The sequence below is a fragment of the Thermobia domestica genome, chromosome 9 (genome assembly GCF_964235325.1).
Source record: "Thermobia domestica chromosome 9, izTheDome1.hap1.1, whole genome shotgun sequence".
In the NCBI taxonomy this organism is placed as follows: Eukaryota; Metazoa; Arthropoda; class Insecta; order Zygentoma; family Lepismatidae; genus Thermobia; species Thermobia domestica.
The window spans coordinates 82,323,345-82,467,523 of record NC_137462.1 but is presented as its reverse complement, the minus strand read 5'-3'; the positions used below and the strand labels follow the sequence as shown (position 1 = coordinate 82,467,523).

Here is a 144,179-nt window from a genome sequence, read left to right as displayed (position 1 = left end):
TCGTCCGGTTTTTTTTTTTTTTTTTTTTTTTTTCAAGTCCAGAGGCATTGCAGAAGACATTACGGATGGTTTCACACCTTCCTGTGTCGAGACATAGGAGGTGATGACGTCATAACTCTAAAATTTATATTTTCGTGTAATACTTTTTTGGGGGGTTTATGTAAAGTATTTTTGGCGGGCTTATTTTTGCACGTAGAAGATTGAAATTCTGCACAAACATGCAGTCCACCGAGTAGTATTTACCAGATTTTTTCCAGATTTCTGCGTTAAAACAGGGGGGATCCAGAGGGTCAAAAAGTTGAAAAAAGGGATATTTTTACTCAAAATCCCGTTTTTCCTAATTTTCCCGCCTTAGATACATGATGGAGACAAGTGAATGGTACCGCCTGAAAGGCAGTTCTATTCTGAAGAGAATGATGTGCAACACATGGCCCTAGGGTAATTAGGGAAGTGTCAGGGAATTTTTGCCAAAATATACTTCTGTATAGGGGAATTTTGGACATTTTCGGTATACTATTTTTGTGCTGGCTTATTTTTACACCTAGAAGATTGAAATTGTGCACATTCAGTCCACCGAGTAGTATTTACCAGATATTTTTTTCAGATTTCTGCCTTAAAACAGGGGGTACAGAGGGGCTAAACGTTGAAAAAGGGAAATTTTTACCAAAAAATCCCTTTCACAGGATTTTCCCGCCTTAGATACATAATGGGAACAAGTGAATGGTACCGCCTGAAAGGCAGTTCTATTCTGAAGAGAATGATGGGCGAAACATGACCCTAGGATAATTAGGGATGTCTCAGGGAATGTTTAAAAATTTCCCTCTGTATACGGGAATATGGGACATTGTCGGTATATTTTTTTTGGCGGGCTTACTTTTGCACCTGGAAAATTGAAATTGTGCATAAACATTCAGCCGACCGAGTAGTATTTACTAGATTTTTTCAGATCTCTGCGTTAAAACAGGGGGGTCCAGGGGGGCTAAAAGTTGAAAAAAGAACATTTAGACCCAAAAATCCCAATTTTCCTCATTTTCCCGCCTTAGATACATGATGGAGACACGTGAGTCATACCGCCTGAAAGGCAGTTCTATTCTGAAGAGAATGATGTACGAAACCCTAGGGTAATTAGGGATGTCTCAGGAAATTTTTTACCTGAGATCATGGTGTTTTACGGTAATTTGGGGCATGGTGGGAATTCCTGATAAAATTTCTCCCGCCCTTGGTATTCAAGATAGAAACTTGAAATTTGGCACACACATTCAGTATACCAAGTACTATTTATCAGATTTTTTTAGATGGCTACGTTCACACAGGGTCACTCCTGGGGGGCCCAAAGTGCGACAGAAAAATTTTTCCCTCTGAAATTTTCCCTTTGACATAATTTTTCCCGCTCCTGGTATACGATATGAGCATGCAAGTGGTATCATTTGAAAGCCAGCTCCATTCTGAAGAGAATGAGGTATGAACCATGATCCTAGGGTAAATAGTGACGATGCACTAGCTGCTTGAATGTAAGTCTAAAAAATAGCCCAAAAACCCCGGATCTCTTGATGGTTAAAATGAAAGTTGCGAATAAGTTCAAGAACGGAGCAAATTTCAGATTCCGGTTCTTCAGGCAATGTGCTCGAGAAATTTGTTTTTGTAAATGAATATGTTTTATATGTATAAAACCTATTTTATTTGCTTGGTATTTTTTTCTAATGATTAATATGTTCTTGTTTTTTACATGATATTATTTGTGTTTATTATTTCAGCATCAGTACATTTATTTTTCTATTCTAATATTTATTTGTATTAGCAAAATTATAAAATTAGGCATCTTGATTTTCTTAGAAATAATCGAAACACACTGTATAACTTTGTCTACTCAAGTAATAAATAAAATGTTAATCCCCTAATTGAACAAAAAAGATTGAAACATAACTATGAAATTATACATAAATAAAATGGACTACATTTCACTGCAGTAGTGACGATCCAGTGCCTTATTTATTCATTTAAGGAGAAGAAGTCTTTACATTAACTTGTTACTTTTGTGAAGATGTGTATTTAGACACATAACAAAACATTTTATTTTGAACTATGGGACATTTTATTTTAAAACTCATTACAGTGAAAAGCGTAATCATTCATTTAATGTTAAATCACTTTTCGATTTTTTTCTAAGTTCATTTACCTTTCCTACTAGGAAGTCTTCTTGTTGTCTGTCATTTCTTTCTTACACTTGTAATTTCTTAATTAATAAAAACAACAGATTGCTTCCCCGTCCACATTCCTACCATCACCTTACCTTGGTTAATCTACGAGCACGCAGTTTTTCATCAAGACGGAAAACATAGTTAATGACCGAGGATATGAACCCGGAAGGGACGCTAAACAAAACGATCGAGAGACTTTTGGAAGAGGCAGTCGATATTGAATTAGAGACGAGTTAAGATGTAGAACGCAAACTTCATTTTCAAGCTTACGATAAATTTAGCTTTGCTCTGTCCTAGAGAGCATCTTCTTTCAGCTGACGTTACTTAAATGTTGACCACGATGAATTGTTTACTAAAAAGAAGTTTCGACTTTGATTGAATTTGCGGTCTTCGTAAAGTTGGTTTTCCTGTCCGGGTTTCGCTAATCCTTAACTTTCAACTGCTTGAACGACCAGCCAACTAGATAGAAAGATGGACGGACGTCAATCCACTGGAGGGATCATCAAGAAGGCAACACCAAGATCTACAAGTAAGTGCAAGTAGGTTAACCTGTCCTAAAAGTTGCTCCCTTCTCACCCCTTTCAACCCCATCGACATCACAATCTGTCTCTTTTTACATACGTTTGATTTTATTTACATGCAACCCAGGTCAGCTCCCGTACCTTACGTTCTGCTAAATTCAATGCATACAAATTTCCTGGGCGCAACTTGTCAGTTCTGATATCCCCAATTATGTTATCTATAAGCGCATTATCTGAGCTCTCAGACCGACAAGGGGCGACTGCACATGGTGGTAGATGCTTTAAGATCCTCATATTTTCAAATATTTTGCTTTAGTTTGTTCGCCGCCCACCGTTAGAATTTGATGAAATTCTATTTGTTTTACCACCCTCCATCCACTCTCTCAATTTGTTGTGTTATTTTGTTTTATGTGCTTTTTAGCCATACTATTTAGAGAGATTTAGAGAAAATGGTGAATTCTAGCATTATGGCACAAGCTCGACTTACGTCTCTAGATTCGATTGTGCGCCCCACATTTTTTCGCGGCAAGTATAGGGAAAACGTTATTCGTTTTTTGAGTATTTTAAATCTTACTGCGTCATTTATGAGTTTAATGCAGTGAAGAAGCGTCATTTCCTTCCATATCTATTACGGGACGGGGCCTTACCGTGGTTTTTAGCATTAACTAGGACAGACGAATTTGTGAATTTGTCATATGTAGACATAAAGAGACGTATGATTACATTATTTGGAGGTTTTGTAGTTAAGAAGGTTAAGGAACACACCATTCGTTCTAGAGATCAAAAAGAAGGGGAACCTATTATGACATATATTTATGAGAAGCTAGATCTCATACTTGGTTCTGATAAAGCTATGCCTATACAACAACAAATCGATTTCCTAGTTGAAGGATTATTGCCTCAGTACTTTAAGCTCACATGCAATAAGTCGTTTTCATCCGTTGATGCGTTGTGTGAATTTTTATTGCAAGAACAGTCAGCTGAGTTAATTGTGAATTATAAGACGCTTACTAAAGCTAAGTCGAAAGAACATATCTTGCAGTACAGTACACCGGAATTTATCGCTAAGATAGCTGATGTTTCGTTGCGCGATAATTCTCATGTTTCATTTCCTCTTGAAGAACAACAGGAGAGAAAAGAAATGCTTGCACGTTTGCATCATAATATCTTATCCTCTGTGAAAGAATGCGTTAATCAACAGTCTGTAGATTCTATCCCGCTTCATCAACAGAAATGTAACTCTTTTTCTTCCTTTTGTTCCTCTGAATGTAAGAGTGCCAAGAATAATAATAATATGCACAATAGAATGAGCTCTACAACGAATACTTCTGTTATTGCTAAGAACAAACAGAACAGGCGCAAAGAGAATCATAGTACGTCTTACGCGAATAACACTAGTTAACAAAGGTTTTGTTACATAAAAGGAAATACCTGTTCTTAAAGGAACTTTTTGCGCTGAATTCGAATATGCACTCGGTTTTTCTCCATCACGTACGATTTTCCCGTAACAGAGGGATTTTCGGGAAAATCCCTCAAAAATTTCCCTTTTTCAGATATTTTACACCCCAAGATCTTGTCCTCTTGCATATACTAACATAGAAATTATACCTAAGTATACTTTGATTCATATTTAACAAACCCTCCAAGTTTCGTAATAATCGCTTTATTCTTTCTAGAGAAATAAATATGTTTGTATGTATACTGTGTGTACTGTTTATTGCACCTTATAGTAATGCTTTCAGATCTCTTAAGTTGAGGTAAAACGTTTTGCTTTATTACCACAAACACATATATAAAATATAATACAATATAATTTACAAGTGTGACAATTTACAATAAACAATAATACAAATGTACCAAAAGGTCATGAAAAGACAATCAAAACTATCACAATATATGAAACTTCCATTGGGTTACAAAAACGTACACTACTTCCTTTTTTTTTAAGAAATGTTGCATTCTCTAACAAGACCCCAACAATAGTCCCCCATCATTGAAGGATCCCATCGTCCCTGGTACCTTTTCTCCATTGTCATTATATATTGGTGGAATCTTTCCCCCTGTTCGTCGTTGAGAGCACCTAGGTTAGCAGGAAAGAAGCTGAGGTGGGAGTGCAAAAAGTGGATTTTTAAAGACATCCTACAACCCAACTCTTTGTATTTCTGTATCATGTCCTGTACGATTTTTGTGTAACTCTCAGCTTTGTTATTGCCCAGAAAGTTGCGCACAACACACTTAAATGCTGTCCAGGCAGCTAGCTCAGCACTGTTTAACTTGCTGTCAAAGCTATCATCAAGCATTAATTTCCTAATTTGGGGACCAATAAACACTCCCGCTGAAATCTTAGCATCACTCAGGTTAGGGAACTTATCTCGCAAATACTTGAAACCTTCACCAGATGTGTCCATGGCTTTGACAAAGTTTTTCATAAGTCCTAACTTGATATGGAGTGGCGGTAGTAATATCTTATTAGGATCTACCAAAGGAGCGTATTTGACGTTGCATTCTCCAGGTACGTAATTCACTCTAGGTTCCCATTCCTTCACTTCATAATGTTTGTCATCAGCTCGGCTATCCCATAAACATAAAAAACATTGGTACTTCGTGTAACCGCACTGCAGTCCTAATAAAATACCAACTACCTTGAGATCACAACATATTTGCCAACAATGGTCCTTGTAATTTATAAGATTTAGCAAAGTTGACATGGTGTCATAGGATTCCTTAATCTTCACTGAGTGCGCAAGTGGTATAGAAGGTTTTATATTTCCATTATGTAAAAGGACAGCTTTAAGGCTGACCTTTGACGCGTCGATAAACAACCTCCATTCTTCTGGAACGTAAGGAATTCCTAGCTCCGCCATCAACCCATTTATATCCGTACATACGCACACATTATCTTGCATTGAGAAATAGCTTGAAAATTGAACATGCCTTTTCCTGTACACTGATATGTTCGTTTCTGCATCCAATAAGTTCCACTGCTGGAGCCTTGATCCCAGAAGTTCCGCCTCTTGTTTTGTCAGGTGCAAATCACGGACTAGGTCATTAAGTTCACATTGCCGGATGAAATATGTCTCGCGAACACAGTCAGGGATGAACGTTGGATCCTTGGATGTACATGTTGATGTCGATGGTTCATCAAGGTCATGATCATCATCAGAGTCTTTTGGCCATATCTCTTCCCAGTTGGTAGGGGGCTCGGGAAGTGGAAGTTCATCCCCGTGCGGAATAGGTCTAATTGCGGATTTAACGTTGGGATAACTTATTGTGTATTTGCTTTTTTTAGAATGTCCCTTAACTACTGTGAGACAAAAATAACAATCATCCAGATGGTTGGTGGGTTCTCTCCACACCATTGGTACAGCAAATTTCATGAACCTCCGTTTCCCTTTGGCCCATGCAAGTAAAGTGACGTAGCACGACGCACAAATTATGTTGGGTGCCCAAGTTTTGTCCTGATCTCCCACACGACATCCGAAATATATATAATATGCTTGTTTCACCGATGGCGTAATGGATCTACACTGTCCTTTAACTACAAACTGGCCACACACATAACAAAAACTATTTGGTGAGTTAACACACGAACGCCGTCCTCTTGACGCCATTGTACTGATCACAAACTAAACTTCTGGTCTTAGTTGGGTATAATGCCGTTAAGATCAAACATGAAAGCAAGGGCCGCGGTGGCTCAGTGGTAGAGCGTTCACCTCTGGTGCTTGGGGTCCCGGGTTCGATCCCAGCCCCCGCCAAGTGAACTTTGTGGTGGACAAACACCGTGTGCGTGGGTTTTCTCGGGGTTCTCCCGTTTCCTCCCACTTTCTTCATTCCACCATTTCATTCATTTCTCATTATCACCGTCTCCTTTAGCCTAACCGGCATAACCGTGGGACGTAAAACTCAAAGATTTCATTTCATTTTCAAACATGAAAGCACTCTTAGCAGCAAAGACAACTTTGAAAGTGAAGTAGTGTTAAACCACACGTCAATATAAAAATGTACAAAACTCCCTCACCAGGTGTCAAGAACACAAGAAAGAAAGAAATGCGCGGGGGGAGGGGGGAAACGATTCCGTAGTGGAAAATTCAGACTGCATTAGTTCATTGTTGTCAACAATGAGTCTGTATTCCATTCTTTCTTTCTTTTGCATTCTGTTACATTTGATAACAAATATTGATAACCATTTCATGAACAAAACGAAAAAACTTGGAGAATTGTATATATATGTATTAAGATATACATATACTGTACGTTTAAAAAAATATACGTTGGAAGTACATTCTATTTTTATACACGTTTCTAATTTACAGAGAGCAATACAAGTGTGTTGTTGACTATTGTAAATATTCATTTTTATGTCTGTGTTTGTAGTAATAAAGCAAATCGTTTTTACCCCAACTCAGGAGATCTGAAAACATTACTATCAGGTGCAATAAACAGTGCACACAGTATACATACAAATATATTTATTTCTTTAGAAAGAACAAAGCGATTTTTACGAAACTTTTAGGGTTTATTAAATATAAATCAAGGTATACTTAGGTATAATTTCTATGTTACTATATGTAAGGGGACAGGAGCTAGGGGAATAAAATATCTGAAAAAGGGAAATTTTTGAGGGAATTTCCCGAAAATCCCTCTGTTACAGGAAAACTGTACGTGATGGAGAGAAACCGAGTGCATATTCGAATTCAGCGCAAAAAGTTCCTTTAAGATCAGGTGATTTTTCTCATGTAACAAACAAAAAGTTTAAATTTGTTAACTAGTGTAATAATATACACGGTCCAGCTAAAACATTAGTGTGCAATATGGCACAATTCAAGGGGCGTGATAATTGTAATGTTTTAAATAGCGGAAATAGTTAAGGGAATAGTGAGAGACCTGCTTTCAAGACCCACACGATAACTACGCCTATTGTTAGGGATAGGATTCCACCTTGTATCAAAATTACTATTGGAAATAAAGAGTATAAAACGTTGTTTGACTCTGGTAGTCAAATTTCTATTTGCACTAGGGAGCTTTTTCCTCCTGACATTAGACTTGTTAAAAAACGTACTATCATCCGTGGCATCTCAGGTAAAGGACTTGAAACTAACACGTTAGCTGTGCTGAAGTTCAAAATTGACGGGTATTCATTTATGCATACTTTTAGAGTTGTAGAAAAATTTGCATCATCTGTTTTGTTGGGGAATGATTACTTTCTCAGCATGTTACTATTAAACAAGACATTCACGTAATTCACATAGTTAGGTTTGGGAAGCCCACTGATTACGCGCTACCTGAGGGTCATGCTATAGGCACAATTTCCGAACAAACAGCGAACTTAATGCAAGTGTATTTCATAACAGCGAAATCTGTTACTTTACCACCAAATTATAGCGTTTCAGTACCTGTTCGTAAAATTAATGATTTAGTGGAAGTTAAGAATAGTTTGCAACCCAATGAGAAAATCTGTTCTAAAGCTGAAATTTTTATCAATGAGTCTAGAGCGGTTTCTGTTAATCCTGTTATTAGAGTAGTCAACCCAACCAACAAAAAGTTGTGTTTAGAGAAAAATCTTCACTTAGGTGCAGCTATTGACATTAGACCGGGTGCACATTACCCAAATGATACAGATAGTGTTCAAAATCATGGTTCAGCCAGTAAAAAAGACAACACTAACTTTCCTTCTGGTTTTGACGTCAAGCGTGTGGACATTAACCCTCAACTTTCTGACGATCAGAAGCAAATGTTTTATCCTGTAATAGAGGAGTGTAACGATAGTTTTTCTTGGTCAGAGGATGATTTTGGAGTGGCCAAGGGTTACGTACATGAAATCAAAACGCTGGAGGAGGTCCCAGTTCACACCAATCAGTTTCCAATTCCCTTCCACTTAAGAAAAGTTAAAAAACAGGTTGATATTTTGCTCAAACAAAAGGTCATTAGGAGGTGTATATCGAATTATAACTCACCCATTCTTCTCGTGAAAAAGAAGTCTGGATCTTTCAGATTTATTTTGGATGCCAGGGGCCTTAACCTCCATATTGCACCAGACAGTTTTCCTGTACAGTCGATAGAAGACATTATTTCGCGTCTTAGTAAGTGTCGCTACCTGTGCTGCTCTGATTTACTCAGTGGTTTCTTCCAGGTGAAGATCGCTGACGAATATCAACATGTCACTGCCTTTTCAATCCCAGGAATTGTTTTTTTTTGTTTGTTTGTTTTACAGCCCTTCCAAAGGGTCTTATTACTAGTTCCGCTGGTTTAAACAGCTTAGGGAAAATGACACTGTAAGGATTAGAATCTGAACAAATTTTTGGGTACCTTGATGATTTTTTCTGGGGTGGAAACATCTTTGAGGATCTTATCAATCTCACCAAGAAGTTATTTCAACGAATTAGAGAACGTGGTCTTAAACTTGCTCCAGAAAACACGAAATTGGCTTATTTTTCATTAACGATTTTGGGACACGATATTTCGTACGATGGCTTGCGAATTTCCAAAACATAATTGACTCCATTAGTAATTATGAACGTCCGAAGACGAAAAACATGTGAAAAGTTTTCTACGATTAGCTAGCTTTGTAAGGCGATTCTTACCTAATTTTTCTGAAATCGCGGAGCCTTTGAACTCGCTTCTAAGAAAGGATGTACAGTTTAAGTGGACACAAAAACAACAAGATGCTTTTGAGAAAATTAAAGACCTTATCATAAATTCCCCATATTTAATGCATTATAATCCGAAACACCCTGTATACTTGTTCTGTGATGCATCAACATGCAGTCTGGCTGCCGTGCTCAAACAACCTATATGTTCCCCAGATGACCCAGAGTTAGCACCTATTGCTTATTGTAGTCGTAGCTTAAGTAAAAGTGAAAAATCTAGACATCCTTATGAGCTTGAACTTTCGAGCATTATATATGCCTTTCGATCCTTTCGTTATTTTTTACTAGGACGTCACTTTTTCTTGAAAACCGATTGTAAGAGTTTATTGTTTCTGAAACAGACAAAGAAATGTAGGTAAATTTGCAAGGTGACTTAGTTTTATTGAACAATATAACTTTACTGTGACACATGTATCTGGGTTGTCTAACATAGAAGCTGACGCTCTTTCACGTTTTTCTCGTGCCCCCAGGGACATTTCTGACGAGCAACAAAATGAGGAAGATCCTCGAGTATTTTCCTCCACTGTTACTGAGTGTAACAATATGCTAAGTGACGAACCTTCTCTCAGAGATGAACAAATGAAGGATCCGTTTTATAAGGATATTTTTGATTGGTTAGAAAACAGGGAAAAGAAAATTCCGAAGACAAGCATTTTATTTCACGGTTAAAGAACGAATTTTGTATAGAAAACAAAAACATCTAGTGGTATGAAATTTTTAGTTGATGTACCTGTTTCATTACGCTATAAAGTTTTTGATACGGCTCATACTTCTGCCATTGGTTCAAGTCACGGAGGATTTTCAAAGACATATGACCTTTCAGTAAAATCTGTGTATTTCCCTAATATGAAAGAATATATCTATCAGAAATGTAAGGAATGTTTAATTTGTCAGACAAGCAAAAATAAACATGGTTCTACTTATGGTACATTGCAAACGTATCCCCAAGTGCCGCCCTTCTATCGCATTTTCATAGACATTGGAGGGGCGTACTCCTCGAGTAATATTTTGAGACACAAGTATTTGATTGCCGTTGTCGATGCTGCTACTCGTTATACTATTTGTGGTTCATTAGCAGATATAACAGCGTCTTCTGTAAGTAGTTTTCTTTATGAAAATGTAATTTTGAAATACGGTATTTTAAAAGAATTAGTCACAGACAAAGGTCCATGCTTTACAAGTAACCTATTCAAGGAGTTGTGTGCAATGATTGGAACTAAGATTCGATTTGTAAATGTTTAAGCCCATTACGCTAACGGGACTGCTGAAATAGCTATCCGAAACATTGAACAGAGACTGAAATCTGCGTTTTGTAATAAGAATCAAGGAAAATGGGTCGAACTGGTGCCGTCTGTTGTGTTAGTCCACAATTTAACTGTCAATTTATCCTCTGGATACAGCCCTTTTGAACTTTTGTTTGGATTCCGAGGTAGAATGCTACACGAAGCAATTTTAGACACCTCCTGTCAATTTCAGGACAATGCTGAACGTTTACGGCAACTTGGAGAAGTACGACACAACGCCCATGATAAATGGTTCCAGAGACATAAGACAGCAATGAAATTATATGACAAACGTCATTCGAAACCCAATTTCAAAGTCGGAGACAATGTATGGATTTTGAACAGTACCATGAAGAAAGGATCCACCAGAGCTTTTAATGGACGTTATTTTGGTCCAGGAATCATTCAGGATATTGACCACCCAAATTCCTATTTTGTTAAGTTCAGGACTGCGCGAGGAAGATTCAAGGTTGATTCGATTGCAGTACAAAGATTGAAGAAGTACTACGAGAAACAGGAGAAGGAAAACGAGGAATAGGGAGAAGATGATGTTGACTTGGATATACAAGACGTTGTTGAGAATGCTACTGCGAGTGCCTGCCTTGCCGAAGCACAGGAAGAGAAACAGAAGAGAGAGAAAGGAAAAGAAGAACACTATGAAATTGTTTTTAATCCTGCGGTGAACATGATAGAAAAAGAAGAAGATATTCCATCTGTGAAACTTCGTGAGGTTGTGATTGCCAACCAATTACCCACTTGGGCTGAAACAGGGAAGAATTGTTCCAGTTTGAAACCGAAGTTTGGTGCAAATTCTGCAATCAATAAGAAACTTGGTGTTTTTAGAGGAGACATAGCTATGATTAAAGCTGACGCTGTTGTTAACCCTACGAATGAATTACTTATTCCATTAGGAGGAGCACATAGAAGTATCCAAGAAGCTGCAGGAGAAGAATTTCGTAAAGACTGTGAGAAAATACGTTCTTTAAAACCAGAACAAGTGAAGATTGCTCCAGACTATAATCTTCCAGCTGATCATATATTGTTGACGTGTGGTCCCAGAGATGCCAACAAGAAGACTTTGGAGAATTGTTACAACAATTGTTTTGATTTTGTGTTGAAAAATCAGTTTTCAACTGTGGCTTTTCCATGTATCGCTGCTGGTGCATTTCAATTCCCTAAGGAACCTGCTGCGAGAATTGCATTATTAAATACATGAAAATATTTAGATAATTTGTACAACGTAGACCGTATTATATTTTCGACAAGGAGAATCGGGATCTCTATCGCCGTCTTTTACCTGGGTATTATTCCTTGGAAGAAGGAAAAGAAGCGGAAGCTGTTTCTCTGCGATGAAGTTTTTTTTTTTAAAAAAAATTAAAAATAGGAAAAAAGAAGACGGTTCTCAAAGGAAGATTTGATGGATTAAGAACATCTGTGAAGTTGGTGACAAATCTTGTTTTGACACTGGCCATGTCATTATCGAATTTGTTTTGGTTTGTTGTGTTTCAAGTCTTGTCGGAAATAACAATTACAACGAAGAGTAGGAGAAAAAGGAGTAGTCATATAGACATCATTGTTTTTTCAGTCACTTAGAACTGTTGGTTAACTTTGTAGAACACGTTCTTTTTCTTGGTTATTTTATTAACAGCTTATGAACTAAATAGTTAGTATTTTGGCGCCAAATCAACATCTCATTAATACACTATGCTTAGCAGAAGAAAACAAGGGAGACAGACGCAACTGTGAATTGATATTTGTATGCTATCTATGTTATGATAGTGATGAAGAAGGAATTCCTATGTTTTTTTGCTTTTTTCTATATGCATTTTATGACCCAAATGTGGATGTAAAGAAGATTGAAGTTTTCTTTTCCTGGATTATTTTGACTTGATCCTACAATTTGTTATTAGTTATTGGGAACATACTCAGTGAACGTATTCTTTTAAAAGGAATATACACTGTTATCACCCTTTGTGTGATTTTAGTGATCTTTTTGAATGATCAATTTTTCATTGCCTACAGTGTATATAGTAAAATTGCGTATTTCATCATGAAGTTGACTTGGGATTTATGTATGACGAAGATTTGTGCTTATATGATATATATTTCTGTATATTTGAAGAATTGACTTGATTCCACATTTTCCTGTGAGTACACGTACTTTTACTTCCATAAAAGATGAGAGAAGATTTTTTTCTCATTTATCGCTTATGTAGTTAGGGATTTAGGAATGTGTTTGTTGATAGTCTGTCATGTTGATTTCTTTAAGGTTTTAATAGCCAGTGCAGATGGCTATAACTCTGTCAATACGTCCGTCATTGTGGAACTAAATTCTCCACAATTCGCTGAAATCAACATTCTTTTGTGTTGTTTTATCTGTTCTTTCTATGGGTAGCTAGATTAATTTTTCCTCTACCGCGTGGTAATTATTTTGATTATAGAGTTATAATTTTATTGGTATTGGAGCTTTTATTTACTATATATATATATATACGTATGGATTACGGTTTAGTTATTACTTTTCATTTTTTCACCCTGATTTTTCGTCGATTTTTATTCATTCCATTATTTTATCCAATTATTGTCCCTACTCTCATATCTTACTTGTTTTAGGCAGTCATTGCCTGTATCCCCTAATTTTTGTGATGTTACTATTATATACCTGTCTACCCTACTCCTATGATCTATTTGTACTGAATGAACTTTCCAGTTATGTGATGTGTAAGGACATTGTACCTTTGATTTCCAGACCTACATTTTGTGCTTAGTGATGCTGTGTTTACAACATCGACGTTGCTGTGTTTACGTCATTTGGCATTGACTGTTCTGCTACCAACTGTGTTAGTGTTGTGAAAATTTATGCTGTACTCATCATTTCTCACCATATGATTTCTTTCCAGACTATATTTCCTGCTGTGTCTTTATTACGAAGACTGAATGGAACTACAAAGATGCTAATGTTTTTTTTTAAATACAAAAACTAAAAAGTGATTTTTTTCCTCCGAAATGTTTTCATTCGGGACTTTGATTTCAGGGTGTGTGTGAAGATATGTGTATTTAGACACATAACAAAGCATTTTATTTCGAACTATGGGACATTTTATTTTAAAATTCATTACAGTGAAAAGCGTAATCATTCATTTAATGTTAAATCACTTTTCGATTTTTCTTCTAAGTTCATTTGCCTTTCCTACTAGGAAGTCTTCTTGTTGTCTGTCATTTCTTTCTTCCACTTGTAATTTCTTAATTAATAAAAACAACAGATTGCTTCCCGGTCCGCATTCCTACCATCACCTTACCTTGGTTAATCTACGTGCACGCAGTCTTTCATCAAGACGGGAAACATAGTTAATGACCGAGGATATGAACCCGGAAGGGACGCTAAACAAAACGACTGAGAGACTTTTGGAAGAGGCAGTCGATATTGAATTAGAGACGAGTTAAGATGTAGAACACAAACTTCATTTTCAAGGTTACGATAAATTTAGCTTTGCTCTGTCCTAGAGAGCATTTTATTTCAGCTAACGTTACATATCTGTTGGCCATGATGAATTGTTTACTAAAAAGAAGTTTCGACTTTGAATTTGCGTTCGGGGCAATCGCCCCCCTTCCAGAAGAGGAAACTTTCTTATTTTATATATATAAATAAAACCCATCCCAAAGTTTGAAGCCCTTGAAAGTAGCAGTATGACAACCCACCGCCCCCGTAGAAGTCGGTCCTGGATCCGCCCCTGGCCACAATAACATTCCCACACTTGTTTTGTTTATATCGCATTATTTTTGTGAGAATTTGGAAACGTTTCTCTCAGCCATCGAATGTACGCTCTATTACACAACTGGTATGAATATGAGCTCTATAGTAGCGCCCTTCGACTTCTGTGTGAGGTCGAAATACATGAGTCATAAGATGTTTGGAGAGAGCATGTCCGCTATCTCCAACAAGCAATCCATCATATTGACCACTTTCGAATTCTGCAGCAACTTTACTATTGTCCCAAATGCATGCATCATGCTTGGGACCAGGCCAACCGCTTACCACGTTCAAAATCTTCATATTGGCATCACAAATGAATTGTGTATTCATAGACAAGAAATTATTGTGATTTGTGTGAAATGCTTGTGCTCCGGAAGGGCAAGGTATCTGTATATGTACACAATCTTTGACCCCTATGACATTCGGGAATCCACTAATTAGATAGAATTCCCTTTTCTTCCTTGATATATTTAATGGCTTCTGTGACATGGATACACACAGTGGCTTTAAAGCAATTAAAGTGGTATCACACTGTTAAAGGATTTTCCAGCAGTAGTACAATAGATGTTAATTAGATCCCTGCTACGATTTGATAAGTGCCAGTGCAAAAGATTCGCAATACACAAAGTTGCCGCCTAGGAGACAAAGCACGATTCCTGTCAGAATTGTACTGCAATAACGGCTCCAGCTTACCAGACAGCGACCAAAAAAATCCTTATGAAACCCAAACCGATCTTTCAAATTATTGTCGCTATACATCGCAAATGGGTCTTTTCTCTCCATTAAAACCCTCATTCTTCGGATGTCTACCTTTTCCTCCATTTCCATATATTCTTCGTAGTCCAGGTGATCCATAGAACTCGATATTTAACACGCATTAACCAAAGAACACACCCTACTCTTTAACTTTACTCTTACTACTCCACGGAGTAAATTTTGGCCTTATTTTCTCCTTAACTTACTAATGTAGTACCTTATTCTTTGATGATGCTCTCCATCAGTCATGGAGCAAATAAATTTACTTCGGTAGTAAATTAAAAATTTACTCCTGTAGTAATTTACTCATTTAGTTCAATACTCTTGACTGGAAATCACCGATTTCCTTCTCTCTTAGTAACTTACTACTTTAGTTGTTACTACTACTAAGTAACTTACTACTTAGTCTTGGTTGGTGTTCGCCACCGTAACCTCATTGGCATGAAGGGTGTTGGGAGGAGGATGGAAATGGGTGGCATTATGATTTTCATCATTACACTCTCATTCTGATGCGTATCCTAAGAGCGAAAAGAGGTTCAAATATTTTCAATAAACCCATTCTGCCCTTCGAAAAAGGTACTCTTCAGGTAGTCATAGATGCAAATGAAGTCCACACAGAAGTCTGAAAAAGAAACCATGTGAAATAAAACGAATGAAGATAATACATATTTATCATTTTTTTTCTCTGTAAGAAATGAGAACATGGAAATAAAATGGTTCTTTCAACAGCGGAACGAGAACTTCTTGTCCACACATCCCGTGTTGTGCTCTAAAAATTGTGTAATGGAAAAACTAAACTCTAGAAACGAGCTTGAAATGAAAAATAAAATGAATCCTTTAATTTAACGTCCAATAATAACTCAACAAAGACTAAAGAAAATGATGATAAATGCCAGTAATTAATAACTCATGAAAGTGATGGAATAATGAAATGGGAGAACTTACGATGTTAGACTATCACCGAGCTCAGTGGCGGTTCAAGTGCCCCCTACAAATGATCGTGTCAATAAAGAATCAGACAACAAAACATTTATATTAAAATTTGGTGTAATTACGGCATGCTGGAATTATGACACACAGTCGCTTCTATATGTTTGCAACAAATGCAGAAAATTGATCAGTGGTTATTGCGATAGTATTGCTATATTTCTAGATTATGGGCTTCTGCAACCGTCTTTTTTCTATCATCTCACCTTTCCATTCTTTCCTGCACCATAAAACTATATAAATATTCCATTCACTTGAGTTCAGGAGAATAGTATGCCCCGACGTATGTCCAGCCGAGTCAGCAAAAATTTTAGTGACGTCATAGGTCAAAGGTCAATGACCTTGGCCCGGGGTCAATGACCTAGGGGTACCTAGGACCACCCCCTCTAAATTTTGGCAGGGGTACCTTGGCCCACCCCCTAAATTTTGGCAGGGGTACATAGGACAACCCCCCTTAAATTTTGGAAATTGCCAAATCTAAAAATTTGGTATGGTAGCCTAGGAACATAGTATGTACCTCTATCAGTATTGGGGGTATATGTCGTTCCCTTTTATGGGTAAACAATTGCCAAAAATTCAAATTTCGGGGGCTTTTGACCTAATTTATCCCCTTTGATGAGATGTTATTACCCTATATAGTTATATGGGGGTATACAGGGGTCCATTACCTTTCATAAGACATGGGGATATTAATGCACCCTTGAAAAATTTGGGAGGGGTACCTTAGCCCACCACTTAAATTTTGGAAATTGACCAATTTAAACATTGGGTATTATAGTACAGGACCCTAATATGTATTATGATAAATTTGGGTGGTCCACCTCATTTCCTTCTAGGGGTACAAAATTGCCAAATCTATAAACGTAAGCAATACGTTATACCACGTGTTTGGTTTTTTGGTCGATTTTATCCCCTTTGATGAGGTGTTATTATTCTATATAGTTATATGGTCATGTATAGGGGTCCATTCCCTTTCATAAGATATGGGTATATTTGTGCACCCCTTTAAAAATTTGGGAGGGGTACCTTGGCCCACCCCTTAAATTTCGGAAATTGCCCAATTTCAACATTTGGTATTATAGTACTGGACCCTAACGTGTATTATGATAAATTTGGGTGATCCACCTCGTTCCCTTTTAGGGGTACAAAATTGCCAAAATATAAACGTAAGCAATACGTTGTACCACGTGTTTGGTCTTTTGGCCCAATTTATCCTCTTGGATGAGGTCCTATTACCTTATATGGTTATATGGTTACGTATAGGGGTCTATTACCTTTCATAAGACATAGGTGCATTTGTGCACCCCTTTAAAAATTTGGGAGGGGTACCTTGGCCCACCCCTTAAATTTTTGGAAATTGCCCAATTTAAACATTTGGTATTATAGTACTGGCCCTAACATGTATTATGATAAATTTGGGTGGTCCACCTCGTTCCCTTTTAGGGCTACAAAATTGCCAAAATATAAACGTAAGCAATACGTTGTACCACGTGTTTAGTCTTTTGGCCCAATTTATCCTCTTGGATGAGGTCCTATTACCTTATATGGTTATATGGTTATGTATGGGGGTCTATTCCCTATCATAAGACATAGGTACATTTGTGCACCCCTTTAAAAATTTGGGAGGGGTACCTTGGCCCACCCCTTAAATTTTGGAAATTGCCCAATTTCAACATTTGGTATTATAGTACTGGACCCTAACGTGTATTATGATAAATTTGGGTGGTCCACCTCGTTCCCTTTTAGGGCTACAAAATTGCCAAAATATAAACGTAAGCAATACGTTGTACCACGTGTTTGGTCTTTTGGCCCAATTTATCCTCTTGGATGAGGTCCTATTACCTTATATGGTTTTATGGTTATGTATGGGGTCTATTACCTTTCATAAGACATAGGTACATTTGTGCACCCCTTTAAAAATTTGGGAGGGGTATAAGAAATAGGTACATTTGTGCATCCCTTTAAAAATTTGGGAGGGGTACCTTGGCCCACCCCTTAAATTTTAGAAATTACCCAATTTAAACATTTGGTATTATAGTACTGGGGCCCTAACATGTATTATGATAAATTTGTGTGGTCCACCTCGTTCCCATTCATGGGTACGAAATTGCCAAAGTTTAGTACAACCACGTATTTCGTTTTTGACCTAATTTATTCCCTTGGATGAGGTCCTATTACCTTATATGATTATATGGTCATGTATAGGGGTCCATTCCCTATCATAAGACATGGATATATTGGTGCATTCCTTTAAAATTTGGGATGGGGTACCTTGGCCCACCCCTTCAATTTTAGAAATTGCCCAATTTAAACATTTGGTATAATTGTATAAGACGCTAATATATATTACTATAAATTTTTGTGGTCCATCTCGTTCCCTTTTATGGGTACGAAATTGCCAAATTTTAGTACAACCACGTGTTTCGTTTTTGACCTAATTTATTCCCTTGGATGAGGTCCTATTATCTTATATGATTATATGGTCATATATATTAGTCCATTTCCTATCATAAGACATAGGTACATTTGTGCACCCCGGGAGGGGTACCTTGGCCCACCCCTTTTATTTTGGAAATTGCCCAATTTAAACATTTGGTATAATAGTATAGGACCTCAATATATATCATGATAAATTTGGAAGGTCCACCTCGTTCCGTTGTAGGGGTACGAAATTGCCAAATTTTAGTACAACCACGTGTTTCGTTTTTGACCTAATTTATTCTCTTGGATGAGGTCCTATTAACTTATATGGTTATATGGTCATGTATATAGGTTCAATTCCTATCATAAGACATGGGTACATTGATGCACCCTTTAAAATTTAAGAGGGGTATCTTGGCTCATGCACTCAGTTTTAGAAATTGTTTAATATAAGCATTTGGTATCTTCGTACAGGTCTTCAATATGTACCACTATAAATTTGGATGGTCCACATCGTTCCCTTTCATGGGTAAAGAACTACCAAAAATCAAATTTCGGAGGTTATTGGCCCCTATTTAATACGTTATATGGTTTATTACCTTCATATGTTTATGTTCCCTTTTAAATTTGGGAATTATCAAATAACAAAATTCGGTAAACGTTTTCTAGGACCCATTGGTATTCCTCTTATGCCCAAATATTCAAAATTTATAGGTTATTGACCGGCTTTATTATTGAATAAGTACAGGATTTCTTACTTTTTTCCATAAGACACAGGTGTGTTTGTGTACCAATCTTAAATTTTGGGAGGGGTACATTTCTTATTGTCATATTAATAATTGGTAATTGTTCTTAGAATTGGGTGGTATCTCTTTCTTTGGGTAAATCATTGTCAAATATGAGTATGATCACGTGATCAGTTATTGACCTATGATGGGATTAGGAGTCCAGGACATTGGTACATTTAAACTTTCTAGGATAATTTGAGAATGCGTCATTGGTTTTGATTATTACAGCCTATGGACCAAATATAAACGTAAGCAATACGATGTACCGTGTGATTGACCTTGATGAGGTAGTGTACAGGGATACATAGTTAACCTTATTGAATGTTATGACTCATAGTCTTAAGGAAATACATGCTACAACACTGGCAAAGTTATTGTTGATGCAATTTGATTGGTTGATCACTATCTTTCGTGCAATTTGATTGGCTGATCACTATCTTTCGTGCAATCTGATTGGTTGCTGATTTTCAAATCTTTGCTGCATTCAGTTTTGTTTTGTTTAACATTTAAAGACGTTTTTGAAATTTTTGTTTGAAACTTTATTTTGACATTTTTTTCGTTTGATATTTTTAGTTTGAAAATTTTTGTTTCGAAATTTCTGTTTGAAATTTTTGTTTCAAATTTTTTTTGAAACGTTTGAAATTTTTAGTTTGAAAATTTTGTTTCTAAAGTTTTGTTTAAAAATTTTTGTTTGAAATTTTTGTTTCAAAATTTTTGTTTCAAAATTTTTTGTTTGAAATTTTTTTTGACATTTTTGTTTCAAAATTTTGTTTGAAATTTTTTCGTTTAAATTTTTATTTTTTTCGTTTCAAAACTAAAAAAATTTGTTTGAAATTTTAGTTTAAAAAATGTTCGAATTTTTTTTCTGTTTAAATTTTTTTGTTTGAATATTTTTGTTTTGAATTTTTTGTTTGGAAAATTTTTGTTTCAAATTTTTAAGTTTGTACACTCATTAGTGAAGAACCGGAACTGCTTAGAAGAAAATTTGGTTTCAAAATTTTTGTTTCGAAAGTTTTGTTTGAAATTTTTGTTTCAAAGTTTGGTTTGACATTTTTAAAGTTTGTGCACTCATTAGTAAAGAACCGGAACTGTTTAGAACTAAAACCTCTGGCAACATTGTGGTGCAATAGTACACGTCAGAACATGGGGTTGTACTTGAAATGAAAAGAACACAATTCATTGAAATGGATCATTTTATTACACTCCACATACATCCATACCAGATAAATTATCTGGATATTGTCCATATGGGTATTGTCGATTCAATGTATTTTCAACTTCTTGCACTAGTTTGTCTTTAGCGTATAATTTTAATTCCAGTTGAAGTCTTTTAAGGTCTATTGCAATATCAATTGGTGGAAACTCAATGTCCATTTGATCACAAATAAACTGTTTATCAATACAGGTATGTACCCACGAACGATGTTGACAACCATCACAATATCTAGATACATGTTGTACAATATGCATGACACATTTTCCAAAATAGTACTTTTTCAGGAATATACTTGTTTTGTTGCACACTTCCACTGCATGTTTCACACACTGAAATACGCTGATGAATTTGTTCCATTCCGTTTGTGTTAGATACACCATGTTGCGAGGGACATGAAATGTACTCTTTTTACGTAACAGCACCATCTTCTCTTCGAGGACTGTACGTAGCACCACTTCATGATTTGAGCCTAATGATTTGACTATGGTCACATTTAGCTCATCATGAAAATAATCGTTCATTTGGTCGATTCGTGAACATAATATTTGCCATTCTTCACAGGTCAGTTGTACACCAAATTGTTCTGCTTTGCCCAATCGAATCACAGGTTCAAATGTTCTAGCACTGATATCAATCATCACATGTTTTGTTTGAAATATATTTATTGGATAATAGCTTGCGAAGATGAATTCTTTATCGTTAGAAGTCCTCCTGAAACGCATCTTTCCTCCTGAAACGCACTTGCTCAAATGATTTCGTGGGATGACAGTGTATTGGTTGATTTATAGTTATTACTGACGTCATTGGAAAGAAATGTGCTGACGTTTGAATTCATGATTTCATCACAGTTGCTGACGTCATCCTGACCAACCAAATTCATACAACTATGTCTGACGTCAAAGGAATGTGCTGACGTTTGAATTCATGATTTCATCACAATTGCTGACGAATCCGGCTGTGTACTAAATTCAAATTGATGACTTCGACCCAAGAATCCTTTATAACATAAAGATACAGATCCAGTATTTAAGAAACGCAGCAGTTCTTCTTGTTTTGATACTTCTATAGGTAAATATCTTGCTGGTAAAATTATATTCGTATCATGTTCAATCTTCACTACGATTCTTAATCCAAACTTTGTAGGAATTTTTTTGGCTAGCTAAGATTCTATACGGTACATTCTGTTGTAAATCAGTAATCTTGGTAAATGATTTCATCACATCACGTGTGTTTAGAAACTGCAGACAAGTAGCCATGATGACGTTATCATGAATACTAACTCGAACGATACTTATATATGATGCAAAACTGATGACGTTGCATTATCGTGTTCTGACGTGTACTATTGCACCATGATAAACAATGTTGCCAGAGGTTTTTGTTCTAATCAGTTCCGGTTCTTTACTAATGAGTGCACAAACTTTTAAAATGTCAAATCAAACTTTGAAACAAAAATTTCAAACAAAAATTTCGAAAAAAAAAATTTTAAACGAAAAAATTTCAAAGAAAATTTTGAAACAAAAATTTCAAAACAAAAAATTTCAAACAAAATTTTGAAACAAAAATTTCAAACGAAAAAATTTCAAACAAAATTTTGAAACAAAAATTTCAAACCAAAAAATTTCAAACAAAAAATTTTGAAAAAAATTTCAAACAAAATTTTTTTAAACAACTTTCGAAACAAATTTTTCAAACTAAAAATATCAAACGAAAAAATTTCAAACCAGTTTCACACAAGAAATTTTGAAACAAAAATTTCAAAACAAGTTTCAAACAAAAACTTCGAAACAAAATTTTTCAAACTAAAAATATCAAACGAAAATATGTTAAACCAAAGTTTCAAACAAAAATTTCAAAAACTCTTTAAATGTTAAACAAAACTTAAAACTGAATGCAGCAAAGATTTGAAAATCAGCAACCAATCAGATTGCACGAAAGATAGTGATCAACCAATCAAATTGCATCAACAATAACTTTGCCAGTGTTGTAGCATGTATTCTCTTAAGACTATGAGTCATAAGATTCAATAAGGTTAGCTATGTATCCCTGTACACTACCTCATCATGGTCAATCACGTGGTACATCGTATTGCTTACGTTTATATTTGGTCCATAGGTTCTAATAATCGAAACCAATGACGCATTCTCAAATTATCCTAGAAAGTTTAAATGTACCAATGTCCTGGACTCCTAATCCCATCATAGGTCAATAACTGATCACGTGATCATACTCATATTTGACAATGATTTACCCAATGAATGAGATACTATCCAATTTTAAGAACAATTACCAATTATTAATATGACAATAAGAAATGTACCCCTCCCAAAATTTAAGATTGGTACACAAATACACCTGTGTCTTATGAAAAAGTAATAAATCCTGTAGTTATTCAATAATAAAGCCGTATCAAAAGATAGGTCAATAATTTTTAAATTTTGAATATTTGGCCATAAGAGGAACACCAATGGGTCCTAAAAAAACGTTTACCGAATTTTGTTATTTGATAATTTCCAAATTTAAAAGGGAACATAAACATATGAAGGTAATAAACCATATAACGTATTAAATAGGGGTCAATAACCTCCGAAAATTTGATTTTGGTAGTTCTTTACCCATGAAAGGGAACGATGTGGACCATCCAAATTTATAGTGGTACATATTGAAGACCTGTACGAAGATACCAAATGCTTATATTAAACAATTTCTAAAACTGAGTGAATGAGCCAAGATACCCCTCTCAAATTTTAAAGGGTGCATCAATGTACCCATGTCTTATGATAGGAAATAAACCTATATACACGACCATATAACCGTATACGGTAATAAGACCGCATCAAACGGGATAAATTGGGCCAAAAACCAAACACGTGGTACAACATATTGCTTATGTTTATATTTTGGCAATTTTTTACCCATGAAAGGGAACGATGTGGACCACCCAAATTTATCATGATACATATTGAGGTCATGTACTACGATAGCGAATGCTTAAATTGGAAAAATTCCAAAATTTAAGGGATTGGCTATGGTACCCCTCCCGGGGTGCATCAATCTACCTATGTCTTATGATAGGAAATGGACCCCTATACATGACCATATAATCATATAAGGTAATAGGACCTCATCCAAGGGAATAAATTAGGTCAAAAACGAAACACGTGGTTGTACAAAAATTTGGCAATTTCGTACCCATAAAAGGGAACGAGATGGACCACAAAAATTTATAGTAATATATATTAGGGTCTAATACAATTATACCAAATGTTTAAATTTGGCAATTTCTAAAATTTAAGGGGTGGACCAAGGTACCCCATCCCAAATTTTAAAGGGATGCACCAATATATCCATGTCTTATGATAGGGAATGGACCCCTATACATGACCATATAATCATATAAGGTAATAGGACCTCATCCAAGGGAATAAATTAGGTCAAAAACGAAATACGTGGTTGTACTAAACTTTGGCAATTTCGTACCCATGAATGGGAACGAGGTGGACCACACAAATTTATCATAATACATGTTAGGGCCCCAGTACTATAATACCAAATGTTTAAATTTGGCAATTTCTAAAATTTAAGGGGTGGGCCAAGGTACCCCTCCCAAATTTTTAAAGGGATGCACAAATGTACCTATTTCTTATACCCCTCCCAAATTTTTAAAGGGGTGCACAAATGTACCTATGTCTTATGAAAGGTAATAGACCCCATACATAACCATATAACCATATAAGGTAATAGGACCTCATCCAAGAGGATAAATTGGGCCAAAAGACCAAACACGTGGTACAACGTATTGCTTACGTTTATATTTTGGCAATTTTGTAGCCCTAAAAGGGAACGAGGTGGACCACCCAAATTTATCATAATACATATTAGGGTCCAGTACTATAATACCAAATGTTGAAATTGGGCAATTTCCAAAATTTAAGGGGTGGGCCAAGGTACCCTCCCAAATTTTTAAAGGGGTGCACAAATGTACCTATGTCTTATGATAGGGAATAGACCCCCATACATAACCATATAACCATATAGGTTAATAGGACCTCATCCAAGAGGATAAATTGGGCTAAAAGACCAAACACGTGGTAGAATGTATTGCTTACGTTTATATTTTGGTAATTTTGTACCCTAAAAGTGAACGAGGTGGACCACCCAAATTTATCATAATACATGTTAGGGCCAGTACTATAATACCAAATGTTTAAATTGGGCAATTTCCAAAAAATTAAGGGGTAGGCCAAGGTACCCCTCCCAAATTTTTAAAGGGGTGCACAAATGTACCTATGTCTTATGAAAGGTAATAGACCCCATACATAACCATATAACCATATAAGGTAATAGGACCTCTTCCAAGAGGATAAATTGGGCCAAAAGACCAAACACGTGGTACAACGTATTGCTTACGTTTATATTTTGGCAATTTTGTACCCCTAAAAGGGAACGAGGTGGACCACCCAAATTTATCATATTACATGTTAGAGTCCAGTACTATAATACCAAATGTTGAAATTGGGCAATTTCCGAAATTTAAGGGGTGGGCCAAGGTACCCCTCCCAAATTTTTAAAGGGGTGCACAAATATACCCATATCTTATGAAAGGGAATAGACCCCTATACATGACCATATAACCATATAGGATAATAACACCTCATCAAAGGGGATAAAATCGACCAAAAAACCAATCACGTGGTATAACGTATTGCTTACGTTTATATTTTTGACAATTTTGTACCCTTAGAAGGAAATGAAGTGGACCACCCAAATTTATCATAATACATATTAGGGTCCTGTACTATAATACCCAATGTTTAAATTGGTCAATTTCCAAAATTTAAGTGGTGGGCCAAGGTACTCCTGCCAAAATTTAGAGGGGGTGGTCCTAGGTACCCCTAGGTCATTGACCCCGGGCCAAGGTCATTGACCTTTGACCTATGACGTCACTAAAATTTTTGCTGACTCGGCTGGACATACGTCGGGGCATACTACTAGGAGATTGTGGGGGCCATACTATGCAGATGAGTTTTGAGTGTTTTGTAGCCACGTCTGCGTATATCTGGATGTGTACACAATATTGTTGTTGTGGGTGAACACAGACTTTTCTTGGTCTGGGAAATTTGCAAGAGTGGAAGATAAAAAGATGTTCTTCAGGATATTAATATCATGGCTGGTCATTCGCCCCGACACTGGAAGCAGTTTTCTTGAGCCAGGGCTTACCATGCAAATCTAAAAGTATGTCATAACCCGTCCAGATTGTCCTTTCAGCACTACATGTTAAGGCACATACCTTATCCGTTGTGACCTATAATGGGGATGAGTCTTCCTCATTTATTGGGCAGACATATCTTCTCATCACTCCATATACTTAAACGTAGACTCCAGTATGCCTTTGGGAGTTTAATGTTCCATTGTGCCATTCTAATCGTCTCGCCTTGGGTACCTCTGAGAATAATCCTCATGGTAGGACAACAGTTCTGAAGCAGACTACTTTTAGGTTTTGCCATATGGTTTTGTGGGAACAGCCGTACTCTAGAACCTTCTCTTGCAAGGTGGATGTGTAGTGTATTTATTGTTTCTGATGTCTTCTATCCCTTTCCGGCACCCGGTTTTTTGGGCTATTTTTTAGATTTTCAGTCAAGCAGCTACTGCATCGTCACTATTTATCCTAGGATCATGCTTCATACATCATTCTCTTCAGAATGGAGCTGGCTTCCAAATGATACCACTTGCATGCTCATACCGTATACCAGGAGCGGGAAAAATGATGTCAAAGGGAAAATTTCGGAGGGAATTTTTTCTCGCACTTTGGGCCACTCTGGAGCGGCCCTGTGTGAACGTAGCCATCAAAAAAATGTGATAAATAGTACTTGGTATACTGAATGTGTGTGCCAAATTTCAAGTTTCTATCTTGAATACCAAGGGGGGGAGAAATTTTATCAGGAATTCCCACCATGCCCCAAATTACCGTAAAACACCATGATCTCAGGTAAAAAATTTCCTGAGACATCCCTAATTATCCTAAAGTCATGTTTCGCCCATCATTCTCTTCAGAATAGAACTGCCTTTCAGGCGGTATGACTCACGTGTCTCCATCGTGTATCTAAGGCGGGAAAATGAGGAAAACGGGATTCTTTGGGTCTAAATATCCTTTTTTCAACTTTTAGCCCCCCTGGACGCCCCTGTTTTAACGCAGAGATCTGGAAAAAACATCTGGTAAATACTACTCGGTGGGCTGAATGTTTATGCACAATTCCAATTTTCCAGGTGCAAAAGTAAGCCCGCCAAAAAAATATATATATACCGACAATGTCCCATATTCCCGTATACAGAGGGAAATTTTTAAACATTCCCTGAGATATCCCTAATTACCCTAGGGTCATGTTTCGTCCATCATTCTCTTCAGAATAGAACTGCCTTTCAGGCGGTACCATTCAATTGTCCCCATCATGTATCTAAGGCGGGAAAATCCCGTGAAAGTGATTTTTTGGTAAAAATTTCCCTTTTTCAATGGTTAGCCTCTCTGCAACCCCTGTTTTAACGCAGAAATCTGAAAAAAAAAATCTGGTAGATACTACTTGGTGGACTGAATGTTTGTGCACAATTTCAATCTTCTAGGTGCAAAAATAAGCCCGCAAAAAATAATACCGAAAATGTCCAAAATTCCCCTATACAGAAGTATATTTTGGTAAAAATTCCCTGACATTTCCCTAATTACCCTAGGGCCATGTGTCACACATCATTCTCTTCAGCATAGAACTGCCTTTCAGGCGGTACCATTCACTTGTCTCCATCATGTATCTAAGGCGGGAAAATTAGGAAAAACGGGATTTTGAGTAAAAATATCCCTTTTTTCAACTTTTTGACCCTCTGGTACCCCCCCTGTTTTAACGCAGAAATCTGAAAAAAAAACCTGGTAAATACTACTCGGTGGACTGCATGTTTGTGCAGAATTTCAATTTTCTACGTGCAAAAATAAGCCCGCCAAAAATACTTTACATACCCCCCAAAAAAAAGTATTACACGAAAATATAAATTTTAGAGTTATGACGTCAACACCTCCTATGTCTCGACACAGGAAGGTGTGAAACCATACGTAATGTCTTCTACAATGCCTCTGGACTTGAAAAACAAACAAAAAAAAACGGACGAAACACCTCGAATAGGAGAGTTATAACGCAATGTACCATGAAACACCCCGTATGGTACAAATTGTACCATGGGATTCCCAAAGGGCTATCTGCGTTTAATTCTGAGCTTCAGTTGTTGCCCTAGGTTTATCTTATCTAGGCGAATATCTGGCTTATTTAACTCAAACATTTGCGAACAGTTCGTCCGTCACAATCAAGTGCTCTGGCGATTTGAGATGGATTCTGGTCTTGTAATAGTTTCACTACGTTGAGCTACTGTCATCTTTTGATGATCACGCGGGTCGGGATGACCTTGCTTCTCAGAATGAATGATTGGACAAACAACATGCATGACGTTATTGCACATGTTCCTCAGCAATAATCGTGTAGTTATCTTTACTTTTATCCCTAAATCAAGGATGGAGAACATTTTTTGTTTTAATGGCCATGTTGACAATGCTCATTTTCCAAGAAGGCTGCATTTGATAATTTTGACATGTTTAACTTTTGTAGTTATTTTACAGTTACTAGAGTTACACTAATGATTTGCATGAAAATGTATAACTCTATAACATATTTAAAAAATAAGAAAGTTTATTATTCATCTACTTTTTCAGAAATACATTTCTAGTGTGTTTCATATTTCTTACATAACCTAATACATTTCTCTTTCATATGCAGTTATTTATTTTAATCGTTCTCTTTTTAATTGTCATCGCTTGAGACTAGCAATCCTACATTTATAAACATAAAATACGATTAAACGCACTGTATGGAATACTCGGCCGACAGAAATTAATATCGTAACAGAGGTTCATTTTAAACAAGAAAAGTTAAAGAAAAACTTTTTCTTTTATTTTGATATCCTTAAACTACACCAATTTTGGAAAGCCATCTGCGATATCAATAAGAATTTCAACCGCATTCCGTGTCCACGTCATTCTCAATTTTAGCACCACCATAGAGAGATTATCGTTTGTTTTCTTTGATGCAATGTCGGATATAAATAGAACATATTTTATTTTAAAACAGTTGTAATAAACGTTGTAAGCAACCCAAAAATTGCACACAACTTGGCAATTTCCTTTTGATGAAATATTTGATCATCTATAACCGCCTTCATACAGTCGTCTTAGATATCTAAGATATGCAATCTTATGACGATTTTTTTCAATCTTCATCATCAGGATAACAGTGAGTAAAATGATATTATATTTTGAGTACTTTCAAAGTAAATTAAAACTTAATAGAAGGAGCAAACAAAAATCAGAAGACTACCAAAATAATTCGTAAAAGTACTAAAAATGGCTGACCTTTATTCTGCATTTGAGATCTACAGTATTTATTGCATCTCTTTGTCAGGTGTGTTATGATAACAAATCATTATGTTTTCATATTGTCCTCTTCTTCTTTTTAAATTTCTATATCAGCTGATGTTGGCATCACTGGAAAGTCCACGTACACAAGCGAGGTAAGAAATTGAACGAAGAAATTTTGTTTTCGCGTAAACGAAGAACGGGAAAGATAGAAACGTATGTGAAGGCAAGTAAATTGGAAATACCGAACTAGGGAAAGCATGAATGTCTTGTAAATAAAGTCATGTGGTGTGCATGCAGACAATACACAACACACCGTTCTCTTGTATTAAAATATTTCTTAGAATCAGAGCTTGAGATAATAACCTTTACAAGTGGCTTTAAAGTTTAAAGTATTGTTTCATGGTGAATATGTTTTAAATGCGAGAAAGAACTGTTGCTTGTTCTATTCATAGACAAGTAAATTTAATAAAAGTGCAATTCGAATCATGATTGTAACGACCTCGATTCGGAAGAGAAACACCCAAAACAATTATGTTTACTAATGGTTCGATATGGAATATTTACCCATCTGCATGCTATCGCAGTTCACGGAAACAGGAATAATATGTCGAGAACAACCCAACGAACCCCTGCGGGGCTTCTAACCGGTTCCTATCCCTACTGCTACCCCTACCCCTACTTCCACTCCTATTACTACTTGTACTATTGATCCGTATAGTAAAACTGCACGATATGTATTCCTTTTATTAGGAAATGCACTACTAGTACCTTGCGAATTTTTTCTTCAGTCTTTGTACTGCAGAGTAGGTCCAGCATGTTGAAATTTAGTTTAGCTTGGGGTAGGTTAGTTTAGATCAAGTTAAGTTGGGTTCGGTTAGACTCAATATCCCTTAAGCTACTTTGTGGCACTTAGCCCATTTTTGAGCGAAGGCTAGAGGATGGATTAACCGTATGGGTGTAAATAAAGTTTTCAGTCATATGCTATAAATAGGGTTGCCATAATTTTTTGATCCAAAATACGGACAAGCCTTAAAATGACGACCCATCAAAGATACAGTGCCCAAACAGAACCAATATTTTGAGATTTCTTACCTAAAATCACATTTTTATGTTAACACACAATTGTTTATTGTAATACTTAAAACACTTGGAAACTAACATGTTTATATATATATATATATATATATATATATATATATATATATATATATTTCATTAACACAAATATAATAAATCTTGCCATTAAATTACGTATATTAAATCCAACCAAAAGAACCCTGGAATGGAAAAATGAGACATTTTTTAAAAACATGACCTACTTTATTAATAGTAACTGAAATAACATAAGTTATATACCCTATGATGAAAATACAATTCTTTTCGCCCGAGATTTTAGCGATTCCCAACTAGAAAATTTTCGGGCAGCTCAAAAACCGGTTAATACGAACATTTTCCTATTTCATGCTTTGTACGATACGGACACGGACCCAAAAATACAAACAATCCGTATAAAATATGAACCCTAGCTATAAAAGCTATAGTGGAAAAAACAAAGCCTGTGCTAAGTGGGCACTGAAAACCATGAATACTATCTGATCGTAGATTGAAGCTGATGGGAGAAAGCGCGTAACTGAGGGTAGTGGATTCACACTGTGTTCCTGCTGTTACTAGTGCCTTACGTGTCAGGAAACTTTCTCATTAGAGATCATGACTGAACACACTGCATTCACAAACAAAATCAATCATGGGTTCCTTATGCAACATTACGTGCCTACAGGCGTATACTTTGGATTACGTGTTTTAACATTATTAAGGACGTCAGAGATAAGGTCCCGGGTAAAGTTCAGTAGTTCGTATCCCATTAAAATAAATTTTAAACGGTTATCTGAATAGTGAAACAGTGGGTTTAATTATATTTCTAAAAGGAAATCACCAAAATTAAAAGTAGAAAGGAAAGAAACATGCGAAAAAAAGGAACAAACTAGTTCCGAGTAGTACAATACGAAAGGTTATAACACGGCTCGGATAAAACAACAAAAACATTTTTAAAAATGACTCACAAATTTATAGCATCGATGCCTGACAAATAGTATTGGGTCGATGCATAAGTTCGTGCGGTTCTTATATGTCATTTTCATTCTAGTGTTCTGTTAATTCTAATACAGATAGAACATAGATATAAGATTAACATATTCTGCGTGTGTAACAATACATTGCATACATTTTACTGTCACTCACAATTACTCAGTGATGTATTCACTCCACTATCTATGATCTGGCAACGTTCAGGTAGCAGTTCAATGCCTCGCCTATAGAACTGTTTTGGTTTTGACTAGAAGAAATCTGTTAGCCATTGGCCAAGACAAGCTTTTCTGTGCTGTTCTTTCAGAAATTGAGGTCTGTTCCGGAAGAAGGGCACATAGGCCTATGTGCCCTTTTCCCGGAAATCATTGAAAACGAACCGCGGTGTTATATTGTAGGTAGTGTGAAACTTTCATCTCGATATCTCTATTTTTGGCAGAGTGGCGATATTGTTTTTGTAAGCCTTTGCACTACTGTTTTGGCACACATCTGACTTCAGACCCTAGCAGCGGTAGCTTCTATTGTGATGCATTAATAGTGTGCTATTTCTTCAACCAACAAGGATTTTCGAAAAAAGGGCACATAACATGTTATACAAATATGTTTATAAATATTTAATTTTTTTTTTCATTTAATACAAGCTATTTATTAAGCAAACAGATCATTTATATTAAGAAAACCTGTAACAGGTATTTGCAAGCTTATGTTATTGTTATATATTCTAATAAATTTTAAGGCTCTTTTTCTCCATTCACGAAAACGGTCTATGTTTCCTTCTTCCGGAATAGGCCTCAATTGCTTCATTCCCGTACACTGCACAAATTGTTCTCGGAGCTTTTGCTGCACTGGATACTCGGTTAAACTCGAAGAGTGAAATGTGACGGAAATGATCACTTTTCTTAACTTGACATTGCATATTAGTTTGTCTGAAATATATACAATAATACGTTAACAGTCAAGAAGATCTGTTTCACAACACACAAACTCCAAACTACGGTAAAACAACGGAATAAGGATAAACAATCGCTTCACGCCGCATTGTTGCCAAAAGAAAACCGCACGAACTTATGCATCGACCTTATGATAGAAAAACCTCGTGCAAGCCGTATCTCGTGACCACGGTGCACATACAACATACATCGGACAGGAACATTAAACCACCAACCAACAACAATGCTTTTAAAACATGATTCATCACAAAAAGGGGTCTAACACCAATAAATCAGTACCAACCAAGACAAAACTATTTCAACTTACAGCTTTAGTCACAAAAAGTGGGACTACCTTCTAGAAACTAAGTCTGAAAAATTGACGTTAGATCCGTATGTATTTCTTTTAGGTCTGGCTGTTTTTTCCTGTTTTTGCCACAGTCAGGAGTGAAAATTGAACGATAATATTGCAGTATGCATATGCTAGTTTTGTTGTAGACAAATAAAATAGCAAAACTACTGAAAATTATGGTAATTTTAAGTTGCAAATGTATTTTAATATTTATATTTCTTAATTTAAAACGATTAAATAAGTGGTGCAAGTAGGGAAAATATCGTAAGTCAAAAACAGACTACAGTAAAAAAAGAAACAACTGTCTGCCTCCCGCGATTTGGTAATTGTTTCACTGCTAATTCGTGTGTTCCCAAAACATATTTTTCTGCAGGTGCCTTCCGTGGAGCCGAAACTAGGGAGTAATTTATGAAAAACCCATTGAACTCAGCAGGGTAAAAGCAAGAATATTTGAAAACATTCTGTTGTTTCTGATGCAACATATGATTCATCTGGTCTTTTGCATAGGAGGTTGAGAGGGAACTATATTTCAGAAAGGAAACTAAAATCACATTTATTTACAATGTTAGTATAACAATCTGGCAGAAAATGACCCAAAACTTGAATAAATTTTGCTGCATATAAGACGAGTTACTTTTCTTTATTTTCTTAAGCTGTGCTCTTAGGCGATATTTTTGTCAGGAAAACAAGTAAAGACATATATAATTTACTTTCTGTAAAGTCTTTCAGAGAGTAACTCTGTAATTAGTATTTAAAATAAACATACAAACATGATCTTTACAATATATATAATGATTTGTTTGTTACTTCTATCTCTCGTACGTGAGGTCCCTGGACTTTGTGGTGGACAAACACCATAAGCCTGCATGTTCTCGGAGTTCTCCCGTTTCCTCCCATTTTCTTCATTCTGCTATTATCTTCCATCACATTATCACCATCTCCTTTAGCCTCAATGCATAAACGTGGGACGTTAAAATAAACAAAAATGTTCTATTTTTAAATTAGACCCAAGAAAACCTATTTTAAACAAAATTTCATGGCAAGTCTACCTTTTGAAAGGAAAAGAAATTAGAATATTTTAAATTAATAGTATCCGACAACTGAAAGTTAGTAGAATTCTTATAACAGCATTCCTTACTAGAATTACATTTACGTCACTTTGTACTTAATAACGATCCCAATTGCGCTGATGGAAACAAATAAGAAATTTTGTACATTTGCTTCTCGTTTCTTTGCTTTTCTGAAGTAGACTAGGCCTACAGCTACCCATATTTGTTTGTCTGAGACTGATGTATCTACATCATATTTTCTTTATATTGCACAACTTAATCCAATGCATAACCCTGTATGGATCAAAAATATCACTTTCAATCCTGGGATCATCTGAAAACTTCATAAATTATTTAACATTCTTTTCCTGCCATGAAATTATCTTACACATGATAGCATAGTATTGTAATAACAATATCATGACACTAATTTGAAAATATATATATGGAGTAAACCTTTGAAAATAGTTTTAGAAAACGCGAAGTCCATACTTCACTCTAGTCTTTTGCATGAATTGGCAAGAACAGAAAAACGCTCAGTGATAAAGTAGTCGAATAGTAAGCTATGCGGGAAATACAAAAATAATGAAACCTGAGATCGGTGATTCGAACTTCCCAACGTTCTGCGAAAGTTTTCTTGAGAAAAAGTATGGCAAAGGAACAGGGTATTAACGATTGATGTGTCAGAAAAATAAACATTTCATAATGATGTAGTCTACATCAAGAAATACCTGCTTCATGGAAAAAAAAAAAAAAAAAAAAAAAATCGTGTACAGCAAAAACCAACAAACTTGATTACTTTCTAGATTTCATTCTTCTAAATTTTAACGAGCGAAGCGACAGCAAGGTAATGTAGAAAGGATTGCTAACTGACAATGAAAAAAACACACTAACTCACGAAGAATGTGTGCAAAAGATTGAAAAATACATTTTTGTGGTTTATGAGTATTTTCTGTTGTTAAACTGTGTAGCTATATTTACTTTATGACGTTACATTTTTTTATAAATATATTTTATTTATCTGAAAATGCATTATATAAAACTTGTAGAAAATGTATTTACATAAAATCATATTGTTCTATAAAAGATTAAAATGGATAATTAATAATATTTTAAATGATATATATATATATATATATATATTAGTTTAACATTTTGAAATATTACATATACACATTCATATATAAGGATAAATAACAAATGTAACAAGCACTTGTGTTCCTAAAGCTTTATAAGGGATCTAGCTGAAATGCCCATTCTTGGCAGTAATTTGAGGGAAATAAGAGAAAATACATGATATTGTCTACTAAGATTAATAAAAAACGTAATTGATGTAATTGTAGATGTAGATAAGAATCAAATATAGATTTTGATTTAAGAATGCAGTGTGGGCTTAAATGCAAGTTGTATGAATGAAAAGAAAGCACTAGATTGTAGATTCCCAGGAACTGAGTAATATGGATAGCATTGCAAGTACTTCGTTCCAAGAAAAATTCCCGCAGCTAAAAAAGAATTGTACTATTCTGTATAAGTTCCTAGTTCTAGTAAAATTGAAATCATGCAATCTGATACGGTAGATGAAATGAGTATTTTCTCTGTTATTATCAGCGGAAATTTATAACAGGGAACGAAGAAATCCAACTGGAATTTACCAGAGGGTAGTTATTAGTAGTCGGCTGGCATTTCAACTAAATGAACGATTCACCAATTTTCGATTGATTGACTGGCCAGTTGGCCTTTGCTCAAGCCAAGGTAGATGACATATGTCAATTATTAGGAGTTCTGTAAAGTGGGTTAAAGGCGAAGATTGTAGAAAATAGTTGAAGGCACTATTTCAGGTTAGACGCGCAAAAATCTCCGGTGTTAACTCCTCCGTAGATGCCGCGGCAGTGCTGGAGTTTATGAGTTCTTATTTCTTTTACATGTTTCGTCTTCGTTAATTATTTCATAGTGATTTTATTTAATGGTGGGTGAATGAAAAGGCATTAAACCTTAATCAATCAAGGAACATGATGGAAATTAATTTATTGGTAATTGAATATTTTCCCCTCAAAGTTGGCTGATTTGTTTCAGTTTTAATTATTTTGGTAATTAAACTTGAATGAACTAACCCAGATTAGGGATTAGTTTAACAATACCTGAACGTTAAGAATACTACTCCGTGAATTTTTTTCAAGTTAACTCATTAAAATGTTCTTTTTTCTTCTTTTCCATGAATATATAACTCTTAATGCAGGGCACAAAATTTCCGGTCGACAGATCGCCATTAGCGATTAGAAATTTAGAGCTGGCAACTAGTGTTCAGTAGGAAACGTTTCTACCTAAACTCACAGGGTTGCTCAGATTCGGTTTCGCATGAAAATAATTGTGAGAGAAAACCGGATTATGAAGTCTTCACAACATTGTAATCCGCCCCTTTTTTTCCAGCCCTCAGTCGAAATGGTTTGTTTCCTGAGAGATCGTTTCCCGCGCTATTTGAAGCTAGAACAGCTGCGGGGACAGCTCAGTGCCTAGAATAGATCAACCAATCACGTCACGATGTCAGTGATAAATAAATGAATAACAAAATAAGCAAATACATAAAATATTTAAAAAAAATAGATATTTGCATGAGATACCATTAGCACTGGTAACAATAAATAATTAAAGATGTAGGGGGAAACTAGCCCTAGTCGTGAAATTAATCGACAACAGTGCCTCTATGCGAATAACAAAGAACCATTTAAACAAACGCGAATCGAAAAAAAAATTTTGGGAGGGGGGGAGGACCCCTCATAAATTGTACGTTAGAGATACTGGCGACCATCATTTTTGAATCGGCGAGTGCGTCTAACTTTGAAATTTTGCGCCCTGCATTAATGTATAGCAAAGTCTTGGGATAAATAGACTGGTATTTGAATATAATTTTCTTCCTTTCCATCTTCTTTCTTCTCATCGTTGTTGAAACACGGAAATGACTTATATATATATATATATATATATATATATATATATATATGGGTGATTCCACGAAAAAGGGAAATTTTCACTTGGAAAATTTTTGTTCCGTTGATGGTCGCCTATTTCAATAAAAATATCACATGCACTTACTACTACAAAGTACATGTTAATTAGGTGTTCAGCAGAGCTGAATCGTTATTGGTGTAGTAAATAAAAAATAATAAACTTTTCAGCACCCACGGAGTTGAGACCATAGGTCACGGAGTTGAGATTAGTTAACACGGAGTTGAAAATTGCTGTGGAGTTGAGAAACGTGATACATCTGGGTGATAAATTTTGGTTTATAAGTGATTAAGCTTATAATTTACATAAAATTTGAAATAATTTTCCAATAGTTTTTGTAAGTTAGAATTATTCTCCTTATGTTGAATAAAATTCTAACAAACTAGATGACACGTAATTTGTTATACAAAAATACTCCAGAAAATACTGCAAGCATATGAAAATATATCTAATGAAGGTTCCAAAATTGAGTGTATATATATATATATATATATATATATATATGAATATGTGACGTAAATAAGAAAAAAAGAAATACACATACACTTATCGAATATTGAAAAATTATTGCGCTTTCAATATGTTGACTATCATATGGAGAGGACAAACTTTTTACATAAGCTTACGAAACAGACGAAGTAGTCACTAAACCTGTCTATTGTCTACTTCATTTGTTTTCTGAGCTTATGTAAACCGTTTGTCTTCTCTGTGTGATCAAGTCCACACGTCGAAAGTGCAATACTTTTTCAATATTTGGTAAGTGTATTTGTACCGTATATTTGGTATATATACAAGGTGTTTCAAAACAATACACACATCGTTTGGGAGCTGATTTCTGACACCAAGATAAGACGAAAAGTATAGACAACTGGGTGCACAAATGCTTCCTTTCGGAGTTATAGGCTGCCGAAAACATGAAAAAAATGAACTTTAAAGGTCCATAGTTCCAAAACTATGAGATCTGCCGTAGTCGGGTCACGACTTCACTTAGGAACTAATATGTGCACTATCCAAAAATTTGTTTCAGAATCCTGAGGTACTCACGAAGCAATTTTTATAGAGGGAGTTTGGTTACGGGCGTATAATCTGAAGTACTCACCAACTACTTCTATAAAAGTTGTTGTGGAAGTACCGCAAGATTCTGAAACATGGATATTTGGATAGCGCACATACTAATTCCTAAGTGAAGTCTGACCCGACTACGGTAGGTCCCATAGTTTTATGCGATGGACCTTTACCTTCAAAGTTAATTTTTTCATGTTTTCGGCAGCCTATAACTGCGAAAGGAAGCATTTGTGCACCCAGATTGGTCTATACTTTTATCTTATCTTGGTGTTAGGAATCACCTCCCAAACGTTGTCGGTATTGTTTGAAACGCCCTGTATAATGCACACTAAATGACAGTGTAAGGCACTCATCATTTCTGTTTTCTTTGGATAATTCGATGTTCTTTGTTAAGTAGCCCTCATTTTCCACTCCAATGAAGGAAATGTCTTGAGGAAACAGGGAAGGGCTGTTCTAGTCTACACAGAATGACAACTGCCAACGCTTTTTAAACGTCAGGTTTAGTAGGCCAGGAGAAATTCCTCCCGATCCGCGTCATAAAATTGACTGTCCGCATATTGCCCTCAGACTCTTCGACAATCTCTGAAAAGAAAACAATTAGTTGATCATAAGATTCAGACGTCAATAGGTTAAAAACAGATACCATCCATCTTGACTTGACTAAAGTTTTACCTCCGGCTACCTGACAGCCCCAAATCTGAACTTCCGCGAAACACTCCTTAAGAGTCTTCATCCCGGCGAAATTAAAATACCGCTAATTTTACAGTAATTATGTGATATCTTCAAATAGATAAAAGATAATTGAAATATGGAACAAGAGCGCCATAGACAATATTATTTTGCGTGAGGTACCGTTATCACAAGTCACCTAGTGGCTTTCCGTTTTCAACTGTTTAGAAACGCGAAAATAAATGCCGATTTTCAAAATGGCTCGAAATCGAAAGCAGATAAGTGAGTCGTGATAACGGTTTCTCATGTAAAATAATATTGTCTAGGGCGCTCTTGTTCCACATTTCGATTATCTTTTATCTATTTGAAGATATCACATAATTACTCTAAAATTAGCGGTATTTTAATTTCGCCGGGATGAAGACTCTTAAATGGGCTAGGACCCTCCAGCCGTCTTTGAGTGTGAATGACACGTGGTGAGCGTGTCGGCTCCTACGACCGTTGCGATGGTCTGCGCAATCAGGTTTCAGTACATCTCTACTCAAATGAGTTTTTTAATTGCCTTACTGTGCGAAGTAAACACCATTAATTTTTGAGCTTCCACCGGGAAACAAACCCAGAACCACGCACGAAAGGCGAGCATACCAGTCACTAGACCATAAACGAGCTTTATTTCTATCAATATATTGAAAGAACAAATATTTGGAAGAGCATGAGCATAACAAACACTACAGGATTATCAACTCCGTGACTTGTCTCAACACCGTGGATTCCTTAGTTTTCAGATGGACATGGAGTTGAGAACCATGGAGTTGAGAAAATCGAATATAATTTATTTTTACCGGCCCACTTTTTAACCAGTACATGTGAGTAATTGTGTACGAATTTTCTACGTTAAGGCGTAGGTTCCTCAAGGGAAAGAAGGTATATAGCATACAAATACATTCAGTAATAAATACCATGGTGTTGAGAATCAATTAATATACGCACCTGCTTTCCACACACAAAAATATTTTTCCTATAGCTTTTAACACATGCACACAACTTTTTCTGTTCTTCAGTCAAACATGTCTGTCTTGTCTTCTTGTGGGTGTTGCCAATGTGGACGACCATGCTATCTGTTGAGAGCAATGATAATTTTTTCTATTGCCATGGAGTTGAGACGAAATAGAGGTGACAGAAACGAAGCATAGTCAGGCTTTCCAAAATAATTGTTGTAAAGATTTACTTTCCACAAAACCGAAACATTGAAGTGTTCTCTTCCATTTAATTACCATTAAATGATGTTTGATTTGCGACTTCAGTTGTAATTTATTGATTAAAATCAGTCAACTGTAGTCTGTGACAGCCCACGGTGTTGAGAAATTGGGTAATAATTAATTTTTTACGTATGTTTCGTGTTATATTTGCAAACTGTTATACATGGCATACCTACTTTGTGACGGTTACTACCAAACAAAATAAAAATGAGGTGATTCTTTCTAGTGGTAGTTTGAAGAAATGCCCGTGACAGAAAATTTCCCTTTTTCGTGGAATCACCCATATATATATATATATATATATATATATATATATATATATATATATATATATATATATATATATATATATATATATATATATATATATATATAAATGACAAAATTGTGGCTGCTTTAAGCACCAAAAGATTGCTAATTTGCAGATATTAGATCCTTATTGTTACCAGTTAAAGAATAAATTAAATTCTGTGCCGTTGTGTGAAAATATTAAGTTGATTGATAGTCTAATATTTATTCGGAATTCAAAGTTCAATACCTGGTTATTGGTTACTCCGACTTCTTTGGTCAATCGAGTTTTAGAATGAATTTACAACTCTGGACTCTTTAGTGTAAATTAAATGTATAAAACTTGCACGATTTTTTTTTTTCGGAAAAGAAAAAGCAAAAGCATACTTTCGTACATTAAAAATTGTGAATTGTATCCTGAAACAAAGTTTCCAAATCTTATCGTTTTTCTGGAATATCTCCACGTTAAGGCGGAGAAACCACATCTAAAACTATGCACAGACATCGTAGGAAAATTCTTTCGTAGTTCCGGCTACTATTACGTGATATCAATCATAGATATTTATACCAGATTCGTTTGTTACTTACCTATGAACGACAACGGTTACGAAAATTATCAGGTTATTAGACAAAGAATACTTATATTTGTTTCATACTAGTCACATAGTGTCGGATAAGGGGCCACAGTCCATGTCCAGTCAAAAAAAAAAGTATTGCCTCGAACACAAAATACCGACAGATCGGAAGCCGAGACGAAAGGCAAAAAATTGGTGGTGTATCTATTTTCCCAGATTGACAACTGCATTGGCAACCATATACGCAGTACGGTTTCCGTATACCTTTGAAACCTCCAAAAACTTTAGAAAAGAACATTACGTAGTTTAGGAGTTTTTACACGAAACCCAATAAAAGAAAATCAGGTATTTACAAAAAAAAAGTGCAGTCGCCATGAGAGTTACATAGGCGAAACCAAAAGAAATCTAAAGGTTTGTGTAAAGGATCATATTAGAGATTCAAAAGAAAAACCCTGGTGTCAGGTCTGTCGAAACATCTAAAAGAAACACAACACAAGATGGAAGATTCAAAACTTTTATTGGAGGCCAGAAATGAAGTAGAGAGATTCATATTTGAATATTTATTTATTCATTATAAAAAGAAAGAAAAAATAAAGAAAATGGAAAATGAATGGTTAAGTGATGAATGAGAAGCAGTTATTACAAAATTCGCACATTATTAGCATAACAACAAAAATAACAGCACGAGCTGGAAACTTTTCACTAAAGAAGAAAAGAACGCTCAAATTGACTTCGCTATATTGCAACTTACATTCCACCATTTGATGGGTGATCGTGGAATTTCACAAAGTGCGTTCCAACACCGCTCTCCCCTTAGTAAGTCCGTTTTGTTTTATTCCTTGATGTTTTTGTTTTTCTTCCTGTTTTTATCCTCCGTGACCAAGACTCCAGGTGAGAGTCGAAATCTCAAAAGCACAAGTAACATTCAGAAATAACAGAAATCCGTAAGTACAATGGTAGTTAGAATTATTGCACGTGGTTTTATATGGTCGGAAGTGTACGGACGGGGTACCTAGAGAAATCAATATTTTTAATATATGATATGCATCCTAGCAGGTCATTAACTTATATATTAACAAATTTTCTTGATTTCAGGAAGTCTTACATTGTTATGGTAGAAGCTGATGATTAGAATATTTAGCGTTGTTAAGGAAGTCAGGGAAAGAATGGGACAGTTATATTCACAAAACAATGGCCGAATTAAGTGTAAGCCTTCAAGTAGAACAAGTGAATCCTGAAGCTAGCGAGGTAGCTGATTGGGTAGAAGATCAAGAAGTTGCGTTAAATGACGTGGTGGATGCGAATACGGAATTCCAGGTAGGATTTTGTTTATTATTTTTAATAATTGAAAGAAACGAAACATTCTTTAATTAACCGAAACATATTCATTGAGAGTGAAAGGAGACTATTTTTTGATTATTTTGTAGTGGGTATATCTTACACCCTTTGTCTTGTGATTTACTGTAGAGTAACAACTTCTAAGTATGGAAAAACTTTTTACTCATATATCTTCTGTAATTATGGAAAGAATATAAAAGCAAGGGACATAGTTCAGATCAAGTCAGGTAGGCAAATCAAAAAATCATACCTTGATAGTCTCAGATATTACTGAATTTAACAAATATTAAAATTCACAACAAAGAAACTTATACTTTTTGTTTTGTTTTAAACAAAATCCTGATTCGAGATATAGGCCGCCAGGCCGGACGTTAATTTTTACGTGCGAATTTCGGTAAAATATTAAAACGTCATATCTTTGAAACGGTTCAAGATTTTTTGTTTTATTTGAAAGATAATTTTTCACTGATTCACATGGTATATCCTCCATTTGGAAATATCTGTTCAAGTTTCTCGTTCTGTAACTTTTTTCCCTCTCCTTTAATGCCAATCCAAAAATTTTGAGTTTGTGACTCAAAATACCGTACAGTACTACATACCTTGAAAAGGAGAATTTCCATTTTCAATTTAAACAGGATTTATAAACAATTGAAAATTTTGTCATACTTTAAATAGTTTCCGTTATCACATTCTCACATATTGGTTTCATGAAACCAAACTCTAGTCTTATTTGACATGGCATTTTAATTCTGCATAAAAGTAAGTAATAGACAGATTTTAACCATATTAAAGCTTCCAAAAATGTGTGTTACAAGTTGCAAAGCATACCCTTTGTATGCACTCTGCTTAGAACTGAAATTAGCAATTTGGTTATCTAAAAATATGTTAAACTGCAACGATATCTTTCTTTGATATAAAATGATGCCTTCCTGTTGAATCAAAGGAACTGGAACACCCACAATCTTTAAACATCGCGAATTGGAAGTGAACACTGGTGGTGATATTGATTCTTACGGGTAGCAGGTGCATAAAGTTCGTGAAGATTTCATTTCATTCATTGCTGATATCTATAACCTCAGCAAGACACCAGTTACAGTCATACACGCAGACCACTAACATTCGTCTTTGTAGGTTGTGAATTTAAATATTCTCCTGTCGTTTCTGAGATTTCGGTTGGAAAAATGAAATTTTAATGTTCTTGCCGTATAAATTTCCCTATTACTGTGAATCTAGACATGTGACTTTTGAATTCCTTTCACAGGGGTAGTTTGATTGAACCATTCTTATATTTTCTGTTTGTGGGATTCTTCAGTTTCCTCTTTGGGCAACAGGATCAGGGCTGGTGATGTATATGACTTCGCACCTCTTGTAAAATCCTCGGCATTCTGCATTGCAGCTGTACTTGGGCTGGAAAGGTTAAAATTCGTAGCGTGGTGCTCAGCACCGTAACTTAGATTTTTCTGGGGGGGGGGGAAGCATTAATACGCGTATTTGGGGCCCCTAGAAGAACTTTTTCCTAATTGGGCCCCCTCTTTCCATCTTTTTTTACTCTTTATGGCCTCCCCCGGAGCCTGTGGGCCCTTCCGCACGGCAAGATCTGCGGGGCCGTTAGTTACGCCCCTGGATTCGTTCCATACATGACAAATTAATTAAGGGAACAATATTGACAAATCTCAAAGCCATGCGAATAAATATTATTTGTAGGGCCCCTAATATTTGTAGGGCCCATGATTCATTTTTTTATTTACCTTTTGTGTGTTGTTTTGTTTATGTAATGTAGTGAACCTGTTGGATGCTTCATTAATGATTTCGTGTTCGTATCGTATATGGAATAGGAAAATTTTGTCTTAAAATGGGCCCCCCTCGAACGGCGGGAAGCTTCCCTGGGGGCAGTTGCCCCTGCCCCTCCCCTACAAGTTACGGCCCTGATAGTGCTTCAGCAGGTCCCCTACACCATCCCAAGGCCACTTTCCATGACCAGCAGCACTTTATACCCACTCCATTGGCACAAGCGATTTCGTCAGTTCAAATAGTTGGTAATAATTTTTGAAACGGCTAGGAGCAACGTCAGAAATAATTAGGATATTTTTTGTCTGATTGTAGCTGTTGAAGAATTTTTCGTATTGCCAACAATACATGTGCTGATCATGCCCTCTGTCATCACTATAACTGCAACACTTGTGATCTTGTTTTGAAAATATGCGACTTCTGTTAAACTTGAAATTTGATCATTACTCCAGTGATACCGTTTTACGTCTTGTGACAGAATCACTGACCAGTGCTCAATACAATCACAGTGAAGCACTAAATATAGTTGTTCAGCTCTAACACGTCCCTTCACTTCTGCAATGTGTTGTTGTTGCAATTTCTTCCAGATATTGGTGTGTTACTGTTTTCACTGTCCGTTTCCCAAGTTTGTCAATAAGGGGCAACAGTCCTCTTAATGAGTTTATTTTCCTCTCATGTTGCATATGTAACTTCAGAAGAGCTATTTGCTATGTTTTCCAGACAAGTGTCTGTAAGGCGAGTCCTTCCTTTCTACAGCAGTCATCACATTCCTCAAACAAACAGGTCTTTTCGTTGTACATCATAAACTACTAATTAAAGTGCCCTACGTCTAACTAAAGTGCCATATGTCACGTCTTTAAAGTTACCACGTAAAGTTCAAAATTGGCACAATACTTTTACACACACAAACAGATATCTCTAGGTGGGTATAAAACCACCCACTTAGGTCGTAATGCAAAAATTTTGACCCTCCAATGTGGAATACTGAATGTCCAAGATTTCGTGGAAAGTTACAGTTTTTGGTCTTCCTTTGTGTGAAGCATCATTTGTTGAAAATCACTACGTTTAAAATGTGCCACTCACTTCTTCACCAATGCATATGATGGAGGAGAGTCCCATAATGTTTTACTGATTTCCTCATGAATTTGCCTCGTTGACTTTCCTTGATAGAACAACAAATTGATGACAGGTCATATCTCCATGTTCGTGAAATTTGCTGGTTGGAAGAACATGATCACTTCAGAAGCTTGAAAAACAATAAGAATTTCGTCATTAATATGAAAATTTGTATATGTTCATAGAGACGTTTTTTAAAATTACAAATTCATCATTCTACTTGCACTGTTTCTAGTCAGATCTGTTCATCTCGAGATGGAACATACTTCTTACCAAAACACGGACTGTTATGTTCAATCATTTGTCAATGAACAGATTTGACTAATTTGCGGGTTTTCCTCTAATGGCTTAACAGAGGTTAAAAAAAAAAAAATCCTCGTATACATGAGACAGGCAGAGAGAGAGGGCACGGAGAGAGTGAAAACCAGGATCATTCTTGTTAATGGCAATTAGTCTGATCAGTTGCATTCCAACTTAGCAGCTTGACTATTCTGAACTGATATTAAAATAATGTATGTTTCACTGCCAAAAAGATTTATTAAGTTTCTGTGTTGAAAGAGCTTTACGCTGGATTAATGACCGAGGAAAGTTTAATTTGTTTAAAGTTGTATTCTTCCAATTTGACGTTTGTAATATGCCTAAACTGCGCACGCATATAGTCGTAAAGGGAAAAATAATAACCCTTATTCGAAGCATATGAGACACAGTAAATTGAATTTATTTTCTCTGTAATGGCTACCATGTTTTCCGTAAGATAGGACAAAAGCTCACCAAATATTTGTCGAGATAAAACAATATCCTTCCACCAATTTGTAAGCTTTTGACAAAAGCTTGAGCGTATGTAGTAGTTTTTATATAGTTTTTGAGAACACAAGGGTCAAAAGAATTTGCTATAAGTATTGTTACAGAGAATAATTACAGAATATACTTAAAAAAAAAAAAAAAAAAAAAAAAAGTTTGCAGAGTAAGATTTACGAACTATTTTTTTACTTTTCTTTCTCTTAATAACAAAATCATAAAATTGTATGCTATTGTTTTTTAAAGTACAAATTTCCTATTCAAGTTTTGTTTTAAATTGTTTTATTTGATTTTTTATTTTGTTTATTTCTTTTTATTTTCAGTCTAAGTTTATTACATCACAATCTGTTTCGCCCACTGAAACGTATGGACTGACTCAGTTGCTTCAAATACTCGAGACTAAACGGAAAAATCGGAAGAACAGCTCGTCAGAAAAAACAATTTTAGAGCTATGTGAAGTCTTAAGTGAAGGTTATGAAGGTATCTTTGTTGTCAATTATGTTGTCATTCCCTCTTATAAACTTTTTTCACCTTTTCATTGTGTACTGAATGAACCTTCACTAGTCATTTTTTTTAAATTTATTAACAGCTGAATTGACATTTCAATATCAGTGTTTAATAACTGTTAACACGCTTAATTCTTAATAGATTTTATTATTGTTATTATTCGAACTTCAATGTTTCGTTTTGAAAATGAATGCAGATATTATTCACTATAACATTTGAGCCTTAGGAGTAAAGAAGGGAAAGAAAGAGAAAATATCTTAAAAGTGTTCGACTATGATCCCGGAAAGAACAATACACTCACCTCATGTTTCCGTCGTTTTAATCTTCTTCAAAATAGTTCCCTCGTGTGCTTCTTTACACTGAGTTCAATGGCCTTTCCACTGCTCGAAATAGACACTGGAACCCCTTTTCGTGAAATACTGTTAGGGAAACCATGGCTTTGCGCTTGATATCCTCTCTGATGTGAAAGCGCATTCCTCTCAGGGGTCCTGGGAATAGACAAAAGTTACAGGGGGCTTGATGAACCATTAGAGTGCTGTGCTTTGCCGAGCAATACCATTACATAAGCGGAGGTATTATCTTGGTGCAGTTAAATGATCTTTGAGTTCCATTTTCTGGTAATTTTCGACGAATACTTATAATGTAGATGACGGGAAATGTCCAAAGAGTATTCTTTGTAACTCTACGTTCTCTCTTTACGTATTCATAATGCACAATGCCACTGTAATTGAAGAACATAGCCAACTTTACTTTGATTTTACTATTTATCTGGCAAGCCTTTCTGTGGTCGTACCCGTACTCCCAAGTTTTCGTCCTCTTACATCCATTCCGAGACCATGCAATAGTACCCAACGTATCCACTTCGCCACAACAAACACGCAAGTGAAAGTAACACTATCTACAGGATAAACACATCATTGACGACGTGCAGTGTGTCCAACCTGCGCCATGTAGTTTTCCGAAAACAAATGTCGAATACTTTTCAGACAGGTCTTGTGTGTGGAGCAAAAGAAGTGGGATAGAACAAAGTATTGTTGTGAAATGTTGGTAGTGTATTGTTCTTTTTAACTTGTTTTGTATTTTTTTTAATTTTTCAAAAACATTGTTTAATTTTGTTTATTGCATTTATCTATTTGTGTATTTCCTTTAATTAATTTGATTCTTTACAATTTTCACACTCAAACACATATTGATGTTCGCCTTGTTTAAAAGGAATTTTTGTCATTAAATGAATCAGATACTTGTTTCAAACTTTAGACCTTTTTTATTACTATTTCTGGATTTGTGTCTAATGCATGTTGAAAATCTAGACTTCTGGCCTTTGTGGTGATTTAATCTATGAGCAAGATGACGCTATAATACGCGACGTCTTTTATGCTTCCATGTTCAAGTTCCTCACAAGAAAGCTTTCTTGATATTCTCGTATTACGAGCAGCTATCAAAACACACATTTTGCATGAATGCTTTTAACTCCGCGAACCATTAAACTATGAGAAATTGGGATAATTCAAGGATCTAATTTCATCATGTAATTGCAGGAAATACTGTATCACGTTTAGTTTTTCTATTAGAGAAGTGAATTGAATTGTAAGCTACCGTCTGCTTGTATTGTGGGTGTGCAGCACTTGATTGCATACATGTAGCAGAAAAGATGCTTATTGAATTAAAAATAATTTTAATGAAACAAGTAGAACTACAAATCAGTGTCTATTGAAATCAGAGTAAATTTTGCTGATTAAGTACTCAGAAAAGTTTTAAGATTTCGAGGTCGTGGCACAGCATGCACTCCCTTCATTTTTGATTCGAAATGAAAGAAAGAGAAAGGGGACGCATTAGTGTATGTTTCCTTTCTAGCGTGTTGGTTGTGACCACCACATTTAGAGCAGGTGAAACATCAATACTTCAAACTCTTGTACGGGCCTATCTGTTTTAAGAATTAAAACTGGGAACAACCCTATCCCGTGGTACTATTTTGAGGAATGTAGCTTAGTCAAAAACGAGAGGTCATACTATTGAGTGGAGACTCTATGCCGACCGAATTTTGTCGGCAAGTCACATAAAGTATGAGTCAACCAAGAGAATCGTTGATGGCGTAAACTCACCGCATGTTCACTTCTCTTTTCCATTTCTCTGTATGACCCCTTAACTAATTGCCATTTTGAATTTATAAAGGTAACCAAGAAAGTTCTGTCGCTTTTTGTGGAGATCTGTGTCATTGACCCTCACACCGTGAGTTGAATGCGAATGGAGATAAGGCGAAGTTCAGTTGTTGGTGTGAGTATATCCAACATACTACCTGGTTCTGGCAGTTCAGTTACACCTTGAACTTGCGTAAGGACAGAGTGAACATGGGAACTCCACAGACCATCATAAGGGCGTGTATGGTGTACGAGTTCAAACTGGGGTCAAACCTTGCTGCAGCGGGGTGGAAGATATGCCAGGCCTTTGGTGAGGGTGTCGTGACTACGCGGACAGTGCAGCGATGGTTTAACAAGTTTAAGGACGGTGACGAAACACTCGAAGACGCACCACGTGTTGGAAGACCAACATATGTACAAAATGAAGATCTTCAGGCAATTGGGGCGAACAGTGGCCAGACATGTGAGGAACTGGGACTACAATTCAGTGTGAGAGGGAAAACCATTCAGCGACACCTCCATCAACTTGGGAATCATTACAAGTTGGTCCACATGATTTGACTCTGGGCCAGTAGGCAACGCGAGCAGACACCTGTATTTCTTTGCTGTCTCTTCTAAGGAAGGAACCATTTCTGGACAGGGTGTTGACATGTGATGAGAAGTGAGTCCTGTGCGAAGCTCCACGGCGTCATCATCATTGGTTTGTATCCCACGAACCAGTTCCAAAACAGCCGAAACCAGCACTGCACCAGAAGAAGGTATTCATGTATGTTTGGTGGACTGCTCGCGGCATCGTGCATCGGGAACTGCTACCAGCTGGTCAGAGGATCAATGCAACTGTGTACTGTCAGCAGTTGAGCCGTGTTCAAGAAAAACTCGAAATTCTGGAGACAGCATTTCTGCATCACAAAGAGGTCCTCTTGTTACAGGACAATGCTAAGCGCCATGTGGCTAGGATGACCCGGGACACCATTCTACGCCTTGGATGGGAAACACTATTGCATCCGCCATACTCCCCGGACATTGCACCGTCGGATTATCACGTGTTTCATTCCGTGGACAATCACCTTAGAGGACGCCAGTTTAGATCCCTAGTAGAAGTGCAAAATGCACTTGATACTTTCTTCGCTTCACGGTCCACCAAGTTCTACCGCGATGGAATCCTTGGCCTTCCAGAACGTTGGCAGAAGGTCGTCGATGCTGATGGGGAATGTTTTTGATCTTTCGGGTACGTCTTAGGTGACATATCGATGTTCTAAGATGGTAGGTGAAAACGCGGCAGAACTTTCTTGGTTACCTTTATTAACAGGAGGTTTTATACGGAGATTTTATAAGAAAATGCTAAGGTGAAAGAAAACATCACAACATGCTTATTCCCAAGTACGAGAGACCGTACTGTTGACGATCGTTAACACTTCCGACGTTGCGCCAAAGTATTTCGTGTTCACTACTGTCAAGGCTTATCGTTTGCCTACTTTGGACCAATCCTAAACTCAGAGCATATCTCAAAATTCGGTTGATGGCATATGTGGGAATTTCACCCAGCAAGGAATACTCTGCACACCCATTGAACATTAATGAAATATGCATTTTTGATTGTGTATGCGTGACTTCTTTACGCTGATAAGGACCACCACTCCACGATTTCTCTAATTCGAAATAGGGCCTCTTAAAATTTGGCTTTTGCGCGAGTTTGGACAGCCCTAGCTCTGAAACTATACACTTTCCCCATAGGTCCATAGGAACTTTTTGGCTTATTTTGATGTGATGGAATACAGTTTGTACAACTGTCACCTCTTACAGTTTGTGGGTATAGTTCATTAACACCCTATATATATATATATGTGTGTGTGTGTGTGTTTGTGTTTGTTTATTTGTTAATTGTCCAGATTACTTAAAAATGTAATAAGTAGAGCCCGGATGTTAGGCAAAATGCCTATTCTTTAATATTAACAGTATGATCAAAAATAACATTTTAAAGTTTATATGAGGGGTTATAGTTTCAATTTAAGCCAATTTTATTTTGCCTATTTCGCCCCTTACTGCCTAAATAATTGCTCTAGTGCCCAATGTTGCTTATTCTATGCATTTTCTTTAAAATAAGCCTTCATTGGGAAAATATATAATTTATAAAATGTAAATAACACACACAGAAATATATTAGGTGTTTGTAAACAAAAGCACGTGATACATTACTATATCTAGATACATATATATACAGGGCCGGATTTAGCGGATGCACCTGAGCACATGCACTCCACTTTGTTGTAAATATATACTATCTAAAATGAGAAGCTAGCAGTGAAAGTACAGCACTTACCGTAACTTCCTGCCGTCATGTTGTCATTTGGGGCTTAAAAGAAAGCAGAGTTTTGCAAAAGCAATACTTTATGTCGATTTTCTGAAGTTCAAGGAAAAGGATTCACCAAGCAAGGTAATATTCCTCATTCCAACCACAGATGCCTAAAGGCATTAAAACTTTCAAATTTAAATCTAGTGGTAGTTATCGGCGCAACTCCCGTCAGAAAATTCTGAATCCGCCCTGTATATCTATCTATCTATCTATCTATCTATCTATCTATCTATATATATATATATATATATATATATATATATATATATATATATATATATATATATATATACAGGGTGTTTCAGATAAAACGCCCAGTGCTTATAAATCCGAAACGGCTGAGAATAAAAAGATGAAACAAAAACTGAGATAGGAAAATGTCATAGGGCGCATCACATGGTGGTGTTGTGGTGACCCCCAGGGCCCTCCTTCAAGGGGGCCCAAGGGCCAACTTCAAATTTTCAAATGGGAACACGTATTGAATCATACCTCATTCAATAGTACTTGAAAAACGAAACAACTTTTGTAGGAAACAATTTTCGATTTGGGCCACCGTTTTTAAATGGCCGCAAAAAGTGGGTCCTATATCAGCTAAACGTCCAGTGCTTATAAATCCGAAATGGCTGAGAATAAAAAGATGAAACAAAAACTGAGATAGAAACGATGATAAAGCATATCAAGTGGTGGTGTTGTGGTGACCCTCAGGAAACTCCGTGAAGGGGACCCAGGTGCCAACTTCAAACTGATACAGGACTTTTTGCGGCCATTTTGAAAACGGTACCCCAAATCGAAAATTGTTTCCTACAAAAGTTGTTTCGTATTTCAAGGACTATTGAATGAGGTATGATTCAATACACGTTCCCATTTGAAAATTTGAAGTTGGCCCCTGGGCCCCCTTGAAGGAGGGCCCTGTGGGTCACCACGACAACACCATATGATGCACCCTATGGCATTTTCCTATCTCAGTTTTTGTTTCATCTTTTTATTCTCAGTCATTTCGGATTTATAAGCACTGGACGTTTTATCTGATATAGGACCCACTTTTTGCGGCCATTTAAAAACGGTGGCCCAAATCGAAAATTGTTTCCTACAAAAGTTGTTTCGTTTTTCAAGTACTATTGAATGAGGTATGATTCAGTACATGTTCCTATTTGAAAATTTGAAGTTGCCCATGGGCCCCCATGAAGGAGGGCCCTGGGGGTCACCACAACAACACCGTGTGATGCGCCCTATGACATTTTCCTATCTCAGTTTTTGTTTCATCTTTTTATTCTCAGTCGTTTCGGATTTATAAGCACTGGACGTTTTATCTGAAACACCCTATATATATATATATATATATATATATATATATATATATATATATATATATATATATATATATATATATATATATATATATACAGTATATAATGCATATTAAGCTTCGTTTTTATATATACAGTAAAAGAAGATATTAACAGACAGGTATGTTTCTATATTCTTTGAACATTGACTTGAATCTATTTTTTTAATTGTATTGGGTATTTATCTTTATTATTTCGTGTTACATTTTAGTGCTCATTTTTTAAATTTTAAGTGCCTATTTGTCTGCCTATTTTCCAGGTTTATAATGCCTAAACATCCGGTCTCTAGTAATAAGTAACTCACAAATGCTAGTGATCCCTCTTGGTTATCCGGCATACATCAATTCGGTAATCCAATTCCTTCCAGACCAATTACATGTTTTCATCAACAGTTTGCACAGCATCAGTAGTACGCTGCATGGACATCTTGGAGTAAAAGTGATTTGTACACACGTATTTGAGATGTCCTCAAAAAAAAAAAAAAAAGCGGTGTGTTAAGTTTAGGAAGATAATATTGTAATGTTAGTATGTCCGTACGTTAACACCTTAAGGGGTAACTGGAACTTATGAGCGTTACACACAATAACGATTTTTTTTCAATAGGTAGCTACAGTGATTATTACGCTTAAGTTCGTTAATGGTGACGCGTAACTGAGACTTACATCCGTTCCTTATTCCACACGATAACTCTTGAATAAAAGCGAAAATGTGAATTCTGTTAGTTGCAGTAGACAGCGAGAGCTATTATGTCGCTCTAGTTTGTTAGCGTAGTCAATTCGTTAACTTCTTTACGGGTAATTAAGATTTGAGAGTCCAATCCCATTTTCTGCTACTTTAACAAATGTGGTAGAAGTTATACATCGAGCCGTTAGATGACAGCAAGCATTCTCCAGCAGGTGTCATCTACCAGTCGAAATTGAAACATCTAATACATGATCTTTTTTACTATCTCCCAGATTTCATTAATACTCACAAAGAATGAATTTTTGAAGTGTGGTTATGTGGATATTTTGTGTGACAAGAAGCATCCAATGGTAGAAGTATTATTCTTAACAACGACACTGTTTTCTAAGGTCAAAATTCGCCGATACACACATCCATACCTGTTCGGGCTTGGTTTGAGAAACACCAAAAAGAACGTAACACTTCTTCTAACCCACTTAATCTGCCTATCTGAATACTATTAAACATCTATGGTCAGTTTTTGAGCAAGGAGTCTGATACAGATCTCTCCCTTCATCATCGGTAGTATAACTCCACTTATTCCTCTGGAAACGGTTCACGAGTTATATGCCAGAATTCAGCAACAAATACTAGTTATGCTAAAGCTTAAATATGGTCCAGCATCGTAGCATTTCGTTTTTACGAATAGATTTGTGGATTTCCCACAAATTATAGAACTGATTGTGTGCTATTCAGGGAGTATCTTTAATCTCTTATTTTATTCAATTTTTTCTAATAGTATTACTAGTTTTGTTTTCCTAGTGTTTGTGCTAATCTGCAACTGTTTGTTTTTCCAGTGTTGCATTCGAAATTGAAGAGGAATGCAAAGAACACTACGAATGTCCCTGAAGTTCATTTATCTCGTCCAAGGTTGAGAAACTCTTCCAAGGAAATAAAATCATCGAAGGAAATAAAATTTACTTATCCAGGTATCCCTCTTGAAGTAAGTAATTTTTCTTGCTTCTTTTTATCTGTATATAAAAGTGTTTGACGGCTAGCTCCCTATAGATCGATGGACCGATTTTGATGAATTTTGGTACATGAGTGGATTATAGGGTTAGGGTTAGGCTAGTGGCTTAGGGCTTTATCACATTAGTTTTCCTGAAGGGCGGATCCTAAAGGGGAGGAGTAAAGAGAGTTGCAAGAAAAATACAGAATCTCACGAGGTCTTTAAGTTGGAAAGATGAAACTGTGTACAAACTCCTGATTAAAAATAAGGGAATATGTGTCCAACGTTTCTAAAAATTTTCTTTTTTAAGGGGAAACATTTCTTATATAAATAAAAATTACTGCAACTATGTTTGACGGCCAACTCCTAGAATATGTCTCATCTGTGGACTATCCCCTGTTCCCCCCTGTTACATGCTAATAACACTGTAGAATTTGTTCGTTTGTTAGCATCCCTTTTCAGCATCGATGCTATATCAGACGTGAACCTACGGTTTAAGATAGAATCCGAACAGCCATAATGTGTAATTTTAGTGCTTTCCTACTGGTTATAGTATCTGGGACCATGTATTATTATTAGAATCACAAATGGGACTTAATACGTCCGTTACTCCACGTGGAAACTCGAACGAAACTGTTCTTTTAATTTTTTTCAATAGATATGTAGAGCGATTATCTTGCCCGAGTTCGTTAATGGAGTCAATCTCGTAACATCTTAACGGCGGAGACTTAATTCCGCGCGTTACTCCACATGATACTTGAACAAAAGCGAATTTTTGGTATTTTTTTCATAGTAGATTAGCTGAACCTGCACTTTCTACACAGCGCATCATTCACATAGGAGCACGAATCTCCTTGTCATTTCTCACAACATCTGTACATATCCCTTTACACACACAAGTGAAGGACGTCTTAATAAAAATGGGCAAGGGGTACCATAAAGGGAAGATTTTTTCAATATCTCGGACCATTTGCAAGATTTGAGCCTACTTCCGATTGAAGTTTCTAATTCATGTATAATCAGTGTTTTTTTTCTTCTTCTTGTATGCAGCATGTAATAAGCAAATACATTACACACACAGTGAGTTATAATATCATTGATATATTAATTGGTGTTCATTGGGCAAAATACTCCAAACAATGAAGATTTATCTTAGACTGGAGAAATGGTTATCCTTCGTTTTTCATTATCATTTGGCCATGAAAAAAATGCCGGGGAGGTATACTAGCCCCTTATACAAATGAGTGATGGTGGAGTATATAACTCGTAGAATATGATGCTTTACTTTTTAAAATGTCAGTATTTCCAGTGTACCCCTAAAGAATTGTAATAAAAAAATAACAGCCATTTTGTAATATATATATATATATATATATATATATATATATATATATATATATATATATATTCAATTAGAACTGAACAATCTACACAAAATTTTCAATCGATCAGTGAAAACAGCATCATTTTAGAGCTTGTGGTTTCCGAGATATCATTGGCTAAAGAATTGGCCACAAACATATAAACCTAGCATTTTAATATATAGATAGCGAGAGCGATTGTCTCAGCCGCGCCAGTTGATGAAATTAATCCGTTAACATCTTCGTGGGTAACGGTAACTTTAATTGTAGCTATCCATATCTCATTTTCTCTATTGAATCAAAGATAGTAGAAGTTACACATTGCGCCGTTAGATGGTAGCAAGCATCCTCCAGCGGTTGATATCTATGATGAAATTGAAGCTTCTAGTGCGTGATTCTTTTTATTGTCTATCAGAGGAGGAAGAAGAGGAGATTATTATTATTATTATTATTATTATTATTATTATTATTATTATTATTATTATTATTATTATTATTATTTACGAATTATTTTACACCGATTTTATTTTTCTCAGATTTGTTTTATTTCAACTTTTTTTTTTTGAATTGTGGTACTTGTGTTACTATATGTAGAATTGTGCTGTATAAAATAAAATAAAAAAAATTGACAGTCCCGTTTACTGTTACAGTCCTTTCTTTTGCTACTTTTCACAAATCTTAAGAACGTTAATGTTTTTTGTACTACTTTGTGTATGTTCTAATATTAAAAGTTGCATATGAAACTAATAACACTACAGTAAAAATACTAAACAGGCATTTTTTTATTATTTATTTTAGGTTGCTACGTACTTGAACCAAAAACATCCAGAGTTGCTTCCAAAGTTGTCTTCATTATTGTCTGAGGAAAGTGCTTCCAATACATTAAAGGAAATCGGAATGAGTACGAAAAATGTATCTGCCAACGCCTTCCAGACTATGACTGCCACTAGCGATGCTTTAGCCTTATCAGAGACTTTAATCGGTTTGTAAGATTTTGAGATTTTGTGTATTCGTTTGTCAGTGCGTCTCACTGTCTAAATGTGTTTCGTTTATTATTATTAACAAAGTTAGCTTCTTATATATGTATATAAAACAGACTACTCGTGGCATATTTTTTTTAAATGACTGGAAATGAAATAAGGAACGCTTTTCTCCCCCCTCTTCCCTGCTCGTCCATGCTGATATGCAGGATGTCCCGGGTTCGAGTTTCGGTCCAGTCAGTCACTTTTTCACTCTGTGTACTTTATTGAATTCACATCTATAGAGGATATGACGTGTTAAAAAATCGGTTGTTTCCTCTCTTATTAATATCTATATGAAATCATAAGCATCATTGGTGCTCAGTATATGATTGTCCAATCATAGCAGGGGTCTGTGGTACAACCCACGTGATCCGAGTGAGAGGCTGTACTGGGAAGCGGATTTGGGTTGCATACTGGATAACGCATCGGCACGGTATGCCGGAGGTCCAGGTTCGAGTCCCTGTCCAGTCAGTCACGTTTTCATTCTTTGTACGTTATTGAATTCACATCTGTAGAAGATATGGTGTGTTAAAAAATCAGTTGTTTCCTCTTTCATTAATATCTATAAACTCATACCTTTTTGACTTCCCAACTCATACCATCCGAGCTTAAAGGAACGATAAACTCGTAATAATTTACTGCAAACCTATTTTAAAAAGTACCATTATATCAAGCTTATGTTTCAAAGTATTTTCTCTTCTATTGCAACCAGAAGACTATCAATAGGTGAATTACTTTTTCCTCTCTTTTTCGCAATCATTTCTACACTTAGAAAAATGTATTATTTGTGGAGTTTTAAACTCTGTTTTCAGCAACGAAGCAAGTCCTGTTACTACAACTTAACGTAGAATCCGAACTACATGTAAAATCGGGGAAATGTGATACTTAAAAGTCCACGAATGAGTCGTGGCTACTACTTATTGTATTCCAGTTTGGTTCTATGATTAGTCTTTTATGTTTTATTTGACGAAGTTCTATGATATGTAGGTTTATCTTTAGTAAAAGTAGTTTTGAAATTTCTTGTTTACGTCCTTATGTAACACCGAAGTTATGAAGGACAGGACCTCTTATTAACGTATGCAATTAGCGGGTGAGTAGACCATCATGTAATATCAACTCTGGTATACAAGTCGTTCCCCACCGCACTATGTCGCCTCCGAGATAGCTGGATTACAGGACGACTCTAATGAAAGTGATTTCGTATCCCATCGTTATTAAAAAATATTAGCATCAGAAAAAAGAACTACTGAGTTAGAAGTCCATATGTCTGAATTTTAAAAAATCGAAAGATAAATTGAAAATGGCAATCAGTGGCGTTACAATAATAATAATAATAAATTCAGTTATGTGTCACATAGCGTACTCCAAATATTTTGTGAGGGATTTAAGGTATCCTTTCGGTATTCACATCTTATTACTGAAGTTTGGAGATGTACCTAGACTGGGCTCCAACCATAGATGCTGATTCAAGGGACTTTCTACTCCCAGCCTATAAAACCAGAGCATTCCATCCAAAAATATTAGTAGCACTCCCAGACAGGAAGAAGTTAGCGAATATACTCTTTAACAACACCACCAAAATTTATTCGAAGGTAAAAATTACATACCAGTTGTCATAAAATAATTAAATAAAAAATTGTATCTGAAGCAAAAGATGAACGTAGTTCCAGAACTCCTGATAAGAATGTGGTGTTGCATGCAAATGTCAAGTAATGTTATTCATTTGTAATCATCAATGTGCTAGAAACTTGCTGTTTATGCCTAATTAGTAGTTAAAAATGCTTCTTCACATTCCTACTTCCTTTATAAAATCCGTTGCATAGTTACTGTAGGGTAGATTTATATGATATAGCTCCTAAATAATTCATTAGTCCTTTAAGATATTAACCATTGTTTCCGAGCTATATGTCTTTAAAATTAATTTTCCGTCGTCTTTGGCAGCTTATTATATTGGAAGGTTCAATTTTCCACCATATGTTCATATTTACGAACATTCGAGATTTTTACTTCTCTCGAGATCTCCTACCTTGGATCCCTTTTCCCCTCTTTTATAAAAGTCCGGTGAATATATGTAATCTAATTTTTAATTTTCGGTTGAAATCCAATCGTCACTGTGTACAGTTCTCTTTCTGTTTATTGCTTCTGTACGTTCTTTCATACGCGCATCACTGTCGTGGCGGCATGTCCTGTGCATGTACGAGATGTCGCCTTATTGTAGGTCCCGTTCGAATACACTCCTTTTAGTGCGTCCCTGATATCAACGGGGAATCGTGCCTCTTACACGTTTCCTCTTCATTTCTCCACGTTCGAGTACCTGAGTGCTGCGTAAACCGCCATCTTATTGTATTGCGCTGTACACCGAACCAAAGGCATTGTCGACATACCTTACTGTCGTTGTTCCACTGAAATTGTAATTGTACATACGTCATACCTTTTCTTGCAAACTCTGTAAATTTGGACCCTTTTCCGTCATTCCTGCGTTGTGTTGCAGTTTTCATGAATAGCAATGTATAAGACGTAGACACATATCTTAACACTAGAACTTCCGGGAAATAAATTATACAAGAACTACCAAAGGACCATTTTGACCCTTGTATTTATAGTTTTCAATTGAAACTAAAATGAAATTTTAATTTTAAGTGACCTTAGGAACATGTATTATGTAAATAAAATACATATTTATTTTCCGATATATAAGCAAAGAAACTTGTACAAGTTTCAAGGTCGTACCTAAATATAATCTGTCAAAACGCTTATATACGTCAAAATTTATTATTATTATTATTATTATTATTATTATTACATTGTATGCTGTAAATGTAATGTAAAGTTACATAGCTACATGTTCAGCAAGAAGGGTTTTTGAGGGTCTCTCTTAATCTTTTTGTATATTATGGAAAAAATATTTAAAATATATTTATTCTATAGTTCAACAAACATCCAAAACTTGATATTATTAGAGAGGTTGATTCGTTTATGTTGAGTCGAAGTCAGTGTGCAACTGTACCGCACATATGCAACCCAGTCCCGTAAAATTGTTGCGAGGCAAGCAACTGTATCTCGTTAGTCACGCAGTAGAGCAGTGTGGTCGAGCATAATCTGATACCGCCGAAACTGAACAGATTCGGGGACTGGTTCATTGTGACCCTTTCCAACATTAAATTCACGGAATTGCGCATCGTACAAATGTATCAGGAGCATAATTTTCTTGTAGGTCGCTTCACAGTGAATCGTATTTTATGGAAATATGCGGCACATAGTCCTGGGCCCACCACACCGACGCGAGCATCTAGAAACCGACCTCCCGTGAAAAGGACCCCGCCGCTATTGCATGTGGTTCGGCGTATGGTGACCTATGAAAATCCATCCACGTAGTGTGCGATGGCCAGCAAATACAGCACATTACAGGCGACAGTCAACCGCGCCATTCACAGAGATTTGTGCTTCCACGTCCCTTTGCAAGTGCAGTATGCACGCACTGAAATTGTGTCATGTGGGTGAGCAAAAGAGGAACTACAGGAGGCTGTATAAACGTCATCTCGCTGGCGATTGGTAAAAATTCGTTGTTACCCGTGATGAGGCGTGGATTTATCTCATAGACTATGGTAAAGTTCGTGTTACTACATACAAACCTATTGATTCCAAGGATCGAAGCACGTTCTTCCGTCAGTGCGCAGAGAGTTTTTCCAAAGGGTTCATGATTTTGGCCGATTTCTCGTACAGGGGCAAACCGCGTCTCCGAAAGATGGAGACAACGTCGAAATCGATGTTGCCTACTACCAGACGCATGTCTTGACTGAAATGTATCAGCATGAAATCCCAGCATTGTACGGACAAGACGTGAACCAGGTTGAATTCACCAACACAAGGCATCCAGCCACACGGCGAAAACATCGCTAGAATTCTATCGCCGTTTCGGCAGTTCCTTCTGTGGCATCCTTGTCAAAAGTCCAAATGTCAGTCCATTCAGACTCCTCAAGGGGCGCCTGTCTCATCGTAGAGTCTGCACTCTGCGACCTGTCAAAGCCTCCAAAGAGAAGTGGGATGCAATACCTATGGTCCAGCAGCAACACAGTCTCCAGTAATGGAAACTTCGATGCCTGGCTGGGGGCGCGGTGGCTCAGTGGTAGAGCGTTCACCTCCAGTGCTTGGAGTCCCTGGTTTGATCCCGCCGTGTGGACTTTGTGGTGGACAAACACCGTGCTCGTGGGTTTTCTCGGGGTTGTCCCGTTTCCTCCCACTTTCTTCATTCCACCATTTTACTTATCTCTCATCATCACCGTCTTCTTTAGCTTAACCGGCATAATCGTGGGACGTAAAACTTAGCGATTTCATTTTTCCGATGTCGCGCACTAGTTAGTACACTGGGCTACAGATCAAACCCAATCATTGGTGGAAACACGGTATTTCCTAAAGTGGCACAATCAAATTAGGCTCAGTATAAATGAATCAACCTCTGTATTTATCCTGCTTATTACTCATCAACTTAATAAACAGACAGAAAAGTTAAGCAGGGATTACGATGACCCTCTAGTAGTTCTAGGTAAATCCCCGTTTTTAAACAAACTCTGAAAACTAATATTTATCGTATAAACTGATTAGAAAGAAGAAAGGTAGCGCTATCTGGTGAGAACATTGTATGTTCAAGTTAAGGAATGTTACTGAGGTGCCAAAATGATTCGTTCGATAGTTATTGTGTTAACATGGAATCGGAATAAAATAACTTGTCACTGAGAGTCAAATCCGACTCCTTTCCTCGAAAGTGCGTATATTAACCATATAGCCAGCCACAGGGGAACTCTGTAATGGTGATAGTATATATTACTGATGGCATATAGTATATATCATAAAGTTCATAATACCTTTATATAGTGACGATATTCACTAGGTCATATTGCACTTAATAGATCAGTCACAGTGCAATAGTTAGATACTACGTCTTCATAAAGAAAATATTAATGATAGTTGGTTAGTTTATTTTGAATTGAACCTCCCTTTTCAGTCCCACAGCTATGTGAGTGTTGGACCTTGGCTTATTGTAGGATTCAAACCATGTAAGTTCCTTCAAGAGTTGAACTTGAGTCCTCCACGCCGATGATGATTGTCCTAAGGTCATATTGTGATATTGAATATATGCCTGTCATAGCTTTAGGATTTTGTGTAGTAAATATAATAAACATATCATCCACCGCTAATGACATAAGTGTCATAATACATTATACTTACTCTTACAGGTAATCATAGTACTGACCTTAGTGCATCAAGTGGAGCACAGATTATACCATCTGATGTAACTGTGAAACATGAACAGAGTGGTGAGAAAATGCAGTCAGTAAGATGTGATGTGCCTAACTATGTAAACCAGTGTGATATTGGTAACTACAGAAGTGTGTATGAGAGTGAAGTAAATACGACAATGGGAGATTCAAGGCCAGAATCTTCCAGTAGAGTTTCAACCCCAGTAACTGACTATTCCTTCAGGCCGGGTTCGTTAGAGTCCCATGGTGTGCTTAAGAAGTACCCTCGTGAGCGAATAACTGTTGTGACTGAGAAGAAGTCATACTTCGGCTATATGGAGACTGACACAAGAGGTATGACCAAACCCAAAGTTGGAAAGAAGCATAGCAGATGTAGTTCGAGGGCCTCGTTAAACAGCATATCGAGCCAGGAATCGTCGTTTAGCAATGCAGGACAAAGGAACAGTACTGATCATTTTTACCCAGGCTTACTTGGTTCAAGCGTACTTAATAGTAATACATTAAACACTGGTGAAAGAATGACTGCGGAACAATTAGCATGGGCTTTCCGAAGTGCAAGAGATAGATTGGACACTGCTTCCAATATATCTGAACGCTCTTCTAATAATGAAAAATGTGAATTGGAGTCTAATTGCTCTGAGCGGATGGACACAATGTCTAGCATATCGGACGTTAGTGGTTACGAAGAAGAAATGTTTAGAATTCGGAAATTGTTGTTAGATCCCACTGCCCCAATTGATGATTATCGTAAGAGTTTTAATTCTGGAATGAAAGATCAGGGGATTAATAAGGACCAATTCAAAGGAAATCTGACCTCAGTTTCCGGTTTACATTCAGGGGAACTCAAAATCAATTCGGGACCAGTTGAAAATAAGACTGTAGTCTCAACAGAAGAAGACATGGAAATTCAGCTTCACCGACTTTCTGTTCAGTTACAAAATGCTTTGAAAGAGAAGGAAAAATATAAGCTTGAGTTAGAAGACATGGAAACCAAAGTTTCGATGTCGTGGCAGGGGAAGTACCATGAAGTTCTAAGAGAGAAAGCCCGACTGGAAGGTCAACTAGAGACATTAAGAGCTGAAGTAGATGCATTGTTAGCCGAACGGTCTCAACTGCAAGCTCAAGTTGTAACGCATCAGCAAGAAGATAAGAATAACAACACAGAAAAGATTCTGTTGCAACAAGAGAAGGAAAATCTGTTATCAGAGCTCGGCGACTTAAAACATACAATTCGAGAACTTGAAGTTTCTGTACAGAAGTTACAAGCACAAAATGATCTGAAGGATTCGGAGGTTGCACAGTATAAAGAGGAAATTCAGGAGAATGAATCGTTGATGGAGAAACTGCGCGTTGAACTGGAGGAAATAAGACTAGATATGGAATCTAAAGAAAGTGCTGTGCAGGGACTGAAAAGAAAAATTGCTGACCAACATGTGGAATTTCAGTCGATATTACAGAGTAAACTCAAAGCGGAAAATGAATGTAAAAGTGCCAAGAATGAAATAAGTTCATTACAAAATTTAAAGCAATGGTATCAAGAGCAGTTGCATCAGTCACAAGGCGCAAGAGCTAAAGTACAGCAAGAATTAATGGCAACTCAAGGAAGCTTAGTTGCACAAACAAATTTCGCGGAAAAATTAAAGAATGAAATTCTTTCTCTTCAGCAGCAGGTGGTAGAAACTCAGCAAAGAGCCATAAGAGAGAAGGAGGTACTGATGAGACATCTAGAAGGAATTGAGGCTGATATGATGGAGAGGGAAGCTTTATTTGAACAAATGCAGAGGGATAGTGGTTTAGTCGAAGGAACAATTTTGGAGAAACTGAAAAAATTAGAAGAGGAGAAAGGAAAAAATTCAAACTTAAACTACACTATACAAGATTTGCAGCACCAATTAGAGATGGCTAAACTCGACATTCAAGGTAAAAATGAATTGCTGGAGAAAGTTGAGAAAGAGCACAGAGATGTAATGAAAAATTTGACAGTGTTACAGAAAACGCTAAATGAGAAAGAGTTAGCTTTACAGGCTATGGAAACGAAGTACAAGATTCTTGAAGACTCTCATGAATACTTCTCTCAGATTTTCAAAGCTAAGGAAGAACAATTGAGTGAAATTAAAAATGAGAAAATTGAATTAGAAGTAGCGTTAGCATCTGCAAACAAGGAAAAAGAGGAAATTGATAGTGCAATCAGTGATCTGAAAGAAAAGTTTTCTCAAATATCCAGCCACTATCAAAAAATGAAAACTAGTTTAATCTCGAAAGAAAGGGAAATAGAGAAACTAACACAGCAAGTAAAGGTTTTGGAAGATCAGAAGGTGGAACAGAGTAAAGAGATGGAAGAACTGAAGGAAATGCGAGAGCAACAGAAAGCGTGGGAATCTAAAGTTTCTAGTGCGGAAAGGTTGGAGCAACAGGTAGAACAGTTACGGCGACAGAATAAAGAGTTAGGATATAAGATAGCGGAAATCACTCAGACACGAATTCAAATACAGGAAGAGAAATCAAAGTTAGAGGAGACATTAGTGTTTAGGGAGCAGCAGTTAATGAATCAACACAAAAGCTTCGAGGTTTATAATGTAGATATGAGCGAAAAAGAGCACGTGCTTGAACAAGTAGAGAAGGAAAAGGCTGCTTTGGAGTACCTGGTTAAGAAGAAAGAACAGCGAATCGAAGAGTTAGAACTATTAAACAGGGGTCTTTCATGCAATATCGAATCTTTAAATAAGGAAGTAACGAATGCTAATGAAACTATCAATCATTTTAATTTACTTTGTAGAGGCTCTGAAGAAGAAAAGGAGAAACTAAGTCAAGAGTTAAAACACGTGAAAGAAGAGCTGAAAGAAATGCAAGCAAGACAATTGAAACCTGAGTCGGAACTTGGTATTGAATTGGAAGAGGTTATTAGTAAAAACAAAGAATTAACATCAGAAATTTCAACTCTTAATTTAGAATTAGAGCAACTACGAACTGAGAACAGGAAGCACCGTGCCAAGAATGCTTCAGAAGTATCCACATTTGAGAACTATCTGTCACAACTGAGCTCTGTCGTGGCAGAGAGTGAGCTAAGGATTCGGTTGCTTTTATCGGATAATATATCTGGTAGCGGTGATAGCAGTGGTGCGGAAGCTCACAATGAAATGCATCATATTGATAATAAAATAGGTAGTGGTGATTCCACGTCTGGTGCATCTGAACTTGGTGCTTTAGTTGAGAAATTGAAAGCGATGAAAAACAGTTTAACCACTGCACTGGAATTAAAGAAAAATCTAATAGAAGAGGCACAGCTAAGCAAACAGGAAAAGAAGAGCATTGAAAACGAAATCCATCGTATTAGGCAAGAGCGAGAACATCTACATAATGTTCAAAATAGTCTTGAAGAGAAAGTCCAGAATCTGGAAACTCAAAGACTGGCATTAAATACAAAACTTCGCCAGGTTTCTCAAGAAAAAGAGGCTTTACAATTTAGATTGCGTTCGTTAATGCTGAGGAGCGACACACCGAAAGAGTCGACGGTTCATAATGTAGATAATGACAGTAATGATAATCCAGATAGTAATAATGGTAATCATACACAAGTAGATATTCTACAAGACATTAGCAAGTGCCCTATAAATGAAGAGAGCACTGTACAAGATGATGTTTTGGAGATGAAGCAGAAAGAGCAACTTGTATTCTATCGAAGCGAGGTTGAGCATTTAAAACATTCTCTCAGAAACACAGAAAAGGAATTTAAAGAGAAGCGTAGAAGATATGAGTCAAACATTCGTATATTGTTGAAGAAACTGAAGGAGCATATGAAGGAAAGGAAGAAAGCAGAGAGGGAATTACAGTTAGCACTTGCAAGTTCTACTCCTGTAGTGTCTAGTGGAACTGGTAGACTAAGTGACACTGCAAATACACATGAATTAGAAGAGAAAGTAAGAAAGCTCGAAGTGGAACTTGAAAATGTTCAGAAGAAATATGAAGAACAGAAGAATATAGCAGAGAAAAATGAGCTGCTTCTTTTGGAAGTCGAAAAGGAAAAAGGAAAATTGGCAGGTAAGACATCTTATTTTTGAAGTCCATGAGATAGTGTGTGCACCTTTCTATCCGAATGGAAGCACGCATTTGTCTTGGGTTCCATTTCCGAAAGGTACACAGTTTTCTGTGTTGATCTAGCATTGTTATGTAGTTGGTGAGCAAGTAGATTAAGGGATGTCGAAGTCCGGTATAGAAAACCAAAAATAATGGAATCAGTGTGTGACCACACAAAAATAAAAAATGATCGGCCGTAACCGTTAATTCGTCATCGAAACAAAAACTATCAGCATTTGGTTATATTTTCATGAATATTTAACGAAGGTTTTAATTTGTAACAGACTAGATTAAGTTTGGCATAAAAAAAATACAAAATCTCATTATTTCCCTTAAGACAGGAAGTTAACAAATAAATAAATAAATAAATAAAAATCAATGTGTAAAAGCAATTCTTTGTATTGTATAGACCACCAACCTGATTAGGCATATAGTACTTATATTATCTTTATTATTTAATAATTTCCCGTATTATTATCTAGTCTGAAGTAAGTGAGATTGTTACATCATTGTACAACAACTGCTTTTACATTCATCCTCGTTTTTCTAGTCTTCTTTACATTGTTCGATGACGTGCTGTCTTTCTGGTACTGTCTATGGGGCTTCCTGTTATTTGAATGGCTATTGACACGCATCCTTTGCGTATGTGTACCCGAGTTCGATTACCCCATTCATGTAATTATTTCATAGCTGGAGTAAATCAAACTTAATAAAATATGTTCTCTCAATGATGATACCTTATTGTGTTTGTAGTATTTTAGAAGTAAAACTTCAAATTTTTATTGTTGTTATTAATGTTATTATTATATTTATAGGTATTGCGGAAACTCATTGTGTCCTGAAAGAGCATACATCGCAGTTGGAATCTGAATTAGCTAAACGTGAATCTGCAATGTCTGAACTTGGACATCAAACCCAAGAAATTTTCCAGAAACGAGAGCAAATTGAAATTCAAGCTAAAGAGCGTTTTAAGGAGCTAGAGGAAGAAGTAAAGAGAGATAAGAATATAATAAGGGATCTAAGAAAACAGGTAGGAGAATATAAATTCTTGTACTGAGGATGTCAACTAAGCGTAAAAGACATTAGATCGTTTTTAAATTGTGGTAAAATGCTTCCCCCTCCCTCTTTTCCGTAGATTAATTACTGACAAGTAAACCTTACGTTTGGGTGAATCGAGTTGCTGACTGAGATACATATGAGAAAGTAGTACTAAATGTGGTCAGTATTTCAGTGAAGTTGTAGGTGCGAAGCTCCAGGGGTTTAGGAGATACAGCTACCAGAACATTACATGGAAGTACAGAATAGTCTTCATACAGTTGGAGATAAAAGCTCTGTAAGACCTCTTGTAACGACAAAAGGTGAATAACAACTATATGGGTACATATTAGGACTAGGGAGAAGTTATATAGTAAGGGTATACCTGACGGCGGCCATCTTGAAATTCGCCATTTTGAATTAAGGTTAAGTTTTTAAAATAGGAATATGGTCATGTGATACATGATTTAAGGCGCAAATTTAATCAGAAGAACAATGGTGACGTTAATTTTGATTTACGCGCAACTGGTAAAAAGTTACAGGGAAATTAAACATTGTTGCAGCATATGTATTAGTCCTTTACCCCACCTTGTAAATTTTGTGTTAATGATAATAATTAAATAAAAAGCAGGTGGATAAATATTAGGTCTATGGTAAGAGTTGCCTTGATGGCGGTCATGTTCAAATCCGCCATTTTGAATCAGACAAACGTTTTAAACAAAACGCATAACAGTGACACCTTATTAATAGCAAATTTTACCATAACTCCAACGGTATAACCAGTTTTGCTTTATCATTAACCAGCACAAAATTAAATGGGAATAGAGTAATGCAATAGATGACTTCGGGCTAGAAGTTAATCAGAAATACAATGGTGGCGTTATAATGTTAGTTGTTTGATGCTGTACTTACACGCCATTTCGTTGTTTTTCTTGTATCCTGTTCACATCTATTTCTCGCTCGCTCTTGTCCTCACTGATTCAAAATGGCGGATTTGAACATGGCCGCCATCAAGGCAACTCTTACCATAGACCTAATATTTATCCACCTGCTTTTTATTTAATTATTATCATTAACACAAAATTTACAAGGTGGAGTAAAGGACTAATACATATGCTGCAACAATGTTTAATTTCCCTGTAACTTTTTACCAATTGCGCGTAAATCAAAATTAACGTCACCATTGTTCTTCTGGTTAAATTTGCGCCTTAAATCATGTATCACATGACCATATTCCTATTTTAAAAACTTAACCTTAATTCAAAATGGCGGATTTCAAGATGGCCGGCGTCAGATATACCCTTACTATATGACTTCTCCCTAGTCCTAATATGTACCCATATAGTTGTTATTCACCTTTTGTCGTTACAAGAGGTCTTACAGAGCTTTTATCTCCAACTGTATGAAGACTATTCTGTACTTCCATGTAATGTTCTGGAAGCTGTATCTCCTAAACCCCTGGAGCTTCGCACCTACAACTTCACTGAAATACTGACCACATTTAGTACTACTTTCTCATATGTATCTCAGTCAGCAACTCGATTCACCCAAACGTAAGGTTTACTTGTGAGAGAAGCAAAAGGATGCATTATTAACTATTTAAAAGAGCAATAATGTACTTATTACATTAAGCAGTAACTCGCAATTCTTGCAGACGATTTCGGAGTTTGTATACTCCTTTATCAGTACCGGTGGTGAAATTCGATGCTATACAAATAACATGTTGAAGAAATTTCTCATCTTGTATGAACGTTCTTTTATGAATTTCTATGAACGTGACAACCATAGTAGGAAAGCAGTACTCAAATTTCTTTTTACGTTCTCACTCTTTAAATTTCTTGATAGGAGGCAGATCCTTCTCCTGTGCATTTAAATACGATAGATACTCAGTAACGGCTGTAAATGCTTGGTACCAAAAAATAATCACAGTATACTAATACTAAAAACTGTCATTGTACAAATTCACGCATTTTAGTTGCAAATTGGCGTGATGTCATATCTGTTTTGGGATCTCGCATTAGTAACCTTAGTCTCTATTGTATTTAAGTGCACAGGAAAGGGACACATATATATTTACCTGCCTTTTATCTCGAAATTTGAGAAGTGAGAAGAACATAAAAACAAATTTGAAAATGGTTTTCGTACTAATGTTTGTCAGGATTGGCAAGATGTGAGCAATAAATTATGGAATTAACTCGATATAATGAAGATAAATTTTCATTGACATACAAACACTGAAATCAAATTAAATATTGTTCTGATAACTCAGTTAAGAGTATCTTCTTTTAAAGGGAAAAACATGAAATCACTTCCAAATTCCATGTATACCTGTGTCTAGGATCGAACTAGAGAGGGACCTCTCGCATCAGGGATAGGCGCTGTGTCATTCAGCCTTCGTACTTTCTACGGAGAGATTATTTAAGGCAGAATTAGTCATTCGTCGCCACGATATTCTTTCCATGTACTTTTCTTGTAGTAAATAGAAACTATTTTTGAACCAAGGTATTTATGCAGTTATCCCAGTGAAGTCCTAATTTTGAAGAAAATGCAAAAAATAGACATCATTCGGTATTTTAAGCAACAATATACGTAGACAATATAAAGCAAAATAGGCAAAGTAAAGTTTGATGAAATTGAAACAAAGATCACCCACCGAAATAAACTTTAACATGTTCATTTGTGGTATATTTTTAATATTAAAAATATACTTTTTGCCTATCGTTCGGTTTCTACCTATGAATTGTGACTCTCTTGGTATTTAAATTCAACGAAAAACTTGCTCACGAAAACTCATTATTTTTATTATTTGTAAACTTTGAAGGTTATACAAAATAAGCTGCAAATTCTCACATACATTAATTTATAAATGAAGGTTTCCTGTTTTTCTCTGCCTAGATATTTACTGAAAAGAGAGAGAGTTCTCACTTAAGAAAACAGATCTCAAGTTTGAAGATTGGTTTGGAGACGGCAAATCAACTTGTGGACGCTAAGAAACAAGAAATCGCTTGGATGACGGGAGAGTATGATACACTGCAACAGCTTCACATGAGACTGCAAGTAGAGCTGGAAGGAGCTCAACAGGCACAACATACAGCACAGGAAGAATCAGATAGATTAAAGAGGGAGTTAGAGGAGAGCAAGGCCAAGGACCCAGTACTGGCAGATCAATTGAAAGTAAGTTACTTTTACCTGTATAAAGTAGGCAGAATAATTGATTCTTCCAAATAGATGCTTTAACGACTAATTGATTCTTCAATATAATCGATATGTGTATTTTTATTTATTACTAAAGGGGATTACGTTGAAACTTTTAAATACATTTGTTTCATTTATCATAAATTTTATACATTACAGTACAACCCCTCAAATCCGAACTAATTGGGGCTGAAGCCTGTTCGGATTTCGGGGGGTTCGGATTACCCGGGATATTATGTACTTATTTCGTCACTGAATTGGCGGTAAAACAACGACTGAGGTTAGACAGGGTGGCCCAGTGGTCGAAAGGGCAGTGACCTTGACTGGCGGGTGTACACTCATGTCCAAAATAATTATCGCATATCTATAACTGTCTTCTTGTAAGAATATAATTAAATAATGATTTAGAATAAGCATTAAATCTAAAAATGTTAAAACCTTAAAGAAAACTAAATTTGTGTGATTAAATTTTTTTTTTTTCATTTTCCAGCTGTAGTTATTTATTTTATTTTTTTTTTTTTCTCCTGAGAACGTGTTCGGATTTGCCGGGTTTTCGGATTTCCGGGGTTCGGATTTGAGGGGTTGTACTGTATTAGCATGATGCCTTTAATAATTTTATAGAAGAAAATATGTAAGAAAAGGTGAATATAAATAGTTTAAAAAGTAAGTAAAGTAAGATCATACACTATATGATTGTACATGATAAGGTAATATATTTATGTATATACATAAATACATAAAGGGAAGATACAGGCCTTGTTAACTCGTAATTTTCTTTTAACAGACTCTGAGTTGTCATCTGCATCAGAAAAGCCAGGAAGTTATAGGGCTTCAAGAACAATTACGGCTTGCTGAAGGTCGGTGGGAAGTAAAGGAAACAGGTCTCCAGAGAACGCTGCTTTCTCTGCAAGAAGAAGTGAAATCACTGAGAGAGGAGTTATCATCAGTTCGAAAGGATAAATTCGCTCTTCAGAGTCAAGTTGCAGAACTTCAGGCAGCTTTGCATAGCAGTCTAGAACATAGCAAGGTAAACCATTTTGTTGAAAACGCTGATTTATCCACATGTTTTAGAATGTTCCAGATTTTTTTTATAATAATAATAATAATAAACGTATTACCATGATGTTTTCCATTGTACAAGCTTTGCTTTTAACAGACTTAAATCTGGTTTCAACTACTCGCTGAGGAAAACGATACGTGTGAAAAATATTAACGTGTGACAGTTTCGCCCATTATCCAAAGTGGATAGTTGGCGAAACTGTTACTTTTATTTTTATTTTATTTATATATTTTTATTTTATTTATTTATTTATTTTTACAACAAACGTATTGTTTTGCTCAGCGAGTAGTTTAAATCAGATTTAATTCAGTATTCTTAAATTTATTTTGTCGTTTGCATGGAGTTTCTCGCGGAAAAGATTTCGGAATTCAATCCATTGTTCAGTTATCAATTTTGAGGCAGTAACGCAATGCACATAAATAACATGTTCTGATTTGTGTAGAACTCCAGACAGCTTCGAATAGCAATCTAGAACATAGCAAGGTCAACTATTTTCTTGAAAACTGATTTGGCCACAAGTTTAAGATGTTTCACATTTTCTTACTAGAAAGACGTTTCAGTGTTTGAAATTTATTGAGTTTCTCGCGGAAAAGATTCCGAACCCAGTTTATTGTTCAGTTATCAATTTTGAAGCAGTAACGCAATGCACATAAAGAGTATGTTATGATTTGTTTGCATAGGTAGTCAGATCTAAAATAGGTATTGTGCAGTTGTACTACTTTTAAATATAGTAAAAGAATATTTACTTACCAGATTTCTAATTTTCGTTTAAATTGAAGTAAGTCAACATATTTTAAGTTCTCTCTTTTTTAAGAAAACCTAGTTAGTTTACGTTATTTTGCATAAACAGGTAATTTTACGTACATAAGAATGCTTAAAATGGTCGTTTGTCATCATCACCGGTATACAGTGATCGATTCCATTGAAAATGACAAACTTATGGAAAACAAGTGTTTTGAGTGGAAAACTATTACAGTTTGTATTAAATATAGAAACTATGTACATGCAGTTTGTATTTTTTAATTAATATAAGGTAAAAAAAAAAATTCTGCAATATAGAAGAATAATGTGTGTAGTATGTATCTATCGTAGTTTGCCATTCGCACGCTATGATTTATATGTTGTAACTTCAACATTACAAGTATCCACAAAACACTTTATTTATTTTTTATCAGTTCTGCTCTCCAAAAACTGAGAACATCTGTGTTGCCTCACCTATGTTAGATAGCGGAACAGTAAATGCGGCTTTTAGTTGTAGATTTTACCAACAACCTACGTTCTCCTGCTAATAGTGATTGACAGCAAGCAGCAGAACGAGGCAAAGACTTGAACTGTTATTTTATTTATTTATTTTTCTATTTTACGTACTTTCTATCTTACTTTCTCTATTTTTCTTACTCTTATTTATTTACTTACTCTCTTCCTTTCTTTCATTTGTGTATTGCTTGCTTTCATGCTTTCCTTCTTTCTTTGCAACATGAATCCGAATACAGTTTGTCAATGTGAGCCACCTCCATGTGTTCTTCAGAAGTGAAACTTTTTTAATACATGGTGGGAAGGCTGAATGACGCTCATATATTGCTCACAATAGACATAAGAAAGGCTGTAATGTTAAAACTTTTTATTTATTTATTTTTGGACATTTTTTCTCTCTTTCTTCCTTGGACTTCTAACCTAGTAAACATAATAATGGCAAAAGAAAAATCACCTAAGAAATTAAAAGATCACATACATATTCGAATGTTCAGTTTAGCGCTTTGGGTGCCCTGCATATGGAGCTGAATTAATAAACGTTAGCAGTATAAGAATAATGTTGTTTCCTTTCCAAGATGTCCATCTTGCATATGGTATGGAAAAGTGCAAATTCCACGAAAAAAGAGGCAAAGTAAGTAGGTTTCACTGTATGATATTACTTTTATGTAACTTAGGTGTTAAAATCGGTCTCAAAAACTAGAAATAATGGCGTTGAAGCCATAAATTGACCACATATCCCTAACAGCTGTTTATCTTTTTTGTAACGCTATCGAATTTAACCTTGTATTTAGAAATTAATGTCTAACTGCATTTTGTAGGTAATGAAGCTGAAACTGGCAGAATTTGAATCCGAGAATAAGGACAGGTTACCTGATTTAACTTCGAGTCTTCCATCTCCGACAAAATACGATGAGAGCTTTATCAGCGAACTTTTGAAGCAGAGTACTGTTGTTCCACAATCGAAACCATTAAATAATTTACAGTGTTGCTTGAATTCTCTGAAACAAGAAATGGCAACATTGCAGAAACAACTAACAGAGAAAACTAGTCAGACGTCTTGGAGGTGAGTAAAGTGGTATATCCTGTATTTATTTATTTATAATTTTTCTTTCTTATATTGTATATAATTCTCTTTTTTATCTGTATGTATTTTTTTCTCTTTTGGTTTGTTTCAAAAAAGAAAATTAAATCTAATTGAAAGTTGTGGAAATTCAATTTCTGAAAGATGTTTCTTCTTACTAGCTTATTCTAAAGACGATACTAAAATTTAGGTACTTAGATCCTTAAGTTACAAATTGGACATGTAAGAGGTTATGTATCTTCGAACTGTTTTGTGTACACTGATAATATGTAATAAGAAATCTATTTAAAAATTTGTATAAATCGCTCATTTCAACTGAATAGAACAAGAGTTCCGCCTATTACACTAACTTCCTGGGTAAATTGTGAAGGAAATTATGTTTTCCTGAGATAAATGAATTGATACATTGATTTATCAACAGAATGGTTAGAAATCTTTTCAAAGTAGTCTTAGTTATTATATCCGATTCTTACTATTATTATTTGGTGGCAGTAGGCAAGAATAAGATACTTTTTCTAAGGAAATCGTTGTATCTGTAAGTTTAAAACTGGCTCTCATTTGTTCCTAATCTTGTAGGCTTCTTCACGTACATTTTCAATTTGAGACCCCGTAAAACATTGTGTAATTACCGCACTTTAACCTTTATGGTCTCTCAAAATAATAATAATAAAGTAAATAGAAAGGGTTTTTGATAAAAAAAATTTAGCACATTAATAAAGGACTTACTTGTCTATTAATTTAATAATACCATTTATAGTACTACAAGGTATAATGATTCCTCCAGTCTCTAATATAATTAAAAAAAAAACGCCCTGTCGTTGACTGCACGTTCATTTAGAGAGAATATTTGCAAGGTCAATGTTGTAATTTGCATTAACGAAATTCAGTCTTCTGTTACTTTTTTCTAATGCTGCCCATTCCAGCTCAAAACTATTTATAAATTAAAAATAAAATCTGACCAAAGCAGATACTTACTATTACTAATCTGTGCTACAATTGCAGCAATATATCATTTTCCTTCGCCGAAACTTTTCTCTGTTGTAAAGGTTCTCTTTCTTTCTCTCTCTCTCTCTCTCTCTCTCTCTCTCTCTTTATATGCATCTATCTATGCTTTCTATGCATCTATTTCGATCATGCTTTCTATGCATCTATATGCGTGTATAAAAATGAAAGTCACTATGTTTGTGACTTAATAACTCTTGAACCACCTGACAGATCTCGATCAAATTTGGCATATTGATGAGGTTCGGGCCCCAGATGGTTTTTATCATTTCACTTTGACAACATAGTGGAAGGGAAGATACATATATAAAAATGATCGAAAATGGCCGATATTAGTGTTGAATCCATAGTTTGTGGGGTTGCTGAGATGAGCAATGATACTTTAGATGCTGTTTAAATCCATATACGAGTGTTGGATATATAAGAACGACTCCAACGTAGATAAAAATAAACAAACAATTTTCTAGCTCTGTCTTACATCTTTTTTCTCTGCCTTGAACGCAAGTTCTCAAGTTTTTCTCAATCTTTCTTCCTTCCAGAATATTCTTCTTCTACCCCTTTACACACACACACACACACATATATATATATATATATATATATATATATATAAAAGATGAAAAGTGTAGACCAACCTGGGTGCACAAGTGCTTCCTTTCGAAGTTATAGGCTGCCGAAAACTTGAAAAAATGAACTTTAATGGTTCATAGCTCCAAACCTATGGGACCTACCGTAGTCGGGTCAAGGCAAAGATGAACTTAGCTTCGCATTCTGCCACTAGAGTGACAGTAAATCAAGATGGCAGTAAACGAATACAGGAGAGCATTTTGTGTTCTCGAATTTCATGTAAAACAATATGTGGTTAGTGTTCAACAAAATTTCAGAACGAAGTTTGGGTTAGGTTCACCAAGAGGGCATTCAATTCAGAAGTGGTACAGACAATTTAAAGAAAATAAGTGTATCTGCAAGAGGAAATCAATAGGCCGGGCAGAAGTTGATCTTGTACGTGCGACTTTCGTCAGAAAGCTACAAAAGTCAACGGTCCGTGCAAACAAAGAATTGAAGCAGACAGCAGTGTGGAAGATCCCGCAAAAACATTTGAAATTTCTCCCACACCAATTGAAATTCTTGCATGCGCTTAAATTACTGACAAGGACAAGAGATTTGAGTTTTACGAGTTTTGCATAGCGATGAAAAACCTTATGAAAAGAAGTGGTTTCGTTGAGTTACATGATGAGGCTACATTCCTCCTTTCGGGGAAGGTAAGCAAACAAAATCTGAAGATCTGGGCTTTGGAAAACTCCCATGGTTATGAAGAACATATCCATGATTCTACCAAGATGAACGCTTTTTGTACAATCATCCGTAAAAGGAAAGTGTATGGTCCTATATTTTTCGAGGAGGACACTAAATTGAGTTTTTTCACCTTCACATGCTGCAAAACATCGATTTTCCCGCAGCTGAAAAAAGACATGAAAAGTTTTATTTTCCAGGAGGACGGGGTAAACCCTTATTGGACCAGGTTATCAGAAAGCAATCCAACAGAAGGTTACCAAATCAATGGATAGAATTGAGCTAGTTGTATGGATCAGGTTCTTTATTCTAACCTCTCCCCTCCCCCGGTCACCAGACATCACCCCGTGCGACTGGAGTTATGTTAAAAACGAAGTGTATCAGCTTGAACTTCGAGTACTCATTCAAGAAGCAGTTGCATGTATTGACTCTGATATGTTGGAAATAGTATGGCAAAAATTAAACTATCAGTACAATGTGCGCCAAATTACAAATGGCACTCAAATTGAACATCTTTGACGTGAAACATAACACGTATGTATTAAAAAGAAAAGAAGTTTTTCTTTCATTTAACATAAGTTGCATGTCATTGTGAGTAAACAAACATGAATTATTAAATTTTGAAATCGGGAAGATCATTTACAATATATATGTATGGGTAAAACCGTATAAAGTGAGCCAATGAGGGTTGGTTGACCATTTTATAATCAAATAATTTTTTGTTCCTGGATTTATACATGATTACAGAGCCCAAAAGTAATAAATTTCATTTTTTTTTTTTTTTTTAAAAATCGTTTTGCCATCTCCGTTGGTAGCCATTTTTGTTTGACAATACGCGTTGATTCTAGCATTTGTAGAGGTTTGCGTTAACTTATATTACTCAGACCTGGTGAAAGCGAGATTGATGCAACAAAAATCATCTCATTCAGGAAAAAACAGTTTATCTTATGTCCAGTACAATGAAAATTGCATGCAAAATAGTCCAAATCCACCTAAACAGTTGACATCGAAATTGACAAATTTGCAATGTTCGAAGGGTATGACTCCAAGAAGAAATGCACTTTCAGACTTTTTATTTGGATTTGTGTCTACCTAAATGTACTGTATGAAAAACAAAAATGAAACAATGAAAGTTGCGTCTGTTACAAGTTACAATATTTCAAAACGGAAAGTTACAATATCGGATTTTTTTAAATATCAAAATATGAATACACTGTACCTTTGTTGGGACAAAGTTTAAAACTCTGAAATTTTGACAAACAGATCATCTATTATGTATTGAGATTTATCTACAAGTCAAGTTACAGGGGGTTAAAAACCATACAAAAAAAATAAATAAAAAGAAAATAAAAACTAGAAAAATGTATTATAGTTATCAATAATAAATTATAATATGATCTCAACTAATTTTGTACTACATATAAACGTACCTGTGTTATGTGAAGTAGCTGACATAATGTAAATGTTAAATTAATGTGAATAATTTAAAATTGTGGTTAATTAGGAAATCGTTCACGATCCTTTTAGGTTCGAATTAAAGAAGTTCCACTGTATAAACAACTCAGGCCAGAGTCACTATTTTATGACAGTTTTTATGAAGGATACCGTCAATAAAAACTCTTTAGTGCAAAGAAAATTATTATTATATTATTTACAACTGATTTTTTACTCTTGGAGCCTGTTTGTGGTTCTACTATGATTTGTATACATTAAGAAGTTTTTGATATTTGTTCACTTAATTTGTGAGTAATGTTATATATCCTGTCAGTAGATGTAAATTCTAAGGCACTTGTTTCCTTAGAACATTATTCATGGACCCCCAAGTTTGGTCTTCCTCATTTTTCATAAAAGTAGTCCATGGCACTGTGGGATGATAAAATGACACATGCATATCTTTATGTTTGTCACTGATGTCGTTCACCTTTGCCAGCCACCACTGACGATCATACACATGTGCGATGCAATCGAAGTGTAATTTGTACAGCATTGTAGCAGAATTAATTTCATATTCTGTGCTTGGTGAAGTAATAAAGTACTCAAAGTTTCTCTCGGAGGCACAGTGGCTCAGTGGTAGAGAACTTACCTCTGGTGCGTGGAGTCCCTGGTTCGATCCCCGCACTCCCGTTTCCTCCCACTTTCTCATTCCACCAATTCTTCCATCGTTCACTTGCCTTAATCATCGTCTCCCTTAGCCTATAGGGTATAATCGTGGGATATTAAATGGAAATATTTCATTTCTTTTTTCACTTTTAAGGTTTCTCTCTGACACAACAGAAACAAAACAATCAGAACCAAACTCTTGTGCTAGTAATTGTCACAGTTTGCAAATTGGTCAAAGAGTTTGCTGTTGTAATGTTAAATAATCTCTTGTTGTTATTGAGTTTAAATATTACTATTGCTTTCTCACTGAGAGTTTGGTATTGGTTTCTAAAGTTGTATCTTTTTAGGTCGATATAGCAATATTGTATAACATTGTTAATAGGCAAATACTAACAACTAGCGATCCTACCGACTGCGCCATTATTGAAATATGAAAGAAATCACTTACATGGCTAAAATTTGTTTTGCGTACTTTTAGTAATTATATATTTTACAAGATATTATGCGTTTAGAAATATTAACATTGGTCACAGCATTAAAATGCTGCCATAGTTGAAATATTGGAATTAATGTATCTATTTTCAACAACAACAACAACAACAACAACAAAAACAAAAAAAAAACTTACTTTAAACGTAATTACAACAATTTATAATTAAATCTTGGACCTAGTCCAACTCTGACACTTGCTTGTCCATCTTGCTGTCCTCAGCTAACAACACTTGTTTTGTGTGATCTTTAATATTTTGTATCTATACTTCGAGATGAATTTGAAGTATGATTTTTATATAATAGAGGGTTTATCTGTCAAAATTTTATATTTTAAAACTTTGTCCCAACAAAGATACGGGGTGTGCAATTTTTTTTTATTTTTTTTTTATTTTTATTTTTTTTATTTTTATTTTATTTTATTTATTTATTTTTTTTTTTTTTGAAACATTGTAACATGAAGAAAGCAATTCTCAGCTTGTTCTGTTTTCTTTTGTTTTGTTTTTTCGTATAATACTTTTAGGTAGCTACAGATTCCCAAACAATTAAGCCTGAGATTACGTTCGTTCTTGGAGTGCTATCATTTGAACATTGCTAATTTGTCAAATTTCGATATCAACTATTTAGGTGGATTTAAACTATTCATTTTATTAAATATGCACTGGACATAAGATAGACTGTTCATTCCTGAATAAAATGGTTTTTGTTTTATCAACCTGGGGATTAAGCAACCAATTGTTCGTTCTCTTGTACACTTGACATGGACTGTTATTGATCTTCAGCTGTTTTATTGTAAAAATCGAGATATTGATTGGTTCACACTTGTATATCTGTGTATTTATATCTTCTATAATGCAGACGTCAAGAGTGGGAAAAAGTCTAAACTATTCGTCACGGAAAATAGAAACAAAAATGGACTATCGGCTAGGCGGTCTAGATGAATCTGTTTAACTCAAGTAAACTCTTTGTTGCCTCATGATGAGGGCGCAGTACTGAACGTTTTACGCCCTATCAGTAATCAAAGCTGCAAACACTCGTACCAAAGCCACACAGTTATCTGGTATGAGCCACACAATGTTCATTTATTCTCTTTAAGATTCTTTGCAAATTATAGCGTAAAGTCAGTGTATACTGAAATAAAAATTATCTCCCCTTGTAACTCAAGATTGATGATCCCATTTTCGAAATCCTGTTGTAATATAATTAATTATCGTTGTTTTCGAATATTTCGTTATTTCTGTATATTTTATTCCTATATAAAATTATCTGTAGGTAAGATTTTTAGATAAAAATTAAACACGAAGATTTTATTTGTTTATGTATTTATTTATTTTATTTTATTTTTTTATACTTTTTAAGGCAAACACCTGTTTCAACCCCTAAGGAGTCGGAAAGTGTGGGAGTTCAGGACTTGTAGCAATCAGAACGTTAGTTTCTGTTTGAGACAAAAATATGGTGCACTATTATTGATCATCGCTAGTGATAACTTTTTGTCTTGTATTAGATGTAAAATATAAATATATATATAAAATATATTTTGTGAAAATAATTTATATATTATATATGTATAAATGTGTATATATAAGTATTTAAAATCACAGTTGGGTAGCAAATATCCTGAAACAAGTTAAGTTTAATTCCTGATTGATTATCCATTGTGTATATTAGAATTTGTGTATTACAATCATAATCTGTGATCCATTGTACATGAGGTTACCAGTGTTAAGATGCATAGGAAAAAATCTTATTGTAAGAAAATTGAATTCATTATAGCAATTCTGGTAAAATATATACTTCTAGCCCGGTACTATTTATATATTCTTGAACTTCGTGCTTGAGACTGCATTCCCTGTATTTTAAGACTGATATATAAATCTTCGAAATTATCATACAAGCCTGTGTTTGAATCCAGTTACTGGAAATAATAATAATAATAGTTGTATTGTATTATTAGTAATATATTGCTTTTTTGTTTGTTTGTGTGCGCAATTGTTTCGAGAAGTTTAATGGAGTGTGTTATTTTGCGCAAACCAAGAATATTGTCATATCAGAAATCACAAATGACAATATTAGAGATAATTTTTCCTTAGGAAACGTAGTTAATATTATAAACCGAATTTACATTTCCTTTCTTCCGCACTGAATTGCTTTTTTATATATATACACACCAGTCTTATTAAGAAAAATGGATGCTAAATATTCTCTCTATACCTCTGGTGTTTACAGATGTAATTTCAGTTTATATCACTTGGTACAGAAGGACTGTAGATCCACAGAGGTTGGAAGATCATTGAAGCCTTGTGCGTATACCAGAGCTTTGAAAATAACAATAATGTAAGCCGCCATTTTTTTAATGAGACAATGCAGGCTATAATGTTGTTATTTATAAAATCTTTATCTTATGTGCGCTGTTGTTTGTTTTATGTTTTGAGCATGTGTGATGTATGATATATATTAAACTATATTGTGAAGTTACTAAGTTCGTATATTTATATTGTTCAGTTACCATATCACATAATAAAGATATACATAATATCATGCTGGTCTAATTGAGGATCACATTTTTCAGTACATATATAGTTAATTATGTAGACGTGCATTTGTTTGTCCGAAAAATGAGCAAAATACACTTAATTGAATACCTTTATAATACTGTGTAAGTTAGAGTTGAGGATTAATACTGCTTGCATATGGATAAAATTTAAGAGAAGTTGCAGTCCAAGTCCAACTAAATATATGGCTATGTGCATACATGTAGAACTAGACGTCAGTTTACGGTATGTAGATTTGGTTATTTTTCTCGTTTAAATCGTGTCAGTCAAAGCTTATTTTAACGGGTTTGAAGTTGAATATTATTGGGTTACTTCAAAGTTCCTTAAAGTTGTTAATATTTTTCTTATTATTAATTAACTTATGTATGCGATACAGTCAACCAGAATGTCAAATCAAAGCAACTAATATTTACTAAACTTTCAAATATGTAGAACATACCTCTATCATTCATTTTTGTTTTCTAGAATTTAAAAAAATAGAAAAGAAAAAAATAGATCTCTAACGTATAGAAAGAAAGTTCTATTGATGTTACCACATTTCTACATTTGTTGAAAACGAATATGTCAAATTATCAGTTGTATTTTTATACCGACATGCAACCATGAATAAGTTACACTTCTAACTGTAGTCGGAATATGATTATACATGTCCGTAAATTTCTCGAGGAAATATGTTCGTCGTCATATTTTTGAGTTCCTAATTGATGAATTCCGAAAAGGAAATAAAGAAGCAAATTCTTTTAATGTCCCGTACTAAACAAGGCGCATATCCCTTCTAGTATAAGTACTCCACAACAATACACCAATAGCCATGATCGTACGAAAGATCAGATTCAGTTTCTGACAGGAGTGTGCATACGTTAAACTGCAGGCCTATGTCATATCGTGATGCTTATCAACAAACGTCACGAGAATTTCTCCCTTCGGGAAAAATAAATAGCATTTTTCGCTGCATGTTATTTTCGAGATCATTGTATGGATGGGGACGAGGTTAATTGTGCTTATCCACTCGTGGAATTATTACAGCGAATTTTGCAAGTAACGCGAAATCAGTTGAACAAAACCTGTAGAAATGCATAATAATATGGAAATGCATTATTTATAGACTGAAAGTTCTTAACTTTTGCACCTCCAAATTCTTACAGATCGTTTGAAAAATTATATTCAACATCGAAATGTTGCAGATAGCTGTCAGCATTATCAAGACTTAAATAATAAATAATATTTGGAAGGAATAATATGTTTGGAAGGTATAGTTATAGTTAGCTCCTTATTTTAACTAATTTCTTGTTGACTTTATTTTCTAGGAAGATTAGTTTTCAAAAAGCTTATTATTATCATGCGAATGAGGCAGATCTCGAAAATATTTCTTGCAGAATATTATGTAATGTATTTTTTAAATTGAGGAAGAATTGCTGGATGTTGAATTTTAAGTTATATTAACCAGTATGTTAAAGGAAAATAATAATAGAAATGTAATTTCAAATAACAATGCTCTGATTTATATATGATGAGATTATTTTCAACATGACAAACGTAGGTTAAAAAATTGCACCCTAAGTTGTTGGATATTCGTTCCATAGTCCTGGCATAAAGGCTGGTTATTATATAAATGCATTGTTTTTCTTTTCTACTGCATCTTTAAATTGTACATTATATGATAGTTTTTGTTTTATTTATTCATATATATGGGTGATTATAATGTGCCTTCTTTGACGTAATGGTGTATTTTATATGTAGTAGTGCTAAAGTACCAGTTGAGCTTTACACATAATTCAGCACCCAAGTTCCCGGATAGAACAAGAACACTCTCTTACGCTTTCAAAAATTTTCTTCATAGTATATATTACGTAAGATAATATAGGTTGTTACTGAAAATAATTGAATGTATGAGATTGAATTGCGAACTTGTCGGTTCTCTATATCTTTTTTGCATAGTAATTTTTGAAGTACAATTTGCTTTTTCTCTATTTTGTTTATAGATAGTAGTGTTATCTAGCCTGGAAAAAGTCCCTAAGATCCGATAGTATCATTCTTCGTGTAACTTATTGTGGTATATGCGTGTTGTAGAGTTCGGAGCCCATTATTTGCATGAACTTTTCATTAAAATCATCTAGTAAACATTTCTATTTACATATTTTTTCTTATAAAGGATTTCAATTTGTTTTAATAGAGAAAATAAATAGTTATGCTTCAAAACTATTTTCCAAAGAAGTGTCTTGTAAGATATTAGTTTTTAGTAGGAAAGAGGATACATATAAAGTTAGTTCCTTATTTAACTAGTCTCTTGTTGAGTTTAGTTCCTATGAAGATTAGTTTTCGAAAAGTTTATTACCAGCACTTGGATGGATATATCTCAAAATATTTCAGCATAAACCGCAAATTTGATTTTCTTCGGTTGTAATTTTAGTAAATAGGTGGCCGCTATGTCGGAGTATGGCAAATCAAGATTATTTCGATACATCAATACGTGACTCCAGAGTCAATAGAAACTTCTACATGTCTCCTGCAACAGGGCGTTAGTACAGATTTCGACTCTTCGTCTTCCTCTCTGTGATATGTGAGGGACTCAATATATGAACTCGACCCTAATTCTTCTTTACAGATGTAAATCTTGCGCAATGATGCAATTTAACGTTGCACCGAGAAAGGCACCACATCGGAGGTACGCCCGGGCCTCCGATATCTACGATGCCCAATATTGGAGTGATCAGCAACTGCAGAGATGCCTGTTTTGTTAGGAGTAAATAGAATATTAATACTTTTCTTTCAAAGGTGATATGGAAACATTTTGCCATACCTGTTACTTATTTGGCTCTAACTATAACCAATGTTGGAAGAGGCACAAATATAATCCTCCTAAAAGGCCGTAATTTTCGAAGCCATGTGACCACTCACGTACACATCAGCCATTCTTCCTGTGGATCAACACGCAGCATTTACGAACTACTTGCAGTAACTTCTCGGTTGTATTCACGGGTGTTGCTACCCAGTGATCGCATTCGTTATCATAACCTGAAACAGTCTTCTGTATTTGCGTGATGGATACCTTTAATTTACAGACAAATGGGACGGTAAGCTAAAATGCTAATATAGAACAATAACGCATACACAAAAATTTGTACCTACTCCGTAAACACTGCTCCTACTCAGCATTTTTATCATTATTTAAACTTTGGCACCACATCTCATGAAGTGCTTTGCTATCATTTGACTTTTAATTGACGTGCAGCCAACACATTGATTCTTATTGACATTATTTCTAGTTTCCTAGATAGTACTGCGCTACTTTTTAATTCCAGTTGCTCTGAAATCAGCTTATGATTCTGACTTAACACTGAAAATTTCGTCTCCACAGAGTCGGTCCCGAGACAACGCGCGCTAACACTTTGGGTGCTCGAAAACACTTCTGTTGTTGTATGTAATCGAGTTAAATTTAAAAATTGTACACTACCAGAGCAGTCTGTAATATTAGAACATTATTTAATATACCAGTTTAAATATATATTTATGTGCTTAGTGACTTGCTTGATTACTTTGTTATCTAGCAACAATATTGAAGAGTTTCTTGCATAATAACTAGAAAGAGTAGTATAAATTGTTTTCTTTAATATTTCCATGATCTATGTAATTATGTGTAGTTATAAGTGGAAATTCATTTAGATATATATAATATTAGTTTCATTTATTTATTTATTAAATATTGCTCATACAGTATTTAAACTGTATGGCGTGGTTTTATGTTTGTTTTTAAAAAAAATCTTAAATTTTAAACTATTCGTAGTGTTTGTTGTTAAATTGGAGTAGCTAAAAAAAAATCATGTATAATAATTTCTTTTCAAGTTGTGAATAAATATTAAACAAATGTGGAAATTGAAAATAATAATGCTATTTAAAACACATCTAATATGCAAGATATAAATTATATTTAAACTTACTTGCGATGTAGCGAAGATATTGTATTTTACACTCATGACTTTCTGTTTAGAAGTGTATCCTTAGTGTTATTTTATTATATATTCGTTAGTTATAAGTTCGTTTATGCCTTTTTTGTTATTTTTATGAAAGAAGATATATTTTTATTCTACTTTAAAAATATTCTTTATTTTGCATATTTTTCAATTTGTGTAATGCTATTATTATTATCCACTAAAAGTCAATAAACTTTTTTTTATATGTAAAAAAAAGTTTTTCAATATGCTTTATTTTATTTATATATTGTCATAGAACTACTTTCTTTTCAGTATTATGGGTTGAAATTATATTCAACATCTCAGCTTGTTTTAATTTTTTAGGAGTTGTAGTTTGTTGTATTTCAAAAACTATATATGTGTTTGAAAATGCTTAGTCAATATAATTAATTTTGTTATTTCGTGCATAATAAGAAAATATATTACTAAAATGGTATTGAAGTTGCAGCTATTGTGTTACTTAGTATCAAATATTCATTATTTTCCACTTGTTACTAAACTTCTAGAATGCTGGTTTTAACACTGATACTGATTTTCTTATCGTCATCCTTTGGTTGGACAATGAAGGTTCAGATCATCTATCTGGTACGCAAGCTTGTAATTAGTTTTTACCAAATAATAAACTACTACGATAGTTGAATAATGTTCTTGGAAAAAGAAAAGAAAAAGTCAGTGACTGCTAAAGAACAGACTGGAATAACTGAGATGTTCGTATTGCATAAATATTCATGTCAGGATGTAGTCTTCAGTGTAATGGTATTCTATTTTCATGTATGGTTTTATTTTTACATATAATTCCTTTTTTTAATTTTATAATGAACTTAAAATTTTACCTGTGAAAACTTACCACCGTAAATATGAATGTAATATTTAATTAACATAGTAAAAACTTATAAGTGCATTCCAAAACTCCTCACACTTTGAGATAATGTTCTGCAGAAACGTATAAAAGATTTTTTTTTTTAAGTAATTAGAACTTCATAATGTCCTGATGCAAAACTGCTACGTCTCACAAAACAGAGAAAGTATTGCAACTGGCACAACTTATACTCTTCTAATATTCTAAACTCGAAAACAAGATATTTGTATTGTTCTTTATGTTTGCTAAAATGCATCTTATTTTTTTAAATCTGATTAGACTATATAAACCTTATTCTTCTTTATATGTTCACGGAACTTTTACACTACTTGACTTAATGTAATGCACTGAATTTTCTAACTTTTTACAAGCTTTCACTTCTTTACAACATGTAAGATTTTAGAATACGTTCCAGTCTTGACATAAAGCATTGTGAACACATTTGAAGAGTTCTTGGAGTCTGTAATATCTATATATATATAAAAGAGAACGTACAAAATCCTTTGTCCGCTCATCACGCTAATACGGCTGAACCAATTTCTTTCATTTTTGGGGGGTTATTAGGATTTGGACCCTAGATGGTTTTTATCATATCACTTTAATTTTTAATTACCAGTGTCTTGAGATAATTGACCATTCAAGTGTCCATAACGTACAAATCCTTTGTTATTAGTTCATCATAGGTAAAAATAAACGTATTTATATGCAACCCGCATGACCGTGTCACTCGGCGGGTTAACATAAATGACAGGCGATATACAGCGGAAAATAGCTTGAATCTTCTGTTTAAAATTTTTTAATTGATTTGCTTATTTTTACAGACACTTTTACAATATGCCAGCACCGGGATGACCGCAGCGAAGCGGGGCGGGTTAACATAAATGACAGGCGATATAATGTTAAGATTTACTGCAATCTTCTATGGTTTTTATCATATCACTTGAAAGCGAAAAAGTAAAAATTATCTAAGTAACAAAGTTTATTGCGTTCCGGGGTGACCGCAGCGAAGCGGGGTGAACGCTGCTAGTATATATATATAACTACGATAATAGCAGTAACTGAGAAGGGAGAAAATTGTAAAAGTACTTGTAGCTTAAACAAAATAGATTACACTCTAGAAAGCGTAGAATATAACATCTTCGACACTGGAACTTAAACAGACTGTTGCTATATGTTATATTCTTGGATTTAGCAGAATATCATTTATTTTTTCTAAAAATACTGCTTACTGAGCACAAGATTATGAAGGGGCACTTCATAATTGTTCTTTGCTGCCTAGCTCTACATGTATATCTATTATATAAAATACATAGTATGTAATTGAATTAGTAAAAGATTTTAGGCACACTCAAAAGTTTCCGAAGTATGTAAAAATATTGTAATGTGATATCCATAACCAAAGGAAGAGAACAAGTTATTAAAATTTGCAGTGGCGGTGACTTTTTATTGTATATATACTTACACGGAAGAAGTCAAATACGCCATCTTAACTACGTATATTTCAATTAGTTGTATTAACAGAAAATATTTTCAAGTTAATTGCAACTGTTCTCATATAGTGGCTAACTGAAATTTTATTCTGTTCTTCCGGATAATTATTAACTACAGCAGTCTTGTTGCAGACCCATATGTGTGTCTAATTATAAAAATCTAACATTTGTCTCAGATTGCTTTGGTTATGATCGGTGCTAAATTTGGAAGCTGCAATAAGTATGTTCATGAATATTATTATTGATTATAAATGACAGTTTTCTTAACCATAAAATGTAGCAATTATTTACATTGGAATGACAAAGATTCTACAAATATATAAACCAGTATCTGTGTGAAATGCCTTAATCTAAATTCAACATAATTAGATATTACCTATGTATTCCTCGAAAAACCACAAGAAAAACATAGCTTCTTTTTGTAACTGTGTTTATTGTGTATGTCTTTTTCTTGATGTTTATTTGTAAGATAAATTCAACGTATTTGTTCTGTGTTTAATAACTACAGTGATGTTCATAAATTGCAACAAAGGTGCTTCTCTGGTGCTAAGTGTTTTCTTGGGAGCTTGTGCATATTAGTTTTAACAAGTTACTACCATTTGTTTATTTGATGTGTATACCGATGAACTTTTTTTTTATTATTATTATTGTTGCTGCTGATTTGTGTTAGCTTTTAATCTCATTGTGGAATGAAAGTCAATGCAATTTTCCTCGATTTTGCAGTAGATACTAAGTCTTGGATGCATTGTGGGCTTGCTTCAATTTAATGATAGTAAGCAAATAAAAATAGCATTATAGTTTTAAAAAAAAAATCTGTAAAAAATAAATTTCATATTTCTGATATTTGTTTGTGCTTCTTGTGTTCCCTTTTTATTGGGAAATGTGAGTAAGAAATTGTGGACTTAGAAAGAAAGAAATACGGCCAGAAATATAATTTAAAGGAAAATGGTTTCTTAATGATACAAACTTCTTCTCCGTCACATTAAATACGAAGTAATTTTAGGCACCCGCTTACTGGGCATTGTATTTTTCTTATTGGTTTCTTGGAGGGAGTCAAATTCGAATTTTCGAAAGTAATTCTCAGTAATGACATAATGGTTCGTTTTTCTTGTAGTGTCATGTAACACTTGCACGTAATGTAAAGATTAAACGCATGCAAAGAATGAGAAATATCGCCACTATTCAAAACTAATAAATTTTGATATGATTGGAAACTTAAATATAAGTGTACACCAAGAAAATTAAATCAGTACCATTATAATTCAAAAACATCGCGTCAAGGTAAAACAGGAAGCAGAGGGTACATTATTAATGATTGTGAGATGTGATAAAGAGGTCATGAGCCCTTGGCAAAGAGATGTACAGGTTTGATTGGTTGGTTTATTTGGGATTCAGCGTCGCGTTTAGCAGCGAGACTATATGAGACGTGGACTTACAGCTTAACCACGTAAGCTTCCACAGGAATCGAATATGGATCTCCTGTACCGAAGACGCATATGCTAACCATATAGCCACGAGTTAGTTTGAAATATATTTAGAACGGGTCATTTAATATGAAAATACGTAGTAGTAGAAGGTAGAGAAATCATTGAAGAAATCATCTTTGCAAGATTTGTTGATGGTAGTAAGATTAGGTAAAGAATAACTTTTGATACCTCTAACAGGTTTTGCGAATCCAACTTCATTAATACATTTCTCTTCAAATCCTAAACTTAAAACATACACCCTCCATTCCGAAAGAAACCGAACTTTTGAAAACAAATAGTACCACTAGTGCCATCTGTTGTAATATTTTACCGGTAGATGGTGTAGTCCCTCATTGACAACTGGTATAAATGTCATGACATTTGGATGCACGGCAACAAAGTTATTGCGGTTCAACTGTCAGTGTGTTGTGTACATCGGTCGGAAAATGAGTTTCAAACAACGAGCTGCAATTGAGTTCTGTGTTAAACTGGGTAAAACTTTTAGTGAAACGCACCAAATGCTACAAAATGCATATGGTGATGAGTGCCTATCCCGTACGCAAGTTTACGAGTGGTTCAGGCGATTCAAATCGGGTAGAGAGACGCTGGATGATGACGAAAGATCAGGCCGTCCCAGAACCGGATTATCGGAAGAAAACATCGAAAAAGTGCGTGAATTCATCAAACATAACAAAAAATCGTCACAGACAGTCACTGGAGAGTTTTAATGAAGCGTTTCCTGGCAAGAATTCGTCGTATTCGGCCCGAATATCGCGAAATCGGCAGTTGGACTCTTTTGGACGATAATGCACCATCACATCGTTCGCGACTTGTAACTGAATTTTTGGTCAAAAATCACATTATTCGGTTGCATCATCCGCCCTATTCACCAGATCTCGCTCCGTGCGATTTCTATCTTTCCCGAAACTGCATTTGGCGATGAAAGGAAAGTGGCACGCATCGATTGATGCCATTGAGAAGGCGACGACCGCCGTCCTAAAGACAATTCCAATAAAGGACATGGAGAAGTCGTTTGACAACTTGTTGGAGCGTGCAAATATGTGTATCGATGCAGAAGGGGAATACATTGATTAATAAAAATGATTTGTTCCAAAATGTACATTGCTTTTTTGTTTTTCTAAAAAGTTCGGTTTCTTTTGGAATGGAGGGTGTATATTGCATATAATTGTTTGAGTGTGAAAAATTGGAAGAGATTCCAAGACGGCTGGCAGTATTGAACAAGCACTCATATCATCCCCCACTCCCCCTTGAATATCGGTGATTTCTATCCTACAAGAATATACAGATCTAATTGCTTTTATCAGAATCCTTAATAGGCATTGATAGCTTAAAGCGCGAACACGTCGTTGAGAAATTCTGACCAGAAAAATCACGGCCATCCACCTTTCTTTAGAAATTCCAGAACTCATCCATAAACGGAAGTAAGTCAACAAATATGAATCATCTTCGACTATTAAGATTTTTAGTTCATGTCAAAATACTAAATTATTCTCCATACGATTGTGAAAATGTAGTCTTCTAAAAGTAGATAGGTGAACCATTTTTCTTTAAACTAAGGTTAGGCATTATTATTTTTCTCATCATCTTTGTGATTGAAATACTTCGTGGGTAAGATTAGTGTTGTAAAATTTCCAGAAATTTTGAACCTGTTGGCAAAAAACCGTTTTTTCCCGTTTCTTTCCTTAAAATTTGGAAAAATTGGGAAAGTAATGGAACCGTTTCTTTTTTCGAATGCGGGAAAAAAGTAAGTTGAGAAATTTCAGTATTGTGAATATTAAAAAAAAAAAAAAAAAAAAAAAAACATTCGAAAATAAAAGTGCTGTAGTTATTCTTGAATATTAATAGTCTGCACTCATTTCCTTTATGTTCCATTTAGTCGTTTACTCCTGGTTGTGCATTAATTACAAAACTTTTACAATTGCATACTCATCTACCATCATGAAGCGTTTCTGTTAATAACAAATAGAGCTCTTGAATGAAACTGAGTTTTTAATGTTATCTTTGTTCTGGTGAAATTTTGTTAATTTTAACCAAATTACTTCTTAAAAGAAAGAGCAGTAGGCAAATTTCACTAATACTCATGCACTAAGATATATAATTACTGTTATTTAATATTCAAATACAGATTTTAATATAAACTTTATGTACAAAATTTTGTATGTAAACGAATACCTGTTTTCTAGTGCAACAAATTATCTACATATTTAAAAATGAAAGTGACCATATTTGTAACTTATCAACCACCAGATTGATCTCAATAAAATTTTTCAACATAGAAGAGGTTCGGGCCTGGGATGGATTTTACCATTTCACTTTGAAGGTGCAACTTGGAGGAAGGAAGAGCGAATATATATTGAAAATTACCGATCTTAGTGTCGAACCCATAATTTTCGAGATTGCTGAGGTGAACAATGACATTTCCGATTAAGCTTAATTCAAATTCAGCACTGCAGCTTGGGGGAAGGGGAGGAGAGATATATAAAATGATCGAAGATGACCGATATAAGTATCAGATCCATAGTTTTTGGGGTTGCTGAGATGAACAGCAACACTTCCAATGCCGTTTAAATCCAAATTTGTCCTCGCAAATTGGGGGAGGTGGAAGTATAAAAATGATGCAAAATGATCGATATTAGTGTCAATCCATAGTTTTGAGGAACGCTGAGATGAACAGTGACATTTCAGATGCAGTTTAAATCCAAATTCAACGCCGAAACTAGGGAGGCGGAAGGGGTGATATATTAGAAAATGATCGAAAATGACTGGCATTAGTGTGGAATCCGTAGTTTTTGGGCTCGCTAGATGAACAGTGACACATCTGATGCCGTTTAAATGTAAATTCAGACCCGCAACTTGGGTAGGAAAAGATATATATAAATGACTGAAAATGGCCGATATTAGTGTCAAATCCATAGTTTTCGTGGTCGCTGAGATGAGCAGTGACATTTCCGATGCCGGTAAAATCCAAATTCATTCCTGCAACTTGAGTGCGGGGAGATATATAAATATGATCGAAAATGACCGATATTAGTGTCTAATCCCTAGCTTTTGGGCTTACTGAAATGAACAATAACACTTTCGATGACGTTTAAATCAAAATTCATCCTCGTAACTTGGGGACGAGGGAGAGTGTGTGTATGTGTATATATATATATATATATATATATATCCGTGTAACGTGGGTTCCTGTCACCACGGCATGGCGCGTCCTCAGGTTGCGGATCGAGGAGAAGGCCTCTAGATATAGAGGTTAGCTGCGAATATATTGAATAAGCAGTCGCGGACAGACGACTAGGAGTGGTCCTCCAGCTTGGGGGTTTGGGTAAGGCTAACACCCTCATCCTGTAAAAAAAGGTACTTGTTCAGAAACATTCACAAAAGCCTCGGACAAGGACTGATAACTTGGCACGACATCAGCAAAAGAAAATGGACATGAGATTTGGAACATGGAATATTAGAAGTCTTTATAGGGCAGGCGCGTTAAAATCTGTAACGAGTGAGTTAGAGAAATACAGGATGGACGTAGTAGGAGTTCAGGAAGTTAGGTGGGAAGGAAATGGATCTGAGAATTCCGGAAATTTTACGTTCTTTTACGGGGAAGGAAATAAAAATCACCAGTTAGGAACAGGGTTTTTCGTTCACAAACGAATATTACCAGCAATTAAACGGGTGGAATTTGTTACTGACAGACTTTCTTTTATTACTCTTAAGGGACGGTGGTGTGATATTATTGTTTTAAATGTACATGCTCCAACTGAAGATAAGGGTGACGATATAAAAGATAGTTTTTACGAAGAAGTGGAACGGATATTTGACCAACTCCCGCGATACCATATGAAGATTCTATTAGGGGATTTCAATGCGAAGGTAGGACGAGAGGATATTTTCAAACCGATTATAGGGAACGAAAGTTTGCATAAGGAAAGTAATGACAACGGTGTTAGACTCGTGAACTTTGCAACATCCAAAAACCTAATCGTGAAGAGTACAAAATTCCCACATCGCGACGTTCATAAATACACTTGGACATCACCAGACGGAAAAACACATAATCAAATTGATCACGTTTTAGTAGATAGAAGAAGACAATCTAGCATAATTGACGTCCGGTCGTTTAGAGGGGCTGATTGTGACACTGATCACTACCTGGTAGTAGCGATAATACGGGAGAGATTATCGCTGAATAAAGGTAATATTCAATGTCCGAAAACGGAGAGATTTAATTTAAAGAAATTAGAAGAGAGCCAGGTAAGAGAGGAATACCAGATTGAAGTTTCGAATAGATTCGCGGTTTTAGAAGACTCGGAGTGCACTAGTGTTGAGGATACTTGGATTGAAATTAGAGATAGCATTAAAAGTTCAGCAATAGAAAAATTGGGACACGCGGAAATACGTAGGAACAAACCATGGTTCGACCAAGAATGCATTAAACTAGCAGAGAAGAGAAAACAGGCAAAATTACGGTGGCTACAAAATCCGAATGAAACAACTACACAAAATTTCGCAGATACCAGGCGGGAAACTTCCAAAACTTTTAGAACAAAGAAACGGGATTTTTTGAAAGCTAAAATTAAGGAACTTGAAGATAATAGTAAAAATAAAAATATTCGGGACATGTATAAGGGGATCAGCGAATTTAAGAAAGGCTATCAACCTCGTGCTTATATATTAAAGAAATCTGACGGAACAGTTCTCACCGATACGGATAGCCTCTTAAATAGATGGAAAGATTTCTTTGACGATTTGCTGAACACGCAGCCAAAAACTAATGTGCGTGGAGAAAAGGAGATACACACCGCAGAACCGTATATTCCAGAACCCAATCGAATAGAAGTGGAAGCCGCTATAAAGAAATTGAAGAAACACAAATCTCCGGGTGTAGATGAAATTCCGGCTGAGTTAATTTTAGCTGGAGGCGAAAAATTGTGGAACAAGATACACAAACTCATTCTCCTTATCTGGAACAAGGAAGAATTGCCACAAGAGTGGAAAGAATCAATCATTGTTCCAATTTACAAGAAAGGCGACAAAACTGACTGTAATAATTATCGAGGCATTTCTCTTCTGTCAACATCCTATAAAATCCTTTCAAATATTCTGTTAGCAAGATTGACCCCATACGCAGATGAAATTATTGGAGATTATCAGTGCGGATTTAGACGAAATCGATCAACTATCGACCAAATATTTACCATTCGCCAAATACTCGAAAAGAAGTGGGAATACAATACCCCGGTACATCAACTATTTATTGATTTTAGAAAGGCTTACGACTCGGTTAGGAGAGAAACATTATACAACGTTCTTACAGAACTTGGAATACCGAGAAAGCTAATTAGATTAATTAAGATATGTTTAAGTGAATCCCAAAGTAAAGTCCGGGTAGGAAAATTTTTGTCCACGAGCTTCCACGTCGAAAATGGCCTGAAACAAGGAGATGCGTTGTCGCCATTATTATTTAACTTTGTGCTGGAATACGCTATAAGGAAAATCAAAGATAGCAACCAAGGCCTAGAGTTGAACGGCATTCACCAGGTTATGGCATATGCTGATGATGTAAATTTAATAGGGGATGATAGGAGAACAGTAGAAATAAATGCAGAGATCTTATTAAACGCTTGCAGGGACATGGGTTTAGAAGTAAATGCAGAGAAAACTAAATACATGGAAGTGCGTCGGGACCGTAATACGGCAAATTGTGGAGGCGTTAAAATATTAAATAATACTTTTGATAAAGTGGATACTTTCAAATATTTAGGATCAATATTAACAGACGAAAATCATATTCACGAAGAAATTAAATGTCGACTAAAAGCAGGGAATTCGTGTTACTATTCGGTTCAAAATCTCTTGTCGTCGCGAATTCTGTCGAGGAATTTGAAGCTTAAAATATACAAAACGATAATCATGCCTGTTGTTCTGTATGGTTGTGAAACATGGTCGCTTACTCTGAGGGAAGAACATGGACTGAAAGTATTTGAGAACAGGATCCTGAGAAGAATATTCGGACCCAAGAGGAACGAGAATGGGGAATGGCGGAAGCTTCATAACGAGGAACTACATAGTTTATACGGTTTACCCAACATTGTTAGGGTCGTCAAGTCTAGGAGGCTTAGGTGGGCAGGTCATGTAGCTAGAATGGAAGAAAGTAGAAACGCTTTCAAAGTCTTGACTGGTAGACCCATAGGAAAACGACCATTAGGAAGACCTAGGCGCAGATGGGAGGACAATATTAAGATGGATCTCGCAGAGATAGGAATACAAAGTAGAAACTGGATGCAATTAGCTAAGGATAGAAGTCAGTGGAGAGCTTTTGTGAACGCGGCACTGAACCTCCGGGTTCCATAGGCCATAGAGTTAGTTAGTTTTATATATATATATAAAATGGCCGATATATTAGTGTCGAATCCATAGTTTTCGGGGTGTCTCAGATGAACAGTGACACTTCCGATGCCATTTAAATCCAAATTCAGCCCCCATCATTAGTACTCCGAAGTAAAAGTAATTGCAATTACTGATACTAGTGTCGAATTCGTAGTTTTTGGAGTCCCTAAGTTCATTGGTGACAGTTTTGGTGCCCTTTATACCCAAAATGAAACGTATTCTCCCCGTGCAAAGAATGGCTTTTCTGCTAGTCTTTAATAATAATGAACGGAAGTTTCACATGTTAAATTCTTTAATATATTCGTCGCTGCTCAAATTTACGCACTTGTACGGTGTATGTGTGTATATGTAAATAAGATCATCCCTCTTTTTGAGTTATTCGAAAAATATTCAAATAATAAAGAGGGATTTTTATCAGAAAACAAAAATGTAAAATTAAAAGCTGTTGCTTTAAGTATTTTTCCTGCTAGCTAAATACGTTGTATATATGCTCCAGACATGTTACATCAAATAAGGTTAGCATCAGGCGAAGAAATTGTTTTTTAAATTATGTTTTCCGGGTTTGGCCAATATTTCCTAACAAAAGATTTTTTTTCTAATGGGTTCAAAATTTCCGAAAATTTTACAAGTACAAGAAAGATACGTATCTCCATAAAATATATATATACTAAATATATATATGACTTTAACATACTGGTATTAACTAAAATGATTCTGGCCCTGTTATTTTAACACTTCCCTGCCATAAAACGGTAACTTTATAAGATTACTTAAAGTAATTTAAATGCTTTGATATAAATTAATTTAACTAGGATTATATTTTCTTTTCTTTTGTAGCCATAACTCCATTCTATCACGGTGCTAACTTTAAAGGAGCGGTGCAAATATATTTGTTACCACAAAGTTTCCCTATTTTACAGAAACATAACTACTCAATGATTTTAACTGTAAACTAGTAAATATAAAATAGTTTTCATTTTAAAAGCTTAATGTAGTAAAATATTCGAAAATTTCAATTTTTCCGTTTTTTTCCAAGCTCGAGGAAAAAAACTTTTTTTACTCATTTTTTTTTTTTTTTTTTCAGGCCTTTAAAACACTAGGTAAGATACTTCTCGTTAGATACCTTGGTTCCGTTGATAAAGTCCAATAGAAATCTCGAATGGGCAGGTACCGTTTTTGCATTAATATTTGGTTTCTGGATAAAACAGGTAGTATTACCCTAACCAGTACGAGTATTTAACGCAGAACTGGAAAGTATTAAAAGAGGTGTGTTCGTCGAGTTTGTCTCCCCGTTGGTAGCTAACAGGCTGGGAAACAATCATGATTAAAAAAAAAAAAAAAAAAAAAAACATTTCTGTTGATTTTTTTTTATTTAAATCAAATCTTTCTTCTCGTATAATACAAGTCGCGAACTGAATAAAAACATTAGGTATTAGTATTAAATGCTAATTATGTTATTTAAGTGAAAGTATTGGGGTTTAATTTTGAATTAATCTCCAATCGTTAATCTATTTCAATCCCAAACAATGTTTCTTAAGCATTAAAGAAAAAGTACAACAACGATTATCAACATGACACTTTTCTTTTCATGAAAGTTACTGATATTTGGCAGGGGCGTATTTTTAAAAAGTCCGGACTAGCTAGCGGCACGAAATAAATATAAAGTACATAAGTTTCGTCTAAAATTAACTAACTCATGGCCTATGGAACCCGGAGGTTCAATGCCGCGTTCACAAAAGCTCTCCACTAACTTCTATCCTTAGCCAACTGGATCCAGTTTCTATTTTGTATTCCTATTTCTACGAGATCTATCTTAATATTGTCCTCCCATCTGTGCCTAGGTCTTCCTAATGGTAATTTTCCGATTGGTCTTCTAGTTAAGACTTTGAAAGCGTTCCTACTTCCTTCCATCCTGGCTACATGACCTGCCCACCTGAGTCTCATAGACTTGATGACCCTAACAGTGTTTGGTAAACCGCATAAATTATGTAGTTCCTCGTTATGAAGTTTCCGCCATTCCGGTTCCTGATGGGTCCGAATATTCGTCTCAGGATCTTGTTCTCAAATACTTTCAGTCTATGCTCTTCCCTCGTAGTAAGCGACCATGTTTCGCAACCATACCGAACAACAGGTATGATTATCGTTTTATATATTTTAAGCTTCAAATTCCTCGACAGAATTCGCCACAACAAGAGATTTTGAACTGAATAATAACGTGAATTTCTTAATTTCTTCGTGAATATCATTTTCGTCTTTTAATATTGATCCTAGATATTTGAAACTATCCACTTTATCAAAAGTATTATTCGATATTTTAACGCATCCAAAATTTGCCATATTACGATTCCGAGGAACTTCTATGTATTTAGCACATAAATTTCACCTAAAGTTTTAAAATATGTTCCTTTTTTGTTTGTTTGTTTCGGAGGGGGGATCGGACCCCTCTAAATACCCCCCTTTATCATCTGAAAAGAAACAAATAAACGTGGACACAAAAGAATGTTCGTCTCAAATGTTCATGGTGATTTCCCCGCTGGAATAGTTAACGATTTAAAAACCTTACGTTACGAAGAGAAAAAAAGCAGGATTCACCCGTTACCCGTTCGAAACGGGATTTTCCCTAATCATCCTATGCATGATACTCGTTTTCATACTGTGCTTACATACATTTGAGTCTCATTGGTATTATGATTATTATCTTCCGTAATCGAAATAACAGAACAGAAACGGGATTTTACTTATGTTCACTTTAAATTAATTTATTTCGGAATTTGATTTAAATCAACGATTTTTATTTTAAAAAATCAAATGATTTAAATCTTGATTAAAATCTTGATTTAAATCAATCCACCCTGATAGCTAAGAAGGTGAGAAATCATTGAGTTATTAAACTGCGTGCTAAAATCAATAACTAATGCTGCGAACGTATTGGACTGTGGAAGTGAGTAATTATGAAGTAATTGGTGGATGGAAACGGAAGAACCCACGAATACGGTGTTGTCCACTACAAACTCGCGTGGTCGCGGATCAAATCAGAGGTGAGTGCTCCACCACTGAGCCATCGTGCTCTGGCCATAGAACTATTTCGAAGAACTTGCTTCCATGTGTTGCAAAGTATTTTCAGTGTCAAAAAATGCTGGCTTCTTGTTCTGCTTGTGAATACGGAGATTTAGAGAAAAAGAATTGTTATGAAATTATACAGGTAAGGTGCAATGACATAATTCTATATACCTAGGTATAGTAGTAATGTCTTTGAAAACATATCCATAATATTACTAGAAATTAAGTTCGTTCCATGTAATCTAGGAAACTGCTCAAACGATTTGGATAATTCTTTCGCCAATGAAAAAGTACTTTTCCTCCGGACGATTATAGAATTCCTATCATCACGCTCTTTCAATCCAGGGAACTGCCCAGTGGAATGTAATTTAGAACAAGGTATTTTTATGTGCAAGATTTAATTAATTCCGTTTGTTAACTTTTGCTTCGACGTACCGTTTCGGGCTCGTATATCGCGTTTATATAGATTGTTAATAACGGTAGTGAACATATTGTACACGCAGAAAGACATCTATAATAGGACGGCTTTTGTAAAACTCGTTTCGGATAGACAGTCATACATATATAAGAAATATGATAACTGATTATTCTAACACATGAACTCTGCGATAAAATAATCTAACTAGTATATCCGACTTCGAAAAAACAATCGCTGGACGTTCGTAAACGATTTATTAAGACACTGGTATGGAGCATGGCGCTGTACGGATCAGAGACGTCGACATTAAGAAAAGCTGAAATATCCAAGCTGGAAGCATTTGAAATGTGGTTGTGGTGCAGAATGCTGCGCATTTCATGGACCGAAAGGAAAAGGAATGAAGACGTACTAAAGGAAGCTAATGAAGGACGGCAGATCATGAAGATAATAGGAAAAAGAAGAAATAGCATGCTTGGCCATCTTATTCGACACTCCGATTGGATCACTGTGCTGATAGAGGGAAAGGCAGAAGGAAAACCAGGAAGAGGAAGACCAAGGATAGAATATCTAGATGCAATTACGAAGAAGAGGCCTTATCAAAGTATAAAACAGCTCTCCCAAGCGAGAGAAAAGTTTTAAAATTTCCATGTTGCCCACCAACCTATGGTTGAGGTGAACAAGAAGAAGATATATATAACAAAAGTGCGGTTACTATATCCCCGATAAACCAGTTGACATTACTGCGCAAGCGCGAGCCTGTCATTGTTGCCATTCATTTATATATATATATATATATATATATATAATCGACTCTTGAAATGCTCTTTCTGTATTGTTTGTTTTCTTCCGCCTTAATTCCCACCTCGGCCACAGTCCAACACTGATTACGAGATAGTCTAAAAGAGAAGACAGAAATGCTAGAAAAGAATAGGGCGCTAATAAAAAAGGAAGAAACAACAACAAAAGACATGAAAGAGTTAATAATGAATGGAGAAAGAGAAATAACTAACGAAAGAGAAACGGAGGAAAAGAAAGGAAATGAATATATGTGCAAAAGAGCATGAGCACGAAAGTAAAATAAAGAATGCAGAGTAAAGAACAAATCAAAGGACTTCCGAAGGGCATAAAAGAGGGTATCATTACGGTGCAGAAACGTGTATCTTCTTCATTGTGTATGTAAAACTAGACTCATATAGATTTGCACAGAATGCTATTTCTTGTAAACATGAGCATTTCATGTATCCATTTTTATAGAAAGGGAAATGCTCTTTAACTATTCCTCTGCTATACCGTTTGTGCTCGAAGAATGTTTTCTGTTATCATTTCCTATTCTAATAATAAACGGTAAGCGTCTCAGTCTGTGCCTCACGCTAATAGATGTCGCTACCTGCGGTATATAGAAATCTAAATATGTTTCTGGTGTTCAGCGTCTTAGATGTAATTGAAAACTAATATTATTGAAATCTTTAACATTCCACGATTATATCCTGTGAAGTAAAGGATAAAACTGTGAGCGGAAACGGCAGAACCCCAAGAAAATCACGTTGTACGATGATGTTCACCACGATCTAACTTTTCTCGGGATCGAACCGAGTTCCTCGTACGAAAAGTCGCTCTACTTCTGAGCTATTGTCCCCCTTTGACCACATTTGTATCCCTCCACAAATTAATAGTGAGTTGTGTTTTCTGTCCTTGTTTACATTCCTATGGCCATTATGGAAACAATTATAAATTAATGTAGATGAACGTACAAGTAAGACGAAATGGTAGTATTAGAACAAAGAAAAAATTAAATGAAATATTTCAGTTTAACATACCACGATTATGCTCTTTCGGCTAAGGGAGACAATGATGAAATCAAGTGTATGATGATGGCATAATTGGTGGAATGAAAAGTGGGAAGAAATGGAACTACCCCGTTGTCCACCACACACTTGCTTGGCCGGGAATCGAACAGCGACCCCAGGCACCAAAACAGAAAAAAGAATTAATGAAGAGAGTGCAGCTTCATACTCAAGTTCTTATGGTATATTCTTGAATAGAGATATCGTCACCGGTAAACCCGAGATAACTACCATAATTCCACTGAGTTACCACAACTTTGCGTCTACTACATAACCTCTGGTAGTGCGATATTCTCAATATAATGGATGCTACTAGCAGCATAGCCACTACAATTAAAACTTTCCTGTGATACCAAGAGTAACCAAAAATCTTATGTCAGTAGTTTTCTTTTAATACGTACAAAACATTTTACTTACTAAAGAAAAGGAAATTAATATTGAAAGAAAAATTTCTATAATCTTTTCAATATTTATTCGAAACATACTTTTTTTTTAAGATTGCCGTTAACTGTTTCATAGTATTCGTATATTTACACTGTACATATATTATAAATACAATTTTGCCTTGAGTTCATTATATACATTGGGAGTAGACATTGAATATGATTTCAAGACTTCATAAAAGTATAATCATGTATCAACTATACGCATAGAGGATATGATATAAATAATAGCGGTTGATTCCTATATTTTTCAACATATATACTTTAAAATTGATTTGTCTTAAAGTAAGTATATACAATTATCATCTATAATCTAGCTTCAAAACCAAGAAATATATTTATTATAACTATTATTTAATATTATAATATACATAATACTGTCAGCAAGATGAAAAACGTTAATAAAACGGACTAGTAAACAAGTAACCTTTTTTTGAACTATCAATACTTTACAAAAATAAATTTCACGTATAACTTAATGAACTTTGTGGGAATGTAATACAATACTGCAATATTATAGCTACTCTATGTATTGTATACTTACTTTGATATATATATATATATATATATATATATATATATATATATATATATATATATACCCATATTGCGTAGGGTTACTGCTATTTTTAGTTAAGTAATTATATTCGTAGAATTTAACACGAATATAATGTGTGTTGTGAAAATAAGTTAGAGATAATGTAATTTTTTAAGGTACAGGAACTCTGAGAATGTGTTATGCTTACATTTCTTCACAACAAAAATATGTCAAATCGATAAAATAGGAATCATTATCTGTAACAATTGTTTTCCGAGGTAAAATGTATCTCGTACACTGGCTCTCGTACACATTTGTTCAAGTAGTAAAAACTCAGTAACCTCTTGGAATACTATTTACTTGTTTCATTTTATCAGGTTTCGCGGCATTAAAGAAAATATTAAACTTCCTGCAGAAGACGTTAATGATTGAACTGTGAAAACCGAAGATTCGATAGAACACTACCGTACTAACGACAAATCTGTTTCGTTCGTTCTCTTTGAGCAAGTATTTGAGTTTTCGTACGGGATATCGCATTATAATATGAGAGCATGCCATGTTAACAATAGAAATCATTCTGTTTTATTATTATTATTAACTTTGAGTGTAATATGTCAAAACATAGGGATAAATATGTGATGCAGATTATGGTTTCTACAAAAAAGATAAAGTACATTAGCAAAGTCTATTTGAGAGAAAAAACGAACATGACTCTCATCACATGGGCCATTTATCAATTTCTGCACATATTCTGCCAACTCTTGTATATTCAGTCCTAGACACAAACCTATATTGAGAAAAAAACGAACTTCAAAACTTATTAATTAATGTTTCTGATATTTTGTACTTATAACCATTGATTTTGATATAAAATTCTCTAAAATGCACTTTTTATGGTTAGAAATCGTGTCGTAGGGTCTTCAGGCATGATGAAAAGCACTTGACACAAAACGCAGTTGGTGAGCAGACAGTCTTCTTTCTTGAACTAGAGAAAATTAATACTCATATTTCTGCTGAATTGTCGTAAATGCATATTCGCTATTTATTATAAGAGAAAATAATAGTTGACACATATTTTGCTGTATGTAGGCTTACTCTTCAAGCATAATATCCCCATAGAAAGGATGTCAGTATCATGAGGAAGATGGCGTTCCCATTCACAAATCTGTTGAAAAAGAAAGAAAATAAATATGGAACTACATATTATACAACTAAAGGATAACAAGGTTAAAAACTAAAATCAGAAGAGACAGTAACATTAATGACCTCTTTTCATTCTGTTACTTCTTTCCATTACATTCGGACTCATAAAAGTTAAAGTTATTGTGTTCCTCATTACTATTTACAATTCAAAGTTTGTTCTAATGCCACAGAAATGTAAAATATCACTCCGGCAGGTCACAGTCCTTTGCTAACCTTTTCACTTTGACATAAGAACTATGCTCTTTAATACTATACATCAACAGTAACTTTCTTTTTCTTCCCCCAAAACAATTTCTTGTTAATAATATCCTATCAGTTTCTTTCCCCTTTTTTACTTAATTCCACTATTATTCATATCCACAACTTTCGCTAACAGTTGTTCATTGATTTTTTTATTAAAAAAGAAAGAATTTAAACTAAATAAATAATTGTAATTAATTAAATATTATGAGGAAATAAAAGGATAAAGAAATTGAAATAAGAAATAGGAAATAAAATAAATGACTTTCTCCATTCTTTTCCATGCCTACAAGTAGAACTCTTTTGGTAGTTTTTCATTGTTCTTTCGTAATGTCCATGTCTTTGCTCTAAATGTAATACTCCACAATAAATATTTGACGAGATATTTCATAACTCTTTAAAGACGCGTAAAATACACGTCTTTTTTTATTTTTTTTCCTGAATGCTTGCTATGTCATTTTCCATTAATATTAGTCTAATATAATATTAGACTAATATTATATTATTAGTCTATTATTAGTCTAATTTCCTAATATTAGTCTAATTTCCCCCTCTCATAGTTCCATTCTTTCCAGTCGTATGAAATTTACATTATCAGTATTCAAATGATAAAAATCTATAAAATTTCCACGTACTAAAACATGTTTTCTTAATTCATATTGAATTCCTCTTACTTTGGTTGTATATTGTTTTTGCCTTTCCAATTATGATGTTCATATTCAACTATTATACTTTCTATATGTACTTCGAAGGTACTGTCATACTAAGAAATTAAAATAACTGACAACAGAAATAGAGATTTAGAGCCAACAAATAAAAGCATTTAAATTTGTCAGTGCAAAAGAGGAATAATAATAAAAATAATTAAACTAGTTTAAGCCATAATGTCAGTTTAGAATAAATAGCTACCTTCATCCACCAACTGTAATTGTCTAAGAGAAAGGCTTATATAAGTAAATTTTGACAAATCGTCTGCTGATATTAAGTGTCACTCATATATTATTCCTTGTTTTCAATGCTAACTTCTAATTTTTAAACTCTCTCGCAACCTTTAATGAAAGACCGCGTATTGATTTGAAGTACAAGGAAGGTTAATGTTAACATTTTTGAAAAGTACGGGAATACAATTGTGCAAATTCACTAAGAAACAGGTTCAATGTGGTATTTTAGTAACTCACTAATTCGAAGTTGTACGTATTGAAATAGAGAATTCAGTATTAATTACAAACACGCATAACTGTCTTACATGTTAATATTGTCGAATAATGAGAATTGCTTTGTATAAGCTATTTGTCGTTATTTTGCCAGGTAATGTTTTCTCCTTACCTTCTCCATTTTGGAGGTTCATAAAGGAAATTAGCAGCATCGACAGCGAGTTCTTCTCTGCTTTTGGCCACAGGAATTGTGTCCTCTTCTTGTTTTTGTGTATTGACACCACATAAAGTATTTAGGCATCTTTTCCAGAGCGGAATATCTTCTGGGTCTACCAATTAAAAGGAAAAATAATTGTAATTATAACTCAGTTAATGTGTTACATCCTACTGTATGATTAGTACCATATGTAACATTAACATTGTTTTTACCTTATTTTTATTGACTATCCCTAATCGTTTAATTTCGCTATGTATTATTTGCTTATTTCTTATCATAAACATTTTACGCTTTGGTGTTTATTGTATTGGCTCAGTGGTAGAGTGTTCATCTCTGGTGCAAGTGGTTCTTGATTCTATCTTAGGCCAGTGAGTTATGGAAGAGTATGTCTGCAGATTTTTCTCAGGATTTTCCTATGTACTCCCAGATTCTATTCTCTTTCAACCAGCTTTTTCATAATCTTCCATCTTCTTTAGCGTAATGCGTGAGATTGACTCCACATTTTCTAGTGTTGACAAGAATTGTAGGTTAACAAAATTTTCTGTTGAAATTAATAACAGCAACAGTAAATAAAAAAAAAATAGATGAACAATGATTTAAACCCTGTTATTGAGAACAGAAAACCTTTTGTATTTAATACATGGAAGATATGTGGTAACGTGTGAATTAGAAATATACGTTGGACAGTGCTTTAAAAATATGGAAAGTACACGTAAAATATTAGTAAAATGTCGTTTAATAGTAAAAGTAGGGAAAATTAAAATTAGCATTCCTTTCAGTTTTCAAACCGAATTTTTGTTTCGCTATTAAACTTACTATATGTACTAATCACATGGTACTAGTCACTTACTATACGTACTTACACATCAATTCATTTCCTAATAATGACTTCCAGAGATATAAGCAATAATCTCCAAGTAGTCACATACTGTGCTACACATCTCCAAGCCATCTTATAATATGAAATTTATTTTACTTTCAGTTCCATAGAAGTAAATAATTTGTTGCTCTTACTGCGAAGGAACTGCCACAGTTGTAAATGTTGTACATAGTTTGCATATTTCCAACTACATTCCAACTACATTGGATATTTATAAGAAAAAAAAAAGTCGTAGATAGCGAAAATTCGTGAACTAAGACACATAATATTTTACCAGACTTCCAAACTACAATTATGCTATGAATAAGTATTGGAAATTGCACAGAAGTGTTCTGTCTGTGGGACCATCTATCGACAGATATATTAAAACAAAAACGGAAAAGATTGAGAGACTTTATATATATATATATATATATATATATATATATATATATATATATATATATATATATATATATATATATATATATATATATAGATAGATAGATAGATAGATAGATAGATAGATAGATAGATTGATTGATTGATTGATTGATTGATTGATTGATTGATTGATTGATCGATCGATCGATCGTCTCAAGAGTAGGTTCCTTATCTGTCTTTCTGTTAAAACTGAAAGTGGTAGAAATCTGGCACTTCCGGTTTCACAACTGTAACATTTCAAAATATTTTCCTCTGTGAAACCGGAAGTAATACACCTATCATTTTTAGTTCGAATATCGGATCCCTGTGATTTGGAAGTCACTTATTTAACAGTGATTTTCCTTTTCGTATTTTGTATTTTCTTTAGACATTAATTAATTCATGAAAAATGTATACATACATACATAAAAGTGCACCAAAACAATGGAAAAAAATGAATTACGTAAAGAAAAATCGTACTTATTTCTTTATCCGCTGGAATATGCTTGTTAATGCTAACATCTGAATCACTTGATTCCATCCCTCCTTGATCATGGCGCACTTGAGTGCTGTGTCTTGTCCAGAACGTCAGCCGGTAAAGCTGCAAGAGATAAATAAAGCCAATATTTAATGAGCAAATAATGTAAAGGGACATATGGCCTGTACAGTTCACCACTTTATAGCTTAAAACATTGATCATGTATTAAGAGGCATTCACACATGTATCGCTTGATTATAGAATGTATTGCAGGAAACTGCGAATGTAACTACTTATATTGTAGATTGGCTTCTGATATAGTAAAAACCAAAATATTCTGATACTCGTAGCTCTAGGCATAAACTAATTGCAATTACTATAACCAGTCAGATTTATCTCGTTTTATATAAAGGTCTTTTAATTCAATTCATTTCTTTTTAAGCTACGATCTATTGTGCATCATAGTTGTATGTGGCAATTGAGACAGCATCGTAATGTCTTTGACTTTAACGTCTTCTAATATGACCGAGGTTTTCTACATAGTTTTTTTTTTTTTGTGTGTGTGTGTGTGTGTGTGTGTGTGTGTGTGTGTTCTCTAACTTGCTTAAAATAATACAAATATATGAGCTTACAAGTTATTAGCAGATGTGCTATCTGTGAGAGTGATTCCGAGTTCGTTTCCAGCGTAGATCATGCACTTGATATCCTACGTTAAACTACAGATCCACACCTTGCAGTGTTGGTGATTTTTATTTTTATTTATTTTTTAAACTTTTTTAAAGAGTTGAATTTAACTCTTAAGTCCTTCTACCCTCTTGGATTCAATTGCAAATTTTAATTTAAGATCATTTCATTCGGTTTTACAAAAATAGAATTGTCTAGATCTCTCATGTATCAAGTAAATTTTAATGTTTTCATTCATATTTTGTATTGAAAATGCATATAGCCAAACACCCTAATAATACCTAGGTAGAGTGAGTTTCTTATTACTAGTTAATCATTTAATTAAATGCTTATTACGATGTAATATTAGAATAATCATTTAGAAAGAAAGAGTTTGCGGCTCTTGCTTATGGAAAGTAATTCTCGATTTTATTATTATTATTATTATTATTATTATTATTATTATTATTATTATTATTATTATTAATAATAATAATAATAATAATAATAATAATAATAATAATAATAATAATAATAATAATAATAATAATAATAATAATAATAATAATAATAATAATAATAAGGTACTAAAACTGTCTTTCTGATTTGTATTATAACAAGTACTCACCTCTTATTTTTAGAAAATATTTAGAATTTGTTTTAGACAAGTTAGTGGTGGAAGGATTTCAAATTTTAAGTATACATTTTACAAAGCTTTTTATTTTAATTATATTAATATTTTCATTGCTTGTTTTCTTAGACATTCAATAACTTTCCTTTAAAAAAAAATTATTTCATATGTTACTAATGAATGAAAATAAATGTATAAACAATTTCCTCTTGGAGGATCAACTTTTGTGGAAATAATTTCAATAGCTCGTTGTACTTCGCATAATTTACCTTGGTATATCACAAATATTTTATATGTTGTTTTTATTATTTTGTTTTAAATTACAAAATTTATTTTATATTTGTACTTTGTTTTGCACAAGCTTCAGCTTTATTTCCCCTTAACATATTAATATTTATCTACGTAAAATGTATTTCGTGGACTTACCCGATCCTCTTCTATTGGTGGCGTGAGTAGGGATACTATGATAGCTGTTGCCAATGTGATGACGAATAATAAGATAGCAAAATGTAAATAGTGCACTTGTCCTACAATTAATTTAATGATCTCTGGACGAGGATCTGGTCTTCCTATATGGAAAAAATACGAAAAAAAAATCAATATAGTCTCGAAATTGAACGATAATAAAAGATGAAACAGACAAAACATTGAAGAAAATCTTATGTATATAATAAAAGCATACACATATATAACTAATGGTAAAACCATAGTAATTCAAGAATAATAGTAAGCTTATATATGAATATTATGACAGAGTTGACTCATTGATTGAATTACTTCTGCTTATGCCAAGAATTATTTCATTAAAACTGTAAAATATTTGACATTTTTCACAGTCTTTTGAGTACAAACTGACATAAAAAGACTTCAATCACATGTCTCATATTCTTATTCACTGATTCTGTAACTTGAACCTCTTCTCTTTCCTTTCCAACTAAAAGTTTGAAATTAATCGTTTTCAGGTTTTGCAACTATTTATTTGCTTTCATGAACTTTTAAATTTAAATTGCTCTGTCGTGTTTAAAACTTATTGCAAAATATATCGTTAAATTAACAAACTATAATATTTTCATTTTTTTAAACCAACATTTCGTGTTTTATAAAATACATTAGAATTAGGCAGGAATACTATGTTAGCTACAGAGATTTGTTATTTGATATACGAAAGTTACATATTTCAATTAAAATATGTTAACTATATTTTTCCATTAGCTACAGTACGGTAGAGCTTCCCTTTAGTCCATGAAACTACGAATATTTTGAAATCATAAAAACACGGATTTGTTTATGCTTTTTATTACTTAAAGTTTATCTCTATCGTAGTTAAATAATCCAAATATTGAGGATCCTAATAATCCTAGCACATAAAGAAGAAAGAAATAAGAAAAGCTCGGTCTTAAACTAATTTAAAAGGAATATTTCGATGTTTAGTGGGAACCCTTCTCAACACGAAACACACTGTACATATACTACAAATACGATCAAGCACCACTAAAATACAAATACAATAACAGGAAGCAAAAGTTCAACTCTATTCGTGTCGTTATGACTAAAGAAAAGTGCATAGCATAAAGACTAACGGAATAAATTAACTTTTTTTTTTTAGTTGTTTTAACCAAAATCTTGGTTAAGCCGCAATTTTTATTTCTGAAGACGAACAACTTTCTGCAAATAATTTCCAGTTATTTTATAAAATTTGTGTATTATCTTAATCTTTTGACGATGTGCTTCCTTTCACATGTTTTTCTAATTTTATTTATTTAGTTATTTATTTCATTTTTTTTCAAAAGTGTAAGAAACAGTTTTGATGTATCTTTAATTGATGTCATGTGTTCTTTCATTATCAAAAAATAGTACTGCGACCCGTCTATCCATATAAAGATTTTCACAGGAACACACGGCGTCATACATAACCGATATTGAGTCTTCTTTATAGATACATCAAAACCAATACATAATTTTAATAAAAATTGCGGGGAAGTGATAGTTGAGGATTGCGTAGTGCCACCATTGTGAAATACTGAACAATGCTTCCTGGATAATTTTGTAATCCGTGATAACATGATAGTGTCATCATACAACTTTTGATAATAAATCCTTAATATTGAGTACTTAAATTCCTAAATTCCTACGAATCTTAAATTCCTACTTAAATCCAAATCAACTTTATTGAGCAAGTGGTTAATTAATTTGCAGTCACGCGTATTGGTCTCGAAATGCGAGTAATGATATATAACAAAATAATGCTATCACTTACCTGTTCCGCAAGGAGGTATAGTGTATCCATACTCCAATCCAAAGCGAATTAAACCAGTTACGAGACCAACCATTAAGCCCCAGAAAGCACCCTACGAATAACGAAAGAAAACATGTATTAAAATGATCTTTTAAAACAGGAAGATACTTATGATTGATTATTCAATTACACTAAGTTGGAAGATGAAACGAAGCAAGTTTCTAAAAACACTAATAAAAATTATGTTCCCTTATACAAATTATTGTTTAATATCAACCAATTTTGTTTGCATGCTAGCAGTGGCAGCACAACTTAAAAAAGGGAAGACAGCGTTAAAAAAAATATAATTTTATCCCTGGAAGCTAAGGTAGGAACACTTTTAATGTCCTAATTTTATACACAAATTAGGATATTAGGTAATTGTCTGCCCTTTGTTTGTAGCAGTAAAGTTATAATTTTTACCGCTGTACCTTCCCTTATGAGGCGTCATGCCGTGTAACTGCTTAATATGTAAAACCTTGTTGGAAACAGTTATTTTCTTTATTCTTACCAAATTATTGTACTTTGTTAAAATATAGTTTGAACCCAAATAAAACCAACTTTTTAAAATTCAGGTCAAGATCTTAGGGTATGATGACTCAAGGAAAGAGATCGTCAGTTTCTCTTGTAACTTTTGGTGACAATGCCAAGGGACTAACTTATTATAACTTGTAATAACATTCGACTTACTGATAGCCCCCCATTGGTTCCTAATGTCCTTTCAACAATTTTACTGTTGGTTAGAAAATAAAACGTTGGTTTAATTCTAGTTTCGTTATACATTTTTAAAAAATTGCTGACATCATAAAAAAATTTTAAGAAGAAATGAATCTCTTTAAATGATGGTAATTATTACCTGTTCATTTGTTCGAGTCCAAAATATTCCAAGAATATAGATGGCGCAAACTGGCGGTGCAAGAAATGCAGAGATACTTTGAATGTACACAAACAATTGGCTGTCGTTTGATGATTGTATTATTGGAACCCAGACAATACTAATACCCAGAAGAACAACAACTGATAATCTGTAAAATAATAATAATAATGAAATATTACGACTCAGCAGTGTTAATTGCAAAGTAAGAATTTAACAGTGTATACTGTAGAAATAACTATTTTATTTTATTTTGTTATGCTAATGGGCATAAACTGAAAACGAAGTCCGAAATATGTTTCTTATATTTACAATTATGTTTCAGTTTATGTGCTAAAAAGCTTTCCTTAAGTTTGCTATATGTGCCTGGAAAATAGCATGATGCAATAACTCAAGCTGCATCTTTCAACTGCATTGTAGATACAAGTAGTACAATTTTAGCACCCAATTATTACAAGAATTGCATTCAATGCATCGAAATATTATCTACTATATATACTGTATATATAGTCAGATATAAAGAAATCATCAGTATAGGTCTAAATTAGTTTTCTATTTTTTTAATGAACAAAAAGAAGGAATATAGTGTACTTTATTTTAAAAAATAAATCAGTAGTTTTAAAATCTCACGTATGATCGACAAAGATCAAAATAAAAACATTCAAAAACAAAATTTCGTAAATATTGTATGATTATACTTATGGAAGCGTATAGCGTATGATAATATATATACTATAGACACGAATTAACACACAAGCCTTACCTGCCAACGATAAGAAGTTCAGTTTCCGAAGCATTCTTTCGAATTCGGGTCCAAATATCTAAGCTGAAGATTGTCGAACTAGAGTTAAATATTGACGACAAGGAACTCATCAATGCAGCCAACATTACAGCTAACATCAGTCCCGCCAATCCTGAAAATAAAATTTTAAAAAATGCTTATGTGCTTATTTTCATTATTAACACATGGTATATACATATATTTTTTGTAAATATTTTAAATTGCTGGTTTTGTGCTTGTAAGTATTATTGAAGAGTCATTTTTTTTTTTTTTTAATTCAGTGTTTGTCTCTGATGCTCATACTACTTTACTATGAAATGAAATGAAATTTTATGTTCAATGTCCCACTTTTTTGTCCTTCAGGCCAAAGGAGACTGATTATTAGTGAAAGTGGATGAAATAATTAGTGAAATGAGAAAGTGGGAGGAAACAGGAGACTCCGTTAAAACTTACGAATACTACTTTACTCTTCTTTCATGTCTATTTAATTTACTCAGGCCATTTACTTAATTGTCTAAATGCTGTTTACACCTGTACTAAAAAAAATAATAATAATTTATTTTCTGTATAATAGCATTAATGAGTCAATTTGTGTCCAATAAAGGCAACACAATTGTAAAAACGTTTCTGTTTAAAAATATTACTGTAGGGAAACCTTCAATTTCATTAATTGTTGACATACTCAGTTACAAATTACAGACAAATTCTGACCAAAGCATATATTAACTAATAAATAATAGCGTTTGATGATTGTATTTCATAATGTGTCTGATGAAGGCGAAGTTAATTTGCCGAAACTGTAACGCTATTATTTATTAGTTAATATATGCTTTGGTCAGAATTGGTCTGTTATTTTATACAAGAAGTTCCAAAGCTAGAATGAGTGGCATTCAGTTACAAATTACGTTTTTTTTAAAAATGTTCATATTGAGAACTACACTTCCAGTTCATATTCGAACTTCCTTACAAATGAAAGATTTTTGCATTTTACAAATCAACGGTTACTTTTCGAAATTAGTGAAAACTCCAGTAATTGTGAAGCATTAGTAAAAGTTTGAATAGAAGATTAACAAAACTTCAATATTTGTGCTAGTTTTTACATGGAGCCTCAAAAAATCTGAGTTAATTGGCTGACATGTTTATTAACAGTAATCTCACTATTATGTTCTATCAGAAGAGATTGTCCAAAAGCAAAGAAAGCCAATCTTTTCTTGAAACAATATATTTCAGTTTGTTTCATGTTAATACATGATATTCAAAATACAAAAGGAGTTGTAAGAAGGATTGAGAAGGGCTGCGGAACCTTGTGCGTACAGCACTATTCCAAAAACTTTGCATTTCACCACTACGATACATAGTTTATACAATAATATGTTTGCATATCATTGAATTTATAAAAGAAAGAGATCTATTTTTGGGCAAGTCATATACATATTTCAACATAAGAATTAGACAAAATTTACATTCAATTCCTTTGCACGAGAAAGGTCCGAAATAAACGTACAATTTCTTTACAGTAAACTTCTCTAGATTTAGCAGTAGCAACAAATTGAATTCCATTGAAAAATGAAATTCATAAATTTGTTTTAGAAGTATTTACTCCGTGTGGGTATTCCTACTTAACTTTTTCGTTATGATGAATAGTTATTGTGCATTTTATATTATTGTAGATTATCTTTTATTGCGTTATACATTTTCTAATTTTAAGTTGGATTAAGCTTGGTATATGTCTATCATTTACTATTGCCGCAACTTTCGATAAGAACTTCAATCTTCCTCACGAATGTAAATTTTGTTACTGGTAGTAGCGAAATATATACATTCCTAGAAGAAAGATTTTTGTTTGATATTTCTATGCCATAACTATTGATGGTATATGATGTGAGTTAAAGTTTACGGTCAATCCTTTAAGAAAATTCCGCTGAGAAAGATGGAAGTTCCCATTGAAAATTTCGAAAATTATTAAATGCTAGACGTATACTAAAATTAGTGTAATCATGAGTCAGTTTAGTCCTTTGAGTTGTAATTTTCTAATCGTTTATTATGCAACATCAGAGAATCCATGTATATAAAATATTAAAGATGCAAAAACGAAGATAAATAAATAAAATCCAATTCAATAGAACAATACAAAGAGAACATACTCATACTCATATTAACTTTGTTTAACAGAATACAATATAATCCATAACTTTTTCAAATAATTTATACATAAAATAATATTTTTATACAAACCTGGAGGCATAAGAGTGGTAACCAGCTGAACGTAAGCAATATTACTACAACCAGCTTCACTTCCACAAACTTCGTAGCATTTTTTAGGATCACCACATCCTACAGTATCTGGGAAAAGAACACGTGCAGCCATTCCGGGTAATACAAGTAAAAATAGAGGAAGTAACTTCAAATAACCAGCCATGACGCATCCTCCTTTGGCGTGAACCATTGATTTAGAAGCTAATGCTCTTTGAACAATAACCTAAAATATAAAAGCAAAGTTAGACTATTGAAAACAAACTCGTATCAATTGTAAGTTAGAATATGAAATAAAGAAATAAACAAATAATATTATAAACGATATACCTTTATACGGGTCTTTACTATATTACGTTTTGTTGAAATAGATTATTTTACAGTATTGCACTGATTAAAGGTATCGATAGCATCTACAGATTTTTGCTCATGGAATACGTTTAGAACTTTACTTATATAAGTAATAAAGTCTTAGAAGTGAATACGTCACTCTTTCTCAACATATGCAAGTAAGATTTTAATTTGTATACAAATAAGTCATTATGGGTTTAATTTGATATGTATTGACGACCTTCCTTAGCAACTAGTCTATATCGGACAAGACATATACTTTAAAATGAGAACCGACCCACTGTAGTGTATTCGATATTCTTTCACCGGGAATCGAAGCCAGGGTTTCTTGCACAAAAGGCACGTGCTCCAGCCACTAGACAAGCAAGGATGGATAATGGATTGTATGACAGCCTTCTATGTGTTGTGCCGGGATCTTGTGAGATCGCGTGTAATTCAAATAATCTGATTAAAAAGAAATCTTTAAGTTTTACGTCCCACGGTTATGCCGGTTAGGCTAAAGGAGACGGTGATGGTGAGTGATGAATGGAATGGTGGAATGAAGAAAGTGGGAGGAAACGGGAGAACCCCGAGAAAACCCACGCTGATTAAAAAGAGATGAGCTACAAGGAAGAAAACAAGTCAATTACAATAGCTGATATATATATATATATATATATATATATATATATATATATATATATATATATATATATATATATATATATATATATATATATATATATAGGGCGCAAATTTTCCGGTCGCCAGGTCACCATTGGCGACTAGAAATTTAGAGCTGGCGACCAATGTTCAGTAGGTATGGTTTCTGCCTAAACTCTCAGGGCTGCGCAGTTTCCGTTTCGCACGAAAATAATTGTCACTGGATGAGAGAACACGGATATAAAGTCTTCACACGGACTTGGAAAGGGCAGAATAAAAACTTTTTTCCTTCATTGACGTTGAAAAGATTTACAGTGAAAACTTCATTACGAGATTCCCAAATTTGATTCCATTGTCACATTTTGTGAAGTTTTACCTGTGAGTGCTGCTTCATGTGAGAGAGGCTGTATCAGTCTCTACAGAGTTGAGTTGAGTTTGAGTTTAACGTCCCTTTTCAGCAGCGAGGCTATGTGAGACGTGGACCTACTGATTAACGTGGAATCCGAACCACATGAGCTCCCGCCGGGAATCGAACCCGGGCCTCCCACGCCAAAGGCGCCTACGCTAACCGCTTAGCCACGGAGGAGCTCCTCTCTACAGAGTTAAGACTGCCTGCAGAAATTCATTGAAGACTGATGTATACTGGATGATTTTGCTGACAATTTCCATCAATGGCCCTTCAATGGGGCGGGGACTCATAATTTATACGTGAGAGATACTGGCGACCATGATTTTTGGATTGGCGAGTGCGTCTGACTTTGAAATTTGCGCCCTGTATACAGGGTGTTTCAAAACAACACCGACAAGTTTGGGAGGTGATTCCTGACACCAAGATAAGGCAAAAAGTGTAGACCAACCTTGGTGCACAAATGCTTCCTTTCGGAGTTATAGGCTGCCGAAAACATGAAAAAATGAAATTTAAAGGCCCATAGCTTCGAAACTATGGAGCCTACCATAGGCGGTCAAGAATTTACTAAAGAATTAATATGTGCTCTATCCAAAAATACATGTTTCAGAATCCTACAGTACTTCCGCAACAATTTTTATAGACGTAGTCAGTGAGTACTTCAGATTATATGCCCGTAACCAAATTGCCTATATAAAAATTGTTGCGTGAGCACCTTAGAATTCTGAAACATGTATTTTTGGATAGAGCACATATTAGATCCTAAGTAAAGTCGACCCGACGACGGTAGGTAGCATAGTTCTGGAGCTATGGACCTTTAAATTTCATTTTTTTCATGTTTTCGCCAGCCTATAACTCCGAAAGGAAGCATTTGTGCACCAAGATTGGTCTATACTTTTCGTTTTATTTTGGTGACAGGAATCACCTCCCAAACATTGTCGGTGTTGTTTTGAAACACCCTGTATATATGTAGAATTACTTTCCTACTAAAATGCGACAGCTGCCCTTACTATAGATAACTACAGATGAACAATCATACTCAGAATTCAATTGATTGACAGAATTATCGTGCAGATGCACTAGGTAAAAGAACTCTTGTCAATCTTTTCAGGTTGAAGGATTCTTTTCATATCTTAAATCACTAGCAGTCCTATTTATTCGTTAGGCTGCTAGAGGGAATCAAAACAATAAAAGTGACCAATACAAGACAGTGTGACAGTCTCACGACTTCCCTGTTGACTATGGACTTCGGTCGATACGTTGGCCACCCCTGCAACGTAGCAACGAGTAACAAAAAATGGTCATTTTAGTAGTGAGCTTGAAGAATACCTTCAATTTCTTTCAGGGGGGACGGTGGTTCAGCGGTAGAGCATTTGCCTCTGGTGCGTGGGGTTCCTAGTTCGATCCCCCAGCCGAATAAGTTTCTGGTGGACAATATCGTGTCCGTGGGTTTTCTCGAGGTATTCTCATTTCCTCCTACGCTCTCATACCACTAATTCTTCCACCATCATTCACTTGCCTTTATCATCGTCTCCCTTAGCCTAAAGGGCATAATTTTGGTTCGTTAAACTAAAAGATTTCATGTAATAATCTGACGTAATGCTATTTGAAAAATTCAAGTTTATGTTGGGTTGACAGCACTTAATCTGACGGTATTGCGGGATATGTCAAACAATTTCCCTCTATCGATATTTGCATCATACGAAATGTCAATGTTCGTTCTGTTAATTTAAAAGTTACAATGGATGAACAATTTAGGGTTCATGGTTATTGAAAATTATATTTAAAAAATGAAAGTGGCAGTTTTTTAAATTTAAAAACGTTACGCAATTTCCTACTCTAAGAAAATATATGAAAACATATTTATAATTGAATTATTAAATAATAAAATATGAATACACTATACCTGATCAGAACACCAATACCAAATGGAAGAAATAGTCAGTCCCACTATTACACCAGTCCATGGAAGATCTGATTCACCTGGGACTGCAGATCGGAATAACTGCATAGTATCAGGGCGAATCATGCCACATGTTTCATTTGTATCTGCCAGTGATACAACCGTTGCATTCAAGTTCAGGTAACTTCTTATTAAATTCTCGTATCCACCAACAGCAATAAACGCTGGCAAAAAATAAATATGTATATAAATGTGTAACCTACATAGAAATACACTTTTACTTCACGTAACACAACTAACGTAGATCTTAAAAGCATTCTTTACTCATACATATAGCAAAAATTCATCAATTAAAATTATTGAGATAAAATAGTTATTGTAATAATTTGTCTGAGGACGAAATTGTTAGTGTCATTTCCAACTGTTTACATTAGGTTCTATCATATTGCTTTTCCTCCCATGCTACTTATTGAGCAATATGTTTACGGATACTCATGTTGCAAGAAATGCTGTTATGATCTCCAAATGTTGTTCATCCCAGTATTTACGAAATACGACGCAACAAGTTGAAATTGTTCTCCTTACTTAGGAATCTGTGAATATTAGAAACCCTGTGAACCATGTTTGGCTCTCATGTAAATCGTACTGTTACATTTTGCCCACTTTCTTTTTCTTTCATTCATTCATTCTTAACAGTTATACATTGAAAACCAAATTAAAAATACCCATCTTTAAATAAGGAAGTAGAAAATGCAGAGCAATCTAGTGTTAAGGAGTTTATTTTTTACTTACATTATGCTAATCTTGATAGCATTGATTCAATAATCTACTATACATGAGTTTCAAGTTATTAGTTTATAGCCAAGTTTCTTACTCACATACATTTGTGTGTTAAACTTAAGGACGAAAGTAAGTTTGGCATGCTGTGTCACTTCCAAGTGGCATAGATTGGTCAAACTTGAACCTTACTTAGAAAATAGTTCTATAGTATAATACAGGGAACAACATGAAGAAATACATGATTAGAAGAACAAAAAGGACACTCTTATTCACAGGCAATAACTTTCACTGAAAAGCTGCAACTCATGATGCCCCCTACCCTCACCCCGACACCACAGAAAGAGCGAAATGATTCTTAAAATGATGTGTGACCACCATGAACAGCGAAGCGATGCATGCTCTAGAACATGCTTGCATGCTGCTCATGAAGTTGGTAATGAGTTATTGTGGTATGAAGTTACATTCTTCCACCAGTGTTGTTGATAATCGCTGGATAGTCCTTGGTGCATCCAGACACGCTATCAGACATCTTTCCATAGGATCTCAAACGTTCTCGATGGAATTCATGTAAGGGGAACAGGTAGGCCAGTCTATTCGCCGAATATCTTCTCGTTTCAAGAACTCTGTCACCTGCGTTATTCGATACGATCACACATTATCATCCATAAAGAAGAATTTGAGGCTGACTGCGCCTCTGAAAAGATGCATTTGGAGAAAGAGTACAGTATCACAATAACGTTGACCAGTAAGTGGACCATGTTCAAAAATTGGGAGATCAGTATACGCATAGAACATTATGTCTCCCCACACAAAAATCTCACCACCACAATGTTCATGATGGTTTGACAATGTTCCTGGGATCACTGCATGTTTCCACATCTCGCCAGATGAGGTATGTCCAGAATCACTTCTCAGACTGAATGTGTTCTCATGGTAGAAGGTAATGCATCCCCAATCCTCCTCGGTCTAGTTCTGATGTTCTTGGCATCATCACAAACTGTGCCGCCTACGTGCAGGTGTCAACGAAATACAAAATAATGACCGTCGGGCTAAGAGGTTACCATCATGTAGTCGACATGTCACTGTGAAATGTAAGAATGGAGTCCTTTTAGATGTGTCTGCAGTTGCACTTAATCTTTGACGTCAGTCATTTCTTCTGTATTGCACATTGTAGCGGTCGTTCTCTGCTGTTGCTAACCACTACCTCTCCTTCGCCTAGCATTGCCTGTGGTTTGGAATTCTTCCATGCATGTGTAACAATGCTCTAGATAATACCAAACTCCTGGACCATATTTGTCACACTTCGCTCTTTTTCCAGTTTCCCGACTATTCTTTTCCGTATGAAGTCCTCAAATATTGACTCTGGGCCATATTGTTATGAATAACCCACCACAATACATCTTAAGAGCTCTCTAACTAACACACACTATCTCATTCCATTTTTCAGTGTAGGATCTGGACCGTATGAGTTCCCGTCAGGAATCGAACCCGGGATCTCGCCAGCCGCTTAGGGTATACGAGGGAGCTATTCATTTCCATCGGCTACGCAATATTTTATGTTACTTTATCTACCTCGTTCTTCAATTTTGCACACCAGTATATATTATACGAGGGGTGTTTATTAAAGTTTTCCCCTTATCTACTTACTGTTGCCTGATATAAACGATATTTGGTAGACATTAGTCCTTCTCTACATAGGAACCTCCAATGGCCACACACTTTTCCCATCGCTTTACGCACTCAACGTTTCACCGTCTTTCAAATGCTTTCGCTTCAAAGATGAAAGCCAGATAGTGCAAGGTCAGGAGAGTATGGGGATGAGGAAGGTTTCATACCCTCAGGATCGTGCTTCTATCTGAGCTAGTTGTGAACTGGAGAGTTGAGAGTTGGCTTGAAGGGTAAGGACATTGGTCAGCATTCCTCGCCTCTTGGTTTTCACGGAATCCCGTAATTTCTGCAGCAGTGAATCACAGTATGTCCCCCGCAATAGTGATACCCTTCACCAGAAAGTCCCTCATGATTACTCGATGTTGGTCCCAGAAAACTGTCAGTGTGACCTTGCTCGCTCAGGATTAGACACAGACCTTCTTCGAAGTTGGTGCGTAAGTATGCTTCTATTACATTGACTGGGTTTTAGTTCCTGAGTCACAGTAATAAATCCACGTTTCATCTTGAGTTATTAGTCTGTCAAAAGAGTCCTCTTGTCCTCCTGATTTTTGTGGTATAGGGGGCAAAAGTTCCTGGAGCAAGTGGCTCGTTCCTGCTTTTGCAGAGATGTTAATAGCCGGATAACCGATCGGGTAGACACCTTATGCATGTACAAATGCTCATGGATTATTTTTTTTTTTCACAGACTCCACACTTATCTTCCATCTTCAGCTAATTGGTGATTGGTTATGCAACGATCTTCCAAGATGGCGGCTTCCATTTGCTCAATGGTGTCTTCGTCAATGGCAGACTGGGAAGACCCTGGAATGGAGACCATTTCTACGGAATCCCGATCACATTTGAACCGACGATGCCAGTGCTTCATAATATCATATAATGGGGCTTCCTCTGCATTTCCTTTCTCTTTCATTTCCTCAAATGTTTCCTTTGGTGGTGGACCTCCCAACTACATAAACTTGATCACTGCTCGGGATTCAATTGGATCCATCTTTAAACTTTCGTTCAGTTTAGTGCCAGTAACACAGAAAATATTAGGAGTTTAAAGTGAAATTTTAATGACATCTTGTAGAGATACGTATCAATAGACATGTACATTTCATTATTCTACATTAGCTATAACTAGGTAAGGAGAAAGCTAATTATCCACGTATGCAAAGAAACCTAATTATCTTCAGAAACCAATGTTTTAACTTTGTATATAACACAATACTGAAAGTGCAATAGTTCACATATTTTCAAGGAAGCAAAAATTAGATACTGCCAATATTAAAAAGATCAATATTAAAAACCTGATATTACGTCTGCTGACGCCAGACATAGACATAGGTAAAAGGATATTTATGAAGGATAAAATGAATAGATGTGAATAGACGGCCGGCTATTGTTTCATCCTTCACACATACATCCTTTTCTGGCCTTTTTTTACTTTCAACTATTTCTGGTGTCACCAGACGAAATATCAGCTTTCTAAATACTGATTTCGTGATATCGGAGAGAAATTAAGGTAAGGTTTTACTTTCGCTGTATTTGCAAATACAATAGTTTCTTTGCGCGGTCATTATCAATGCTGTAATTTATTATTTTATTCTGGATAGCTTTTAGTCTTTTTTATGACATTTTCCTATTATGTATATATGACCTGCTATGCATCAGAATCATTTTAATTATAGAAATGATTCTGACATTTGGTATAATTTGTATTTCCTAAGAAAACGTAAGCAAAAATAATTGTACCATGAAATTTGAACTTCTAAATATAAATATGCATTCTCCACCTATATCTTATAATTTCACGCCATATTTTGTACATTACATAATTTCAGATAAGGAATGCAATGTTTAATAAAGTGACATATTTAAGTTTTTTTTTTTCTTTCTTAAAAATTCTATTATGTATCAAAAGGTATTAATAATACTTACTTTTAACCATGAGAACGAAAGCTCCAATCACCATTAAAAATGTTTGAACTGTATCTGTCCAAATAACAGCCGTGAGGCCTCCAGTAATGGTGAATAATCCAGCCATTACAAGTAAAATCACTATAGAAACGTAAAGAGCTCCATCGCCCTTCAAATCTAGAGCAATTTTAATGAATAGCGCCCCAGCATACAGATCCGCCTACATCACAATTATTGCAAAAGAGAGATAAATTAGTTTCAGTCCATTCTCCTTCAGAAACTTTTTTTTAGTTATTATTATCAGCATTATCAAACAATTCAAGTAGTCTTAATATTATGTTTATTATAAAGTAAGTAATTAGAACAGTGAGACTTACAGTACTGGCACAATTATTATGGATTTTTGATAAAAACAAAACTTTTGTGCAAAAATGTCTTGCAAACAATTTTATTAACTAATACTTTATTTACTTTACCACACCAGTACCAAACAAATATTGATTAGTTGTTTTAAGTGGGTTTTACAGTCTTATATGGGAGTGCCTGTCATTTGCATGTGATTACTTTAGTTCTGTGTATTTGTGCATTTAAGTTTAATGCCAACTTTTTTTGTTCAGATTTTCTAATGTGAGCAGACATGGGCAAAGTTCGTGATTTGAGTCCTAGCAAGGTTAGACAGATTAGTGTTTTATTGTAAGAAACCACCTTAAAACAGAAAGAAATAGCGAAGAAACTTAAAGTTTTAACTCAAACCGTCAGTAATATCAAGAAGAAATTGGAATATGGCCCCAGTTTGGCATCAAATAGGGTTGGAAAATGTGGTAGACCTAAGAAAACAACACCGAGAATGGACAGAAAAATAATTAAAATGGCAATTAACAACAAAAGAGCATCTTGCAGAATGATTTCCAACCAACTTGAAGCAGAGGGCATTACCATTGCTCGCAGAACAGTAAATAAGAGACTATTGGAAGGTAGACTAAAAGCATATCGGCCCAGAAAAAAGCCTCGCCTTACTGACAAGATGAAACAGGCTCGTAAGGCCTGGGAAGAGGCTCACGTTGACTGGACATCTGAGCAATGGGAGAAGGTAAGAGTTTAAAATATTCATGTAAAAACGTTAATAACACAAATGATTAAAATTATGCAAAATATTAAACTTTACTTCCAATTTTAAGCCTTGCAGACTTTCATGTCATTAAGTCTATTCGTTATTCAATTGCTTCCATAACTTTCTTCAGCTGTTCGACGCCTTATTTTGTGTTCTCTGACAAGTCTACCATTGCAGTGCTTGACGACCGTGTGCAGACTATAAGAAGGCGATTAGGTGAGCAATTTACATCGGAATGTTTAAAGAAGACTGTAAAATTCCCTCAGAAGGTCATGGTCTGGGGAGCCATTTCTGTGCATGGAACAAGTCGTTTGGAGATTGTTGATGGCACCATGGACCAGTATAAGTACAAAGAAGTACTACAAAGACGTTTGCTATCTCAAACAAGGGATTGGTTTGCGGATAGACCTTGGATTTTTCAACAGGGCTCTGCCCCGTGTCACACGGCAAGGTCAGTAAAGACCTAGTTTGAAGAAAATGGTGTAGAAGTGTTCTCATGGCCTGAAAATTCCCCGGATATGAATCCGATTGACAGTTTATGGTCTGTATTGAAAGATGAAATACATAAAGTTCCCATAACGACCAAAACAGAACTCATACAACGTCTTATCATCAAAGTATGGGTTCATTCAAGTAGAATCAGGGAATTGTGCAAAAAGTTGATCACTGGAATGCCCAGATGTGTTAAAGCACTTGTTAATGCAAAGGGTGGACAAACTAAATATTAAAATAGTTGTTTACTGTTGACGTACTCATTATTTGAGAATAAAATTGATTTGCATTATTATTAGTTTGCTTAAATGGCGTTTTTGTAGAAAAATTATGTTTTTTTTTCTTCAAAAATCCATAATAATTGTGCCAGTACTGTAAGTCCAAGCATTTCAGAAACAAAGTTTGACATCTTTACGTGGTTTTCATGAGTAACACACAGAACATATAGAAACATGAAGACATTATTAGGTCTTCCAATCATATGTAAACCCTTCTCGAAGCAGAAATAAGAAAAATGTAAAAAAAAAAAGAAAATGCAAAATAGAGAACACAAAAAAGAAACCCCATCCTCGTAGTATGCCCGTGTAATATGTCGTTAGCCTGATGATAATTTTTCCATAGAATAAATTGGGCTTAGAGATGCCGCAGAATGTGATTCGCACTCTCCCAACTTGAATCCTTTGAATTTTGTGGTGTGATCTCAAGTATACAGCACTAGAATTCAAGATAAAAGACTACTTGTACAGGAGTATTGAATGGAATTACAGTGCAATAGGCCCAGATATGGTGTCCACATCTTCAGTAACATGAATATTCACCCTAATAATATGTTCAGCAGAAAGTAGCACGTGAGACATACTTGTACTCGTATGTTGTGATACTTTTCTACCAACCTGTATCTGAAAAATCTTCTTTTTTTTTTTCTTTGTATTATCTTTCTCTCCCCATCTGTATATACTACTTAAAATTTAATTTCATGTCTTATATTTTGAATAACAAGTAAATTTTAGTTGTTCATAAAGTTGTTCTATTAGTGAAAATCCGGTTTACATAAGTTTTCTGAATTCAACTTTTTCTAACAATATCAGAATTTAAACAAAAATTCAAAATGGCATATTGTCCTTCTAACACCTAAAATAATTTAAATCTTTTAATAATTTTAGAGTTTAGTTCTAAATTTCATTTAAGTCAGAAATCTTAAACTTATTACAGATACGTATAGTTGCAGCCATGAATTAAGTTTTCCTTCTGCAGTAACTCTTTACACAAGATCATAGAAATTTCTCGATGAATTTACATTGAAATAAGGAACTATAATAATTTTACTACTCTTACAATAACTGTGAAAGAAGAAATACTCACTGAAATTTTCGTGAAAACATATAACAGCAAAGCAAGAACTGACAGGTAAATACTGATTCTCTTTCCTCCAAATCTCAGCTTCAGATATTCAGGCATTGTAAACACTCCAGCCGACATATAGACAGGAACAAATAACCATCCCAGAAGCAAAAGAATAAATATTGCCTGAAAAAAAAGGGAAACAAATTAATATACTCTATCAATTAATTAATTTTATACTCGCAAAAAGAAATTGATAGAATCTAGAAATAGCCCGTCGTCATCTAAATATGAAGTAAATAAAATTTCAAAATGTTATTTTGTTTCGGAATCCTTTAATTATAACTTCATTTTAAAAAATGGCAAACCTGTAAATGTTGGAAGTGTTTGAAAACATTTATTACTTCATTTTCTAAAACCACACTCTCAGTGTTGCAATTTCACCGTTTTCGTACTGTCCATCCTTGTTTTTTGTTTGTTCTGTCCTCCTTTCGATAAGAAATTATAATAATGTCTTCAATACCACTGATTTTAAGTTACCTTATAGTATAGCTAATCACCCGATAAAATTACAAAGTTATCAATACAAAAATACTACCGTACATAAAGTACAAAAGATTTTGCCATAAGTATGTTTATTATTATTGGTTTCGTTTACTAAACACAACAGACATTGTTGCGTACGTAACGCCTACATATAAAGTATAAATATTTGACGGTATTTACTGATCATTCTAAATGGTTTGTTCAAATATGAATATAAATATGAAACAGCCTAATGATTTTTCTTATCAAATAAAGAGATTAAACATATTTCTGCTTTTATTGTTATAAACTTTTTCCTAATGTACTTTTCTTAAATTCTATTTTGATGCAAGTTCATGATTTTTATTTCGACATATAAACTTACAAGTATTTAATTTTACGAATCATAATTTATTTAATGATTGCAATACGAGTCTGAATTTTCCTCTTTATAATTACCAATCTTAAGCTTAAAGATGGATATCTTAAAATAAGAAAGAATATGGTAACATAACTTAGCTATAAAATGAATAAATGAAATTGAATGCCTTCATGAACCTTTGTTATTTTTAAATATCAAATATAAGTTTCTCGAATATACAAAAACTGCACTATTCTGTTTACTTGATTGCCGACCATAAACACATAACTTTCTTCATGATTCAAAAAATATAAAATAAAATAAAATAAAACTATACACATAAATTTAACAAAAGAAAGTGGAGAGGTATATCCTGTACCCCTTTATTCCTTTCTGTTCAATTAGTAACTTTCGTAACCTCGTAACAGTATAAATTATAGAAAGCTATTCTATTATATAATATTTTATAATAACTTACCGATGATTTGTTAGTTTTTTTATTATCTTAATTTATTATATCATTACTTGAAGTAACTAATGCAGAATTACTGCTACTATTACAAAAAGTAAATTGTATATATATATATATATATATATATATATATATATATATATATATATATATAAAACTTACATTTAATTCGAAAGCTGCTATTCCAATCCCAGACACGGCTCCTGACCCTGCTAAACCTATAAAATGGCCACTTCCAATATTACTAGAGAAAAGTGAAGCTCCGACCTTTAGGAAAAATAAGTTAAAATACATATTTCGTTAGTTAAGGTACATATTTTTCAAAAACAAAAAATGTAAACAGATTTTACAATAGAAATTTATCAGATGCTATGCAATAAATAAATAAATAAATAAATAAAATAAATCAAGTTGAAGTTACAATTTTCGAATTTGCGATCTTATTGGGAAACATTAGATATGAACAGTTAACCTTAAGCGTTATTTGTTAGGCAATTATTGCCAATTATAATAGATTATCCTGAGGAGTGAAAAGGATTCAGTCCAAATTTGAACATATAAAGATAAGGTTTCGAGCGATTTATCGTTCAGTTTTGGAAGGTCCCTAAAACCTTAACATGATTTTTCTTACAAATATATTTTGTTATAGTAATAATATTGATACAAATATTTCTTGTCTGCGAATAGCAGATCATTTCATTTATCTTTTGAAATCACAAAAATATTTACAAATAGGTATCAATTTCAAATAAACCTTTGCATAAATATTATAATTATAATTGTAATTTATCTAATATTATATTATCTATACAATAAATGATATAATTAAGTATACTTGTAGATACTATTTGTGAACAAAACACCTCTATTAGAATTTTATTCACATTTTTTGGGGTAATAACAATGTTTTCCTTTCAACATTATATTCAGAAAACCTATATTTGTCGTATAATATATAAAGATATTTTAACACAATGTTATCATGTAATAGTATTATGCTATTATGATATCGTAGACTTCTGTAATACTTCTATATTTCATTCTTTTAAGGGCAATTCTTTCATCAAGCAGTTACTTAAGATTATAGTATCAAGGAACAGCAAATAAATGTGTACTTGAACGTACAACTATTATTTACAATTTATGCAATAAAACAGTATTCAAAATTGAGAGAATTAATTTTAAAGTAATGACCATGCCTATGAAGAATAGTGCTATCGCACTAACATATCCAGTGAACGAAAATAATTGAGTAGTCATTCCCAAGATTTTCCAACAATAGAACATGCTACGCTGCTTCCTTGAAATCAATTCTAACATTAGCAACATTGAAACAAGTTACTCACCAGAATCCAATGCATATTTCTTGAGGCCAGGAAATAACCACTGACGCTATCTCGATTACTCCTATAGGACGACTGGAAAAAGAAAATTAATGGTTATAAATAAAATTCATGAGTGACATTTTCATAAAAGGAAAAAGATAAAAGCTATAGAAGCAAAAAAAGTAGACAATTTCATAATATGATAGGAATTGCGCACTGTTTAATATCCATATGTATCTTTTTTTTCAGAGGGTAATAAATCGGGTTGAAAACGAACATATTTGATTTTTTTTAACGTAATTTTCCATGTTTATTTATTTCAACACAACAGACATGATGCTCAATTAGAGTGTTGCGTATAATCAAGACAGTTATGTAATAGTTCAATACAGAGAAAATTTTAGATGCACTTACTTTTACATACATTAATTAGTTCGTTTGATGATCCCTATTCATTACTTAGCACAATGTTCTGAAAACATTTTAACTCATTCTGAATATATTAATATCTTAAGCTACTGATTCTATATTATTGTAGGAAGCACTCATTCGTCTTGTAGAGGATTTATATAGCATATCAGTGCGTGCCTTCACGCGGTTTTGGATGATGGAACATGCATTACTATACTGGAATTTAATTCTATAGAATCGATATTATTGTTCACGATTTTATGAAGAAATACTAAGTCCTGGAGGTTTCTTTTTTGTTTAAATGATAGAATATTGAATTTGTTTATTACTTTAGTGTAAGATATATATGCAGGATATAGACTTGTTTTCCTGTAGATTAATAATTTCATGAACTTACACTGAACACTTTCTATGATTTTACAATATTTTTTAGTATTCGTCTCCCAAATAATACAAGCATAATCTACTTGAGATCTAACATAGTGATTAAAATAATTTAAAAAGTGTTGATTGGTTATGAAATTCCTTACTAAAACGAGAGATGAAGCCAAGATTTTTGTACGCATTATTCGTGATGTTTTAGTTATGATGAGTAAATGATAGCTTTGAGTCGAATAACACTCTTAAGTCTTTAATCGTTTCAGGTCTACGAAGGTTTCTTCCATCAATAGAATAGTCATAACTGATATAGTTCTCTTCTTGAGTAAACGAAAAGGTTTTACATTTGAGTGAATTAACGTAAACTGATTGATGTCACACTATATTTATACACTTTGTAAATCAATTTGTAATTTTATGCAGTCATCAGTTGACTTTATACTAGCATATAATTTCAGATCATCTGTAAATAATAACTATAAGAATTTTAAATGTATTCAGTTATATCATTAATTATTATAAGGAATAGCAAAGATCCAATTTTGATCCTCGTGGAACGCCTAATATCGTATTAAATTTTTCAGAGTTAAAAAGTTTTAGTTTATTTATAAATTTTAAACAATAGTCTGTTCCAGAAAATTTACTGCACTTTCTAAACAGCTGTTGCTGACGCTATTAAACTTTTTACTAAAACATTTCTCTTGTTGGATGTTAATGTAATAACTTTATAAACAAAGTGTTGGAATTATAAACCCTATTGTGTATACCGATTTGCACTTTTTCTTTCCTATCAAGTAACTAATTTTCGTTGACTCATGAATTCTTTCAGGATTTTCTCTTCAGAATGCAGTAATTAAATGTTTTTTTTTTAATGTGTTATAATAGGATAACAAAGGTGGAAAGTACTGTTATCTCTCCACTAAAATTGAAATATCTAAAAGAACCAAAATTTCCGGGCAAAAAAGCCGCAAAAATTCTCAGTATTTTACAATTTTGAAAACTCATACTGATTTATTCATTTGTCTTACAGACATGGTTTTGGTGTTATTTTGCAGCAAAATACATCAACTTTTGACTCACGTAGTACATTAGTTCAGAAACAAGCCACCGCAAGCGCTAGCGGCAGTTGGAGCAAAGATGGCTGCCTTTACTGATCCCGAGCGTGCTAACTGTATGTTTGGTTTAAAGAATCCAAGTCTGCGATAACTGTGCAACGTAATTTTCGTACAAAGTATGGTAAAGATCCCCCAGTAGGCCTACTATTTATCAGTAGCATAAGTGCTTTATTGAAACTGGATGTTCGGTAAGAGAAAGCAAATCTCCAGGTCGTCCCCATACGTCTGAAGACGTTGTAGAACAAGTGAGACAAAGCTTTGTGAACAGCCATACAAAATCAACCCGGCGTGCTTCTCGACAGTTAGGTGTCCCACACATGACAGTTTGGCGTGTGTTGAGAAAACACTTGCATCTCAAACCATACAAATTACAAATGATGCCAGAATTAAAAGACACTGATAGAATTGCTCGTAAGGAATTTTGTGTGGAATGGATCGATGTTTTGGAGGGATGTGTGCCACATCACCACTGAAAGCCACATTGGACCTGTTTAGGTATAAGGTAAAATTTATATATAGAGAAATAACCCTGAATATGAGACCCTAAAAGTTGGGATGCTATATATTGGTTAATTAATGCATAAACTAATACTGTTGTTACTTTAATATATTCTGTGGAGTGTCTAATTTACGATATAAACTATTGGAATACGTAAAAATATAATAATAAAAAATATATTTAAAAATGTGACCAAAGTTGCTACACTGCCATTTTTATGAGGAGTACCTAATAAGAGACCCCGGCTTTTTTTGTGTAATATTAAAAGAGTTCTTTTATTAATTCACCATTAAGCACTGTCTTTAAGCCAAATCCTGTAATGGCACAAAAATATAAAACGGTACATTTTCAATCTGCCTGATTTTCTTTAATTTTAGAATACAAGTATTAAAAATTTTCACATTTTTTGTCTATATAGACTGCAACGACTTTTGATTACTTCTTTTGTACCAAATGAGTAAGAAATGTCTCCAAAATGACAGCACAATGCCAAAATGAAATTACTAGCTCCATGAACAGGACTGTCACTCCTCGTTGGTAAAGATTTGCTAGGACGATTTTCTCACATCATTTGCATCAAATAAAAGGAAAAATAACTTCCACCATTGGTTTCTATTTAGTAATATGCGTTTAGTTAAGATTTATGATCAACTAAAAACAATTTTTGAAAATGTGTGCGTCCTACAAAATATGAACGTTCTACCAACAATTGAAGTAGTTGTTTTTCCTTTTTCGATACACAACTAGTGTCCCACATTCTTTGTATTTTGTTCCATAAAACAGAAGGTAAAGATAAATAACGTTTTAATGTACAACATAACTGTCACAATAGGGAACCAACAATGAACATCAACGTCAAATATTAGACAGACTACTTTGTGACTACAGAAATGTCAATACAAATGAGCTCCTAATATGAGACCTAACATTACTATACAGGTCACATTATGAGACCGGTCTCATATACTGAACCCGTCAAGGATCTCATAATAAGAAATTTAACAGATAAACAAATGATTAAATCCATCTCAAATGTAATTGGAAGAAAACCGATAACTCATTACATGTTGCAATATGATATTCACTGGTATAGAAGGAAGTAAAAATATAATGAATATCAACTTCCTTCTCCATTTTCAGTGCCTGTCCACTATATTAACAACTCTCCACACAACGTACTCACGTGACCTCCGGTGCTGTGATGGGCTATTTCCTTTTGCTTTAGCTCTCTTCTACTAGATTGAAGCTCTTGCTTTACAAGATAGGTAGGGGTCTCTATTTAGGTGCTTATCCTCATATTAGGGGTTCTTATCCTATATATATATATATATATATATATATATATATATATATATATATATATATATATATATATATATATATATATATATATATATATATATATATATATATATATATATATATATATATATATATATATATATATATATATATATATCTTGTTACAAAATGACGCTAAATAAATAAACCAATATGAATTTTCAAAGTTGTAAAATCCTTTTTGATACACTCTGTAAATTGTTGTAACTCGTACTTCCATTAGTCTTTTATTATCGTTAATTGCAAAACGCATGATTAGTTCATTTTTACGAGAACAAGACTTTTACGAAATTGGCAAACGAATAGTAAGTTGCGGTGCGGTAAGTAGTTCTAAGCAGAGCTCAATTTAATATTTTTGCTCCTACGGGACAATAAGAAAAAGTTGCCTTTCCTTCAATATCAATAAATACCGATGTAGAAAATTTGAGACAGTGAAGTGAATAATCAATGTTTAAAGTGAGTTTATGAGCACTGAAAAGTGTAGGTTGCTCTGGAACTTAATCAAGAATGGAGCAATAGAAATAATTAGTGTATATTCACAACTAAAATGTTCATTACCACTTTCTAACCAACAGATTTTTCTTTCTTGAACATTTACAAATATAAAAATCTCATATCATATTCGTATGCGCATACCTACTAGATTTCTGAAATTTCCAGAACTGGATTATGAAAAAAAAAAGAAAGAAAAGAAAAGAAAAACTCACTGAGAAAAAGGTCCAAGATTTAAGAGAATTCTGGGATAATATGCTTTCCGGTAGGAACACCACGGCAAGACTGGAATGTAACGCTCTCGGACAGTAGTGCCCTACTTAAACACAAGTGAAATGCCCGTATTTAAGATTGTACTACACGTCCTCATATGAAAGCAGTGTATCCCTAACAGCACAATTACATAGCAGCATATGCCTATCATGTTCCCACAGGTACATGGGAATATGTCCAATATGTGTCTTATATACTTCTGAGAAAGAAATCACATGGATGGCAAGTGATAGTCACAGTCTATGTCCACCCCTAGGCACATGCGTGACATGTATCTGGGGAACGTGCCTAGTATGTTCTAGATATGTTCTCCATGCCGTAAGCGTCAATAAACCACAAAATTACTCCCCCAAAATATGTTAAATCGCCTATATGCGTAATGTGTTTACATTAAGGTGAGTCTAAACAACACTTTAAACAAGTAAAAAAAATGTAGGGCTACCCTACGGTGGGCGGAAACCACCAACTTTTGGATTACTAGCCGCGTGCTCTTCCGACTTGGCCACAGAGGCGATAAAAGAGAACGTCGCTTGTAGAGAGATAAATTATTGAGGTCTTTTGCATTCGGCTAATCAAAGTGCTCCTTTAACCGCATATATTCGACTATAACCGTTGGGATCAGATAAAATCTGCTTGCCATGTAATTTTATAACAAGTTAACGAGTGTCTATTTACTTTATTTCATGGTTCTTCCATATTCACTTTCAAATGATCCGTGACAGTTGCTATCTAATAAAGTTGATGCGTTTATTGCTTCTAGTAAACAATCGCTTAGAAAAAGAAGCAACAAATTCATCAAATGTGGGAAATGAATTTAGAACACCTAAATGGCGAATGCCTAGCACATCTTGTGCTGTTAGGGTATCTGGAACAATATGTACCTAAAAGACGTACCTAGAACATGACATATATGTCCCAAGTGACGACATAAAAACAAATGACTGAGAGTGCGAAACTGAGCCAGGTATATAAATGCTATGTTTGTGGTTCATAGTTGCAAATATCAATTAGATGTAACAAGTAGGGTAAATGCGACAGTAGTCGACCGAATTTGACAACTATCTACTTTGAAACTTTGCTAGTGCTGACTGGTTTATTACAAAAGAAAAAAAGTATATGCATTTTATAGAGTGCAATATTCTACAAAAATACAATGGACGAAACGTTGAGTAAAATTCTTCTAATGTTGTTTTAAATTTAAATTTTGTGAAAAATACTAAAACGTATAGTGCTCGACCACACAAAATCAGTGGTCGACCTGTGTTTGTTACAGTAGTGGACCACTAAAAGTATAAGACAGTTATATGCCTAAAATATGAAAGATATGCCTGAACACTTCACAATATATTACAAAACTTTTGTTTTAAACATTTTTCTTGTATGTTGTCCCTTCTAATAAACTAGTATAGTGCAAAGAACTGTAATACTAATGCTAGTAATACGTTTGCTTACATCCTACTACAGTTCAACAGAAATTCTTCATCACTGGAGTCACTTTGTCCGTAAAAGCATCGAGGACACTGAAATTCTTCATAAGTGTGTGCAGTTGGTGCTTCTAAATCAGGATAAAATGCTCGGTGTATTTTGGGAATGCATACAAAATGTATTTTTCCGGAACATTGGTTACACGTAACACACTTTAACGGATTATTCAATTTAGTGTCAACGTACTGTTCACATTGCGTACACACAACTTTTCCATTTGCAGCATCATCTCGAACATTATTTGTGCTTCTGCTTTTCTCCCTATTTGTTGGCACAATTTCGCACAGGTCGGTTACACTGAAAGAAGTCCCAATGGTATTTGTTAGGCCTATGTTATTTTGAATTACATTTTCATCCTTGTCTTGCACGTCCTCGACAAAACGTTTTGCACTGTCTTCAACTTCATTTTGGTTACTTTTGTCTCGGTTCAAAGTAGACGTTCCTTCCAAAGTAACTGGCTTGCTTTCAAATTTTTTATTTTCCTTTGTTTCCGTAGATCTTCTTTTACGCTCTTCTTTCTTTCTCTCCTGTAAGACTTTAGCTTTCTCTTTCTCTGAGTAGTACTTTATCCATTCAGAAGAAGACACGGCGAAAGGAAGTTTCTCTAATCTTCTGTTGCTATTCTTCCTCGCTGATGTTGCTTCGTCTGGCCACCACAAATGACCTTGAAAAGAACTTGATGTAGGGCTAGATTGAAGTGTACAAGTCTGAGGAAGATTTTCAACTTGACTAGTACTTTGGTCACTAGCGTCAACTTCAAGTAATTCCGGCGTAGCACTTTGGAATGTATTTTCTTTTGTAGATTCCATTCCTCCCGTACACAAACTATCGGGTCTGCTTTCAACACCTTTTTGCCAAAGTTTACGCCACAGTGTAAATATAGCGAGTTCGTGATCAGAAACGTTCGTTTCTTCACAAGATTCCACTAGTTTTTGAAACTTTTTTGTCAAATCCAACCCAAGTTCATAGTTCACAACCTCAAGAGCAATTTTATATTTCTCATTAATAATTGTAGATTTACTTCTATCTTCAGAAACACTACTGAGCAAGGAATCATTGTTTTTTGATTTGAAACACTTCGTATAACCAACGTTATTGGGCTCAAATGGGAAAAGTCTGCATTTTTTGAAGGCATTTTTTATGACTTCTGGTGTTGCTCTACGTGGTATTACTTCCAAGAGAAGTGGACAAAAATATTGTTTAGATAGGACCTGGTTAGGATTCTGCCCTTGCCATTCATGAACAATTCGTTTCCACTCAGTTTTCAAGCCTCTGAAAACTCCCACATCAGCAGGTTGCAATATGTGTGTAGCATTAGGGTAAAGGGCATACAAGATAATACCGTTATCCGAGCAGAACTGGCTTGTGTGAAGAGTTAAGTGTGTCTTATGCCCATCAACAAAAAACAAGACGGGAAACATGGTTTGTTGTTTTTTTAACCATGGTAGAAGTAAATTTGCAACATACTCGTAAAAAGTTTCAGACTTCATCCATCCAGAATCGGATAGACCTAAGCCCCATCCTGCCGGAACCGACTCCACGATGTTTTTAGGAGGTTTTACATATGGAAATACAACCATCGTTGGTAAAGTTTTCCCATCAGCGGTAAAACCAGCTAGTACTGTGATAGTATCTTTTTCTGAACCTGGTGCAATTTCGTAAAGATTTTTCCATCCTTTAGGGCCTAATACAACTTCACTCTTTGGACACATTTGGAAGTTCGTTTCGTCAACATTTAGTATACGTGTAGGATCTCTAAGTATGTTTTCACATCCTGATTCAGTCAGATAATCTTTCAGTTCACTAAACCAGTTTCTTATTCCTGTTTCAGATACACACGCACGCGCTTTCGACACTACCTCAGGCGATCTCTCAGACAGTTCGGGATGTCTTTTCAAAAACGCATTATACCAACCAACACCAGGACGCCCGTTTTTGAAAGGGGATGGCCTACGCCTACCACCAGAAGTAATAAGTTTTTGCACCGCGTTTAGAAGATCATCCTTTTTTCTAGGAAACCCTAATTTCGCCACAGCAATCAACCAATCTGCAAGTTGTTTCTCTTCTTTCTCTAACAATATAGTTGAGTGACCCATTTTTCTTCCTTCTGGACACCTGCTGTGTAATTTATCTAAAAGTGTTGTTCTTGGCACACCAAACGTACTATGGCTTTCCGCGCACTCATTCCCTTCGACCTTACGGCTTCCAAAGCATTCTTCATAGCATCTTCAGTGTAGTTAAACAAACGTTTCTTGTTGACTGGAGCCATGGGAGCTTTGACTTAGACCGTTTTCCCTGAAAACAAGAGAGAGATTGTTTTAGGTTTTCGGTCATGATAAGAATGGTAAGTACAATTACACAGCAAGAAAATTATTAGTGTCTGTACACACCATTCGATTTTTATCGTACGCGAATTGTCGTACTACAAGGTTATCCTACATTGATTTAAATAAGGTTGTTCCCATTTATTGGATTACGATTCGAAATCGAATGAAACTAACAAAGTAATTACTAGATCTGGCTTATTAAATGTAATTTGTGTGAGTCATACGACAAAACTCGAATGGTGTGTACAATCACTTAGGGAAAACAGTCAAGCGAACACAATGAAAAATGGAATATTTTTTCCTCCCTAAAGAAATAGAGCGAATTTTGAGCCTAACACTTAACACTTTTGAACTCAGTTAGGAGCTATGTGTGATCAAACCTAAACTGCATATCGGCTTAAAGTTGGCTACGTTAGAGAGTATTGCCCCTAATTTAAATGAATGGAAAGGTAGGGCCTATCATAAAAATGATGGGTATGAACTAAGCTACAACATAATTTAATGAAGTTTTTATCGCTAGAAATACTTTTAATCTCACTACTTTTTAAGTTTCTACATTAAATTGCCTATTTTTCTAAAATAAATAATTAAATAAAGACAAAGAGTTCAATGAAATGCCTAACGAGACAATTCATGCCGATAACCAGTAACAATTGATGATTAGGAAATTACTTAACACTATTTTTCAAACCAGAATTTCAATAATTAAGTCAAATACAGTAGTCGACCACGAAGATACAGAAGTCGACCACCCTAGGTCGACTACTGTTTTCATTCAAAAGTTAACAATATTTCCTACTTTATATGCTTTATTATTTCTTTCGCGGAAACTTGAAGTAAGAATCGTATCAATATTTAATGGCTATCGGAAAACACAGTAGTCGACCAGGGTGGTCGACTTCAAAATATGCATTCACATCGTCCATACAGTAGTCGACTCCCCCCTAATATACATAACGGAAAATGTTTTAACAATAAAACTTTAATTAATACAATGTTTAATGATTATATATTCCCGCATCAGAAATTCAAGTTGATCAGTTCATTTTAATGTAATAAAATTAAAGCTTACTTACCTGTTGGCAAGATCCTCAAAAAATATCTTGTTATTGTGTTCTCCAGCTAAAATTGCATACGACTTCACGAACAATCACATTCCCGCCAAATCGCAAGAACAGTAATCCTACACAAAAAACTGATTAATCACAATACTTGGGTGCGTTCGAAAATGTAGTGCTAGATACTGAGCGCACTGTAAAAACTGTATAGTTGGAATAACCCAGAATTCTGGGTTGAAAAAGTGACAACCACGCCGTATTGTCTTAGAAATCAGAAAATATGGTTATAATAACAATACGAGAAGTCAAAACTAGTAAAAAATAAAAACCTCTGGCATGACCTGGATTCGAACTCACACCGCGCGGCTGTTAAGCGCGTGCGTTATCCAGCAGACCAACCGGGATCTTAGTTTAGGCTGTGTGATAACAAGAATTACAGCATACTTTGGAAGCAATTGTTTAGTCACTGAATTTAAAACAAGTCAATTAAAAAAACTAAACCAAACCAAACATCACCCGGAATATTGAATCAATGCCATTAAATGCTAGTTTAGTACAGCAGCTATTTATCAATGTTAACGTATGTTTTGAGAGAAATTGTCTTCACTCTTGGCGAAGTGTACTGAGTGAACTGCAGTGCACTTCGCCAAGAGTGAAGACAATTTCTCTCAAAACATACGTTAACATTGATAAATAGCTGCTGTACTAAACTAGCATTTAATGGCATTGATTCAATATTCCGGGTGATGTTTGGTTTGGTTTAGTTTTTTTAATTGACTTGTTTTAAATTCAGTGACTAAACAATTGCTTCCAAAGTATGCTGTAATTCTTGTTATCACACAGCCTAAACTAAGATCCCGGTTGGTCTGCTGGATAACGCACGCGCTTAACAGCCGCGCGGTGTGAGTTCGAATCCAGGTCATGCCAGAGGTTTTTATTTTTTACTAGTTTTGACTTCTCGTATTGTTATTATAACCATATTTTCTGATTTCTAAGACAATACGGCGTGGTTGTCACTTTTTCAACCCAGAATTCTGGGTTATTCCAACTATACAGTTTTTACAGTGCGGTAATAAATAGTGATCTTACGAGTAATTCTTTTTAGGGTGGACGATTACTATAGGTAGGTCGACTATAGTCGCAACCACCCTACCTAAAACTGTAGGTAGCTGAAGTACATACTTAGCATATGAATATCATATGTGCCAAGTGTCGGGTACCTAAAAAGTAGCTGGGACACCTAAATGGCACATGCCTAGCACACCTTGTGCTGTTAGAAATCTTGTAATGTAAGCTACGAATGTTTCACTTGTATTTAAGTAGGACAGTACCGTCCAAGAACGTTGCACTACAATCTTGGCGTGGTGGTCCCACCAGAAAGCATATTATCCAAGAATCCTCCTTAAATCTTAGACTGCTTTTTCTCAATGTAGTCCGAGAAAATTTGCTGTCCCACAAAATCTTCCGCTTCGGGCCATAGCTCATGTTGGCCTATGCGTAAATACAACTCTGGTTGGAAATAATTAAACTGGAAATTTTAAATCTCCCCTTTTCTTTGATAAAATAAATATGGTAACGGTACATAAATTCTATTGTATCAATATGGGATTGTTATTTTACGTCTTATTTATTTATTTTACATGGATCGATAAAAATACTATTTTCTTGTATGTGTATGTTGTTGACCTTCAAGTTACTGAGTATGACTAGTGATGTATGAAATACAGGTATATAACTCACTCAATACCGCTTATATAAACCGCTCACCTCAACACTGCTCAACACTCATAAAGATAATAAAATTCTTACATAAACCATCAATTAAACTGTCTGTTTAATATTGTCCTGACTTCTCACATCTCTCTACTCTTACAAATAACGCTTTCCAATTATAAAATGAGTTTAGAAATATTAGAAGTTTGAAAATATAGCTGCTATTGGGCAGATTTATTATTATTATTATTATTATTATTATTATTATTATTATTATTATTATTATTATTATTATTATTATTATTATTATTATTATTATTATTATTATTATTATTATTTTACTTCCCACAGTTGTGCTCTTAGGCTAAAGAAGACGATGTGAAATGAATTACGAATGTCAAAGGGATAATACACAACACTTATACTCTAAGCGGGAAGCGTGATTTCTCATGATGCAGAACAACAACAACAACAACAAAAAAAAAAAAATGTTTCCATTGGGAATTCAAGCCGGAACTTGGTACATTGTAACGGATACGCAATGTAACGCATCACACATAGTAATTTTATTTTGGAGGGTAAGACATGTTATTTTATTTCACTTTCGTAGCTGCGTTCCTCATCAAAATTTAACGTTCATTTCTAAAACTGTTTGTAGTGAAAATCATTTCTCGCACCATTCCCATTGTAAACTGAGTTAGAATTGATGGGTGGAATATAAATTCTATAGGTACTTCATTTTATTTAGACATGAAATTTAGTTATAATTAAATCTTTCAATTTAACATACCATTATTCTGCCCTTTAGGCTAAAGGAGATGAATGAATAAGGCAAGTGAATGATGATGGAACTATTGGTGGAATGAGAATGTAGCAGGAAACGGGAATACCCCGAGAAAACCCCACGGATATGATGTTGTTCACCACAAACTTATTTGGTCGGGGATAGAACCAGGAACCTTGCGCACCAGAGGTAAGTGCTCTTCCATATTTAGACACAGGGGCGGATCCAGGGGGGGCGATCGGGGCGATCGCCCCCCCAGAAGAGGAAACTTTTTTATTTTATATATAAATAAAATATATTGTTTATTTTTTGACGCTATTAAAAGTAGCTCTAACTAGCAGTATTACAACCCACCGCCCCCCCCAGGAGCCCGTCCTGGATCCGCCCCTGTTTAGACATGAGATCAGGCCTAGATAAAATTAATTCTTAGCTTTTTTCACAGGTTGACATTTAAAGGTCTGACCTTTACCTTTAGTTTGTTTGATCTTAGCGTGAAAAAAGAATTCTGGAGAAACCATCACCTTGACAACAAATCTATCTAATGACACTTTCATCTTTATTAATGAACGTTCTGCAAACACGAAAATTAAGCGGAAGTAATAAATTAAAAACTGCCTGTTAAAGACAAGAGATCAAAAGTCTGACTTAAAGACAATAATATTACTAATAATAAAAGCCTGGCTGAAACTATATAATTATAATTAGGGATACGTATTTTCCTGGGAAAGTAGATGAAACGCACGTGCAATAAAGAAAATGGGCGTAATTACAAATAAACAACGAAAGTAGAATTATAAAAACAAAATAAATCACATAAAATTCTTACATAAACCATCAATTAAACTGCCTGTTTAATATTGTCCTGACTTCTCTCTACTCTTACAAATAAACGCTTTCCAATTATCAAATGGGTTTAGAAATAGTAGAAGTTTGAAAATATAGCTGCTATTGGGCAGAAGTTTATTATTATTATTATTATTATTATTATTATTATTATTATTATTATTATTATTATTATTATTATTATTATTATTATTATTATTATTATTATTATTATTATTGGATTTACTTCTCACGGTTGTGCTCTATCGTAAACCCAGAAAATGGTAAAATTTGAGATAAAGCCCAATTACCTTCAAGTGCGCGCCAGCAAATAATTAGGAACCTTTTGAAACATCATACATGATGGTCTATACAGGCTACTCACAATCATTATTATATGCGTGAGTAATAAATAATTCAGTGTTTACATCATGTTCACACATATATACAAAGCACATACCTAGGTATTTCGGGGGTCTAAATTCAAGATGAGGATAAATTATATCAAAGTTGTAAACTTACCCCTAAAATTAGACTAAATTTACAGAAAAGCTAGGATTTGGGAAGTACGTATCCTCAGGACCCACCTACTACGTATGTCGCTATATAGCTATATGGGGGGGGGGGTTGATTAATCTTGGTGTAGTCCGAAGAGATCACACCGTTATATCACTTTCAATAAATACATATACCCAAGCAACATAGACAGTATTTTGTACAAAAAGGGAAACGGTAGCCCATCCAACTGCTAACTGCCATTGATCTTACGTTGTAATTGGCTGTTTTATCGATCATTTTTCAATCAATTCAGTTACCAACGCAGCCCTTAAAAACTAAATAAAATTGCAGTTGGGAATGAGTGGTCGAACGTGTTGGATAACTGACGGCAAATAGTTAGATCACTGACTATGTTGGGCCAATGTATTTTCAACTTTATTTTCAATTCCCAACCATGCCGACCATTACGCTACACAGGGCATACCAAGTATGCTGTTAAATTTGGGCTGACAACATTTGGTTACCAAAATTGATTTAATGCATCTCAATAATTTAGCAAATAATTGTTTCAAGCAAACACTAACATTCGTCAAATCAAAATATTCTACACATGCAATATTACGTCAATGAATTAGTGACCACTGAGTGTAATCGCAGAAGAATTAGAGAGAAAGGATGAAATTAAAATCATTATATCCACTTATTGTTACTTGAAAACATGATTTTCTGTCGACTTTGTGTAACACGGCGTTATTTATGGCTTGTGATAATTCTTGTGGTTAACTTGTTATAGTATGTTCTGAGTTTTTCATTGACTGGTTTCTTGCATTTAAAGGCATTTGGAGTTAAATATTAAAGTACGTATTAACATCGTCTGGATTCACGATCTTCAATTCTTTGAACAAGCAATCCCTTCGTTATTTCTGACACTAGCAGCTACAGCTTTGGAAAAGGTCATATTTTCATGGTTCAGACTTATTAAATCTAATTTACACTTTGAAAATTTCCCTTGTTTAATAATGCTAGCAGAACGCCCGTTCTTCGCACGGGGAAGAATAAGATTTATGGAAAATATTTGAAAGATATACACAACATTTTCTGGTTTCAAATACTTGCCAATGCAAGATTTTACTGCAAGATATCAATACTTTGATTTCATCGAAATTATGTTCACAAATCCTCATTAAATTGCTCATAAATAAATTTTCATTATGTCAAGGCTAAATCAAGTCCTTTTTCAAGTATCCGGAAACAGTGGAATCACTCAAATCCATAGAAATCGTTAGGCAAATTTTTAGTCAGTCCCTGTTATCCAGAAATACATATTCTTAACCCTTTTCTTGGCAAAAAAAAATTTGCTTTGCTCAGAAAAAATACTGCATGCGATTTCCGTGTCAAATAGTTGTAAAAATAAGACATAATTGCACATTTTAGTTTTATGTTTTATTTAGAGAAGGCTGTGACGTAGTGTGTCTCATAGGATACATTGCAAAGAATAGGTAGTCACAAAGTAACCCAAAAAATATTCAATAGCATTATGTATCCCAAAGGATACATTGTCAAGAAAAGGGTTAAAGACGCCTATTTTCTCAAAGTTATGTCGCATAAGTCTCTTTCTTACACCTGAAATCGGAAGATTTTCTGCGTTTCACAGAAATTGTTACTCAAAATTTATATCCCTGAAACAGAATTTTTCAAAAATTAACCCTGAGCTTTCTCCCAGTGTCGATAATTAGCCAAATTGTCTTCTTGTATGAGATATTCATATTGTATATCTCAAAATACAAAATGCACAAAATATACTAGATACACAATAGTGTATCAGTATTAAATACTCAAAACAATTATTAACAGAAAATTCGACTAAATTTAGCAAAAAAACTACATTAGTGGGGACATCCTTATCTACTCTAATTACAAGCTTCATGCCAAGAACAATAAAGAAAAGGTGAATATATCACATTCTGGAATTCACTATAAAAATCTCAACGCTTAACGTCAACATACTTTCCTCTCACTACTCTTTCATTATACGAAATTTCTGTTTCTTTCACAGAAATTTATCTACATCGAAACTTCTGTGCACTGTTTTTTCCTATATTGAAATTTCCTAAATCACCAATATTTTATGTTCGCATATTCATTGAAGTTAAAAAGTTACAGAGTGTGTGTACTTCAAACTAAGTTCTCACCATATTCAATATGTTCAATCTAATTTATTAGAAAATATTGGAAAATTATCTGTCTTCTTTGCATCTGTTTAGATATGTACTATCAATGTTCTTTATGAATACCCGAAATGTCTTAAGAGTCTTTCCCGCTAGTCTAGTGGCAGCAGCGCAAACCTTTAGGGCATGAGGTCCCGGGTTCGATTCTTGGTGAGAGAGCGTCGAAACGTATTACAGCGATCCCACTTTGAACTTTAGATTTTGTACTATGTAACTTCTCTACTGACAAGGACGCAAATGCTATTAATCATATAGAATATATCCAACATGATATTTCATATTCGTATTTCTTATGTACTAAGTAGACTGTGTCATAAAGCTCTCAAAATACTTTATAATATCTAATATTTCTGCAGGTCATGTTATGAATGTGAAAAGTTTATATTTTGCTAAAAATTAATATATAAGGTACGTCACAGATTATTGTGACTTTAGTGGCACGTGCATCTTCTTTAGTTAAAGGCAATGACAATTTCACGGGATGGCCCGGAGGAATTTCCTCCCCCGGAGCCACAAAATTCCTCCTATGAATCATCATGCTCAATGAAAATTCCCAGTATTTTTATAATATCACTTTCCACCACTAGTGTATTGAGATTTCCCCCACCCTCACCAGGAAAAAATCTGAAATCATCACTAGTCAAAAGGTATATCAATGAGACATTTAACTAACAAGAGAAGGTCCCACAAGTTGCCGCTCAAGTCTGATTGCACACATAGCTCATCTGATAGAACACCATGAGAAATGAAAATGAGCAAAATTTAAGATGCTTCGGACCAGAACCATAGGATCTATAGGGCTTCAACATTCGAATATCCAAAAAATCATATCATGGAAATATATACGTTTTAAGTAAATATCTTGAAAAACCGTTAAAGCAATTAGAACAAAAGATGCACAATATAATGAGAACAAAATGTCGTATCGAAAATCACAAACAGTGTTGCCATAGATAGAGCAGTGTTGCCAACTGAGAATAAAAATATTTTGTTTGAAATAGCACCACATACAAATGGGCACAGATTTAAAATGCACTATTATCAGTAAACATAACAGTGAAGTGTAATGATACAGTGTTGCACATTGTTGAAGCTACGTGCGTTGAAAATGTACAATGAAGAAATCTGATATGTGGCAACAAAGGGTATTAAATAAATCTGGGTCTCATATTATGAATTAAATTCAAATGCAGAATAACACCGATGATATAACATAGCAAAATGTCAGAAGTGTCACAAAATATTGATGCATTTGAAAAACGAAATTGAGTTATGCCATTTTTACGTTCTGTGTCAGCACCGGAGCTATATAGAACGGGAACTACAGCGTAAAGTAGAATCCGAACCACTATGAAAGAGAAAGATAACAAAACAATGAAATGTAAGGTGAAAAGTACAACAAAAACATGTCCGAGGCGTGATTGGTACCCGCGATTCCTAATAAGTCGGTGGCCTAGCCTTCTATACCACATGGCTATTCGGACCGATTAAAAACGAAATGAGGTAGTAATAAAGTTATTATATTTCCAGTGTGAATATAGTAATATTACAATGTACAATAACATAATCATATCATGTGTAGGAGAGGAAGTAAAAGAATTTGTCACTTAATACGAAAGACATAAACCAAGAAAGTATTCTACCAAATCTGGATAAGATAATCTGGAAAAGCAGTTTACAAAATTAGAAAACACGGATTTCTTTCCTTGCGTTTAACATTTTGTTTTCGCGAGTTGTCTACTTATTCACCGGAGCTACGAAAGTGTAATGCAGATACCTTATTCTAATGCATTCCTTTATTACCCACCGTTGTCACATATCAGACTTCTCCATTGAACATTTTCAGCTCACGTAGCTCCAACAGTGTGTAATACTGTTCCACTAAACTTTACTGTTATGTTTAGTGGTAATGGTGCATTTTAAATCTTCACTTGTATATGGTGTTGTTTGAAACAAAATATTTTTATGCTGAGTTGGCAACACTGGTTCACCTATGGCAACATTGTTTGTGGTTTTCAATATGGCATTTTGTTTTCATTATATTGTGTATCTTTTGTTTTGATTGCTTTAACCAAGGATCTTATAAAATAGAGGATCTGCCCTTACAACAAAATCTTGAGAATCACAGTTTCGCCACCCCTACTCTGCCCACTCCGCCCAATAGGATCGCAATGTTTTGAGCCAACAATCATGGCGGAAACGAAAGTAGCCAATCAGACGACGGCAGAAACGAGAGTAGCCAATCAGACGTGCCGATGCTCGGTTGCTTTTTGGCTTCACCGATTTAATAGGATGAAGACAATGGGCAGATCCTCTACGGTCTTCAAGATATTTACTTTAAACGTACATAATTAAATGATTTAATTTTTTTGGATATTCAAATTTTGAAGCACTGTAGCTCCTATCCTTCTGGTCCATAGCACCTTAAATTTTGCTCATTTTCGTTTCTGACGATGCTCTATCAGATGTGCTATGTAACAATTAGATTTGAGCGACAACTTGTAAGACCTTCTCTTGTAAGTATTTATTTTCATTTTTCGAATGACACATTAATCTACGTAAAAAGAAAAAAATATACAGTGTAATTGTATTATATGACACATACTTGAACGTAAGTAAGGCTTGTGTCGGTTCATTTTTGTATTAGCAAAATGTCTACATATAGGCCTATAGAGATACTATATTCTGAAATGTCAAAATGATGACACATTTCCACCTAGGTAGCTCGTTACGTAAATATAAACTTTCAGAATAATAAGAAATAGGGTGCGCGATGGCTCTGTGGTACAGTGGTCACCTCTTGAGAAATCT

At 34.6% G+C, this 144,179-nt stretch overlaps 2 protein-coding genes across 6 annotated transcripts in view; one reads left to right on the top strand and one right to left on the bottom strand.

The window, feature by feature from the left end:
* Positions 1 to 29,056: 29,056 nt before the first annotated feature.
* On the top strand, positions 29,057 to 87,286 carry LOC145694789 (uncharacterized). 5 transcript variants are annotated; one of them, XM_081771427.1, is made up of 11 exons: positions 29,057 to 29,172; positions 41,387 to 41,608; positions 45,655 to 45,811; positions 53,196 to 53,341; positions 55,507 to 55,690; positions 60,965 to 65,026; positions 65,878 to 66,092; positions 68,993 to 69,271; positions 70,077 to 70,319; positions 72,425 to 72,669; positions 78,931 to 87,286. In XM_081771427.1, exons 2-11 carry the CDS (start codon positions 41,483 to 41,485, stop codon positions 78,986 to 78,988), a joined length of 5,715 nt encoding a protein of 1,904 aa, XP_081627553.1. In that variant the 5' UTR covers positions 29,057 to 29,172; positions 41,387 to 41,482; the 3' UTR covers positions 78,989 to 87,286. The 5 variants fall into 5 exon arrangements, with proteins under 5 accessions (XP_081627553.1, XP_081627555.1, XP_081627552.1 ...); XM_081771429.1 differs by having other exon boundaries at positions 29,087 to 29,153; positions 41,391 to 41,608; XM_081771426.1 differs by having other exon boundaries at positions 29,106 to 29,243.
* Positions 87,287 to 100,085: 12,799 nt separating this feature from the next.
* LOC145694033 (sodium/mannose cotransporter SLC5A10-like) overlaps positions 100,086 to 144,179 on the bottom strand; it is an 80,368-nt gene continuing 36,274 nt past the window's right edge. The window contains exons 2-14 of the mRNA XM_081770171.1: positions 125,966 to 126,037; positions 124,782 to 124,886; positions 123,283 to 123,447; positions 120,339 to 120,537; positions 115,974 to 116,194; positions 112,651 to 112,894; positions 110,398 to 110,548; positions 109,617 to 109,785; positions 108,743 to 108,833; positions 106,912 to 107,054; positions 105,194 to 105,314; positions 103,387 to 103,543; positions 100,086 to 101,782 (exon numbers count right to left, since the gene is read on the bottom strand). Of these exons, the coding sequence (XP_081626297.1) occupies positions 101,716 to 101,782; positions 103,387 to 103,543; positions 105,194 to 105,314; positions 106,912 to 107,054; positions 108,743 to 108,833; positions 109,617 to 109,785; positions 110,398 to 110,548; positions 112,651 to 112,894; positions 115,974 to 116,194; positions 120,339 to 120,537; positions 123,283 to 123,447; positions 124,782 to 124,886; positions 125,966 to 126,037 (1,905 nt within the window). The 3' untranslated portion in view covers positions 100,086 to 101,715. The remainder of the gene's footprint in view (positions 101,783 to 103,386; positions 103,544 to 105,193; positions 105,315 to 106,911; positions 107,055 to 108,742; positions 108,834 to 109,616; positions 109,786 to 110,397; positions 110,549 to 112,650; positions 112,895 to 115,973; positions 116,195 to 120,338; positions 120,538 to 123,282; positions 123,448 to 124,781; positions 124,887 to 125,965; positions 126,038 to 144,179) is intronic.

Bases quoted from the DNA above. Each gene is read 5' to 3' on its own strand.
- LOC145694789 (XM_081771427.1), top strand. From the start codon at position 41,483: ATGGCCGAATTAAGTGTAAGCCTTCAAGTAGAACAAGTGAATCCTGAA. The intron at 41,609-45,654 runs GTAGGATTTTGT...TTTTATTTTCAG, and splicing joins ATGCGAATACGGAATTCCAG to TCTAAGTTTATTACATCACA. The intron at 53,342-55,506 runs GTAAGTAATTTT...TATTTATTTTAG, and splicing joins ATCCAGGTATCCCTCTTGAA to GTTGCTACGTACTTGAACCA.